This window comes from Camelus bactrianus, chromosome 22, assembly GCF_048773025.1.
Source record: "Camelus bactrianus isolate YW-2024 breed Bactrian camel chromosome 22, ASM4877302v1, whole genome shotgun sequence".
Classification (NCBI taxonomy): Eukaryota; Metazoa; Chordata; class Mammalia; order Artiodactyla; family Camelidae; genus Camelus; species Camelus bactrianus.
This window is the reverse complement of record NC_133560.1, coordinates 28,152,690-28,294,186: the sequence shown is the minus strand read 5'-3', so window position 1 is coordinate 28,294,186 and position 141,497 is coordinate 28,152,690. Positions and strand designations below refer to the sequence as shown.

Here is a 141,497-nt window from a genome sequence, read left to right as displayed (position 1 = left end):
AGGGGTGCCACAATGTGGGCTGGGGCCCCCCTAGGGCACAAATCTAGCCCTCACACACACAGTCTGCCAGCATCATCTCCCTGAGCCTCCCAAAGACCCACTGAGGAAAGGGCCAATGTTACCCCATCTCAAGATTCCCAGAGGATCCAGACTTGTTCAGGGCACCCTCTGCCCATGAGGTCAATTCTTAAAATCCAAATTCCAAACCTCCTTCCTCTCTCCCCCTCACTTACTCTGCTCCAGCCACATGGCCTCCTTGCTGTTCTTCCAACATACCAGGCATGGTTCTGCCCCAGGGCCTTTGCACATGCTATTTGCTCGAGCTGGAATGCCCCTTCTCCCTGTAGCTGGCTCTTTCTCATCACTCAGGTCTGAGTTCATATGTCCTCAGAGTCTAACTGACTTAATGTGGGGGCAGGGAAAATTGCCAAGGTCAGGGCTGGGCTGGCAGGAATTGGTGGTCCAAGTCCTCGCCACCAGGTAGGACTCTGGGCCTGCACCAGCTTTATTCTCTCAACTCAGAGCTTCCTCTCTGAGTTTCCATGTGTCCCCCATTCCTTAGCCAGAGCCATGGCCATCAGCCTCAAATTCCCCCATCACTCCCCACAACTCATTCCCCAAATCTCTCATTGTGAGTCTGTTTCCTACCCAGTGGGGCACCCCGCTCAAGTCCTGATTCCTGGCTCTGCCATTGACAAAGTGTGTGATGCCAGGTAAATTCCTTAAGTTCCCTGGGCCGTAGCTTCCAGATCTGTAAAATGGGTTTAATGATGAGCAACCGATGTTACAGGACCAGTGGTGTGAAAATTAAATGAGATAATGCACAATCAGTGCCCAGCACGGAGTGCGACCTCGGCATTCTCCCGAAACAGCCCTGCCTTCCGTCTACAGCCCTTTCAGTTCATCACGACACAGCAGTCAGGACTATTTCTAAAGTCTCAGTCCTCTGGTCTCTCCCAAGCTCTAAACTCTCCCATGGCTCCCCACTGCCCTCCAGATGAAGTCCACCCACCTCTGTGTGGCCTACAAGCTCTCCCAAGGTAGAGCCCTGCCAATCCCTTAGGTTTCAATGCTTTTCAATGCTCCAAATGCATCATGATTTGCTGACCTCTAGAACTTTGCAAATGCTATTCCCTCTGCCAGGAACAGAATTCTCTTTCCTCAACTGCACTTTGCTAGGCTGGCTACTTATTCTTTAGGTTTTCTCCGTTGGTCTAATACCTCCCAGAGCAGCCCTCAGCCAAGGATAGAGAAGAGGAACACAGCCAAACAGGCAGGAGGCCTGTGGCAACAGAGGCAGAGTTTGGAATGATATGTCTACTAGCCAAGAAATGGCAAGGGTGGCCAGCTGCCACCAGAGGCTGGGAGTGAGACATGGAACAGATTCTCCCTCTGAACATGCAAGAAGGAATCAAACTTGCTAACACCATGATTTTGGACTTCCAGCCTCCAGAACTGTGAGGGAAGAAATTTCTGTTGTTTTGAGCCCCCTGGTTTGTGGCACTTTGTTACAGCAGTTGTGAATACACAATGGAATCCTTGTCCTAGGGTCTGCATCTGGGTCAGGTCAGCCAAACACAAGGTGTCACCATGCTGAGACCTGAGGGTGATTAAGGATGAAGTTGGTATAAGGGGGCAGAGAACAGCATGCTGGGAATGCAAGTGGCATGTGCAAAGGTCCTGAGGTGAGCAAGAAATAAAGAAAGAGAATTAGAGTTGGATGATTGGACAGGGCAAGCCATTCAGAGTTGCCAAAAAGAGTGTCTTATTCAAGGATGGGAGAGAGATAGGAGAAGGGCAGGCAGGGCCAGACTCCAACATTGAATGTCGATGGCCCTGGGGTTTACACAGAGAACGATGAGAAGCCATAGAGAAGTGTAGAGTAGAAGCAGGACATGGCTGGATTTTGTTTCCCGTTTCCACTCTGTGTGTTTCTGCACTGCTTGGATCTTTTATGTTGGGAATGAATTCACTTATTCCTCCTGAAACAAAAAGAGATTTGTGTTCTGAAAGAACCCTCTGGTTGCTGGATGGAGAGAGAGAGAGAGGCCAGGAAGCCACAGAGGCAGCAGAGAATTGGGGTGGGGGGGAACGACTAGGGAATGGGACAGAGAGAGACTAAGAGGGGATGATGGCCCTGAATGAGTGAGTGGATGTGAAGGACAGGAGGCGAGGGCACCCTGCATGGAGCCAGCCATAGAGGGTCGTGGCATCTCTCCTCCTCCCCTGGGGCTGGCTTCAAGAAAGTCTCGCCTGGTATTACCATCTTTAACACCTTTCCAGCAATCGCTAATCCCTAAGAGGTAGGTCCTTGGCCCCGCTGGCATTTTAAAACATCATTTTGTCTTCAGTATCTTTGTTTTTTGTGGGTCCCATTGTTTGTGGCAAGAGATACAGGGTTTTCTTGTATGACTCTCACAACATTTTCTATTTAAAGGAAAACGTAGTGTTGATCTTTAGGTAACATGCAGTAAGTAAAGGAGCAGGTGCGCGACACTAGGGGGGAGGGTCGAGGGAGAGCCCTCCAGGGATGGGCAGCTGATGAACAGCACATGCGGGTTCCCAGGGCCGCTGTGACAAAGCGCCACAAACTAGGCGGCAGAGAACAACAGGGACGTGCTGCCTTGTGCTTCCGGAGGCCAGAAGTCCAAGACCGAGGTGTGGACAGGGTGGCAGACCCTCCCTCTGAAGGCTCTTCTGGCTGCTGGGACCCACATGCAGGGAAAGCTGAGTGTCCAGGGACTTAGCCCCCTGGGGAGTAGCCCAGAACCGGTGGCAGACGGGAGCAAGGGGACAAACGCTCCATCTCCCGCCCTCAGATGAGAGAACTCAGGGGGCCACGGCACTCCCCACCTCCTAGAGACGCGCAGTGGGACTGGGCTCCACCGTCCCCATGATAACTTGCTCTTGGTAATGCTTCCTTCATAGGCTGTCTTCCCCTTCCTATCCCTGCTCCCTACTCCCCTCCCAGTATCTTCTGAGACCATTTCCAAAAGGAATCACTGGCATCCAGATCCTCGTCTTGGGCTCGTTACTGGGTGAACCCCATCTACAGTGCTGCCTGAGAATAGGAGAAAGCACAAAAGCAGAACAGAGAGACCAGGAGAGACCCAGGTCCTAAACCCATCATTTGAGCACCTCGGTCCAGCTGAGCCTGAAGGCCACAAAACACCTGTACTCCTGTTATAGGAACCCGTTATACTCCTTTTTTTGCCTTAGAGTTGGTTTCTATCACCACACAACTAACCTCATGGCGGGGGCGGCGGGGGGAGTTGGTCGTTCCAGAACCTCATAGGAGAAGAGACACTGGGCACAGCTGTAAGTTTGATTTTCTTTGCTTCATGTTGCCTCCCTCCCCAAATGCTTCTAGCAGGGACCTCCTCCTTCTCAGCCAAAGCTGGCTGGCTCCTCTGTCGGTTAGATGTAAAGCAGGTGTCAGATGGGGTGATGAGATGTGCCTGTGTTCACGCTAATTTCCCCGAAGTCAAAGTCACATCTTCCTCCCTTCCTCAATGCATCTCTTGTACTTTGGATCCAAAATTTGCACATACATGGGCAGGCATGCAATACACCCACCCACCCAACTGGACTGTGATTCAGGAGCCCCGTGGGGCCCCACGGGGCTGGGGCTGGAGGGGCATTTAGAGGTCTGCGAGGGGTTCATGATAAAGAATCATCCACGCGGAGGTGGCCCTGGGCGTCTCTGTCTTTCTATCTCTCCTCTCTGTGAACCTCTATTTCTGGTTCTCTCTCCCTGAATCTCTCTCCGGCTCTCTCTTTCTCTCCCTCCTCTATCTTTCCATTTCTCTGTTGGGGTCGCTTTTTGTCTGTGCCTCTCGCTTCTGCCTCTGTCTCTGCTCCTCTCCCTCTAGCTTTTTCTCTGTCTCAGCCTTTCTACATCTCTGTGTCAATGTCTCTGTTTGTTACTGTCTGATTCTGCTGTAAGTCTCCTGCTGAGATTCCTGTCTCTGTCCCTGTCTCTCCACGGAGGTCTTTCCTGATCTCCGTCACCTGGTCCCTGGGTCTCCTCGTCTCTCTAACTTCACCTCGTCTTGTCTCCCGTGCTACTTTCTGTGTGCGCCTCTGTCTCTCTGTGTCTCTCTCTGCCTGCCTCTCTCTCTCCCCTCACCCACTCCCCGGCCCCATGCCTGACCCACAGGAGATATGCAGTGGGTTTTGTCAGCTCGGAACCAAAGGTACATCTTTGTGATGTGGTGAGAGAGGAGCTGGGTTTAAGGTCCAACATGGCCCTCACTTACTGGCACAGGGAGTCCTTCTCGCTCAGCAGCTCAGCTCCTGGTGTCTGTCCGGTGAACAGGGTCAATGCGGAACCAACACTCTCTGAACAGAGTTGCCCATGGACTCTCCCATCACCCTTTGTGCTTGGGGCTCTGCTTTTTCCTACTTTTCCCAGGAGGAAGCCGGCATGCAGAGCGTGAACCATCCCTCCCCAAATGCCACAGTGAAGAGGAGGCTGGACCACCTTCTCTGCCTCCAGGACCCCCAAACCTCCTGACCCCGCTGGGCCAGGCATCCAGCTGCACATTCACAGACTTGCTGTCTGAGGTCAGGTGGCTTCATCTGTCTTCCCACCTTTCCTCCTCTGAGCTCCTAGTTTTTATGCTGGGAGAATGAAACTCGTGGAGACCGAGACCATTGCTGGGGAGAAGGAGCTGTCTGCACAGAACGACGTGCCAGGCGTCGGGGATACAGGAGTGATCAAGACGAACTGAGCAGCTGGGATTTGTTGATTGGTGTCATGTCCAATCAAATATTTGTTAAGTACCTATGGTGTGTGCATGCCAGGCCCTGGAGACACAGAAGGGACCAGGACAGATCCGGTCCCCACCCTCCTGGGGGTTCTGTTCAGCAGGGGAGGAAAAGGTTTAAACAAATGAATAAGAATGTTGCAAATTGCAAGTCGCATGAGGGAAGTAAGACAATAAAAACAAAATATAACGTGTCTCAGAAGCCAGTCAATGGAAGAACGCTAGAACGCGTGGGTGAAAGTTTAAGGAGAAACAGGATGGTTACGTAGCATCAAAGTAACTCTCCCAAGGGCCTTATGAGTTTGAAAGGTAAGAAGGTAACTCTCTAGGGGGAGATCTGGTGTCATAACCACAGGATCAAGGACAGCATCACCGGTGAGGAGACACAGGACCTTCATGCATCTCCTGACATCCTGCACTAAGGAGGATACACTGTCGCCGCTGTGGGATTCTGGGCAGAGACATGCAACCCCAGTCTAACCGTGAGCCACCATCACACCCGAACTGAGGGTCCTTCTACAAAATCCCTGGCCAGTGCTCTGCATAAGTGTCAAGGTCTCGGAAGGCATGGAAAGACTGAGGAACTGTCCCAGAGTGAAGGATGCCAGGGACACGTGATGACAAAATGCAGTGGGTGATCCTGGATGGTTTCCTGGACCAGGAAGGGGACATTTCTGGAAAAACTGGTGAAACTCCAATCAGGTCTGTAAATTCATTAGGTAATACTGCAGCCATGCTAATTTCCTGGATTTGATCATCATGCTGGGTTGCGCACCACGTGAACATCAGGGGAAGCTGGGTGGTGCACAGGGACTTCGTGCTGCCTCTAAATTGTCTTTCTGCAGGTTTTCTGTAAGCCTAAAATTATTTTAAAACAAAATGTTAAAAGAAAAAAACAAACCCAAGAGGCTTAAGGCAATAAAAAGAAGGAGGATGAGGGGATGGGGGAAGGGGAGGAAGAGGAGTAAGGGAGGAGAAAGTCTGAGAGGGAGACAGTGACGGACATACAGAGTAGTCCAGGACATCCTCTCTGAATGGGTTGGTATTTAAACCAAGATTGAAGGTAGCTCAGAATGAACAGTTTGCATTTTACTGTAAGTGCGATGCAGAGCCTGGCCTATCTGAGTTCCCCGCAAGCAGCTGAGAGGCAAGGTTTCGGGTGCAAGCAGTTTTAGTGGGAGGTGACCCCAGGAATTCCGAGGATGGAGTGGGGGGAGTGTGGGTGGGTTGGGGAAGAGGTGATATGGGGTACATTCACGGACAGATGGGGCTCAGTGAGAGTCTGGGGGACTCTGCAGAGCATGAGCCTCAAAGTTGCGGGGCTCCAGGGATGAGGGAGCTGGGGTATTTATACACCTGCTCCTGCCAGCCATTGGGCAGGGGCTGCTGGAGGGAACGGCACAAACTCTGAGACACTTCTCACATGCAACGGGTGGGAGCAGGGCACGCTCAGGCAGAGTCAGACCTGGGACGCCAGCCAGCTGTGCAGGGAGATGGTGAGGGCCCAGGGGATCTGGGCAGGCCACCAACGGCATTAGTTCAAGAGCCTTTAGAGCTGCACTGACCAATATGGCAGCGACTAGCTACCTGGGTCTATCTAAATTCATCAAAATGAAATAAAAATAAACATTCAGTTCCTCACTCACACTTGCCACGTTTCAAGTGCACCATAGCCACATGTGGATGGCAGTGTTTGGTGGCACAGTTCTCAAACATTCTGTCATCACAGAAAGTGCTACTGGACAGCCCTGCATTGGAGGATTCTAAGCAAGAGACTGACATAATCCAGTTGAGGCTCGAGGGAAAATCTCTCTGGCTGCTGAGGGAAAACAGCTGGTTGGGGGTAAGGGTGGGGGCCAGGAGCCCAGGGAGGAGCAGGGGCACGCATCTAGGCTGGAGGTGATGGAGGCTCGGACCCATGCAGTAGTAGTAGGGGTGGAGCAAAACTGTTTGGAAGTGGCATGACCAGTAAGTCCTGATCACTTGGACCTAAGAGGTGAAGGGAGAGGAGGAAGGGGATGTGAGATCTGGCCTCTGATGTGAGCGGCAGGTGGAGGTGGGATGGCCGTCCCCAAGATGGGAGAAGGAGCCAGTTCAGGTGCAGATGCTAAGCTTTGTCTGACCCCCCCACCACCACCACCAGGCCCGAGGGGTCAGGGAGAAGTCCATCTGGCAGCTGGACCCTAATGGCAGAGGCCTGGGTAAATGCAGGAATCTGGGGCCACAGGCCATTTTGGCCACCAGCCCAGCTGGCAACCGCTGGGCCGTGATGTAACTTGTCAGGCAGAAGCAGAGCCTCGTCCCCAGGCTCGAAGGCACAGCTTGCCTAAATGCTAACACGTTTTGCCTCCAAATGGTGGTGGGGTATGCGTGTGTGTATGTGCGTGTTTAATTCTGGAATGAATTTAATTCTAATTCTGCCGACTTTGGGGATGGGAAACAGCTGTCTTAATGAGTTAAACAGTAGGTTTAAAATAGCGAGCATCTGTTCACCGTCTGAGCTAGCACCCGCCGAGGCTGCTCAGAGGCTCTGGGACTTACAGTTTGGGGTAGGGGTGGGGCTGCTCTGGAGATGGTGCAGAACATGGGGCTGGCAGGTCCAAGATGCGGGTTCAAAGCTCGCCCTGCCGCCAGGTGAGTTACCTCCCCCTGTGACTTCTGCTGCTTCATCTGTAAATAGAGATACTGACATTACCCAATGCAGAGAGTTGTTAAAAGTTTATACTGTGTAGCACAGGGAACCATATTCAATTATCTTGTAGTAACTTACGGTGAAAAAGAATATGAAAACGAATATATGTACGTTCCTATATGACTGAAGTATTGTGCTGTACACCAGAAATTGACACAAATTGTAGACTGATTATACTTCAATAAATATATATATATATATAAAGGTTTAGATGAGTTAAAACACGTTAAGTGTGCTTAGAACCACTCCAGGCAGAGAGTGAGTGCTATACAAAAGTGTAATACATTTTTTTTAAGTAAATAAATGTAGAACAGAATTCCAGAGAGCAAAAAGAGGTAGGGAAAGAAAATAACAGGGTGATGGAGGCCACAGAGGAAACTGGGTGGAGCTGATTTAGACAGGGAAATAAGGGAGGGCTTCCCTGAGGAGGTGACTTTTGAGCTGAGATCTGAAGGAAGTGGAGGAACTGCCCATGTGCAAGTCAGGAGTAGAGCATTCTAGGCAGAGGGAACAGCAAGTGCAAAGGCCCTGTGGCAGGACCATGTTTGAGTATTGTGCAAATAGCAAGGAGGACGGTCCAGCTGGAAAAGAAGGAGCAGAGCCAGAATTCAATCGAACCTGTAGGTTGCATTATGGAATTTAAGCTTTATCTGAAAGGCACTGGGGAAACCACTGTGTGTTTCAGGTTGGGGAGGAGTGAGCTCTGACTTGCAGCCAGATTTGTGGCTCTCATCTCAGTTTCTGCTTGCACTGATTTAAGCACCTACTGGATACCTGGCTCTCATGCAGAATCAGAGCTGCCCATGGCCAAGTTGGGAATGAGTGAAACACTGAAATGCCACAAGCTTCTGTCCCAGCTGGGCGGAGCGCAGCCCGCTGGTGATGCTCCGGGCACGACAGCCCTGGGTTCCAGTCCCAGCTCTCCCACTTCCCAGCCACACGGCCTGTCCTCAATCTCCCCTTCTTGTGACTGATTGTCTCCCGAATGGAACAAGATGACCCATGCCCAGTGCTTCACGTGTGCTGTCACCACGTTTCTACCACAAAGTAATTTCTTAAGAAGTGAAACGCGTCCTCACCATAAGAGCCAGCAACTCCACTCCTAGCGAGGGATTTGCGCGAGAGAAAGAGACCACACGTCCCTACAAAGACTTGCACCCACGTGTTCAGAGCAGCCCCAACCCGGAAACCACCAAACTGTCCACCAACAGGCAAATGAATAAACAGTGATCCCTGCGAGGCGCCAAGACACGCAAAGGCATGGAAAGCAGACGCAGTGGAATGCACATCATGTGAAAATGCAAACTAACTTATAGTGACTGAAAGCAGACTAGGGGTTGCCTGAAAGGGTGGGGGAGGGGAGGGGAAGGAGTTACAGAGGGACCCACGGGAACTTGGCGGGGGATGGATGTCACTGCCCCGACAGTTTTACGTGTGTGCGCCTGCGCAAAACCGCATCCAATTTGCACATCAAATATTTGCGGTTTATTGTATGCAAACTATAACTCAATAAAGCCATAAAAGCAAAATGAAATATCAACAACAATTTTAAAAAAAGAAAAGAGAAGAAAAGCACTTAGCCCAGTGCCCAGGGTGCAGGAAGCCGTAATGGGGGTGGGACAGGGGGAGAAGCTTCCTGAAGCCGCAGGCTAAGGCCACAAGCTGGCCCCAGATCCTCCTGCTCCTCCCTGCCCTCCACCTCCACATGCCCCCATCCTGGGAAAGGAGCCTGGCCAGCCCGCACTTCACCCAGGGCCCGGAAAGTAATTTCTTAACGTTCTGCTCTCCGCCAACAAGACACAAGATTAATTACAACCATAAACACATTGGGCGCCGCCTAAGTATTTCATAGGTCTGTGCGTGCGCTTCCGCACGCGCCTGCACACACACACTCGCGGGTCTCGGTTTGGTTTTTTTGTTTGTTTTTTTGTTTTAGTATTTTGCTTTTCTTTAAAGGAGGCTGCAGGTGGACAAATGGGGAGCTACCCCTCCCCTCCCCCCTCCTTCCCTCCCCTTCTGTCCTCTTCTCTCTTTTTTCATTCCTTCCCCTGACAGAGAGGTCTCAAGGAGATGGGGAGCCTTCTGCCCCAGGTTCGTTGGAGGAATGGGTTTCCCTGGCTGCCTCTTTGCAAGCTGGCCACAGTGCCAGGAGGATATAGTGGGTGGGAGGGGGTCTGGGCCATGACCCTACTCTCGGGGAGCGGGGACTGGAAGCCCTGTGTCACTATGGAAAGTGGCCAAGAGCCCCTTCCCCCTTTCGCAAGGATCAGTCAGCCCTCATTTATTCATTCAACAGATGTCTCCTGGGGCTGCAGAGTGTGGCAGTTTAGAGCATAGATTTGGGATCACAGAGTTCCAGTCGAATTCAGCCTCCACAATTTCTTGGCTGTATGACCTTGGGGGACTGCCTTCACCTCTCTGGGCCTCAGTTTCCCTATTTGCAAGATGCAGATAATAACAGTATCCTATATCACAGGGCTCCTTCAAAGCTTAAGTTAGATGTAACATCCTTATAATGTTCTCAAGGTGGGGCCAGGTATACAGTACATGTTCAATCAGTTTAGTGATCACGAGGAGGGGGTGTGACTATTTGTTGAGCTCTGGGCCCTGTCCTGGGAGCTGGGGTTGGAGCAGTGGAGGATATGGATGGTTACCCACCCTACCATGCTCAGACCTTATTCTTCTTTCATCATTGCATTTTACATATGGAGGCTCAAAGCCATGGAAGGGTTTGGTCAGGAACTCAATATAGGATATGGATAAGGGAACTCAGAGATGCCTCAGTGATCTCAAGGCCTCTTCTTTTTGCTGGTGGGGAAACTGAGAATCCGGCGGTGGAGGGGGTTGGGGGCAGGGAGGGCTCCCAGACCTTCAGCTCCAAGCCCAACCCTGGGTCTCAAGAGGGATCCCAGATATTCACAGCCATGTCCCTGCCTGTCTTCGGCACTACAGATGTGGGAGCTGCCTGCCTGCAATTTACCAAATGTGACAGTGTCTTGGCCCCAATGATACAGCCTGAGCCAGTGGCATCTGCAGGCCTGTCACCTCCCACACTGGGTCTGAGCGATGGAGAGAGGGAGCCGAGTCAGGCCCTCACCGCATGCCAGATCCCAGCTGGCCAAGCACTTCTGCAGACTTGGGGGATGGCTAGAGACTCTCAGCAACCCTAAGGATGGATGGATCATAACCCCATCAGGCAGATGTGGAAACTAAGTTTCCAGGATGGAAATTAATCACCCAGGGTCACATAGAAGGTACTCATCTGAGTCTCTCCTATTGCTGGTCCTGGGTTGTGGGTTGCAGACAAGCAGTGACCAAGACAGACCCAGGTCCTGCCCTCTTGGGGCTCACATCCACTGAGGAGGATGGACAATGAGCAATAAACACTGTAAATAATCGTGTGGTGTGTTGGGTAATAAATGCTATGGGGGAAAAAAGAAGGGGAAAAGGTATAGTATGCTGTAGACAGAGGAGGGTGAAATTATAAGGGGTGGGAAGATTTGGGGGTTCACTGAGGAGGTGACATCTGAGCAGACACCTGAGGGAGGTGTGGGATGGAGCCATGAGGAGATCCAGGGAACAGCATTCCAGGTCGAGGGTACAGCTTGTGCAAAGGTCCTGGGGCAGGACTGTGCCTGGCATGTTGGAAGAATAGCGAGGAGGCCCATGTGACTGGAGCAGATTGAGTGAGGGGGAGAGAGGGAGGAGGTGAGGGTAGGGAAGGGATGGGAGCAGGTCATGCAGGGTCCTGTGAGCCACAGGGAGGATTTGGGCTTTTACCCCAAGGGAGGAGGAAGCCCTGGAAAGCTGTGGGCAGAGGAGGGGTGAGACCTAACTCTTGGTGCTCACAAGCGCCCTCTGGTGGCTATGGGGAGGACAGACTGTGAGAGGCGAGGAGGGCTGTGGAATTTAGCCCAGGGGGTCTGGGGAAGAGTCTCTAAAGAGGTGAGATTTGAGTTCTAAGTGAGTAAGAAGCATAAGGTAAGAAAGGGCATTCCAGGCAGAGGGCACAGCCAGTGCAAAGGCCCTGAGGCAGGAACAAACTTGGCCTGTGTGAAGAACAGCATGGAGATGGAGTGAGATGGGAAGAGGGACATGGGAGGAGGATGCAGATTCTGGACTGGGCAGAGCCCGGAGGGCCTCAGTGTGGACTTTCAGTTTTACTCTAAGGCCACAGGGACCCTTGCCTTTGAGCAGGGACCCTTCCACAATTGGCCGGATGACGTGATAGGCAGAATAATATTCCCCCAAAGATGTCCTCATCCCAATGCAACCTCAGAATATGGTTCCTTACATAGTGTCGTGGGAAGAACGGTGTTCCCTCCCAAAATCCATGTACCCCAGAACCCCCGAACGTGACCTTATTTGGAAATAGCTCATCGCAGGTGTAATTAGTTCAGGATCTGGAAATGAAATCAACGTGCATCTCGGGTGAGCCCTAAAGCCAATAACTGGTGTCCATATAAGAAGAAGACAGAACAGAGAAGTCGGCCAGGTGAAGATGGAGGCAGTTTGGAGGGTGTTTCCAAGGAACACCTGGGGCCACCAGGAGCAGGTGGAGGTGATGTGTATTTAATCACAAAAAAAATTTTTTTAATTTAAGAATTAACATTGTTTGGGGGTACTGGGTTTTCCTTTCCGGTGATGAGAATGTTTTGGAAGAAGAGAGCTCACAACATTGGGAGTACACTCCATGCCACCAGATTGGCTAATTTCACTTTATGTGAATTTCACCTCAGTTTTTTAAAAAAATAATAAAATGAAATAAAATAAAATAAAATCCCTTGCCTTGGGTGCCCCCCCCATTAATGTTCTGGTGCAAATTATTCTAGAACTTTCTCTGTCCATGTCATCAGTCTGTGGCTCCCTCTTGCCCCATCCACGTATCCCAGACATCAGTCTACACCTGCACACACCACTGACCTCATCCTTTGTCCTGGCTGTGTAGTTTTCCCTTACCCAAGAAGCAGGGGTTACCCACCCCTGGCAGTGGGCTTCCGGCAGTTTCCAGCTGTCTATCCTCCCCACTGCCTACAAGGCCCTGCACGACATGCCCATGTCCTCTCCCTGCCCTCTCCTCCTCTCCTCCCTCTCTCCCCCACACAGACTTCCTCGCTGTTCCTCCATCTGCCAGGCCCACTGGGGCCTCAGGGCCTTTGCACATGCCAGGCTCTCTCTGCCTAGAGCACTCCTCACTCATCCCCTTCTCCTGGAGAACTCATTTTTCAAATCACAGCTCCAATGTCATTTCCTCATTCCAAACTCACTGAGGGGGTAGAGAGGTGACGGTGTCTGAGAGAGAACGGGAGACTCTCAAGGGTAGAAGCCCTGCAGAGATGGGGGGGCAGATTGCGGGGCTGTGAGTTGGAGGCCGAACAGGATGCTGGGACTCGGGTGGGGCTGCCGGCCCCTGTTGTACGGAGCCCCTGCCCCCCACCAAGGCACTGGCTTTTGCACATCAACACTCGCCAGAGATGCAGGAAATATTTTCTCTCCGGCTGACACGTTTGGCAAAATACAAATCCTCCAGCTTTTTCCGTGCGAAAAACATGTCCATCAAAACCGTCCCCACAGTGCCTGCAGGAGAGGGAGGCCGCTGGATTTGGTCCGGGGATTGCAGAAAGGGCTCCGGGGAGAGGGAGATGCAGTGGCCTCGGCTCTCTCTGCAGTCGGAGGGCGACATAAAAACAGAATAGTAGCCAAATAGCCCCTGTTTGATGAGCGCTTGGTCTGGGCTAGAAGTTCAGCTATCTATACTTGCTCGTGTGTCTACACAACTCCACGATTATTATCCCCATTTTTCAGATAGGGAAGCTGAGCCCAGAGAGGGGAATACACTTCCCCAAGGTCACACAGCAGAGTCAGGATTTGAACCCACAGGCTACTCAACCTCCCAGGGATGCCTAGCAGAGGCCCTACCCAGCAGGGAAGGGGAGGAAAGGCAACTGAGACCAAAGGATCAGAATATGCAAGGGCTTCAAAGCAGGTTCCATTCAACAGCTCCAGCTGTGGCCAGCAGCCCTTCGTTAAATCAGTCTGTGACTGTGTGGAGCCTAGAAGGAGGGGCACAAGCTGAGAGGGTCCCCAGCCATAGTGGTGATGAGGACGGGGTGTTCCTGGTGTCCCTTAGCTTGCTGGTCATGACTTCCTTAACCACCTACATGATCCTTGCCACATCCTAGTCCCCACAAACTCCTAAGCCAGAGGTGAGTGTGACAGGGGCCTCTGTGCAGCCTTAAGCAAGTTGCTTAACCTCTCTGTGCCAGTTTCCCTGTTGGTTAAAATAGACATAAAAAATAATCCCTAACTCCCAATTAAAACCACTCATGTCAAAAACACTTGGCACACGGTAGGTGATTATAAAAGTGGAATGCATTTAGGTAAGCGGTTCCTCACCAAGGAATGAGAGGAGATGGGCATCTTCCTCCCTCCCCGCCCACCCATCCCTGGGAAAGGTGCAACCTCTAGAAAGTCAGCAGGAAGATGGCTCTGGTCATGAAGCCCCAGTTCCCGCCTGCTCCCATGGTGAGGGACTGACTTTTCTAGAACGTTGCCCCTCCTCCCAGTTTCCATCCGGAGCCAGCACTGCCGCATAAATCCCGCTTTACGGCTGTTATTGACGGGGAGCGGGGAGAGCAGCCCTAGCAAGGCCCAATTAATTTTCCCGTCTGGCATCTGTGCGCCGGGCGAATTTCTGAGCTCCTGGAGGGAGGGGGCAGAGCCAGCTGGGGACAGGCCAGGCTGAGGACAAGGTCGTGGGCAGGCTGCAGCATTCTAGATCGCCCTCCTAGGAGCACTGTTCAGGGAGTTCTAGATTCTGAGCCCCAGGCTCTTGACTGGAGGGTAAAATAGGAGATATCTCTAAACTCTGAGTAAATTCTGCAATTTTTAATTAGGCTGAAAATGAGGGTTTCACCAAGGAGACCCTTGAGCAAAACTCCAAAGGAGGTGAGAGAGGGAGCCATGTTGCTTTCTGAAGGAACAGCTTGTCAGCAGAGAGCACAGCCTGTGCAAAGGCCCTGGGGCAGGACCATACCTGGCATGTTGGAGGAGCAACCAGGAGGTCTGCGCGCCTGGAGCAGAGTGAGCGAGAGGGAGAGAGGGAGGAGGAGCGGGCAGGGAAGGAACAGGGCAAGTCAGGCAGGCCCTTGTGGGCCCGGGGAGGCCTTGGGCTTTTACCCTGAGGGAGGTTGGAGCCCTGGAGGGCTGCGGGCCGAAGGACAAGACCTGACTCAGGTACTCCCGGGCGCCCTCTGGCTGCTGTGCAGAGAAGAGTTGGACACGCACATCACAAAAGCCCAGGTGTTACGATCTCCCTGTCCCATCACGAAACCTCCTTGCTCTTTAAAAGGAAAATTAGTGCATGCGAGGAGGCACTGAAGCACTTTCGATGAACTTTCTGTGATGATAGAAATGGTCTCCATCTGCCCTGTCTGCTATGGGAGTCACTAGAAACACGTGGCTTCTGAACAGCCAAAATGTGTCCAGAGCAACCGTGGAACTACAGTTCAAATTTATTTAATTATTTTAATTTATTTTTGAAATAGTGGTAAAATACATATAACATAAAATTTACCATTTTAACCATTTTTTAAGAGCACAGCTTAGTGGCATTAAGCACGTTCGCATAGTTGTGCAACCATCCCCACCCTCCATCTCCAGGACTTTCCCATCTTCCCAAACTGTAACTCTGTACTCATTAAACACCCACCCTCCACCCCCCCTCCCCCAGCCCCTGGCCCCTCATCTACTTTCTGTCTCTATGGATTTAACTCCTCTAGGGACCTCCTGTGAGTGGAATCAGACAGTATTTGTCCTTTTGTATCTGGCTTATATCTCTGAGCATCATATTCTCAAGGTTCATCTATGTTGAAGCTGGTGTTAGAATTTCCTCCCTTTTTAAAGTCAGATAATGTTCCTTTGTGTGGAGGGACCACGTTTTGTGTATCCATTCATCTGTCAACGGACACTGGGGCTGCATCCACCTGTCAGCTACTGTGAGTAATGCTGCTGTCAACATGGCTAGACAAATATCTCTCTGAACCTCTGCTTTCAATCCAATTTTACTTAATTTTGGTTAATTTAAATTTAAATGGCCATGGGGGTAACTAGTGGCTACTGGATTGGACAGTGTGGCTCTAGAAGGATTGAAAGAGACTTTAAGAGAAGGAACTTTCTCCTCCTTCAGTCTCACTGAGTGCGCTGTCTGGGCCAAGACGTGACATGTTATAAGCCACCCACACGAATTAGCCTGCCACGCTGTAACCTGCTGTCCGGAGCAGGACGCAGCCCAAGGGCTTTGGAAATAACAAGAGCCCACGCCCAGGACGAGGCCTCCTGGGGCCACCACTTCCTCCTTCCCTGAAGCCGGTGACCTGGACCCCACTGGCCTGAGGATGATGATCGCCATGTCCTTAGCCACCCCTCTCTGGCTGTTGCTGCCCACCCCCTGCCTGCAAGAGCCGGGGTGCAGCCACACCCCATCACACACCCCACCCCATGCCCCTGGACTTCACTAGAATGGTGCTCCCAGAGGCTGGGTGGGGAGTATGCCGCTCCTTGTGTGTTACATGAGCTGTAGAAGAGCCCTCAAGGAAACGTCTAAGTGGAAGTGTATCAGTCAGCTATTGTGGTGTAACAAAGTACCCACAAATTTAATCGTTTCAAAGACCACATTTACTGTGGGTCAGGAATCCAGGCATGACTTAGCCAAGTCCCTGGCTTCAGGGTCTCTCATGAGGCTGCAGTTTTGGTGTCCCTGGAACAATAGTCTCATCAGAGGCTCAACTGGGGAAGGATCTGCTTCTAAGTTCCTGCAGGTTATGGCAGAACTCATTTCCTTGTGGCCATAAGCCTGAAGTCCCCAGCTCCCCGCCAAATAGGTGCTGCTCTCAGCTTCTAGAGGACATCCACAATTCCCTGCCACATGAGCCTCTCCATGGACTGTCCCCAAAATGACCATTTCCAATTAAGGGAAAAAAAGAGTGATGAGTTTTCCAGCAAGATAGTCTTCAGTAAGGCAACAAAATCACAGAAGTGACATCCTATCACCTCTGCCATATTCTATTGGTTAGAAACAGGCCACAAGCCCTACCCATATGGAAGGGGAGGGGTTCACACAAAGTTGTGGACACCAGGAGGCAGGAATCATGAGAACCACCTTCGGGTCTGTCTGCCACAGGAAGCAGAGGGAGGAAGAGGTTGAGATGGCTCTGGGCCCTGAGAGGTTTCTGGGAAGGAAGGAAGGGAAGGAGGAGGGAGGAGCTGATGGTAAGAGAGATTGGGAATTAGGAGAAAGACATTAAATTCCACATATATTTTTGGTGCTTACTTTTTGCCCAACCTTGTACCCAGAAAAGACAGCCCCAAGAGCTCTTGGTCCAGCATTGATACCCCAGCCCACTGTGACATTGGCTGTAATGGGTGAGAGGGGTGCACAGTACACTAGGGGAGTCCAGAGAAGATCCCTGGTCCACCCTGAGGGTCATAAAATGTTTCCTGGAGGAGGAAGCCTCTGTGCTGACCCCCAAGGATGAGACAGAAACCATGAGTGAGTTGGGGGAATGTACGCTGGGAAGAAGGACCAACAAGAGGAAAGGCCTAGATGCCTGAAGGAGAGAAATGTGCACACCTGGCCAAACAGCATGGTCATGGAAGGGAATGAATGGATGAGTTGTCACTTTGCCTCTGAGGGAGGTCATCCCATACTCATTGTACAGATGGGGAGACTGAGGCTCAGGGAGATGAAACCACCTCCTCCAGGTCACAAGGCTGAGGAGAGGAACAGTCTGATCTGTCATACAGATGCTTGAGGTCCTTCTGTGCTCTCACACTATAACTCTGAGATCCCCTGTACAACCGCCAGATTTAAAACAACAACAACAAACAATAATCATACTGGTAGCATTTGTTAAGTACTTTCTATGTGCTAAGTACTTTTTTCTTTTTACTATATGGAATGAATCTCTTTTTTAAAAAAACAACTTTTTATTGAAATATAGTTGACTTACAATGTTGTCTTAAGTTTCAGGTGTACAACAAAGTGATTTAGTTCTACATAATTTTTTTCAGATTCTTTTCCATTACAGGTTTTTACAAGCTATTGAATTTATTTTTTACAAGCTATTGAATATATTTCCCCACTGTGCTATACAGTAGGTCCTTGCTATTTATCTAGTTTATATATAGTAGTGCGTATCTGCTAATCCTAAACTCCTAATTTATCCCTCCCCCAATCCTTTTCCCTTTGTAACCATAAGTTTGTTTTCTGTGTCTGTAAGTCTGTTTCTGTTTTGTAAATAAGTTCATTTGTATCACTTTTTTAGATTCCACAAATAAGTGACATCATATGATATTTATCTTTCTCTGTCTGTCTTACTTCACTTAGTACGATCATTTCTAGGTCCATCCATGTTGCTGCAAATGGCATAATTTCATACTTTTCATGGCTGAGTAATATTCCGTCATATATATACAGCACATATTCTTTCTCCATTCATCTGTTGGACATTTAGGTTGCTTCCATGTCTTGGCTATTGTGTGTGCGAAGGACTATTATAAATGCTGTATATACATCAGGGTCGGCCCCGGACCAAATATGGCCCAACACTTGTTTTGTACATTTTTAAATGGTTAGGGGGGGGAATCAGAGAATAATATTTTGAGACACATAAAAATGATATGAAATTCGAATTTCAGTGTCCATAAATAAAGTTTTATTGGCACACAGCCACATTCATTCATTTACATAACATCTGTGGTGTCTTTTACACAACCACAGCAAAGTAGCCATTATATGGCCCACAAAGCCAAAAACTTTGACTTTCTAGCCCTTGGCAGTAGAAGTTTGCTGGTTCCTGCTGCTTGTGTATTAAATCCCCTGCAAGAGATCCATGAGTTAAATGTGATTTTCTTAATTTGTAAGAATGGGGAAACTGAGCCACACAGGGGCTTGGCCAAGGTCATAGTGGAGAAGTGGCCAAGCAAAGTATTGAACCTTAGTCTGTTGGACTCCCTGTACAGTGCTCTCAGCTCCACCCCAGACCTGGTCATGCCCTCTGAGCCGGCCCTCAGCACTTGGGGTTGGGAGTGTCTGGATCCAGCTCTTGGGGTGGGAATAGCTCAGTGGTAAAGTACATGCTTAGCATGCACAAAGTCCTGGGTTCAATCCCCAGTACCTCTGTTAAAAAAAAAAAAAAAAGGTAACTCTTCCTGCCCCTAGCCTGAGGAGTCAGCCAGTGACCAGGGCGAGCTTCCTGATTCCGCCCTGTCCCCTCTGGTTGGACTGATCCAGAAAGACGGCCAATTCAGAGCAAATCAATTAAATAAACTCCATGCTGGCTGCTGCCCTGTTTTTCTGACCTCAGCCAGGAGGCTCAGGTTCCGGCTGACTTGGATTCAAGCAAATGCACCTGTGGGCAGAGCTGAGAAGGGGCTGCTGGATCAGGAATCTGTACAACCCGACCCCCTGGGAGCCTGTGATATTGGATTGTATCATCCGATCCCTCCTGGGGAAGGCGAGGTGGGGGGATGGTGTGAGCCAAAGCTGAGAGAGGGGACCCTGTGAAAGGAGAGACTGTTCTGTAGAAGATGAGCTTCTCAGTGTGACCGGGAGTCTGATGGGAGCAGTGGGTAAAGGAGGCTATAATTTGCTCATTTTACCTGTCAATCAAGTGACGAAGGCTGCCGTTTCTTTGTTGTATGCTATTTGAGAGATTTGACATCTGAAAGGGGAGCACCATAAAGCAGGCTCTCGCTGCCGCGCTCAAACCTGGGGCCACGTGAGATTAGGCATCTTGCTGCAGACCTCTTTTTATGCCCTCTATGTGGAGCCTGAGAACAGAGCAATGCAGATAAAGCAAGCAGAGAGACAGGGAGAAATGAGCTCCTGGATTCAGCCATGCCTGAAGCTCATATCCACCTGGTCTTTCCACTTACAACCTGGGCATTTTTGTATATGGTTTATGCATAGTAACTAATAATGCTCTCACCAAATATTATTTGATCTCCAACTTCTATGACATGGAAGGTTTGATCTGATTATTACTCAGCAAATTTCAACCAACCTCTCCCCACAAACTCCCCAGGAGAAACATATTTCCCTGAGCCACTGATATCAGTCCCAGCCATGAGACTCGCTTAGCCTAAGGCAATATAAGCAAAAGTGATAGTGTGTAGAATCTGATCCTAGGCTCTAAGAAGGTCTGCATGTTTCTCCATGCCCTCTTGTGCTACTGCCTTTAGCCATGAGACAAGATATCTTGAGTAGCTGCTAACCCAAGGAAGAGGAGAAACACGTGGACCAGATCTGGACACCATTCACAGATGAGTACTGAGCCCAGCTGGCCTACAGATGTGCAAATAAGAAATAAATGCTCATTGCTGTCTGCCAGAGAGATTCTGTGGATGTTTGTCATGTGGCAATAGCTGACTGTTACATGAGCCTATGGTAGGATTGCATTTTCTGGCTTCTATGATTGGTTGCATTAGATGGGGCTGTACACCTAGTTAGAACATACAGACCAGGAAGTGACCTGTGTCATTTTCAGGCCAGAGCTTTTGTTGCTAGTAAGAGACCCTCCAGAGTTTTCTTTCTCTCTGTGCCACAGAGACCAACAATATTCCTTACAGCAACTGTGCCATCAGCCAGGGTTCTGGAGTCAGGTAACATGGGGCAGGCCCCCAGCTCCCAAAAACCAAAAGTGAATATACAAGGTGAGCGAGAAATAAACCTTTGATGTCATTAGCCTCTGAGACATAAGGGTTATTTGTCACTGCAGCAAAACCAAACCTGTACTGATATCATAAGAATGCAAGTTTTCCGGATAGTTTGGGCAGTAAGAGGGGGTTCAGATTCTGGGTGAAAGGGAAGAATCCTGACTCTAATAGGTAACATTGATCAAGCCTTTCCTAATGTCCAGATGTGACGTTCAGCACTTTTCCTGATTGATTTCATTTAACCTACATATCCATATAGGATAAGAGCAGATATGGTCCCCATTTTGCTGACCAGGACACCGGGCTCAGGAGGGAACATCATTTGTTCAAGGTCACCTAGCCAGGAGGTGATGGATCGGGAACTGACCCCCAGACCTGTCTGACTCAAGAGCCTCCCTGTTTCCAGAGTCGGGCTCCCTCCAGGCCACGATGCTCTGAGCCTCTGCTACCACGTGGTTTATCATCTCCATCAAGGGGACTTGAGGCCACAGTAAAAGCCACATGTCCACAGCTTCTGACGTTGCTCCAACCTCCCTGTTGACATGTAAATCAACAGAACTCAGTTCCTTCCCCAGGGCAGCCACCTAGAGTCACTGCTCGGTGCTTCCAGATTCTTCCACGATCTCCCCATGATCACGTGGGAGGAGCCGTCATACCCCAGATACCTGGGACGCCCTCCTCGGCGAGACTCTAAATGTGGTGGGTTCTCTTTTAGGTGCGTTGTAACCGCGTGGTATGTGATCAGTTGCAGAAGCCAATGGTGTGATGTGAGCGGCAGTGCTTCTCGGCTTGGGTTGAAGACTTCTGAAATCACCATCGTTCATTTCTTCCCTCCGTAGCATTCCTCACCTTCAAACACCCCCTGCCACATACTTATTACTGTATCCCGTGGACTCTGAGATGCTATCAGAGAGAACTCCCACCCTTGTTTTAGATCCAGCTAAGGCCGAAAACAGTCCAGCTGATTAAATCATGGCACCGGCGGAGAAGACACATCCCGATTTCAGAGATATTAAAGCAGAAAAATGGAACATCTTAGAATCAGTGGAAATATGGTGAGTTTGTTGTTTGGTGAGTGTCTCTTCTGCTAGACCCGGGGACAGGTTGTCATGATCATGGCTGAGTTTCTGGTGCCTAAAATAGGAACCCAGTAGGTGCTCAATAAATATTGGTTGAGTGAATAAATGAGTGAGTGACCTGTCTGACCTGATGCTAAGACGTTTTCCAGCACGCTCTCATTTTATCCTCATCAGGCAGGCATCACCAATCTCTGAATTTCACAGAGGGGACACTGAAGCCCCCGAAGGGGTGGTGACTTGACCAAGCCACACGGTCCAGACTGCAGTTGACCTCCTAGCCCGAGGCCGGGCTCCAGCGCACAGCCCCCCGCCCGCCAATTCCCCTTCGGGTACCCAGGACAGCCCGGGTCTGACTTTGCCCCAACATCCCTCTCCGCTTCCCCAGAACCTGTTTTGTGAAAACCTAATCACGGCCGCCCGAAAGTCGACATCGAAATTACTGCCAAGCCCTTGACTCGGGGTAATTAAGAGCATTTTGGGACGCCTTGCTTGATTAAAAGCAGATCATCCGTTCAGAATGAAAATTCAGGAGGCAAATTGCTTTTGTTGCCGCCACGATGCTGTTTTAAACCCACGCGGCTCCCGAGCTAATAACGGCCCGTCACTCGTCACCCGGCTGTCGGCCTGCTCTGCACCATTTGCATGGTTCCTGACTGCTGTTTACTGCCATCACCCCCCTACCCCCCCGCCAGTCCCGGCACCCAGACCAGGAGGGACCGCTGTCAGAGCATCAGACCCAGTGAGGTCTGGGCTGGCCTGGCCGCTGCACCCAAACCTGGTCCGATCTCAGAAGCATCCTGAGGTTTGCCTGGCCCCAACCTGTCCCCATGGCCCCCCACAGGCCTTACCCTCTCCTGCCCCGATCCCAGCCTCCACTCCTCTCTGGCCTCCCCACCCCCAATTCCGAGCCTCCACACCCACCCTCTCCGAAGGACTCCTAAAATCTGAGCAGGCTTCTCCCTCCATCTTCACCCAGCTAAGCTGCCCTGACTCTTCCATACTCAGCTCAGAAGTCACCTCCCCTGGCTCCCAGGCCGGCTCAGGGGCCTCCTCTGGCTTTCTGAGCTACTGCACGACCCCCACTAGAGTTCTCATCATCCAGGTTGTAACTGCCAGGTCACATGTCCATCGCCCCGCCTGGACTATGAGCTCTGGGAGGACAGGGCAGGTCTGCCTTGGTCACCGTGTCCCCAGCACTCAGAGCAGGTCAGGGCCTGAATGAATTAATGCACTGGGGCAAGAGGTGCTAGGGACCCCGTGGATCTCGAGACTCCAGGCCCTCAAAAAGCCCCTGTCTGTGCCCCAAAGCTCACCACCCCACAGGCCTGGAGCCCTCACTCCTGCTGCTTTGGCCCCTCCTTCTCCAGCCAGTGACCAAAGTCCCCTTCAGAGCCTCAGCTACAATCAGATTGCTTATTGCTTCCCCATTATTTCCCCATCAAAGGAAGGACCAGCCCCTTGGTCCAAGTCCCTCCCCAGTGGACAAAGGGTTTGACACATTGGGGTCACACCATGTGGGAGTTCCATCCACCCCTAGGGCGAGGGAGGTGTGTGGGCTCCCCCTGGTGGCAGGGCTGGGGAGGGGGAAGGTGCAGTTCCAGCCAGGAGGGGTCAGGGTGCGAATGGAAAGTCCCTCCTGCAGTCTCACCTTGGGCCAGCGAGCGTGCAGTCTCGTAGGTTACGCCATGTCCAGCAATGGGGAGGGTCACAGGTACAACTTGACAATATCACCATAGAATGCAGGGGACCAACTGACCACATCTATCGCCGTTATAAAAGCAAGGGCATGTGCTTTGCCCCAGCAAAGCCACTTCTAAGAATGAATAATAATAGAAAGCAGTGGTTTTCACCCCCCCCCATCCCACCAGAGAACACGGCATTATCTAGAGACATCTGTGGTTGTCACAGCTGGGGTGCTCCTAGACCCCAGAGAATGATCTGGTCCCGGACGGCAGTAGTACGGGGAGTCCTGGCTGCGAGCTAATATTTAGGGACTCTCGCTCAGCGCCACGCTTCTCAGGAGATGTTCCTATTCTAACTTCCTGGGAAGTGGGCACAGACACCATCCTATTTTCCAGATGTGGGAAACTGACCGCGAAGCCACATCCCCAAGGTCACACAGTCTGCTAGAAGGTCAAGCCAGACTAGGGTGAGGAATGTCATCTCCATCACATTCACTGCGGGTCCCCAGGGCCCCACACGGGACCAGGAACATAGTAGGTATCCAAGAAGCATGGGATGGGAAGCTGAGCCAGGATTCAGATCCAAGCCAGGTAATCCACCAGTGGATCTGGACCCAGCGGTTCTGGCTGCCAGAGCCCCGACCCACAGCCCTGGGCCAAGAGACCCTCTCTGCTGCCCTCCTTGTGTCCCTGCAGCTCCCAGGGCAGCTGAGCCCCAGGGCTAGGTCCCTTTGGGATCCGGGAGGCCGTGGCTGAAGCTTAACTCCCCTATTGTGGCTGCTGAAAAGGAAGCAGGTGTTGGCAGCTTTGCCGAGCAGGCCCCGCTCCACTGCCTTTGTGCCCTGAGCTGGTAGCATCCTCGCTCGACCCGGCCTCCATTCAAACCTGCTGAATTCTACATTCCACCTCTGCCAGCTACATTCTCCACCTGAAAATCTCCCATTCTGCCGGCCTGCCGGGCTGGAATGCGGGCGTCTTTGTTCATCTTTCCTTGGCCTCCTCTGCGTTTAATCGCTTCTTCCCCCGAGCTCTGGGAGGAGGGGAACGGGAGGGTGAGAACAAATAAATACGGAGGGAAAAATAAAAGAGCTTCGGGAGCGCTCGGAGGAGGTTTCCATTGAAGAGGATGTTCGCCTGATACTTTGAGATACTGACAAAGACGGGCGAGGCCAGCGCTGCATTGAGATATACAGAAAAACAAATTCTTCGGGACTATCTTTATGATGGTCTGGCTGCCAGACGTCTATTAACCCTTGCCAGGGTCCTGCCTTCAATGCTCAGGCCCCAAGAAGGAAGGGAGGCTGAGGAGGAAAGCTATGAGCCCAAAGTTGAAGCGGGGATTGGGAAACGGAGACCACTAGAGGACAGGCTCCTCTCTCTCCTTGACCTGCTGTGTGACCTTGAGGAATCTGCCTGCGGTCTCTGTGCCTTGTCAGTAACCGGACTTTTATGTTCCCACCATAGAGGGATGTAAGATCTGAGGATTGCTCAGCGGGTGGAAGGGACTTGACAAGTCACCCAGCCGCGAGGAGACGAGCTCCTGGTACAGGGCTGCTCACAAGAACCTGGGAGAAGAGGAGAGGCCATGGAGGCTGGTCAGGTCAGCCAGGTGGAAGACCAAAGCCACCATTCCAACATCATCCCAGATGGCCCTGGGTGCCTCCCCTCCCCCCAGATGGCCCTGGGTGCCTCGCCTCCCTGCTCTGGACCTTTTCTGTAATAATAATCCATTGAATGAATGTTGTTAATTTCATTATTCAGGCCAAAATCTTGGTTGAGCTCCTACTGTGTGCCAGGCTGTGCGAGGGCTCTGGGGACACAGCAGTGACCGAGGTGGAGGAGCCCAGTGCTCCCGAGGCTCACAGATGGTCACGTGGCCAGGCAATTCCAGCCCCAGTGTGATGCAGGCTTTGCTGGGGGACACGGAGGTGCTGTCGGACACGCCCAGAACAACCTGGGTAATCAGGGACCGTTTCCTGGAGCAGGAGATGTCTGGTCTGCCAGGTCTTCTACAACTGAACAAGAAAAAGCCAAGGGAAGGGAGGAAAGAGAGTCCCAGGTGGAGGGCACAGGGGGCCTGGCAGTGGGAGTGGGTGTTCAGGGCCCAGAGAGGAGCCAGACAGAAGGCTGGAGGCGGCCGGACTCAAAAGCCCTCATTCTCTGCATCGCAGGACATGTGGCCAAGCCTGGCAGAGGTTGTTTTTGTCTTTGGGGCGCTCCATCCCTCAGCGGGATGGGCGATCACATGTCTTCCCATTTCTCAGATGAGAAAACAGAGGCTGCTCAGCAGTGAGCATGGTCTGGCCAAGGTCACCAGGCGAGTGGGGCAGCGTTGGGATCAGAGCAGGTCAGGTGACCAGCACCCACTGCCCTTCCTGCAAATGCCTTTTACACTGAGATGTGTTGAAATAAATACAGCCTTCACTGATGTTTCCAGGAGAAAGGGCTTGTGTCCGTGGAAAGGCTGTTCAGAGCTGCCTGATGAATGTTTCCTTGGCTGCTATAACCAAAGAGCACAGAATTAGTGAAACACTTAGTAAAGCAGCACAGATTTATAATCTGACAGCTCTGGAAGTTAGAAGTCCGACGTGGGTCTCACTGGGCTAAAATCCAAGTGTGAGCAGGGTTGGTTCCTTCTAGAGGCTCCAGGGGAGAATCTGTTTCCTGTCTTTTCCAGTTTCTGGAGGCGCCGCATCCCTGGCTCGCGGCCCCTCCCTCCATCCTCACCGCCAGCAGCACACAATCTCCTGTCTCTCTCTGACTCTGACCCTCCCGCCTCCCTCTGATGAGGACCCTGTGAGGACACTGGGCCCCTGGGGAATCCAGGGTCACCCCCATCTCAGGAGCCTTAATTTAATCCCACCTGCCGAATCCCTTTTGCCATGGAAGGTATCACAGTCGCAGGTTCCAGAGATTAGGATGTGGATGTGTTTGGGGGACCATGATTCTACCTACCACACCCACCTTCTGGGGATCATGAGTGGAGGATCTGGGCAAAGCCTTGGCATTGGGGGACCTTAGATTCCTCATCTGTCAAATGGGTATCAATCACAGGCCCTGAATTTGAGGGTTGTCGGAAAGTTTTGCTCAAACATTTAACACCAGATATTCAGCGGTGGCTAAGACCAAGCATGGCACCTGTACCCGTGGACAGGGTAATGGGCATCAAACATGGGGGGATGGGAGAGGGTACGGCTCAGTGGTGGAATGTGTGCTTAGCATGCATGAGGTCCTGACTTCAATCCCCAGTACCTCCATCAAAGTAAGTAAATAAATAACCCCTCCCCCCAAAAAACCATTAAAACCATGGGGAGACATCAGCTACGCTGATGGGATGGAGCATCATGGGGGGATAGGAAAGGCTTTGCCGAGGAGAGGACCTGTGAGCAAAGAGCCATAGAGAGAAGCAGGGAAAGGGGGTTTCAGGAAGTAGAAATAGCAAGTGCAAAGGCCCTGAGGCACGTGGGTGCCTGGTGTCTGTGAGAATCAACGAGGAGACCGGAGAGCTTGTACTGTGTGGAATACTCAAAGGCTTTCTGGAAGATGTGGGGCTGCAGTCTGGCCAGCCTAGAGCAAGGGAATGGAGAAGGCTAAGGGCAGCTGATGGACAGAATGAAGGCATGGAGACAGGCCCACAAAGCTCCAGCATTCAGAGCCTCTACTTTGCCCTGGGGGGCCTGAGGGAAACCTCAGGAGGGTTGTGAGAGGGAAGAGAGCCGCAAGGAACAGGCAACCAGCCTAGTTTAAGAGCCTGCCAGCCAGCCTGCCTGCCTGTGCTCAAATCCCAAGCTCTGCCAGGCTCCTGCTGTGTGACCTTGGGCAAGTCACCCTGCATCTCTGGGCCTCATTTCCCCCATCTGTCCAATGGGGATAATGATAGTGCCAGCATCACAGACCTGTGTGAGAATGAAGTGAGGAAGTCAATGGCAAGCTCTCAGCTTGGAGCACAAGGAGAAGGCAGAGGCCAAAGGCTCATTTACTTTAAGGAAAATCTCACCCCTAAAGCTCCCGCATCCACTTCTCCCTCAGCCTCCAGTTTTTATTTTCTTTGATGACACTTGTGCCGGTGTCCCTGGGCAGGGAAACTTGCCATTGTCAGGAAATGGACCGCCACCACCTGAGCTTGATTGCACCGCCGCCCTGCGCCCCCACCCCCCAGGGTGCGCTCACGGCGGGGAAGGGGGGCAGCGGGAGCCCCGAGAAGGGGGTAGAATTAATTACAGCACCATTTGTAGGAGGCGCCTTTGGTCATAGCAAGCGACTTAATCACAGGGGGAGAGTGTACTTCTTCCCTGGGAACCATACGGAGAAAATCCCCATCAGGATTTTGTTTCTTATTCTAAGAAAAACTGCACATTTGAATAATCCTGCTGTTCCTGGGTCCCGGTCCTGGGCTCGAGCCAGACAGACGCACTCCAAGGACATGGTGCCTCCTTCAGCAGGGTCTCCACCCTGCCTCCAGGTCTCAGAGATTTCCTCTCTTTGAGACATTTCCCAGGTCTTGCGTTCTGCCATCACGTGGGGGTCATCTTTCTAGCCATCCCCCGCCGGGTCTGCCTTGCACGTAGTAGGGACACAGAAATGCTGGTTCAACGGAACTGGGTTGTGGCAAGGGAAAGTGGAGACGCAGGAGGTGGGGAGTCTGATTCCACGCTGTCATTCGGGTTCTCCTTCCTTCAGTAGATATTTACAGAGCACCTACTGTGTGTCTGAGCCTGTGCTGGGCACTGTGACACGGACACCAGAATAGATTTTTTTGTAAAGTTGACCCTTATGAAAGGATTTGGGCAGGCTGAAAAACAGGGTGATGAGAGTGATCTGGGAGATGCACAGAGCAAGGGGGCCTGGACCAGCGGGTGGAGGCATCATGGAAGGCTTCCTGGGGGAGGTGATTCTAAACAAAGAGCTGAAGGATGAGATGGGAGGAGCTAAAAGAGGGGCTGTTGAGGGGAGCAGCCAAGGCCTGGAGGGGAGACCATGACTCCTTTGGCAACTGGAGGGTGCACGAGGGATGCTCGGGGACAAGGGAGGGGGGTGGAAGTGAGGCACAGTAGTGGGACAGGAAGGAGAGGACAGATGGAAGAGAGGCTTTGCGGGGAGAGCGGACAGGCTGTGGTAGGAGTGAAAGCGAGGTAGAGCTGATGTCTGAGTCTCCAACTTGGAGATGGGGACACAGTGGGGCCACATCAGAGATAAGAACCCAAGAGGAGGCACCGGTTTGCAGGAAGACACTGAGGCCAGGTTGGGCCCTGAGGATGGAGGCACCTGGGGTCATCCAGAGAGAAGCCCAAGGTGGTAGCTGGACCTGCAGGGAGGGGACTGGGCTAGACTCTGAATGCCTAGCATCACTGAAGTGCTACTGTTCCTCCTGCCCAGAACACCCTTCCCTGCAGCCTCCACCTGACCATGTGCTTTTCTCCCTCCAGGTCTCAGCCTGGAAGCCACCTCCACCTGGAAGCCCTTCTGGGTCCCCACAGTGCCTATGCATCCCCGTAATGGCAGGGAGCGTGCTCTGCTGTCACTACCTGGTCACAGCAAGTCCTGTAAGGGTGCTCCATCCATTTTAGTCCCACTGTGTCCCCAGCACCCAGTCAGCACCCTCACCCTGTCTGTTACAGACAGGTGGGTCTACACTTTCACCATTATGTCCCCAGCACCCAGCAATGCTCCTGGTCTCCAGTCAGGCCCTTTGAGTAACTCCCCCGCCAATCACCTACTCCCACAGCCCAGTACGCAGGGGAATCACTGTAAGCAGGTGTCTCAGAGGCAAACGAGACCCAGGCCACTTCCACCTGCCAAGGACACAGAAGAAAGTAAAACCGAAAAAAACAGCAAAAGCACCGGTTTATTTTAACAGAGAGCATTCACAAGTGGATGCGTCTGCTGCTCGCCCCGCACGATCCAGTGCACAGAACTGTGCTCTTCGTGCAGTCATGACTTGATTCATTCTGAATTGACAATTCAAGGTACACGAGAGGCGGGACTCGCTCATCCACTGACATGTGTGAGTCGAGCACCAACTGTATGCCAGGTACTCTTTCAGGCACTGTGATGGGTGGTGACCAAGACGGTCCCACTGCCAGCCTTCGAACAGTTTGTGAGAAAGATAAGAAACGCATTGGCAAATAAATGGACAAGACAATGTCAGACATTGATAAGATCAGAGCCAAAGTAAATAGAGTGATGGGGTAAAGAAACCCAGGGTTGCTATTAAACCCAGAGAAATCAGGGAGGGCCTCCTGGAGGAGATGATATTTAAGCCAAGAGAGTAGAAACTTGAGACGGAGCCAGTCATGTGGATATCTGGGCAGCCGGTGCAGCATATACAAAGGCCCTGAGGCAGGACCAGGCCTGGCATGCTGGAGGAATATTCCATCCCTCCTGACTGTTGCTGTCCCACCCACAACCCCATATGGGAAGAACCTCAAAAGAAGACCTTTGGGGCTCTCTGGGAAGACGAGATGAGCCTCGCCTCCTATGTGGCCCTGGCTAGACCCCCCAACAACCCCTTTCTTGACCAAGCCCTCACCCTAAACCCCAAGATGGCCCCCATCTTCCAAGGACCGCCTGGCTGCACCCCCACACTGCCCTACCCTGTCTTGGCTTCTACCCTACACGTCACAAGCTCCAATTAGAGAGACCCTGTCTTCCCTCCCAACCCCCACAGCTGTCTCCACCATCTCCCACCCACCAGGGCAGGGATGGGGGTCTGGGAGAGAAACTACATATCCTCGGTGCCCCCACGTAGTTTCTGGACACATCCACCCTGGACAGGGTTAAGTATGCAAAAAAAACAATGGTGACTGGCACCAGGTCTGGACTCCACCCCCGTGGACCTTGTGTTGGTCACTGGGGATTTCTTTACTCATTCAACAAACACTGTCCTGGTGCCCCACTGGAGATGAGTCTAAATCAGGCTGAGCCCCGACTCCAGGCTGTGGTACTCGATCCTGCCCCATTTTGAGCCTCAATTTCCACATCCAACCCCAGAGGAGACTGGACTCCTCCCAGACCTGACAATAAATCCTAAACCCAAACCTGACACCCCACTGCAGGGCCTGGCTCCTGCTCTGGTATCTGCTTTGGTCAAATACAGAGAGTAGGGCTTCTGCTCCACCCGCACCCCTCAGAGCCCCCAGGAATGGAGGTTTCCTGGGGCCCAGGGCAGCAAGTGAGCGAGTTAGGGTTAAGGCCCTGGCAGCGGATGGGCCTCAAACTGCCCTAGTCTTGGAGGCCCTGCCGGGCGCTCCATCTTCTGCCCAGCGGGGGCCGCATTAGCCGCTCAAAACCCATTCGGGGGAAATTAGAGCAGAGGCCTCTGCGACAATCATGGGTCATTCTTGTCTCTGGTTCCCAGGCTCTCCTGCAGTGATGATAGCCCAGCAGCAGGTCTGAGGGGGACGCAGGGGGATCAAGGGGGTCCCAGCCGGCCGGCTCCAGCCCAAAGCCTTCTCCAGGCCAGCCAGGGAAAGAAGAGTGTGCAACCACTGGGAGTTTTAAGGGGGTTGCTTCTCTGCTCCAGCATCTTTGATGGCTCCCAGCTGCCAAAAACTTCGGTCCAAATGCTTCAATCTGATAAATAAAAGCAAGTCTTGGAAGCACCAGGAGAGAAACCGACTCTGCCGGCTCTCTCTATTTCTTTCCAGAGTTTGTGGGTTTCCTGAATGTCCTCAGGCCTCTGTGTCTTGAGAGGCAAAGATGGGCCAGGTTTGCATTTAATTCAGCAGGAGGGTGGACTTCAGGTATAGTTTGATCCAGCATTTGAACTGTCCATCAAGAATCAAAGTTCACTTTGCCTTCTGACGTCTAGTCTCAATCTCTTCTCCAAACTTCCCAAGGTTTTCCACCCCCAGGGTTTTGTTCACACCTGGCTGTCCGTTTCCATCCCTCTAACCAACGCCTGCCCATTCCTTGGCCCAAATGTCATGCCCACAGGCAGCACAGCAGTGCAAGCCCTGGAAAGAGAGGTCAGGAAGTCGGCTGCTGCCCAAGCTAAGACTTCTCTGCCCCTCTCGAGGCCTCTGTTCCCCACCTGGAATCTGAGAGGACTTGAATCCAAGGATCCTTACAGTCTCTTTCAGCGCTGAAGTTCAGTGAGTCTGGGGCCCCCACGGGAGGGGCTCAGCAGGGATTAGCCCTCTCAGTGGCCATTTTAGTCATGAAAATAACAGCCAACACTAGTGCATGCTTCCGATGAGCAGGCTTGTAAGTAAGGACCATGCTAGTCCTTTGGTCTGTGATGAGGTGAGTTTTCAATCCGCATGAAGTAGATACTGGTGTTAGCACCATTTTACAGATAAGAAAACCGAGGCCCAGAGAGCTCCAGCCTCTTGCTGAAGGTCACACAGCTGGCAGTGCTAGAACCAAGACTTGGCACCTGTGGGCCCCATTCCAGACTCCCCATCCTTAGCTCCCATGCTACAGCAACTCTGGATCTCTTCAATTCAGAGAACTGGGTTCACATCTTCAATTCAGGCAACTGGGAGGCAAGCAGAAGGAGACTTTTTCTCCCATGAATGCATCTCCAGGTTTGTAATAGAGTCAGTCGACTGAGTTTACCTTTTGGGACTCAGTTTACCTTCTAGGAAGTCCCCCTTTTCACATTGCTGACAAATAAACCTCCCTCTTTTATAGATGCAGAAATTCAGTTTCCAAAAAGAGAAGCATTTCTCCCTGAGGTCCCCCAGTCAGGCAGTGCTGTGGTGTCTTCCATCAGTCAGGATAGGCTGGATGGAGCCTGCCTCCGGCACGGCCCCCCTAGGCCTCACCTCCTGGTACTTACGAAATTGTGGAGTCGCTCACGCCCTGCATTCATGCAGTCAGTGGAACACAGTGAGTAACTTCTGAAGCCAAGTCATAAAAAATTCTCCAGCTTCCCCTCTGCTCTCTCTGAGATCGCTCCCTAGGCAGGGAAGTCAGCCACCACGTTGTGAGGATGCTCAAGCTGCACTGTGGAGAGGAACCAAGACCTCCTACCAACAGCCACAAGAGGGAGCCGGCTAGCTTGAAAGTGGCACCTCCGGCCCCAGTCGAGCCTTCAGATGGTACAGCCCCAGCTGACAGCTTGACCTCAACCTTGTGAGAGACCCTGAACCAGAACTGCCTGGCTCAGTTGTCCCCGAATTCCTGACAAAACCACAAACTGTAATAAATTGTTATTTTTGAGCCACTAAGTTTTCAAGGGATCTACACAACCAGAGGAACTGGAGCAAATCCCCAAATTTTAGTGGCCTTAAAACAACTAAGGCTTATTTGTCACTCACACTCCATGTCCAACGCAGGTTGGCTGGGAGCCTCTGTGTCTACCGCCTGCAGGCATCAAGGCAGATGGTGGGACAAGGTGGTCTCCAAGGCAGGGGAGAGGACGGGGGGAAAGACATACTTGCTTTTAAAGGCTTCCACCTGGACATGATGCCCACCAGTTCTGCTCATGTTCTGTTGGCCCAAGCAGCTCGTGGAGCCACGCCTCACTTCAAAAGTCACGTGTGTCAGGCCGCGAGGGCTGCCGTAATGAAAGGCCACCAGCTGAGTGACTCAAACAACAGAAATGTATTGGCCCACAGTTCTGGAGGCCAGAAGTTTGAGATCAAGGTGTTGGCAGATCCATGCTCCCTCTGAAAGCCCTAAGGAAAGATCTGTTCCAGGCCTCCCTCCTGGCTTTTGGTGGTTTCTTGGCTTATGGCAACATAATTCCAGTCTTCACATGGCATTTTCCCTGCATGTGTGTGTCTCTGTGTCCAAATGTCCCCTTTTTATAAGGACATCACCTTATAAAAAGTGGATAAAGGACCCACCCTGCTCCAGGATGACCTCATCTTAATTAATTACATCTGCAATGATCTTATTTCCAAATAAAATTGCCTTCTATGGGATTAGGTCTTCAACATATGAACTTGAGGAGACATAATCCAACCCATGACAGCAAGGAAGTGCAAGTGCCCCACATCCCTGGCAGGAGGAGAACTGGAATCCTGCAAACAGCTCTAATAACCACAATACATCCATTTATTGAGTGCCTACTGTGTGCTCCCCACATATACTTCCTTATTCATCTCTCAGACAACCCTGTCAGATAGGTATTCTCATCTCATTTTATGAAACAGGAAACTGGGCTCAGAGATCACAAGACACTGGCCTAATGTTGCACAGCAAGTCAGAGGCAGTACCAGAGAGAAGTCTGTTCCACCAGCTCACCATCCTTCTTGCCACAGAGTTTGTGGGTTTCCTGAATCTCCTCCAGACTCAGTAGCCTACAATGTAAAGTGCGGCCATGCTTGCATTTAATTTAAGCAGTAGAGTGGACTTCAGGGAGGGTTTGATCCAGCATTTCAACAGATCAGCAAGAACCAGGTTTAGTCTCTCTTTCCTCTGCTCATGAGGGCAATATGCCCAACGTTAATTTATGTGTGTTGTTTGATGCCTCTTTCTCCCCCAGCTGGACAGCTCATGAAGACAGAGATATTTGACCGTTTGGCTCTGTATTATATCGTAAGTGACCAGAACAGTGTCTGGCCCAAAACAGGTCCAGGTCATCCTCTGTGGAGGCATCCTGCACACTGTGGGGTGTTGAGCAGCCTCCCTGGCCCCCACTCACACGATTCCAGGGGCACCCCTGCAATGTAACAACCACACATGTCCCCAGACACTGCCCAGTGTCCTCTGGGGGACAGGATCATCCCTGGTTGGAACCACCAGCCTTACAGAACTGGCTCCTTGCCCACCTCCCCACTTCTCCCGCCACCTACTGTATGTTCCCGCAGTGCTTACAGGCCGGGTGGGAGCCCACGCACTCCAAGGCTGGCCCAGCCCGCCCAGTCGCAGCCAGACCCAGGGAAATTGGATTAACTCAGAGAAGCTCGCCAAGACGATCCGTCATGCCATCTGAAGGACAGCGTATTGATCTCCACGTTGCAAAAAAATTAAATGATATCCCTTTTTGTTATTTAAAACGCTGCTTAAGCAATTTCGTAATGGAACGGCCCGGCTCGGGTCCAGGAACTCCCTGGCCGGCCAGCAGCCTCCCCGGATTGGGTGGAGGACGAGGGAATGTGAGCGCAGCCCTGTCTTCCCCCCCCGGTAATTGATGACACCCGGAGAACAGCTCCCTTCTGCCAGCGACGTGCGCGGCTTTGATTTATTAAAGACATAACAATTATGAAAATAGCTGATTTATAATCAACTCGCCCAGGGCCCTAATTGATTTCTAGGGCGAAATTTAGAACGGGAGGTATTGACACCTGGAGGAGAGGACCACCGGCCTTGGGGACGGGCCGCAATGAGGCGGCCGGCAGGATGGGACGGGGAGCCGGCGGCCTGCGTCTGGCCGCCTTCTCTGTCATCTCGCAAGATGTGGGGCTTCGCTCAGTTTTGTCCGAGTCGTTCGAGCCCCGCTGGACACCGCCACTTCCAAGTGACCGAGCGGGCTCCGGCTCCAGGAGTGGCAAGGGTCACATCGCCCACAAATCTCTGAGAGTTCTATGTTTGGAGACTTCCTCAGTTGTATCTGCAGCGGCCAGGAGAGCCTGGCAACTCGTATGTAAATGAATCTGTCCCCGTGATGTCCAGAACCTTCTCTTCCTCCAGAGCCCTACACTCAGACTGCCAAATTTGACCAGTCAAAAGACAGGAGGCCCAGTTAAACCCAAGTTTCAGACAAACAGCAAGTGAATTTTAGCAGAAGTATACTCCACGCAATATTGGCAACTAACTGATACTAGAGATTTATTCATGGTTCATCTGAAATTCAAATTTAACTGAGCATTTTGTATTTTATCTGACAAGCCTACTGTGACATTCAAGACCCCAGACCCCAGCTCTCAAGACCCCCACAGGGTCCAAAAGACACATGCACCCCAGTGTTCATAGCAGCACTATTTACAATAGCCAAGACATGGAAACAACATAAGTGTCCATTGATGGATGGATAAAGAAGATGTGGTATACAACTAAAAAAAATAAAAATAAATAAATTTTAAAAAAAAAGATGTAGTGGCTAAGCATACATAGTGGAATACTACTTAGCCATGAAAAGGATGAGATCATGCCATTTGCAGCAACACGGATGGACCTGGAGATTGTCATACTAAGTGAAATGAGTCAGATGGAGAAAGACAAATATATGATATCACTTATAGTGGAATCTAAAATATGATACAAATGAGCTTATTTACAAAACAGAAACAGACTCACAGACATAGAAAACAAATTTATGGTTACCATAGGGGAAAGAGGGGGAGAGGGATAAATTAGGAGTTTGGGGTTACCAGATACAAACTACTATATATAAAGTAGATAAACAAAAAAGTCCTACTATAAAGCACAGGGAACTATATTCAATATCCTATAATAAAGCATAAGGGAAAAGAATATGAAAAAGGAATATATATATGTGTAACTGAATCACTTTGCTGTCCACCAGAAACTGACACAACATTGTAAATCAACTATATCTCAATTTAAAAAAGAAAAGATCCCCTCAGGGGCCCATTCACCTGGCGAGAAGATTGAAGCAAGAGGATATTCAGTGCTTGCCCAGGGTCACATGGTGGCTGACTTAAGATTCAAACCCACCCAACCCTGAGGTCTGAGCCTTTCAAAGCCTCCAAGATCCCACGTTGCTTTCAGAGGGAAGGGACAACAGATTTTCTTTCCATGTTGTGACAGGTTTTACTGGTGGCAGGTCTGCCCTGTTATTGCTGTGTGACCTTGAAAAAAGAGTTTGGCCTCTCTGGGTCTCAGTTGCCAGCACTGGAGGGGTCACTTGTGTCTCCCTACAAACTAACAAAGACAGAGAAAGACAGCAACAGAGGGACAAACCCCATTAGGAGATGGGGAGGACCCAGAGGGTAGGAATCAGGTCTGCAGATCAGAAGGTTCCAGCAGTTTCCACAAGGGGAGGAGACAGCAAAGGAGGAGCCCAAGGCACTCAGGATCCAGAGCACAGGGGCCAGCAGCTGTCCACACCCGGGCTCTGTGATGGCCCTGCTGAGCAGTTTTAAGTATCGTTAAAGATAAAATAATTTTTCCCTCTCTGAGCTGTGTGATTGACATGGTGATGGGCCCTGCCGACAGGGAGAAGGTCAGGCTGGAATGTAATCAGCCTTTTTCCCTGGTGATGCATAAAGATGATGGTGCAGCATCTGAGCTGAGAAAGAGAGAGGGGCCGGAGATGGTCCCCAAACCCTCTGAGCTCTCAGCTGCAGGGCTTGATGGGGCGACAGGGACAGCGAGCACCAGGGGGACTTCCTGGAGGAGGTGTGGCTGCTGCTGGGATTGGAAAGAGAAGGCATTACAGGCAGAGCATACTGCAGAAGCAAAGGTATTGGAGTTGGACGTGTCTCTTCATGTATCTCTCCTACCTGATCTCACTGCATTAATCCCAGCTTCAAACCTTGCGTGACTCTCAGCTACCCACTCCACCCCAGGGTTCAATCCTGGCTCTCCCCTTCTTTGCTGTGTGATCTTGGGTATGCCATCTCCCCCTCCCAGCCTCAGTCCCCTAATCTGTAAAACACAGTCTTCACAGTACTTCCCCACCTGGGGGAAAGGTGCAAGAACTTAAGGAAAGGAACACCAGTATCAGTGCTTTTGGCTGCAAGTAACAAGAAAACCTAACTTAATTTGCTCCAACATTCAGAAATATTTTTCATCCAACAAAACATTAAGGTCTTTACTCAAAAGGCACCTCTTCCAAGAGCCTTCTCTGATCAATCCCTGTCCTCTCTCTCACCCTCGTTCACTTTTCTCCTTATTACTGATCACTCCCTGAGAGTATGTATTTGCTCATTATCTGCTCCCTCCTCCTCCAAATATCAGCTCCTGAGGGCAGGAATTTTTGTCTGTTTTGTTCACACAATCCCCACAGCAAACAGAAGGTGCTCATTAAATGCTTGGAATAAACAAATGGGTGGTTTATTCATCCAAAGATGACTGATTCACTTATTTAAGAAAACAGTTTTGTATATTCCTCATAATATCGATCATGTTGCTCCTTATGGTCCAAATTCATTGCCAAAGCACCAACCATCACATCATTGTTCTAGCAGCAGGAAGGCAGAAGGGTGGAAGGACACAGGAGGTTTTCTCCAGTGGACTGTCTCCTATATGGAGCCTTCCCAGAAGCCCCTGCCCAAATCTCATTGGCTAGAACTAAGTCACATGGCCACACCTCACTCGCTAGCTAGCTGCAAGGGAGCCTGGGAAATGTAGTCTTTAACAGAGTACCATCCCCTCCTCTCCCATCAGCTAGCAATCCAGGTAAGGAAGGACGGGAGGACAGATGTTAGGAGGCAGGGGAACAGTGGGCACGCTCCTGACCCACACGTCTGCCAATGCCGGTTAGCACTTGTATTAGTTTTCTCTGGCCGCTGTAACAAATTACTGCAAACTTCAGGAAATACAGTAAAACAACACAAACATAGTACCTTACACTTACGGAGGTCAGAAGTCCTGCTTGGGTCTCACCGGGCTAACATCGAGGTGTTGGCAGAGCTGGCTCCTGCTAGAGGCTGTAGGGGAGAATCCATTTCTTGCCTTTTCCAGCTCCAGGAGGCCCCCCGTATTCCTTGGCCCTTGGCTACTTCCTCCGTCTTCACAGCCAGCAACGACTGGTCAAGTCCTCTCATGCCACCATCTCTCTGCTTCTCCCTTTCTTTCCTCGCCCTTTCAGTTTTAAAGATTACATTGGGCCCACTGGGAACCTCCAGGCTAATCTCTCTCTCTTAAAGTCTGTTAAAGAAAAACTAGGAAACTTCACACCATCGGCAGCCTCAATTCCCCTTTGCCATCTAACAAGGATTTACCAGGCTGTGGGGGTTACAATCTTCACCCTCCTGGGCCTCCCTGACTCCTCCTCACAGCCTCCACGAAGGAGAAAAGACCAGTGTTCCATTGCCCAGATCAGAATATTGAGGCCCCCAGAGATTGAACAACTTGCCCATGGCCCCCCAAGTCTCGTAAATTCCAAACGCTGGGATATGAACCCACAGCACGTGTGATTGCAAAGCTCCTGCCTCTTCAACCGCGAGGCTGTTTGTAACGGCAGCTGTGACTTGTACTGTTGTAACTATCGTGATTATCATTTGAGGAGCATCTGCTGCGTCCGTCCCAGCCTCCAGGGCTCGCGCTTGAGCTGACCCTCTAGAGAAGCGTGTTACAAAGGAGAACACAGAGGCACAGGAAGCTCAGAGGGTGTTCCAAGGTCACTCAGTGTGTGGCAAAGCCAGAACCGAGCCCAAGTCCACCTGCCGGTAGACCACTGCCCCCTCCCTCCGGTGAGAAAGGCACTGCCTAACAGAGGCCACGGAGGACTCAGGTTTTTGGGGTTTTTTGGCAGCACCAGGGGCTCACTAAGTCCTTTCTCTTTCTGGCAGAGGCTGGGGCAGCAGCAGTCGCGGGGAAGCAGGCCAAGTGCTGAGTCTGCAACGTGACATGTCTCTGCAAAAGCCACCAGCCACGTGGCCATGGAGGCCCAGGGCTCTGGGGACGATCAATCTCCCCCATCCCTCTCCCTGGCTGCCACCCTCCCACCTCCACCCTGGCTCCCTCCATCTCTGCCTCTCCCAGTCTCTGCCCAGCTTCCTGCATCCTGGAGGAAGCATCCTTCCAGGACCACTCAGGTGAGGAAGCTCAGCCCCGCAATTATGACAACACTCAGAGTCTGGATTCACCAGCCAGAGCGAGAGTAGAGGGGAGGAGCATGAATTGTGGGGTCCAGGGACCAGGTCCCCACCTCAGCGCCCCTCTAATGCTGGGCCAGCTAATTAATCTTGCTATGCCTCAGTTTCCCTGTCTGCAAAATGGGTTTGAGAAAAAAGAATCTGTAGCATAGGACTGACTCGAGGGCTATGTGAACTATGACAAGCACTTTGGATATCGACAGTAGACTCATCCTGTGTTAGACCATAGGAGATTTCAAGGTAGTCCGGGAAGGCTTCCTGAAAGAGGCAACATTTGACCTGGGCCTTAAATTATGAGAAGAGTAGGAGGGACTGGCAGAAGGTTGGGTGGACTGGCTTGAGCGAAGGCATGGAGGCTGGGAGTCAGAAGATTTTAGAGCACCGAGAGGAGAGTGTCTGAACCAATGAAAGTCCTCGAATGCCAGGCAGAAAGAGTTGGGACTTTGCTCCAGGTAATAGGGAGCCATGGAAAATTCTCCAGCAGGAGGGTGAGAGCATCAATGCAGCTATGATTTTAGGGAGAAAAGTCCAGCAGCAGGTCTGGGCAAGTCTAAAGACCAAATCCCCAAGGCAGAGCCCGCCAGGCATCCCCCACTCCACCCTTGGGGTGCCTGGGGCTGGGCAGTGACTCAGTGAGGCATCTGGGTGCTCATAAGGGGAAACTGAGGCACAGAGCTGGTCACTAACTGGCCCAGGGTCACTAGACAGGCCAGTTCCAGGGATAGGATTTGAACCCACGCAGTCTGGCTCTGAGAGCCCGTCTTTAAATGCTCTGCAGGAAGGGCTTCTACCTGCAGTACAAAGCTCCAGCCCTAACACCGCTCCCTTGGCTCTCCTGTCCCTAACACCTCTCAGGTGTGAGAACTGATCCCCTCCCACGTCACCTTCCAGCCTCTGGGCACAACCAAAGCAGTTCTGTAGTTAGAGAGGCTCTACTGATCACACACACATGCACACACAGAGATCACTAGCTGGTGCCTGATGTGGGCTGAATTGTGTCTCCCCAAAATTCGTATGTTGAAATCCTAACCCCCAGGACCTCAGGATGTGACTGTATTTGGAGATGGGGTCTTTACAGAGGTAATTAAGTTAAAATGAGTTCACAGGGATGGCCCCAATCCAATATGACTGGTGTCCTTGTAAGAAGAGGAGATTAGGACACAGACACACACAGAGGGGGACAATGTGAGGACACAGGGAGAAGACGGCCGTCTGCAAGCCCCAGAGAAGACACCAATCCTGCTGACACCTTGTCTCTGACTTATCTCTAGCCTCCAGACGTGTAAGAAAATACATTTCTGTTGTTCACGCCATCCAGTCTGCGGTACTCTTTTATGGCAGCCCTAGCAAATTCATACAGTGCCCAGGAGACCAGCTTCACCAGCTCCATGTCTTCAATAGTCAGGTCTCTTTGGTCTGTAGTGACAAAACAAACAAACAAACAAACACTTGACTCAGACTGACTTAAGCAAAAAGGGAGCTACTGTAACAAAATATATGGCTTCAGGCACAGTTTGATCCAGGTGCTCAAATCATGACAAGATCATCTGCTTTCCCCTCTACTAGTTCCATTCACAGGCAGGTGCTTACCACATGGTGCTTAGATAGCTCCGAGGAAAAGCAGGTTCCTAATAACTCAGTAACCCCTGAGGAAATAGTGTCGCTCCCCACTAAATCCAGGAAATATTCAGGAGTTCATTCTGATTGGGCTAACTTGGGTCATGGTGGGTAACCCTGAGCCAATCATTGGAGCCAGAGCTTCAGAATCTGCTGATTGGCCAGCCCTGGGTGTTTTTTATTGGGATCCCCCAGAAAGAGACTCTGAGGCAAGGGTGAAGGAGACCAAGTAGTTTATCTGGAAGGTGACTCCAGAAGTACCAGGAGGGGAGAGGAAAGTGGGGTCTGGAAGGGAAAGAGCCAGCACAACGGGGATTGATGAGCAGGTGACTGCAGGCAGCCGGGACCCAGCGGGGGCCTCGAGGACACTGCGTAGTACATGGCTTGGAGTTATCTCAACAGAGAGACACAGAAACAGCAGTATCTATCCACCAACTTCCCATCAGCAAAGGCTGAGGGCTGCAATAACTCCCCTTTCTTCTGGCCTGGCCTGCCTATGGCTAATTGAGCTCCAGCAGTCAGAAAAACAGCTTCAAAAGAGATCGTTGCATGTGTTCACGGTAAGCAGGCTTTGCATGCAAAGGTGAGTTCAAGAAGCAATCGGTGGGGTGGCTGCACTGGGTCGCAGCCTGTCTCCCTGGAGCCCAGGTTGAAGCCAACTCTGCCTGAACCTCATGAACCAAAGTCAAGACAGGGGAGGTCCCCCCAGGAAAACCTAAGGCACAGTTCCAGAAAAAGGGAGGGTGCAGGAGAGGCTAAAAAGCCAAAAATGATCTAAATGGAATCAGGTTGCCTTCATTCTTCGCACGAATCTCATATGTTCCCGCTGGCTGCCGCCTGACATTTCCTTCAAACTGTCCAAGATCCTCAAGCCCCTCATCAGTTAAAAGGGGCAATCATGCTTTCAATCCTTAGACGGAGAGACGACCAGGTGGTGGAAAGGACGGGGCCATTCCTGCTGTTACTTCTCTAGTTTCCACAAGGTGTCGCTGTTGAACAACAGTCTTGCACAGTTTTGTCCGCTTTTCCCTTGCTTGTCCTCCGGAAGCCAGATCCTTGCGTGGGCTCCAGTGGAACACCAACTTGCGTCCCTAAAGTTAAAGTCATTTGATTTATACTGATTTACACTCAGTCATTTGATTGAGTTCAGACTTCAATCACCAAGCTAGACACCAAGACAGGGGAAGTGAATGAGGCAGGACCTCCAGCCCTCATCACACTTTGCACTAGAACCAACCAGCTTCTTCCCCCGACCCCCCCCCCACTTCCTTTATAACTAAGTCTCCACTGGGACACCACCAAGTGTCCTTTCCTGCTTTTACATCTCCTTCAGGGCCACCTCAACACACCAGAGAGAACCTCAGAAGGGAAGGGAAAGGAGCATCAATCCCTTTGCTCCCATGAGTTCCACCTCATCCCCACTGGCCCACTCTGCACATCAAGGAGTTTGTGGAGAGGTGTATTAGTCAGCTATTGCTGCATAACAAACCGCTTCAAATGCAGTGGCTTAAACCAACACTAATTTATTATCTCACAGGATCTGGGAGTCAGGAGTCCAGACATGGTTCAGCTGGTCCTTCACCCCAGGATTTCTTGCAAGGCTGCAATCACAGTGTCAGCTGAGGCCACTGGAACAGGGTCTGCTTCCAAGTCCAAGAGGCCTCGCATGCTTCTGCTCAGTCTCTTGGAGCCCAGCTGCCATGCAGATAACCCCAGGCTGGTCTGTCATGGAAGAAGTCCATGGAAGAAAGCCCAGTTATCCCAGCCAACAGCCGGCTGACCCCCAAAGGAGGGAGCTCAGCCAAGATTTGCAGAGCTGCCTGCAACCCCAAGCTGAGTGCAGAGGCAGGAATGAGCCCGATTGAGACCAGGAGAACCACTTGGCTAATCTGTAGACTAATGAGCAAAACTAAAAGTTTAGTGCTTTCAGCCATTAGACTGGGGGCTGGTTGGACAGATTCAATCTGCTACAGCATCATCACGTCATCCCCCACAAAGCTGGGCACCCTTTTAAATATGAATAAAACTAGGAGGAATCATTCAAGTGACTCTCCCTAAATAAAGAAGTTCTACTTCATGGAGTTTAGCTGTCCTGACTTGACAAAGGAAATGTGGCTGGCAGCTTCTCCTGATTAAAAAATGTGACGTTCCACTTCACCAGGATCCCAGCACCCTCCTTTTCTGCCCGCCTTCCCCAGAAGGCTCGGGAGAGAGGCTGCTCTTCCAGGCTTGCAGGCTGGACCGGAGGCTGGCCAGGGGCTCTCAGGACCTTTGCCTGCCCTAAATGGGACCCCTCCCTGCCAGCCTAGTCCAGGCTGCTTGCTCTAGAGGCTCCCTAAGGATCTGCTGGCTTTTCTTTCCATCATCCAACACTCTGTCAAGAAGGAAGAATACATGCTGGGTGGAGGATGGCAGAGCTGACTAGGGAAAGCCTCACGCCTCAGTACCGCAGGCAGACAGCAAGACAACTTGTGTTCCAAACTTGGTTGTGACCTTGAGCTTGTCACTGTCCAGGAAGGCTTGTTAAATACCCACTCCCCTGACCCGTTGCAAAGTCCCCTGGATTTCCTCCAAGTTCTGGCAACTGATGGCACTGCTGAGACCTGCCCCCAGCATGTCCATTCTCACTGGTCAATGCCACAGCCGTACCTGTAGCTAAATATGTTTAATATCACCCCAGAAAGCAAGGGCTCTCAGCCGAATAGCTCAGGGGTCAAGAGAAAAAACTCTGGAGTTAGACCTGTGTAGAAAGCTTAGAGGCAGGGAGGGATACAGCTCGGTGCATACTTAACATGCATGAGGTCCTAGATTCAGTTCCCAGCACCGCCATTAAAAAAAAAAGGAAAAGGAAAAGAAAGAAGGATTAGAAAAAGTGAAGAGGTAAATAAAGGATGGGTTGATTATCCTTCCACACCACAGAGCCCTGCACAACTGTACAAAAGAACGAGGACTTTCACGCCAAGATACTTTGTTAAGATTTTTTTTTTAAAGCAAGAGTAATAGATACAGAGTTTCTGTTTGGGATGTTAAAACCCTTTCTGTGGATGGATGGTGGTGATGGTTGCACAACGGTGTGAATTACAGTGATTCAGATGGCTGAGTTTCATGCCATGGATGTCTGGTTACAATTTAAAAGTGGGGTGAGGGGAGCGGAAGGAGAGGTTTTGCCTCTCAAGGGGTGACCCCACCTTGTGCTGCCCACACGGCGGTCCCTCACAGGAGGCTTAGAAGCAACATCAGGGGCGTTTAAAGAACGTGAGATCCAGAGAGGGTGGGGAGTTGCCCAGAACCACACAGCAAGGGGGAAGCACAGCCAGAACTTAAGACTCCAAAGGGGCCGGAATGAGTAAGACAGTCCCACACGAGCTCTCTCCAGGGAGCAGCTGATTTCGCTTAAGCTACTGGGGGGCGGTGGGAAGGCAGAATGAGGAGGAAGCGTCTTCTATCCTTGGGGGAGGCATGGGAATCCCTCCCTGGGGAGAGGTGCCGGCTGGTGAGAACGTCCCTGGTAAGTCTCTGATCACAAGACTAGATGATTTCGTTATTGTCTGCAAAGCTCTCGAGAGGGTTGGCGCTTACAGATAATCACCCGTGACACAGGGCACTGGAGTCATCAGGGATCTCAGAGGCTGCTCAGATGGAGAGGCCAAGGAGTCAGGGCCAGGAGGATGCTCAAGAACGGCCCCAGCCATCACCTTCGTGCAGAGAAGGGGGCTCGGAAATCAGAGAAGGGGGAGCCTGCCCGAGGTCACACAGCCAAGGGGCAGGATCCCCCTGCCACAGCCACCCATGGTAAGCCTGGGGCGAGTCCTGTCACCCTCTGCCCACAGCCCTCCAGGACTCCCACCTCCCCGGGGTAAAAGCCCAAGTCCTCCCGCAGCCCTTAAGGCCCAGCAAGTTCTGCCCCGCCCCTCCCCGCCCTCCCCTCCTCCCTCCCTTCCCCTCACTACTTCCCTCTCAGCCCCGGGCACTTCGCAAATGCTCAGGAAAAAAAATAAAGGATTCCATGTCAGAGAAATGGGCAACTTGAACACATCTGGGATCTGAAAGGAGCTTCTAGGCCACGGTCTCTGCTTGGACTCCTCTCTGGATGGGTAGCTTACTACCTCCCAACGCTCCCATTTCATCTCTAAGCTGTTCTGATCATTGGCAAGGTTCTCTGCAAAATCTGGACTGAGTTTGTGCCCTGAAGTGTATGTGTGTGTGTGTGTGTGTCCTCTTCTCTTTTTGTCTCTGTGTTTCTGTCTCTGGGTCTCCATGCTGTTCAAAGCCACATGGATACACAGATACTGACACAGCTTCTCAGCCCTGAAAGAAAATTGCCAACCACCCCAGCAGCAGAATAATTGAATCGGTGGGCGGCCAGGATTGAATCAAGAGTGAGGGGGTAAAGGGGGGAGGCTGGGGCGGGGGGATGCGTCTATGGGCAGGGAGAGTGTAGCTGTGGGTGAGAGGGTGGGAGGGACCGTGAAACCTCATGAGCAGCCCCAGTTCCCCCTACAACCACCCCACCACCTCTCCACCCAAGACACTCTGAGCCCAACAGAAAGAGCTAGAGGTCTGCATCTAGGACCACTCGCCCCTGACCCCCCCCGAATCCACCCCTACACACGGAGTCTGCTGAATCCTCAGAGCTGCTTGGCAGGGCCTGGGTGGGGGCCTTCAGCAAGGCCCACTGCCAGGGGCAGCCCACCTCATCAAGGCGAGATTCACTACCAGTCATTCATTCATTCACACATCCCCTCATCCCCCACCCACCCATAACCCCACCCATCCACTCACTCATCCATCCTCCCACCCCCCACCCCATATGCCCCACTCACCCACTCATCCATTCATCCATCCATTCTTTCGCTCACCCACCTGCAGGCCGACCATTCAACAAACACTCACAAAGCCCCTGCTGAGTGCCCCTTTCTGTGCTGGGTGCTAGAGACACCGGGATCATAATGACAGCCAAGGCCCCTGCTCGGCTGGAGCTTAGCATCTAGTTGGGTAGATCAGTATTAAACAAACAATTGAATAAACCACTCCATCACTGAAACTGTGACAGTTCCAAAAGACACACTTAGGCTGCTCTGGTATGTATGATGCAGGGGAGGAGGCTACTTGGATTGGGGGGCTGCGGAAGGGCTTGCTGGGGAACCGTGTGACAGGCAGAGGGAACAGCATAAACAAAGGAGAGGATGGTATCCAGTGTCCGGTTCAAGGACAGGCAAATAAAGTTGACCCTGGACATGAAGTGGGGACCCTGGATGAGAAGTGGGTTGGAGGGGAAGCTACTGACCCCAGATTGAGTGCTGTTGGGGTGTGCCCAGGGCAGAGGGACCAAACCAAACACAGGTGACAGGAAGGCAAAGTAGATGAGAGATAAGTCAGAAACCAGGGATGGAGGCATCTCGAAGCCCCTTTGCCAGATGGAGAACTTATGGTCCAGGGGTCGTGGGACCCTGCCTTCCACCCAGGCTCCACCTAGGACTGCTCTGTCCCCTTCCTCATGTTGGACAGCCCTGAGGACCATGGAGGGAGGCCTTCAGTAGCTAGTTTCTGATCCCTGCCCGGCCAGCTCTCACTGGTCAAGCCACACCCCTAATTCAGCAGCCCCCACATTCTCAGCTGTGAAGTGCGAACATTTCACCTACTCTGTGAGGCCGGGGAGGGTAGTGTTGAGGCCAGGATGACCACAACAAGAAGTTATTGTGTTCTCTACACCGTGAGTAGCACAGCCTCCTGGCCCCTGCATTATTCGTTCATTCATTCATTCATTCATTCAATCAACAAATATTTATTGAGTGCCCAGGCGCTGTTTTGGGTGCTGAGGACATAGCTGTGAACAGAACAGATATGGTTCCTCTGTCCTCCAGGAGCTGATATTAAAGTAGACTGAGATGGGGGAGGAGATATAATAGCTCAGTTGTAGAGTGTGTGCTTAACATGTACAAGGTCCTGGGTTCAATCCTCAGTACCTCCATTCAAAAAAAAAATGAGACAGAATAACACACAAATGTTTAATTTCAGAAAGCAGTAAGAATTATAAAGCAAAGAAACAGGACAGAATTGATCTGGGGAAGAGGCTTGTCCTCTGGGGCAGTCAGGGAAGGCTTCCCTGAGGAGGTGATGTGTAAGTTGAGACTGCTGGGCAGAAGAATCAGTCTGGCCAAGAGTTTTGGGAAAAGCATTCCAGGCCACAGGAACAGCAAGTGCAAAGGCCCTGGAGGCAGAACCAAGTTTGGTATTTTAAGAATCAGCTCCGTTTCTGCAGCTAGAGTGTAGGGAGGGAGGGAGGGAGGGAGGGAGAAAGGGGTCCATGCCCCCTGAACACCCATCCTCAGCATTGCTTGTTTGGCCTCTGTTGCAACTCCATACCCTTAACTTACCTGGCCTTTTTTTCTCTCTCTAGCTGTCAGCTTCCTAACTATGGTAATTTCTTTCCTTCTGGCCTCTCTGTTCCCTGCTCAGGTTCCAGAGCCTAGAACAGTGCCAGACACACAGCAGACTCTCCATGCAAAATTTTGAATGAATGAATGAATGAATGAACAGACATCGTTCCCATGGGAAAGGCTGGTGGGAAGGTGATTAGAGCCTCTGTCCACTTCGGGAGGCCCCTTTAGGAGGTCAGAACTGAGAGAGATGGGGTCAGGGCCTCCCTTGATTACTGAGATTCTAATTAACTCCGGGGGCCGAGAGGGCTGCCCTGCTCAGAGGAGTTCAAGATAAGTTTGCATCCAAGTGTTTGAGCAGAGGCTTTAGCAGGCAGTGGCTCCCCCCGACCCCCACCAGCCAGCTGGCCAGGGAGGCGGGCGCTGAAAGAGGTCATTTGCATAGGCAGGTAATTGGTTTTGCAAATAAATCTGGTTCTTGAAATTTGTAGATTAGCAATAATACGTCTCCAGATGAGAGAGAAAGGTCACGGATGAATAAAACAACAATTAAACTTTCAGGAGATTATTAAACTAAACAGAAGCCTGGCACAGGGCGGCCGAGGGAATAGGGAGCGAGGCAGGGAAGGTGGAAGGGGTCTGGAGTGGGGAGGTGGGCAGCCCCGGGGAGCTGGTTGAGGCCGTCACCTTACTGCCTTGTGGGAGCACGGTTGGTATGTCAGGCCCCAGGCACCGTGGGATATACCCAGGTCAGATCTCAGGATCCCCTGTCTCAGTAGGAAACACTGAGGTCTGAGGAGGCATAGGCAGATGCCCGAGGCTGCCCAAGGCAGGATTCGAACCCAAGACCAACTTTGCACTGTCCTGGGCGGCAGCGAGCCTCATCTCACAGGGGGCAGGAAGAGAGAGGGATGAAACCTCCCTCCGAGGCCTCTCGGCTGTGTGACCCAGACTGTCCCTTTCCCTAACTGCGCCTCAGTCTTCCCACACCTCAGAAATTGGGGCAAAGAGCATTCGATATGTGATTTTAAATTTGCAAATGTTTCTGTTCTTGTGTGGCAATTAAATGTGGCACAGCCACTAATGGAGCGGGCACCATGCCTGGCATGGTAGGGGTGCCCCTCTGGTCATTCTGGACTCCTGGCTGCGAGCGACACAAATGTGCTCCAGGAAACATAAGCAGAACTGAAATTTATAGATAACTCTTGGGGTGGAAGGGGAAGCCAGAGAAAGATGGTCAGCCGGGGAACACGACCATACTTTGCCCCTCACTAGCACATGACCTTGGGTAAATCCCTCCTCGAGACCTCAGTTTCTACTGCTCTAAAAGGGGCAATCAGTGTGCCTGCTTTATTTAGTCCATGTGTGAAATATTTCCTGAGCCCCAACAGAGTGCCAGGCACTGTCCTGGGCGCTGAGAGTGCAGCTGAGAGCAAAACAGGCAGAAATCTCTGCCCTGATTGAGCTCAAAACCTAATGAGGGAGACGGACAATGAGCAAACAAATCAGCAGTCTTTAGGGTTTTAGAGAGTGCTGAGTGCTAGCAAGAAAATTAGGGCAGAGAGAGCACCGGGAAGGAACAAGAATTGGGGAGGAAGGGCAGGTTGTAATTTTAAACAGGATGTTCAAGGAAGGCCTCTGAGAAGGTGACTTCTCAGCAGAGATTGGAAGCCATGGAGAGATCTAGGGGAGAAGCAATACAAGCAGTGGGCCCACAACATGCAAAGGCCCTGGGGCAGGACTATGCCTGGCATGTTGGCTGAACAATGAGATTTGTGTGTCTGGAACAGAGTAACTGAGAACAGAGGGAGGGAGGAGATGATGGCAGGTAGGGGATGGGGGCAGGTGGTGAAGGTCTCCTTGTCCAGAGGGCAAAGGTCCCCCTGCTAGGGTGACCAAAACAGTGACAAACATTCACTCCTCCTTCCCAGCTCATTCAGTGGGCAGAGGTTATGGGCCTGTCCCCAGTATTTATTCTCTACTTTCTCCTTTAGAAATAGAACCTTCCCAGGTAAAGACTACATTTCCCAGCCACCCTGAAGCTCAGTGTGACCATTTGACCATGTGGTGGACAATAGGATGTCCATCTGGAAGGTGGCTGTGATGGCAGGGGCTACAGCAGTCATTCTTGTCCACAAGATGGAAGTTTGGCTGAAGAGGCAGAACAACAGAAGCCTGGATCACTGGTGACTGTGGAGCCACCATTGCAACATGGGCCGATGCCCAGACTGTGAAGACAGGCATCATTTAAGCCATGGTCGTACGATGCCATGGTCCTGGTTCCACAGATCTCCAGTAAGCAAGCTGAGCGCTGTCCCTGCCCACATTGCATTCCCCAGACATCGTCTCATCTCTGCTAACACTCCTCTGCCGAAATCTGCCCTTCACTTTCCCTCCCCTCCCAATTTCCCTCTGACTCTGCTCTTGGCCTCCTAGCTCTTGCTACAACCAAGCTGTGCCATAACAAATGTGCCACTGTGTGGCCAGCCCGAAAATTTGTCCTTCTTGGCTCTGGAAATCCTGCCCATCTGAGACTGCCCACTGGTTCTCCAACGGACTTAGTTTTATTCCAAGATATTTTCATGGATGTCCATCTTTCCCTATATCCTCTTCACCTTCATATCTCCCTCTCCCTTCCAGATTTTGGCAGCTCCACCAGAGCTTTTGACCTCCAAGTCCTATGTCTGTGGCAATTCTGTAAGGCAATAAGGAGACCAGAGAGGGTGAGTGACTTGGCTGAGTCACACAGCCAGGATATCCTTCTCCAAAGGAAGCAGAGGAGTAAACCTGATTGGTGGACCAGGAGATGGTGGACCACTGACCTTCTGGCCTGGGAACAGAGGACAGTGGGAACCCACTGAGCCCAGGAAATGCCTCTGTCAGAGCTGAGTAATTTCATTCCCCCATTCATTCCACAAACACTTACTGGGCCACTGAGCTGTTTGCTAGGTCCTCTTCCAGACACCAGGACCAAAACACACTCATCTTCTCCCTCTCAGCACTCACAGGTTAGTGTCAGAGCTGTGACGAAGGGGCCCAGGAGAGGCCTCTGGCCTGGGCTGGAGCCTCAGACTTCCTGGAGGAGGTGATGCGTAAGCTGAGCTATGAAAGATGAAGAAGGGAAGGTAGAGTGATCTACTTGAAGGGAACAGCAGGAGCAAAGGCTCAGAGAGTTTGAGTCCCTGAAAGCATCTGGAGCAGGGGGAGGTGAAGTCAGGGAGGCAATGGGGGTGAAATGCAGGGGACTTGAGTGCATGGGCAATGGGGAGCCAAGGAAGGATTTAGAGCAGGGGAGGAGTGAGATCAGATTTGCCTTTGATGAAGGTGCCGGGGAGGAGGGCCAAGAGGGGACAAGCCTGGAGGTCGATACAGGCAGGAGGGGCCCCAGGACTGGGCTGCGACTCTCCCGCCTGCCACATCCCCTTGCAGCCTCGCTGCTCCCGGGCGCAAGCAGGAAGGAAAGCCTGGAGGGGGTACCTGGCAGCCAAAAGCCCAGCGGCTAATGAGCCCTGTGCGGCGCGGGCTATTTTTAGCAGCCGCTCCTCGGGACACCGAATCGCTCCAGCCGGCTCCCGCCAGGCTGCCATGGAAACGCTCGGCGCCGCCGCCGGGAGCTCGGGCCCCGGTCCCGGCCCGCGCTGCCCGCCCCCCAGCCCCGCGCCGGGCCCCGGGCACTGCCGCCCCCGGGAGGGGCTCTGCGCGCCCTCCCGCACCGCCGCTGTGCCACCCGGGGACGGCTCTGCCCGTCTCTGGGCCTTGGAGAGTGAGCGGGCTCAGCGCGGGCGCTGGAGGCTGAGCTCCAGGATCGAGTCCGCGCTGGGCCAGCGGCGTGGGGCGCGACCTCAGGCTGGTCTTGTAGCCTCGGTTTCTCATCTTTCAAACGGGTCGGACGTTACATAACAGCAGGGACCCGGATGCCTGGAGCTGGAAGCTCAGGGCCTGACCCAATGACTTCAGCCGCACATTGAGCACCTACTGTATGCCAAGCATTGCCCTAAATTTTCCATGCATTAATTTTATTTGTTTAATCCAGAGGCATTTTGCAGACTGAGTTTTAGAGATGGGATCATTGCTACAGAGAGGTTAAGTGGTCTGCCTCAGGTCACACAGCGTGCACGTGGTGGAGCCAGGATGCGAACCCAGGCCAGCTGGCTCTAGATTCCAAGCACCAAACCACTCAGTAAACTGCACGTGTGTTTAAACTGGAATTTGGAGAGGGTCGTGCTTATCTCCCAAGGGAAGTCTCGTGAACGGTGGCCTCTCAGGGATGCAGGGACCTAGTTTCCACTACTCACCTTGCTGGTTGGGAAGCCAGGTTTCACTACCCACCTCCTCCCCCAGGTACATCAAGGCACTAATGGAGCAACAGGTTGTCTCATGAGGAGCCCCAGAGCTCGGGTCTCTCCCACCCACCGAGGAGTGCCTTTATGGACGGACTGTGGGCACGTGGCCCAGGGCAACCCACTAGTGGCCCATACTTGAAGCTTTTTCAGGATATACAGCTTAGTTGAAGGGGCCAGGCTAGGAGTCAGGAAGGACAGGTCTACGCTGGGGGAACCAGAGAACAAAGCCCCGCCTTGGGCTAGGACGGGGGACAGAGTTGGGGAGGGGCAGAGTGGACCAGAGCATGCCACCTGGCCCCTCTGGGCCTCAGTTTCCCCATCTTCAAAATGGGCGTTGACCATCATGGGCCCCATCTCCAAGGGGCTGTTGGGATGATCAGAACACCCAGTGCAAGGGCCTCTCTGTCTATACTTAACATTTAGATATGCTCTACCCTGTGAACTTTTTTGCATTGGTTTGGATTCTTTAAAATATGACTTGATATGGTATGTATCTTGCGGGCTGCACTTGTGGGTGCCTCCTTACCTTTTGCATCCAAGATGAGTGAGGCGCCAATCCCTGGCCGCTGATGGTCATGTTAAGTTGCTCGGAACTGTTCTGGGCACCTGGTAAACACCTAAGGATGGTGGCGGCACAGTGGGCTATGACAGCGGGGAGTGTCACGTGATCTTAGTGTGCGTTACTATTATTCCGCCAGTCTCTGCCCTGGGGCCTCAGGCCTAGGAAAGCTCACCTGGAAGACGGTGGGATAGCCTAGATCAACTCAGATACTATCAGTAATCCTGAGCCGTGCAAGGGAGGAGGAGGGGGAGGAACCCTCCTGATGCTTGCACACGGCTGCCCGGAGCTGGAATCCCCACGCCTCCTTCCCACCGCCCTGCCAGGCCCTGTGCCCACGTCTCCACCATTAGCGCCACCTCGTCCTCCTCCGAGGGTGCGCCCTGGAAGGAGGTGCTGGAGGGCTGGCACATATGCCCCAGTGGGAAGCGGGGGTGCCACTCACCCCCCTCCCCCACCGTTCCCGGTCACCCCGGTGGCAGGAAGGGCTGGGGAAGGGAAGCCAAAGTTACCAGGCCCGCCCCCAGCCTGGCTGTAATTAGCCCCGGGATGAATAAAACCTGAGGCAGGCCCAGAACTGTTCACCGGCAGCCGGCAGAGGGTGGGGCTGCTGTGTGAGGCTCGCGGAGGAGAATTAGGACACATGCCGCCCGTGGGCGTGGCTGTGGTCCACGGGGTGTGTGCAGCGTCTGCCCGTCTGCCCCCCCCCCATGTGCGGATGTGCATGTATCTCGTGTGCCTGTCCTGGGGGCTCACCAGGCCTGAGGGTGGCAGAGGCCCTTGGGCCTGGAGAAGGCTGGAAGCTCAGGAGAGCCAGCTGAAGGGGTGATGCTGGCAGGCCTGGATCATTAAAGCTGCCATCGGCCTCCCACCTTCCTGGGGACCCATTACTCCAGTTTTCTGCTAAATGCGCCTGAGTTTCCACCATTAAGACTTCTATCAGCCACTCATACCTTGATGAGCATGAAATGCTCCCCAGGGCAGAGCTCTGGAATGGCGGAGGAGAGGCGCCCACCAGGATGTGAGCCTTATGAAGTTGGGAGATGAGAGTCAGAGAGGAAGAGCTCAGGCCTGCCCCTTCCCCTCTGGACCTCGGTCTTCCCATCTGCGTGATGGACCTATGATGGCCAGAGGAAGCCTTGGGTTAGGGGGCTGGTGGCAGGCTCTCACTCTCCCCACACTGGGATCTGCACTAGTTAAATTAACGCCCTAGACCCTGGACCCCAGGAAATGGTAAAATCTCCCCAAAAGCCAGCCAAAAAGTCATGGGCTCCTCTAAGTATTCCTGTAGCAGAAAGGGAGGTGGGAGATGGGGACTAGACAGGAGAGGGCAGGAGCCTCCGTGTCCCCAGTCTGAGGACACACCATCTCTCCAACCCACTGTGCCCCTTCTCTCTGCCCCCTCGCCCCCCAACACCACATCTACTCATTCCAGGCTCCCCGCCTTGGTCCATGCTGGTCCCCCCACCAGTCCTGCCTGACCTCGCCCTTTCCACCTTCTGTCCAGATCCACCCTCCGTTTGAGGGGACTATCCCCAGCTCCACCACCTGGAGCAGCCAAGTAACCTCAGTAAGTTTGCCCCTTGGTGACTCGGTTTCCGATCTGCACAGTGGGGAGCAGAGGACATAGGAGGCAGCTCATGACACAAGTTCAGAGTTTGGCCTCCAGGCCCCATCCCCTCCCTGCTGTGTGACAGGTCACTGGCTCGCTCTCAGCCTCAGTTTCCTCCCCTGTAAAATGGGAGGATAATACTAGGGGATGGGAGGAGGGTCCAAAGAGCCCATGATTGTCCTCCCATTACTGATATCCTACCCAAGCTGGGCTGTGTGGAGAGCCCTGGAGAGGCTCCCAGGCTAGGGGACACAGAGACCTCCCAGCCCAAGCAGTCAGGGTCAGCAGGAGACTGGGGGACCCTTGGTGGGGTAGGTGAAGCCTCAATTTAGGAGTTCATAAAGAAAACCCCCTGCAGACATGTGCCCTGAGTTTTGACATGGCTCCAAATAGGACCCCATTGATCATTTTTAACAGTTATATATTTACTTCAATGTTTATATCTCCCAAATTTATATACCTTCTACTCCGCTCAAAAATATATATGTATGGGCTTTCACAGTAGGATATAAAGGGACATTTTTTAAATAAATATATTTTGTTGGAAAAGAATGAGGAGGAGGTTTAGAAAAAAATGATGGAGCGAATGAGGGAGGCCCGGAGCTGGGAGCCACTCGGGTAATAGATTTCTCAGCCTGTTCCTGGGCCTAGTAATTAATCCTGAGGGGCTAATTAAGTTTGGGCTTCCACTCCAGCCACTCAGCAGCCTCCCTCCCAGCCTTCCCTCTTCCCCAGGGAGGCCCAGCCTGGCCCAACCCTGCCAGGGCCTCCCTCCTGCAGCGCTGTCAGGCCCCCAGATCCCTGGGCTTAATCATCCGGAATTAAGGTTTAATCAGAGGACTTTACTGCAGGGAGGGGAGGCTGTGTGGGAGGAACGGCCTCCCAGGTGCAGCAGCGCCTGGAACAGGGTGAGAAGAGTGCGGCAGGGTGGAGCCAGCACAGGGCCAGATTTCATCAACTTTAACACTTAGATACTTTGTTCATTTACTTGTTTTTGCATTCATTGTGAGTTTTTTCAAGTGTTGCATTAAAATGTTATTTATCTGGATGACTGAGTTTGGTAGTGCCTCCTAAGGTTTTTTCCCCCCAGTTTCATTGAGAAATAATTGACATACATCGACGCATAAGTGTAAGGCCAAAGGCACGATGGTTCGATTTCCAGATATCATGAAATGATGACCACAATAGGTTCAGCTAACATTCATCTTCTCATATAGATACAATAAAAATAAAAGAAAGAAGAAAAGAAGACAGGGAAAAAGTGTTCCTCCTGGTGATGAGCACCCTTAGGCTTTACTCTCTTAACGACTTTCCTGGGTACCAGGCAGCAGTGTTACTTACAGTCATCATGTGTGCCTTACAGCCCTGGTGCTTTCGTTTTCGTATAACTGGAAGTTTGCACCTTTTGACCACCTTCCTCCAAGCCCCCTAAGTTTTGCGCGAAGACCAGTGCTTCACCCTCCTCGCCCTGATCCTGGCCCTGACTGCTGCAGGGAACCAGCAGCTCCTAAGCATCACCGCTGTGAGGAGGGGTCTACTATTGGACCGATTTCATGGATGGAAACTGAGGCCCAGAAGGGCAAGTCATTGGCCGCAGGTCACTTGGCTAAGGGAAGGCAAAGGCAGGATTCAAACCCTTGACTTTGCTGAGGCGCGGTTATCGCCTCTCCCGGATCCAAAGGTAATACAGCCAGCTTCCCCCAGCTCCTCAGAGCCTTTTCTCTTGCTAAACTGGCCACATCCCATCCACCTAGGAGGAAAAACTCATGCCCCCCCCAAAAGGTCCTGCACTATCTGCCTCCGTCCCCTCCCTGCCCTCCCCTCCTCCCTCTCTCCCCTTCGCTCACTCTGCCCCAGCCACACGGGCCCCCTCGCTATTCCTCCAGCATGCCAGGCATGGTCCTGTCTCAGGGCCTTGTCACCGGAAGTTCCCTCTGCCTGGAGTGCTCTTCCCCCATCATCACTCACCTGGACCAGGGCAGTCACCTTCACCCTGGTACCCTGGCTCCCGCTCACCCCCACTCCCAGCTGAGGCCACCAGAAGGCACCTGTGAGCACCTGAGTCAGGCCCCGCCCATCCTCTGCCCACAGCCCACCTCCTTCCGGGTAAGAGCCCAAGTCCCCCACGTGACCCACAAGGCCCTGTGTGACCTGTCCCCAAGGGCAATGAGAACCGTGGAGCCACTGGTCCTGGCAAGCAATAATCATATACTCTAATTCTATACTGTCCAATATGGGAGCTACTGGTATTTCAAATGTGATTGGTTGGAACTGAGATGTTCTGTGAGTATAAAATACGTACCAGATTCTAAAGACTTGGTATGAAAAAAAGAATGTAAAATAGCTCACTAATAATTTTTTATATTGACTGCATGTTAAATTTATATCTTGGATGTACTGAGTTTAATAAAATGCAGTTTTGAAATTAATTTCACCGCTTTTTTTCCCTCTTTTTCTTCTGGCTACCAGAAAGTGTTAAATTACTGGCTTTCATGATCTGCCTAGTGACAACACTAGGCTAACTTGATGACATTTGAATTCTAAGATGCTGCAGCCTTTGCACTGCCCACCAGAGGGGCTAACTGAAGGAAAAGGAAGTTGTTCAGACAAACAGTTGATCCTTTGCGGTTGTCGTCTTAGATCAGTTCTTACAATTCATGCCTGTGTTTGCAATCTGCCATCTCGAACCACCTAAGGGAGACAGCTCTACCTCTGGGTAAAGATTCTGCCACCAACCTTGAGCCCATTTTATTCTGTCAGGGAGGTTAAAATAATTAGGTCTCCAAAGCCAGCTCGCCAGTTCTGCAGCATTTACTGGATACCCACTGGGTGCCACACACTGTCAACTTAAAGTGATTCCCCCAGTGGATAAGGATGCTTTCTCTTCCCTTTTTCCAAATGAGAAAACTGAGGCTCAGAGAGGGAAAGTCAGTTGCCCAAAGTGGCCCAGCAGAGCCAGGCTTTGCACCCAGCCCCATCTGCCTCCATGTCTTCTGGGCCTCTCCCCGCAGCCAGCTCCCTTGCAACCCCTAATAAACTCCCGAGAAGTGCTGGGCAGACACAGCAGTGAGGACACTCTTTATCTGTCCGAATCAGGCCAGCTCAGTGCAGCAGTCAATAATTAATTCTGAATTTCCCCCCATTTATCAAAGCGGCAGGAGCCAGAGTGCCTGGAATCCCAATCCCGAGCCTCTGTGCCCCTTGGCCACCTGGAGGTGGACAAAGTGGCAACAGGAACTGGGGCGGGGTGTGGGGTGCCTCATTGAGCCTGGGAAGGGAGGGTGTCCCTGGGTCCCACTCCCTTCCTCTGGGTTCTTAAATGTTGTGCGATCCAGCAGTGACCAGACCAGACCTCATCCCAGGCTTCACGGTGCCCACAGGCTAGTGGGGAAAAATAATACATTGAATGAATAATAATATAAATAATTAATGCTACAAGGGAAAAGAACAGGATACCCTGTGAATGCAAAACTGAGGGAACGTGATTGTCTAGAGTCTCCCCAAGGAAGTGACATTCAGCCTGCAAATAGGAGAATGCAAGACAAGGGGTGGGGAGAGGGTTCTCCCAATGTAGGCACAACACATGCAAAGGCCCTGTGGCAAGAAAGAGTTTCTCCCTTGTGGCAAGGGGTTAAGTGGGTCTGGAGCTCAGAGCACAAGTGAGAGGACAGTGCTGGGCCTGGAGCCATCACAGTGAGGCCAGCAGCCATCGGGGGAAGAGACAGGAAGTATCTCCGATGATGGGGGATGAGAGTGAGGCTGCTGCCACCGCAGGTGAGTCAGATGGCAGGCGACTCTGTGATTTTTTGTTTTGTTTTTTCTTACAACTGTTTTACCCTCGGAGGATTCTTTCAAACCCAGCTGGGTGCAGGGATGAGTCAGTATTTCTCTGCCAAGAAAACAGCCTCAGCCAGGCTAGCAGCTCCTGGCCCAGCCATCCTAAACACCTTCCTCCTTGGACAAGTGGGGAAACTGAGGCCCAGAGAGGGACAAGGACCACTGAAGCTCATTCAGAAGAGGACTGTGGGCCTAGCCCAGAGGAGGGGTCTCCGAGATCCCAGAGGCAACTCCCCCTCTGCCCTGCAGCTTCTGTCTCTGCTGCTAGACCTCCAACCCCATGAAGGCCCATAGCCAGGTGTCCTGGCCACCACTCTGGCCTCAGTGCCCTTCAATGATTATGGAATGCATGGACCCGGCAGCTTTTGGAAACACCCCAGGGGTCATGCTTGGGGCATCAGGGAGAAAGGGTGTCCTTTTCGAGAGGGGATATGAGAGACAGATACAGGGGTACAGAGAGAGAAACTGCCAGAGACAGAGATAGAGGCAGACAGAGAGACCCAGGTAGAGATAGAAGAGAAGCAGAGGTCCAGAGACACAGAGAGAAAGAGTGATGAACGGGAGCAGGTACCTGGAAGAGACTAAATGGGATGCAGAGACAGATGGGGGGGTGGCAGGTTCAGGACCCCCACTCACCTGTATAGGAGACATCGTGTGAATTACAAAAAGATTCCGCTTCCAGAGACCGTCTCACCCCCTCAGATGGATGCTTTTGTGCGGTGAACAACCTGGTCCACTATCTGTGGCAGCCAAAGCAGGAACTGTCTTGGTATCAAGCAGCCAGCACAGGGCCGGGCACACAGAGGGCACCTGATAAGTGTCTGTTCAACTCATGGACAGAGTTAGAGAATGCCAGAATCTGGCCTGGAGTCACAGAGAGAGAGAGGCAGAGCAGAACTGAAGCAGGAAGTCCAGACCTCTGCAGTTCCTGGCTGAGCTGCAGGTGCCTCCTCTGGGAACCACCTGGATTTACTTGACCCCCAGAAAAATTTCCCTTGAACTTCTGGGAGCACAAAGCAAGCAGGCAGCCACAGCGGGAGGTGGCCCCTCCCCAGAATGCCACGGGCCCCAGAGAGAGATGGTGGTTGCCAAGTCTCACCCGAAACTCCTCGCAGCCCAGACTTGCTCCTGGGGTGGAGCCAGGAGCCTGTGAGGCCCTGGGGGGACCAGAATTCCCCCCTTTTCATGGCCCAGAGATGGGAGGGGGCTGGCTTGAGGTCAACCAAAATAGGAGTCAAAGGGAAACCATTCCTGGCAGAGGGAACAGCTTGTGCAGAGGTCTGGAGGTGAGTGAGAGGGAAGGGAGAAGGTCAGGCTTAGGACTGAACTTCGATGGAGAGTGAAGTTCAAGGCCAAGTTATGGAGTTTGAACTTGGCTTTGTTTCCAAATACTTAATCTTTTATTCCATACACATTCAAAGATGGCCCTCTGTACCTAGTCCCAATCTGGGTGATCCTGGGGCCCCAGAGGCGACCTCTCAGACTGGGAAAACACACAGACCTCCCTGCTCTGTGGGTCAGGTGAGCCAGGAGGGATGGAGGCTGCAGGACCCAGAGGCCGGCTGGGAGAGAACTGCAGAGCCCACATGGAGGCGGAGCATTAGAGCCAGGACCTTGAAAACGTATGCCAGATGAAAAACATCAGAAAGGATATTCCGGTTAGACAATACAGAAGTCTAGAGGTGTGTGATAGTCAGGCAAGTGCTGGAACCGAGCCACGCTGGGCAGGGATGCTGCTGTCTCCAAAAGGGTCAGAGCTGGACCGGAGAGGGAGAGCGCGCTGGGGCAACAGAGGCCCAGAGGTAAGTGGAAGCATCTCTTGGAGGATCAGAAATGACTGCATGAAGAAAAGGGCTTTGGAGCTGGTGTTTTGAAGGATGAATAGGAGTTTGCAAACAGAAAAGGCAGGGCAATGTAAACTGAGCAGAGAGGCTGTGGCCTGAATTCAAGGAACATGTTGATGGAGCAGCAGGAGAAAGAAGGACATGAGGAGTAAGATCAATGTCAGATTTTGCCAGATTCAAGCCTGGCAGACTGCCGTTCAAGGCCAAGAAACCCAAGGACAGTTCCCCTTGGCTCCTCCAAGTCCTGGTGGGCCTTCTCCAGCCATTGTCATCTCTCAATCCTTGGGTCACAGGTACTGCTCACTTTGGTCCATGACAGCACTTTGTGGGGGACACTTTCCACAATGTGCCTCTGGGATCTCAGGACAGGCTTGTGCCTCTCTGTGCTCAGTTTTGCCATCTGGAAAATGGGAACGCTGAAAGCCATTTATGTTGTTTGTGTTCATCTCAAGACTGAGAGGCCTCCAACAATGTGAAGGAAGAAAAGAGGTAACAGGAAGAAAAGAAAGGAGGGAGGGAAGGAGGAAGGGAAAGGCTTTGTGCCTCTCCTCCAGACCAACACCAAAGGACAGGTCTAACATTATTATTTCAGAACATGCCAGAGCTGTCGAGGCTTAAGAAATGGGTGGTGATTTGCATGCAATTTGCATGCAATTTGCATGCGATTTGCATACTGTTTGTTAAATGTCAAAATGGTCTGAAAATGCTTTCTCCCACCCCCTACTTAAGCCAAGAAGCAAAAAAAGCCCTCCCTTTTCCTTCATCAGCGACCCCTGCCCCATGTGCTGGGACTCCTCACTTCTGGGCAGAGGCCCAAAGCAGGCAGAAGCAGGGGTCTGGGCTGCCTCCCCGCTGTGTGTCCCCAGGGCACTCAGTGCCACCTGAGGTCTCAGTTCACCAACTGCAAAAGAGAGGCCCTGCCCTAGGAGGGACCCCATGGGCCAGCACTAGGGTCTCTGGGTACCTAGCTTTGGGCGAGGCGCCAAGGGGGGATAGGAGGAACCGGAGATGGGAGGGAAGCAAAACCTGGGGGTCTCAGGGGTGAAGTGGGGGGTGACTGTCTCCTCCTCCAGTCCCCTCTCCTCTAGGCCCCGGGAGGAAAGAACAGCCCAGCAGGCCAGGCATCACCGTCCCCACCCTTTGTTAGGCAAATGCACGGTCTGAGCACGGCTCTCCCTGCGGCCACAATTTATTATCCACCTGTCCTCGCTCTGGGCCCTGCGGCCAACAAGATTCTTAATTAAAATGTTATTTCTTCCCAGGCTCCCGAGCCTCTGCCCTGTGACGCCAGCACCTGGAGCGTGAACGTGGCCGTCAAGGGCACGCAGGCCAGCCATCCCCAACCCCCAGGGTTTACGCAGAGGACCCGACGCCTTGTGGCCGCAGATCAGAGATTCAGCTGAGGTCCAACGTTCTACCTGGAGGGTCTTGTGCCCAGAATTCCTACAACACACTGACTGCAGGACCCTGCGATACCCCTACGATTCCATCAAGTCTCAGCACACTGCCGGTCACAGACCTCCCCCAGCCCCGTAATTCCCCGCCCACTCACCAGAGCCTTTCAGCTGCAACCAGGAGACCCCGTGCAGGTGGCAAAGCAGTGGGATGTAACCGGAAGTCCACTGCCACGGGGGGGGGGGGCGGGGGGGGCACGGGTGCAATGTGGGGAGGTGTTTGGGTTTGGGGGTGGGCGTGACAGTGGAGCACTGGGAGAGAGCTGGAGTCCCCCAGTCTCCATCTTTAGTCCTTCGAGGTTTTCTGTCTGGCTGCACTCCCAGCCAAGGCTGTTCACAGTAGAGGGGGCTTGTATTGGGCCAGAAGAGGACAAGGTGCCCACTGGCTGGGAAGGAGGGAATCCAAGACTTTCTGGAGGAAGCTGAATCCCAGGCGGACTGGAGCTGCAGAGAGGGGTGTGAAACGTGCTTCAGGCAGGGGGCATAGCTTGGGCAGAGGCGTGGCCCAGAGGATGTACAAGGCAGGAGGGGTGATGTCCCCAAGCTCCTCTCCTCTCCCCTCTGTGCTTCTCCTGTGACATCCTCCAGCCACTTCCCAAGGTGGCACGGTGGTTCCCACTGCAGACCAGGCACCAGAAGCCCCAAGGCAGGAGCCATGGACTCAGGACCGCACAGCGTGGCTGGAAGGCTGCCTGGGCTGGAGTAGCAACATCCTAGGTCAGTGTCAGGGACTGGGACTCCATCAGGAGTATCCCAGGCCGTGGGCGCCAGCTGGTCAGGCCATGTTTCACCGTCTACCCTGGGAGCCCAGAACCCTGGAACAGCAAGAGGGAGGGGATAAGACAATTTCAGTCCAAGCTCCTGGGAGGGTGAAACACCACCTCTCTGGCCAGTTTTCCTTCTTCGTTTTCCCCTAACAGCCCAGTGGACAGCAATACCTGCAACAAGCTCCTCCTTCCTGATGGCCCTGGTGCCCTCCAGGAGGGACCAGATGGCCCTTAGCCACAGGTAGCCCGCCATTCCTGGGGGCGGGGGGGGGGGGGTGCCTGTTTGAGCCACCTGGTGGCAGTTTCAGGAATTGCAGGCAAAGAATGCAGTTAAAACCGCCGAACTGAGGGGGAGGGTATAGCTCAAGTGGTAGAGCGCGTGCTTAGCATGCGCAAGGTCCTGGGTTCAACCCCTAGCTCCTCCTCTAAAAAATATATATAAATAAATAAACCTAAAAACCTACCAACTGAAAACCTCCGTTCATTGTAAGGAGGGGGATAACAGAGCCCAGAGAGGAGGAGCCATTTGCCCAAGGTAACACAGCAAGTCAGGGCAATACTCAGGCCAATGTGTTAGTTCAAAAGGAGGTGAGAAGGTGAAGCCAGTGACCCTGCTCCAAGGGCCAGAGGCATTGGACTGTGTGTGTGTGTTGGGGGGGGGGTGACGGTCATCAGAGATGAGTCCCTTCTCCTCTCTGGGCGTCAGCTTACCCATCTGTGGTCTCCACAATGTCTAAGGTCCCTTCCCTGTCTCAATGACGGGAGTGACTTACCCAGAGGGAGGTCAAGGCTCCCGGGAGATGCCCCCCAGCCTGCTCCTTCAGCCAGCATCTCCGGTCCCCTCGGTCATGGCTCCGTGTCCTTCAGCCTAGACTACCTGAAGGAGGGGGACAGGAAGACACAGGTTGTAGGCCAGTGCAGCCCCCACCTCGGCACTTAAGGCCTCCTAGTCTGCTCCGTGTTTGGCCAATGCATCTTCCTGCATCTGTCAGGACTCACCTCCAGCCTCAAGACCCTCTCCCTTGCTTCCAGGCATCACTAGAGCTCCAGAAAAATGTCCTGAGCAGCCCCTTCCTCACCTCGAGAGATCATACATGCAACAAACATTTACTGAGTACCTACTAATTGCCAGGCACTGAATTGGGGGACCAGCGGTGAACATGAAGGACAATACCCTCCTAGAGTTTACAGTCTAGTAGGGGAGACAGGGTGAAAAAAATTAGTAAAATAATCAGTAAAATATAGAGAAGTTGGGGGAAACATAAAGCAGGGGTGGGGGATAGTGCTGGTGGGATGCAATTTGGTCAGGAAAGACTGCACTGAGGAGGAAGCATCTGAACAAAGGCCTGAAGGAGCTGAGGGAGGGAGATGGGAAGCATTCCAAGTGGAAGGAACAGCCAGTGCAAAGGCCCTGAGGTAGGGCCATGTCTAGAGAGCTGGAAGAACAGACAGTCGACTCTATCCTAGTTCAGCCTCCACTGTCACTCCCTGGACCTCCACCCTTGTACCCACCTCCCCATCCCACAGCCTGCCCTCCCCGCAACAGCCACTAGAAGATGGCTGTGAGCACCTGTGTGTCCCCTCCCTCCGCTGCCCACAGACCTCCAGGACTCCCACCTCCCTGAGGGATAAAAGCCCAAGTCCTCAAGGCCTTGCACCACCTGCCCCTCATCCCCTCCCTGCCCTCACCTTCTCCCTCTCTCCCCCTCACTCCCTCTGCTCCAGCCACATGGGCCTCCTCGATGTTCCTCCCACATGCCAGGTCCTGCCCCAGGGCCTTTGCAAATGTTCCCTTCACCTAGAACACCCTCCTGCCCACTCTTGTTCTCTTTGTTTAACCAGCTCCTTCACATCATACCCTGAACATCACCTTCTCAGAGGGATCTCCCCCAGCCATTGTTGATGGGGTGGCAACACCCGCCTCTCTCTCCTTCCTGCACCACCTTTCTGCCTCTTTCCACAGCGCTTATCACAACCTGACATTCTAACGTATTTACTTGGTTCCTTGTCTGTCTCACCCACTGGACTGACTGTGGGCTCCATGAGAGCAGGCCTGGTCTGTCTGGGTCACTGCTAGGTTCCTGTGTCCAGCACACAGTGGGCACTCAATAAATGCTTATTGTGTATTGAACATTGATTGTGTGAATGCCTGTGTGCCGCCCAGCTGCTAGGCTTGGTCTGGCCATTCCCAGTCCCAAGCCCCAAACCCCCATCAGTCACCATCCCACCACCACACAAGAGAGCTGGGGGCCCTCCCGCCCCACCTCCAGCCTCCAGGACTGGCATCTGAGACCCCTGCTCCTCATAAGCCCCAGGGTTACATTTACAGCTCCACTCCCTCCCCTGCCCAGCACCTCCATGAAGGCATCCAGGGCTCTGGGGCCAGCTCCTACCCACCTCCACCATCTCACTGTCCCTCTCACCAAGCACCGGCCTCCACCATTTTCCCAGGGTGCCCCAGGGGAAATGGCCTAGCTGCCCTTCTCTGCAGACCCCTCCTTGGGCTGGGGGACCCACTCATCTTGGGTCACCTTGGCCAGGGGACCTCTTTGGGTACCCCGGATGGCCAGGTCAGAGTGTGGGCAGCAAGTGTCAGGATGGGATTGTGGGAAAGGGAGGGGTAGTGGGGGAGATGGATGAACAGAGAGAAGAAAGAGAGACAGACACACGGAAAAACAGCAGAGGCAGAAATGGACAGAGACACAGAGAGACAGAGATGGAGACAAAGAGAGACAGATATAGAGAGACAGAGACAGAAAGAATGAAAGAAAATAAACAGGGACAGTGTCACTGAGAGGGAGAGACGGGAGAGAGAGATCATGGGAAAGATGGGGAGATCAGGGAGAGGCGACAGAGCAGAGAGGAGAAAGCCGGCAGGGGAATCCAGCTACCCTCCCAGCCTCCCTGAGGGCCTGCCCTCCTCCATCCTTCTCTCCCAGCCGGTTCTCACAATCAGCGGCGCTTGGGGGTGAGGGGAAGGGAAGGCGGCATACACAGCCAGGAGAAGGGCCCTCAGTCCACCCTTGGGCAGCCATGCCACCCACCCCACCCTGACCCCAGCCAGGCCCTCCTGTGCCTCCCCAGGCTCCGCCCGTCCTGACCCATCTCCCACCCAACCGCGACCCCAGCTAGGCTCCCCTGTGCTCCACCGTTTCCCCCCAACCCTGATTGACCCCCCTACCCGGAGCGCCGGCCAGGCTCCCCTGTGCCACCCTCCCCAGCCCTGGCTCCCAGGTCGCCCCCCCCCGGCCCCGCCCGCGGCCACCTGGGGTCGCTGACGAGCAGCAGCACCGAGCCGTCCTGCAGGCGCACGTCGCGCACCGTCTGGTGGTCGTCCAGCCGCCGCGCGTTGTAGTAGAAGGTGCGCTTCCAGGAGGACACGCCCTGGCCCACGAGCTGGGCGCGCAGGTCGCTGAGCGTGTCCCGCGGCCGCACGGTGAGCGGCAGCAGCAGCGCCTCGTCCGCCAGGTGCACCTTGATGTGGTAGCGCTTCCAGCGCGACAGGCCCCGCCGCAGCCCCTCCATGGCGCCCGCCGGGCGCTCGGACCCGGCCCGGGCCCCGCGCGCGCCCTCCGCACCCGCCCGACCGGCCCGGCCGCCCGCCCCCGCAGCGCCCGCGCCCGGCCCGCCCGGGCGCGCCCTGCTCGCAGGAGGGAGGCCCCGCGAGGGCGGGGCGCGGGGGGCGCGGGCCCGCGGGTCCCTGGTCCCCACCCGCAGGCGCCTCTTCGTTAAGGTCCAGGTGTACGAAGTGCCTAGGGCGCGCCGGGCGGATGGAGGCTCCCCGGATGCCTGCGAACAAAACGCACAGAAAGGAGCCACATCCTAAAGATAAATATGTACGTGCACAGTGCATCTGATCCTGGGAGGTGCCAGGGAGGGGCCAGAAGAGGAGGAGGGTCGGAGACTGGCCGACTATTTTAGACAGAGATCAAGGTCAAGGGAGGCCTCTGTGAGGAGGTGGCATTTGAATGGAGATTGAAGGAGGAGTGGCCAGCCACTCTAAGGGTCTTGATCAAGAGTACCCAGGCTAACATGGGAACAGCCCGTGCAAAAGCCCTGGGGCAGGACAGGGTCTGACTGTTGGAGGAATAGTGAGGAGGTCCCTATGGCTGGAGCCTAGTAGAGCTTAGAAGGGGAGAGAGGGAGGGGGTGAGGGTAGGGAGGGGATGGGGCAGGTCATGAAGGGCCTCTTGGGCCTCGGAGAGAACTTTTACTCCGAGGGAGGTGGGAGCCCTGGAGGGAAGTAACTGATGTTTGTATTTGTCACTCGTGTATTTGATACTCATTTAGTCCCTTATTTCCTTCAAGACATATTCAACCAGCACCTATTCTGTGTCCAGGCTGGGCTAGGCAATGCTGGGCGCCAGAGAAATCTCAGCCTAGGCCCTCAAGGGTCACCCAGTTGAGGGTGGGGGACACAGAGCTGGACATAGACACTCCCAGTCCTATGTGGTCAGGGCTTGAGTAGTAGGAGAGATCCCAGGCTGGGAAAGGTCAGTAGGTGGAGATGGCTCCCCAGGTTGGTGGGCATTGGAACCCTAGGGCTTTGCAGATAAATAGGAGTTCAACACTCCCACCAAGGAGGTACCTGCCCATGGTCACCAACTAGATAGGTCACTGTGTGCCTAGTGGGGAGAAGCAGGAGTCAAGGCTTGTGGCCAGTGGCAGTCAGGGGAGGCTTGAGAACAGGGGATCACCTACCCCCAATTCCATGCCATTTCCCCCCATCCTTGCAACCCCTGCAGGCCCTGCCAGCCTCTTCAGTCTTACTTATCCAATCACCCTCTTCCTGAACCTTCCTTGATTACTGCCTGCCCCTACCACTGACATACCTGCTAGGACAGGACTGACTGGTTCTAGGTATCTAGGATGTTGACTTGACCTCAGCGATTCAAAGTGAGTACTTAGAAGCCAGTGACAATGGAGCTCACTGGGGACTCCCCTTTCAGCAGTGGCTGAGGGTTGGGGGAGGGAGGCTGAGGCCAGAACAGGGCAAGAGCTCTAATCCTGACCTGGAAACTTGGAAGTTCCTGGGGAAGGAACTTAAGCTCCCTGGGCCTCAATGTCCCCATCTATCCAACGGGGCTGTTATGAGGTACAAATTACTGCAGGTAAGTCCTTAGGAATGTTCCTGAAGCGTAGTCACTGGCTAATTGGACTCTTCAAAGAAAAGCAAATAAAAACAAAAATAACAAACAGGAAAAAAAAAAAACCCACCTGCTAAGTGACAGATGGGCTCCCAGGGACTTGATTGAAAGAAAAACAAAAGCAGAAGAAAGAAAGATTACCTGAATTTTCATATGACACTATTATCTCCCATTTTACAGATGAGTAAAGTGAGGCACAGAGAGGATGACTTCCCTGAGGACAAACAGTGAAAAATGGCAGAGCCAGGATTTGAACCCTAGTCACCCAGCTGATGCAGCTTCTTATACAAACATCAGATTCCAAATGGAAATTTTATTTATTTTCTTTTTTGGGGAGGGTAATTTGTCTATTTATTTCAATGGAGGTACTGGTGATTGAACCTAGGACCTCGTGCATGCTAAGCACATGCTCTACCACTAGAGCTATCTCCCCTCTTCCCCAGATGGACATTTTAAAGGTGGCTAAGAGCAAAACAGATTCCAGATGGATCACTGCCCCTCCACCAGCAAAAAAAGAAAGAAAATAAAAAACAAAAAAGAGAGAGTAACTGTTAAACTACTAGAAGAAAACATAGAAGTTAAAAATAATAATAATAATCCCAGTGTATTGAAGTGTGACATTATACCTTTAATGATTTAAAAGATTAATAACTGACTACAAACAAATATAAAATTCCTGTATTCCACACACTCACACAAATACTAGAAGGTCAATAGACAAAATCAGGGAAACTTTTCCAAGACATAATAGACAAAAGGCTGATTTCTTTAATATGTAAAAAGCTTCCAGAAATCAATAAGGACCAACAACCCAATAGGAAAAGAGTCAAAAGACATGAACAGTTTCCCAAAAGGAAATACCAGTGTCTTCTAGGCACATGAAAGGGAGTTCAATCTCACTCACAGTAAGCTAAACATAAAATAAGCTACCATGAAATACCTTTTTTAAAAAAAATCTATCTGGTTGCTAAGGATGAAAAAGTTTGATGTTCCACCATGTTTCTGGGGTTCTGGGGAACAAGCAATCTCATGCATTGGGGTTCAGAGTGTGAAATGGCCTTATCTCCCTGATAATAGCTGTTGGAATGAGAAGCTGTTATATTCCTTCTGGGAATGTCTCCACATGCCCGAGGACAGATTAAAGCACAGCACACATGATGAGCAATTTACATGTAATCCACAAGGCTGACCTCACTGAACAAAGGAGGGAAACTGAGGCCCAGAGGAGGGGAAGGAACAGAATGAGGACCTAGGCTGGAGTGCACTCTCTCCAGGGAAGGTGGGCAGGCTGGCTTTACCTGCAGGACCCGGTCACCACGGCCCCAGCCACCTCCCTCGTCAGGCTAAGCTCCCGGTCTCCAGAAGCACACCTGTTGGCGTGTAGAACAGGTCTGAGCAAGGCCCAGGGACACTTGGCTTTAACATATGGAGGCCATGCTGGCCACTCAGAGCCCTGTGAGTGCTGGGTGCCAGTTCCAATTAATTCTGACTTTCTCATTAAGCCAGGAAAAGCCAGGTGGCTGCGGGCAGTAGGCCCTCTGCCTGGGCCGCTGGATTAAAGGGATCAAGGTTTCTGCCTCGAGACACTGTATTATCTGTCACAGGCAATTATGGAAGACCCAGGTGGACAGTGACAAGCTTGGAGTATCCCTGAGTTCTGGAGCCTGGGAGGCTCAGAATTGTGGGATCTCTGAAACTGTGGATTCCTGGAATCTTGGAGTGCCCAGTGTTCTAGGCCCTCAGAATAGGAGCCCCTCCTCCTGAACATTCTAGAATCCTAGAGCCTGGGTCCTGAGTGGCAGTCAACACATCACTCCTGGCTGTCTTGGAGGAAAAGGATGTTGGGTCAGAACACATGGGGCATCAGAGGCAGAAGGGAGAAGTGCGGGTGGAGGCGCGCAGGCAGGTAGGAAGGGAGTGTGGGTTCTATGTCAGCTTGCCCTTGCCAGTAACATACCCACTGAACTTGGCATTGCCAAATTCTGGAATCACAAAGAAAGAGATCCCATTTCTCAGATGAGAACACTGAGGCTTGGAGAGGGAAATCACTTCCCCAAAGCCACACCTGAAGGTTTGAACAGAGCCCCCTGGAACACAGGAGTGAGTTAACAGAAGGGCTCCGGCTACCTCTCTACCTGGGGGTGTTAACAAAAAAGGAGAATGCGGTTCTTGGGGGTTGCTTTGGAAAGGGCATGGGGAGGAGTTTGGATTTGCAACTAAGGGCAATGGGAGCCATAGGAGGGTTTGAAACAAGGGAGCGGCATGATCTAATTTATATGTTAGAAGTGTCCTGACAGTGCTGACATTTCAGAAGATGGATACATTGATCCTTAGCTGAGAAAGGCTGTGTCTCAGGTCAGAATGCTCTCTTCCTCGCTACCACATCTTGGTCCCACCTATCCCCCTCCACCAACATTTCATAAGGAATTCATTTCTAGGCTGTCTGGCAAATGAGGGCTCATTGTGGTTCCTGTTGGTAAATTGTGTTATTCTAGTTTAGCTCTATTAGAAACAAAGACTATTTGGCATTAAGATTTTTAAGGTGGTATCCTTCATATATGAAGAGTGGTAAGAAATAAATGAGAATAGAGCAACATATGCAAAGAACACAGATGCCACTTTGAACACACACAAGACATAGACAGGAAATTGTGGGGGGAAAAGAAAGACTCACATGAAAAAGTGTTTAACCACTCTAGAATTTCCACTCTAATATTCAACAACAAGATCTGATTGTATGAGATTCTGTGAAGGCACAAGGCAATGGACACTGTGTCTGTTACTGTGTAAACTAGTATCATCTTTCTGGAAGGGAAAATGGCAATATATCTTTAAAGCTCACTGATAGATAATAACTAGTTGTAATGCCTCACGTTTGTTGAATAACAAATCAACTTCATTTATTGTGTTTGACCCACCAGAACAGAAACTCTGCTAGGGCAGGCATTTTTGTCTGTTTTGTTCACTTCCGAGACCCTGGTGTCTAGAACAGCTGCTGGCTCTGATTTGTATACCCAGCAAGATCTAATCTACTCATTTTTCTGTACACTGAGGTTTGAGAACCACTGGGCTAGACTAAAAGGGAAGTTTTTGTGCAGGCAGATACCTGAGCATCCACCTGTTTGGGTCTTTAAGACTACCCTCAAATCCCTAGTGGAAGTAGAGAATTCTCAGGGGCTCCCACTGACGTATGGGTTAATGTATGTTCTTGTAGTTATAAGGATCAAATGAGATGATTTCTGACACTTACTGAGTCCTTAGGCTGTGCCAGGCAGCATTCAAAGAGATTTACAAACCTCAACTAACTTAATCACTTAAGAGCAATGCTATGAGTTTGGTGTTACTATCAGGCCCATTTACAGATGAGGAAACTGAGTCCATAGCATGAAAGCAGCACCCTAGCTGGGGCCTGGCACAAAGTAGGTGCTTAGGTTTAGCAGAACCTAAATCTTGCTCAGTCAGCTCCGTGAACACCCATCCTTGTCTCTCCAGGGAGCATGTCCTCTGTTGTCCCAGGAGAGACCCTTGGTACCAGTAAGGCTCTGTAAATGTTTTAGTTCTTGAATTTCTTGGTCAATTCCTTGCAGAGCTGCGGGGAAGCTGAGCGAAGAGGACAGTGGCAGATTTCTAGGGGCATGGAGACACAAGACACACAGAGTCACCCCTCCCGCCCAGACACACACAGGGACAAATGCAGAGACATACACACACACACACCCTTGAGACACACACAGACTGGCGAGATACACACCCCAAGACAAAAACAGACATGCCAACTTCAAAACAGACTCACAGACACCCATACACACAAGCACAGCACCAACACCCCACTACGACAAGCACAGGGGACACACATAGGGCCTTGGCCAGGGGTGGCCAGGTTATGGGGGATCTGGACACTCCTGATCCCAGCGGAAGCCCTGACTCCAGCCTCCACCCTCATCTCCACCCTGGGACCAAAGGCCTCCTGCTAAGGCGACAGTGGACTGATAGGGAACCGCAGGGGCCAGACGGGTCAGCTGTGGTGCACAGCGTGGCTCTCTGGCGCCACCCGGTGGGCACGGCGGGCAGGGGGCACAGCAGCCTCCGCAGATCAACATCTCCGCGGGTCTCTGTGTGCATCTGTGTCTGCTTTTGTCTCCGTTTAATCTGCGTGTCTGTTTCTCTGTGTCTCAGTCTCTCTGTGAGTTTCTCCTTTTCCTTCTGTGTCTGTCCTTCTCTCTGCTGCTGTCTCTCCTCTGTCTCCCCATCTCTGTCTTTTTCTCCCTCCCTCTCTCCCACTCTTCCCCCACCTTCCCTTCCACAACTGAGCCGGGCCCCCCTCATTAGCCGCACCCCTGCGCCCTGTCCTCCGATGGCATCTGGGCACTTCCTGCCACCCATGGGCTGCCACTGTGACTCAGTCCAGGTGGGGCGTGATGACCAACCTCATCAGCTTTGCTAGCCGACCCGCTCCCACCTCCTACATTCTGATCTTTGGGGCAGAGACCCCATGCCTGGAGGCTGCACCTACTCTATGCTGGCTTCCCCTGCTGTGCCTCTGTCCAGATAGAGCCTGGCTCGTGAGCCCACCGTGGCTTTGCCCCTTCCCCAGGGCTGGCTGCTGCTGGCTTCCTGGAGGTGGGAAGTGCTGGTTGCATGGACAGAGGGTGAAGGGACATTGAGGTTTGGACTCCCAAGCAAGGGGGTTCCAAAGAGAGACAGTGATGGAGGTCACCCTTGAACCCTGCTAGGAGGCTGGGGACACCCTCCTATCAACCTGCCATGGTCCCCCCATCACCTGTGGGCTGGAAGCCTGACCCCTGACCCACCAGGGACCTCAGAGGAGGTCACTCTGACCCCAAGTCACCCACATTCCTGCTTGCTTAGTCCCTCCAAGGTGTCACGCCCATTCCTTCCTGGAGGCTCCAGCACATTCTGTTCCCTCTCCTGGAATGCCCTTCCAGTCACCTCCTTCAGGAAGCCAGGCTCACCTCACCTTCTGCTTGAAACCCTTTCCTGGGCTCCAGAGAGCAGGTCTGTCTTGGTCATGGTCACTGCTGTGTCCCTGGCAGAACGTCCCAACTTGCTTTGCTGCAAGTGCAGGCCTTGGTCTAATGGGCTGCTTGCCGCTCTGTGCCCCATGTTCTCAGGGACAGGAGCTGAGGGGACTTTTTCTGGGCCACCTGTGAAAGCTGCCCCGCTGGGTGTCATTTCAGCCGAGTCTGTAAATATTTGGACTGCCGTGGCCGGCAGCATCTAGGCGAGGGGAAGCTTCAGTACGTTTTATGAGCCTCCCCGTGGGGGCCCAAAGCGAGGCTTCCATGGCTGGGTATGTGGGGCGCCCAGCAGTTTCCTGGCTGGTTCGCACGAGGTGGGTTATGACTGCGAGACTGGAAGCAGCCGCCAGACACCAGCAGCAGCTGCCGGTACTTCACCCCGCAGTGGGCAGCTTTCCAGAGGCCCAGGCAGGGCTTCTTGTTTTAGAAACTGCTAATGCGACGTTATAGATCACAGCCATGGTGGGAGTGGAGGCCTAGGGGACCCCCGTTCCCGAGTCCGAAGGTCCACACTTAATCCTTAGGGGGAGGGATTTCTGGCAAGGAGGCAGGAGGCTCGGGTTTAGACCTGGCCCTTTCAGAAGAGTTAATAGCAGCCACCAGCATTGGCTACGCACCTGCTCTATGCTGGGTGCTGTGCAAAGCACTTCAAATGCACCATCTCACTGCATCCTCGGAAACCACCCTGCCCGTTTTATGATGAGAAAACCGAGGTGTTCAAAATAACCAGCTCAAGGTCATCCAGGTGGAGAAGAGCTGGGATTTTTTTATTCTCCCGCCTGGCTTGGCCTCACGTAAGTTACCCAGCCCTCATGGAGGCCTCCCCCGAAAGGGCCACGGTGACAATCTGCCCGGGAAATCACTTCTCAACAGTCAGTATCCCAGGAGTGACTGGAGGTAGGGCCTGAATCAGATCAGTAGGTCTGAGTTGGGGCCTGGGAACCTGCATTTTAAACAAGCACCTCCCTCCACCCCCAGGGAGCTCTTGTTAGGGCTGTTCCTCAGGCCTTCCTCAGAACAGCAGCCTTAGCACTGCACGCATCCAAACGTGTTTGCAGCGCTCCCTCTGAGTCTCAGCAGGGATCGTCTGCCACGTGGCGTTTCCTGAAGACACCACGACACGCAAGGATCCGGCGTCCTCATCAGACATTCTAAACTATGGGCGTTTTCTACCTGGTCCTGGAAGCCCCAAGAAGCCCCTACCAGGGCCAGGCGATTTCCAGACAGCAAACAAGTCACCTGAGAGGGCCTTTCACATGCAGACCAGCCAGTTCAGAGCCCACGCCCCAAACCCCTCCTCTGTGGGGCTCTCACACTCTAGGGCGGGGGGCACCATCCCTGGCCCTCATCACCCCAGGGCCGGGTGGCAGGCAACGAGGGCCAGTATCTCTGGACTCCATCACTCACACTAGCCCATCCCCAGCCTGCTTACCTGTTCCTTCCCGTGGAAACCGCAGTAAAGGCTCTGGCCCACGTCCCCCCACCTCCCTCTGACTGACCCTGGCGCTTCTCCGTGTTGCCCCGCATGGCACGGGTTTCCTCCCCCTGCCCTTGGGCAATGAAACAAAAACATGTTTTCAGTGGCAGTCATCTCCTGATCTGTGGGTCTCAGCACATCTGAGTAATAATAAAACCTAAGAGAGAATGAATGCCTGCCCCGGTGATGTTTACATTCCAGGGGAGGGTGTGGGCCATATGCTAGGACAACAGGTGGGTGTGACAGTGACAGGGTAGGAGGGGAGTGGTCAGGGGAGACCAGAGGAGGAGGCGGGATCTGAGCCCCAACCTGCGAGATGAGAAGGAGCCGTCCGCCTGGTCATGGGCCTGACAGCATGAGGGACATACTGAGTTACTCTCGGGGCCCATTCTAAAGGGTAGATACACACGCAAAATCATGTAGACAGTGATCTCCGAGACTGGCTTGCCCACAGCCGCTCAAAGCAACTGTCACTTTACCAACGTGTGACCTCATTCTGAGGCTCCTGGGATGGCCAACGAGGAGGAGGCACCGAGGAGGAGGTCCAGCCTCTCCTGGGCTCTGACCCTGCATCTCTGCTCAGCCTTCCCAGGAGTGGAGTCTGCTTCCCTGAGAAGCTGTGACTGGGCATGTCTGGGTTTGGGGACGCTGTGGCTGTATTTTTTTTTAAATCAAATGTCCTTTTTATAACATTGTGTTTGAAATTATTTGACTAAGAGTAACGTGTGCAATTTAAGATTGGCAATCATCGTGCAGGCTTGGGAATTCCTGCAAAGTGAGAAAATTTAACCTAGGAGCTGTTTTGAAATGTAATGATATCTTTATGAATACAAAATTTCAGCAGTTGATGAAGCTGACACATTGTTGTAGATGTAGAGACATTTGATAAGGTATTCATTCCAATTCCGCATTTTCTTTCTGGATTTTTGGAGCTGATAATTTCTTCCGTTCTCCTCTCTAGACCTCAAAATATTTCATGGGTCTCCTGTAAAGCATGAGCACCCTAGGCCCTCTGCCTGTGGGCGTCCTGATGCCTGTCAACATTTATTGAGCACTTCCTGTAAGCAAGGAGCAATTCTGAGCCTTTTATGTGTATTAACTAATTAAATCTTTGCAAAGACCCCCTCTGGTAAATACTATCATCGTTCCCTTCTTCCAGGCAAGAAACCAAAGTAGACAGGAACTATTAACTCCTCATGGGCTGACAGATAGGTTGGATTCCAAGCTGTCTCCAGAGCCTACCCCAGCGGCTCTCACTCCTGTGATACCCAACAGCCCCCACCCAGACCTTTAAAACATTTTTATACATTGCGGTAAAATACACATAGCATAAAATCTACCATCTTAACCATTTTTCAGTGCACAGCTCAGTGGCATTAAGCACAATCACACTGTTGTGTCTATCCCACTATCCATCTCCAGAACTTTCTCGTCTTCCTAAACTGAAACTCTGTCCCCATGAAACACTCCCTCCCCAGCCCCGCCCCCAGCCCCTGGCCCTGCCTACTTCCTGTCTCTGTGGATGTGACTCTGCTAGGGACCTCCTGCGAGTGGAATTATATAGTATTTGATCTTCCATGTCTGGCTTATCTCACTGAGCATCACGTCCTCGAGGTTCACCCGAGTTACACCGTGTCAGAATTTCCTTCTTTCTGGAGGTTGAATAATATTCCAGAGTATGGATGGACCACATTTGTTTATCCACACAACTATCCACCCACTAGGATGGCTATTAATAAAAAACAAAAACAAAAAACACAACACAAGAATTGGTGAAGCTGAGGAGACACTTGGAACCCTCACACAGGGCTGGCTGGAATGTAAAATGGAGCAGCCGCTGTGGGAAACTGCCGGTTCCTCAAAATTTAAATGAAGAATTACCATACAGAGCAGGAATCCCACTGCCAGGTATCCACCCCGGACAGAAAACCGGTGTGCAAACACATGCATGCACACTTGTCTTCACAGCAGCATTAGTCACAGGAGCCAAAAGGTGGAAACCCAAGTGTCCATTAGCAAACTCTTTTTATAATGTAAGTACTTAATTCCACCTCCCCTTTCTCTCCTGAAATAAAAATCAAAGCTAATATAACCTAACTACACACAATTTTTAAAAAACCAACAACCCAACCATATGATGCTCTATCAGATACAAACAAAAGAAAGAAAAAGAAAAGAGTGTGTGATGAATACTGTCTAACACAGCCTGTAAGTGCCTGGGCATGAGCCCCAGCCGCACCACACAGTGACTGGCCGTGTCGGCCTGTTCAGACGGCTCCCAGCTCGGACAGCAACGGCAGGGGAGGTGTTCAAACTGTGCAGACCTGTTCACAGAAACGATGAACCACTCTTGGTAAGGTTCCCGACTAAACAACAAGGTATTTTCCCTCCATTTACCCAGAAGTTGGAAGTTTCTGGAAAAACCTGTATGTATGAAAACTGAACTGTGTCCTGCCCCCAAATTCACATGTTGAAGTCTGGCCTCCGGGGCCTCAGGATGTGACTGTATTTGAAAACAAGGCCTGTACAGAGGTAATCAAGTTAAAATGAGGTCATCAGGGTGGGCCCTAATCCACCATGAAGTTCAGATGCAGGCACACACACTGGACGAGGCAGCGATGCAGTGATGCTTTGACAAGCCGAGGGATGCCAGAGTGCCAGCGACCGCCAGGAGCTGAAGGAGGACCTGGAACAGAGCTTTCCTTGCTGCCTCAGAAGCAGCCGCCCAGCCAGCACCGTGAGCGGACTCCTGGCCTCAGAACCGGGAGAGGATGTACTTCCATTGTTTCTCGCCACCCAGTCTGTAGTCCTGTGTTACGACAGGCCTGGCAAACCAATGTGCTCTGTATGTCCACGTGCCACGGAGCCCAGTGCCAGGCCTGGCTAGTTAGGAACGGGCTCGTCTCTCCCCATAGGCTGTCCAGTGGGGCCAGCTTGCACTGCCAATGCTCCCAGAGGCCCCTCCGGACAGCCTGGCAGCGGCATCCCAGTCTGCACATCAGGACATGACTGCCTCGAGAGCAGCCACTCTGTGATGAGAAGATCTGAGAACAGGTCTCACCCCTGGCCCGCAGGGTGGGCCGAGTCTGGCCTCTCTTGCCCAACTGCGAACGCCCAGACCCCAATTTCTAGACCAGCTTGCAGAGTGGAGATAAGGCTCTCTGCGCAGAAAAGAGGCCACACTGGTCCCGAGTGCACTGTGGAGACGGTGTCCCATCAGCTTGTCATTGGAAAATGACTCTAAAAGCCCCTGCAGTGAGGGAAGCACACAAGGTGTTTATTCAGGCAATTCAAAGACAGGACACGGAGGGCCGGCACCGGCCTGCCTTTCACGCTCCGGCTTCTGCGGCAAGCTGGGTCGGATTTTCAGATTGCTCTTTTAAAGCTAAACACCCCAGCGGGAACACAGGGGACTCCAGGAGAATTGGCAATTGTTCCAGGGCCTGTGGGGTGGCTGTCCTAGTTACAGAGGGAGGGAATCGAGGTTCCCAGCAGGCGGCACTCGGGTTAACTCTCATCATGCCGGTCGGTACAGGGCTGGAACTCAAGACTCACGGGAAGCAAGCCCTCCTACTTGTCCCCAGGCCCCGCACAGGCCCCTGGTTCAGTCTTGCAGCTGCCAGGCATCCCCTTCACGAGACGGGCTGGGCCCTTTCTGCCCCAGCATGCCTGTGGCCACCCAGTCCCTGTCAACATCAGCCCTGTGTGGGCAGCGACGATCCTCCCGAAGGGAGGTGCCTCCCCGAAGGGCCTGGACGGAGGGCTTGGGCCAGCACCTCTGGCCAGCCAGGGGCCTCGTCCAGCCATCTTTAATGACATCAGGCACCAGCAAGCCCACGCCAAGCAGGGACTGCCCCATCCTTGCCCCTCAGCCAGACCGCAAAGCCACCACCACCGCTGGACACCCCCCCAGGCACTCTAGCACAAGAGATGAAGTGACTGGTCCAAGGGCCCCACAATACACACACCTCTCCCCGCAACCAAGAACTCCTGATTCCTATCCCAGCTCTGCTGCCGCCGAGCTCTACGACCTTGGGCAAATATCTGACCCCAGCACCTGTTTCCTCACCTGTAAGATGCGGAGATGGATGCCCCACTCCACAGGGCGGCTGTGAGAATTCGTAACAGAGGCCGGCCTCCACTACCCAAACACACAGTGGTGCCGCCAAGGGCTGACACCGTGCTCTGTAATCACTGAGACACACACGCGTGCGAACCATAAACTTTTATTAATGGAAAATGGAATGCCTCGTTAACAGAAACCTTGTCTTAAAAATGGCAGAACAAGAACACATTTATTTAAAAACAACAACAAAAAAAGTGAATTCACATTGTATTGAACTACAACATGGTGGCAGGATTTGCTTTGTTTTTTTTTTTTTTTTAAAAGATTCCACAAGTTCAAGGTAACTCTGGCTAAGAGATTCAACAGAACGTCTGTCCGCCTACCAGGACACACGGAGTGGGTGGGGCCTAGTAGCGGCGGGTGAAGTGAGGGTACGGGTGGGGGTGGGGGTGTGGGACTCTGCTGCCCCGGTCCTGGCCGGCCAGTCCTCCGCCGTCCAGGCCTCCGGCGGGCACCACGTGCCCCTGGGAATGCCCGCCGTGTGCAAAGCCGCCTCGCCTAGGAACAAAGGCACGCGTTTGGCCCCGCAGCGCCCTGCGCTCTCGTCATGGCGCAGCATGCGGCTCTGCAGCCTTTGGAGCCCCTTGGCTTTTTCCAGGTGAGAAAAACCATAACCACAGATTGCATCCAGGGGAGGCGAAGAGTGTTATCTGCGTAAGTTGCCAAGAATTGCTTTGGGGGTTTGTTTTCAAAACATCCGACCCAGCAAGTTGATCAAGCATGCAACAAGGGAGAGAAGTGAGGAGCAGGAACAAACCAGTTTTATCCGCAGACAAAAACTTCTTACCCCGACATTCCGCCCCGATTTGCCATGTGCCCTGGGCCCGAGGGCCCAGATAGGGCCCTCTCACCACCTGGAAGAGAAGGAAGAGTCTGCCAACACTCCCTTCTTGGAAGTGCCTGGAAATGCTGGGGGCACGCCGGCCCTCTGGCCGCACCTCCCACAAAGTTGGCCCATACCTTGCCACCGCAAGTGCTCCCGGCCCACCGTGCCCACGTCCACCGTGCCCGGCCAGGGGCGCTCCTGATGCTCTTCCAGCCTCTGACTGTGCTCCGCCCAGTCACGTCCACCCCTTTGCCAAAACAAAAGACGGATACACGACTGTCCTAGTGTGCCTCTAAGGCGAGGCTGTGGTGTGGGCTGACTGAGTCCCACGGTCAAGTGTTTCTGAGAGAAGTGGGCAAGGAACGGGAACAGACACCCCCCAAAGATCACATGCAGCCAGCCAGCACATGAGAAGGTGTTCAGCACAGCTAACGTCAGAAGCACATGCATGAGATGTGAGATACCACCTCACTCCCGCTAGGACAGCCGTTATCAGACAGTCAACGACAAGTGTTGATGGAGATGCGGAGAAATAGCTGGTGGGAATGTAAAATGGCGCAGCCTGGTTGGAAAACAGTGCAGTGATTCCTTAAAAGGCTAAACAGAGTGACCACGTGACCCTGCAAGTCCACTCTTAAGTGTCTAACCGAGACAAGGGTAAACATGAATTTATACAAAAACTTGTACCCATTGTTCTTAGCATGATTCTGTAATAGCCCCAAAGTAGAAACCACTGAAGTGTCCGTCAACTAATAAACAGAGAAACAAAATGTGGTCCAGCCACACACTGGACTATTCATCAGCCTCGAAGAGGACCGAAGCACTGACACTCGCTACTACATGGATGAACCTTGAAAACAGATGCTCAATGACAGAGGCCAAACACAAGGCCACAGAGTGTGTGATTCCATTTACATGAAACGCCCAGAGCAGGCACATCCAGAGAAAGGGAAAGCAGGTTAGCGGTTGCCAGGAGCCGGAGAAGGGGGAGGGACTTTTCTGAGTGATGAAGCTGGCCATGGGATGCAGGATATCCCAAGTGAACTGTACACTTTAAAAGAGTGAACTGCACACATGTGAATTATATCTCAAAAAAGCTATTTACAAAAAGTTTCTGACAGAAACTCTGGGAGATTAAAATTCAAATACAGTTCCAAAGTGTGGGTGCCAGCAGTCCCCAGAGGCCACCTAGAAAAGCTTCCTGGCCCCAGGCTGCGTGTGGAAGGACAAGTGCACTGGCTGCCAGCTGATCAGCACTCAGACGCCTGGGACCAGGAACCCACCAGACAACCTCCAACACCTGTCTCCAAGTGTGAGTGCACCCCTGTGCGTGCCATGTCTGCCATCAGGTGACAGCCACCCAGCCACACTGGTGACACTGCTCAGCACAGTCTTCTACCCAAGCAGGAGCTCTCTCGTTTAAGGCAAAGCAGACTAAATGACATGAAAGGACTGAGTGCTAAGTAGGTCGATGGGGAGAGAACACTCCATACTAATCTATCAGACTGCACCCCAGTCTTCACTCAACACCTGAAAACCCACTTAGAGGTGTGGTAGAAACTTCTGGTATCCGTGACTCCAGCCTTAAAAATACCTACAGACCACTTCGAGGGGTGGGGGTAAAGCTTCTCTACAAACGGTGAGGACAAGTCTAAGAAGGCTTCAGGACAGGCTGTCTCCTTCAGCAGGCAGGGCCCATGATGGCGACATTCACACCTAGGGGTGACCCTGGCCACACTGAGCTGGGAGAGGCCATTCTAGGCGACTTGGCAGATGCACAGTCCAGGTTCACTTTTGGAGGCGCCAATCTCTGACCAGCTGAGGACAGACACCTGGCCCCACTGAGGCCTGCCCGCTAACCTGGGTGGAGGCGGCGGCCCCCGGCTCTCACTCATCCTCTTGTCGGAGCCATAGCACCCCCAGCCGTCTCGGGAGTCCCGGCCATGGCGCTCCGGTGGTCCTCCGTGGCCATGGCGGTCATCTGAGTAGTGCTAGAAGGCACAAAAGGAACAGGGCGACTCTAGCCGCATCACTCCTGGACAGGCCTGCAGCAGGCACACTTTCTGGGTTTTGCCAACCTGCAGACCCTGCCTCGGTGGGCCGAAGTGTGGCTCAGCACCCTCAGCCACCCCAGAGGGCCTGCCCATGCCCCTTCTGATGTTTTCTGATCCCCTCCTCACTTGAGAACCCCAGGTGCCTCTAAAGCTCCATCTCTGGTACCACACAAAGGACCAGCAAAGGACCCTCCTGCTCTGTGGGCATGGAGAACCCCACACTTTATGGTCCACGAAGAGTCACTGAGACCCATCTTCCCTGAAGAGTCAGAACACCTGCTCCTTGCTGGTGATGGGGGGGCCCTTCCCACACACCCAGGGCATCCAGTGCCCTCCGACCCCTCTCGATGTCGTTCCTCAGAGGCAGCACAGGCCTCTCGCACTGACACCCGGAGGCAAGGACCACAGATGGGAATGGTTCAGGACTCCTGGCCAACCAATTCTATTCTGAGAGAGCCAGCACATCTGGGTGGTGAAAAAGACCACATAGTATTCTCTCAAAAACCACATCCCATTTCAAAAAGCCACGATTCTGATGCTGTCTCCCATCTTTCTCATGGAAGCCTCCCCCTGTCCATGAGCCAACACACTATTCACTCCTCACAGGGCACCAGACACACCGGGATCCACCCCAGTACCTGACACAAAGAAATGCCCCAAAACATGAACTGAACGACCCCAACAGGCTGCTAAGCCCCGGTTTTACTACACTTAATGAAACGAAGCAAGCATTAGCCCTACGTATTTAAAACCACACAAACTCACTACCCAGAAAGCTACCGATCGTGTGCCAGTCTACTCACTGGCCAGACCTGACGTCTCCACCCCTTCTCCCCAGCCACATGCAGCAGCAGCGCCAACCCGGGCCTGGTGTCTGGGTTTTACTCACCTGCCCATCTCGCTCTCCCATCACCGACCTTGAACCTTCCCTCCTGCAAAAGGGAAATAGCTCATTCCAATGGCAGCTGATGGTTCTATACATTTCTGCAGCCCACACGAAAAAGTTCCACAATTGGGGTACTTATCCTCTTTTACCACATAAGAACTGTAATTTACTGACCTAAAAAAAAAAAGCTGGTTTGCATCTAAATGCTTTTCCCTGGGGGTGGGAGAGAAGTCTGATCCTAAGAAGGTGGTAATGAAGGTTTTACTGAACTACGATCCCTCAGAGGGGTCTCAGAAGTAGAGAGACATACCATGAAGCCAATGCCTAATTTATCTGTGGCCTGGTGACAAGCCTGGTGATAAGAAAGCCTCAGAGGGTCCCTAACCTCAGGTCTGACCCAACACACGTGACTCACACCACATCTCAAACCAATTCCAGCCATAATTGATTAAATGAGTGGCTTCTCAGCCCGTCTTTCCCCTGTTCCCCCCTCCACTCTGAAAGAGCTAATGAGCAGTGAAACGGCTCATGGATATGCAGCCCAGGGGAGCACAGCGAGAAACCTAAAGAGAGAATTCTTAAACTGGAAAATTGAGAGCGGCCTTTTTAATAAATGATATAGTCCTCATTTAAAAAAGCACTGGCAAAACACCCACCCAGACCCTCGAAACACGAAGCAGACCTAACAGGACCTTCCCCACATTCCGCAGTCAGCTCTTTCCACAACGTGCTGGCTCGGAACCTGTGCAGGTCAGGGGCCCTTGCGGATGGCCCAAGCAAGTCGCGCCCTTTCTCTAAACTGCCTCCTCATCTGTACTAGTAAGGAGACCGGGCCAGGCCTTCCTCAGAGCGCGTGCTCCATCGGGGCCCGGGCCGCTGGGAGGGAGAGGGAGCAGTGGCTGTGAAACCGACCGGGGCGCGGGGGATGCTGAGGCTCAGGTCCTGCCCAGGGCCTGCCTACCCTCGCTGTGAAGAGGGCAGCGCGTGAAACGAGCTGTGATGCCTGCCTGCTAGACAAGGCGAAGATGCCACAAGTGACCACCGATTCCAATGTCCTGACTGCAGTCTGTTACTAAATCTCACATGTGGCAGCCAGAGGCACTGACTAGGTACCTCAAGAGAGCCCCAGAAATTAAAAGAACCGACGGAGACTGATCCCTGCCGTAGGAGGGGGCGGCGCACTGACCTGTCAGCCACATGGTCCTGGTACTGGCCGCGGTCACGATGGTCAAAGTCGTGGAAGCGGTGATCAGGCCGAGGGAAGTCTGGCCGGTATCTGTCCTCCATGGCCATGCGCTTTCCTTCTGGCCAATAAGTGTCATCTCGCCTATGTTTTATTTTTAAAAGGATGGAAATTTCATTTATGAAAGAGAATGAGGGGAAAAAGAAAGGTCGGAGGTGGGGAGGGGAGCTCTCTCTCTAGAACCAGTATCTTTTAAAATGTCCTGCAGGGCTAATCTCTAAACATTCAATCATTATCGCTTTGATTTGATAAATTAAAATCCCCCAAACTGCCAAAAGGCATACTGGCATTCTCATCTGACAATCCTGAAAAAAGAACTGCTGTGAGCTAATTGTATCACAAGCCTGTTAATACCTTGATCCCCACATGAGCTCAAACACAAGTGAAATGAAATATTTGATTCTCCTGGAATGGCACTGCATGTTGCCACATTTTCACCTTCTTGTCTTCTATGGTAACCTGAACCTCCCTCTGAGTTTTTGCAGAAGCAAAGGGAATTAGATCGGGTGATAGCGAACGACATACAACTCAGGATGGTATCCAATTATCTTCGTGATTTTTACCAGAAAATTAGGCTCACAGGTGGTGGGGTAACAGGTGACCGTCAATTAAGCAGCTCAGAGAAGCTGGAGACCAATAAACCCACTTTTTGAATGGGAAGGCAATTTCCTTTTCCACAGCGCCAACTCTTTGCCTCTCCCTCTAGGAGGACACACAAGACCGACAGGGGCGGTGGTGAACTCGGCCCAAGGCACACTTGGTTGTCTCCTACACACTTAAGAGACAGAGTGGTCACACTCCACCAGGAACCACAGTGCAAATAATGGGACAGCCTAAGTGAAAGCACCGCAAATCCTTCAGCAAGGGGCAGCTCTCAAGATTCCCTGGAGAATAATTCAGCTAGGGAAGCATCTGCACGGCGAGGGAGGTGGTAGCAACTTGTCCTGCAAAGGCCCCCAGAGGCGCTAGATTCCGTCTTAAGCGTCTCCGATTCCCCACGCTGCGCGGGGCAGGAACAGAGGCTGTTACCCCAGGGAAGCGGAAGCACCACCTCCCCCTGCTCCAGGCCTAACGGCTTGTAACAGCGGGCGGGCGGCCGGGGGCCTTACCGCCCGTCGTCGTAGGGCCGCCTGAGCACCGGCCTCCGCTCCTGCTCGTAGCGCAGCTGCTCCTGCTGGCGCCGCAGCTCCTCGCGCTCGCGGTGGATGCGCTCCTGCTCCTTCCGGCGCTCCCGCTCCACGCGCATGCGCTCCCGCTCCAGCCGCTCACGCTCCATGCGCTCCCGCTCCAGGCGCTGCCGCTGGCACTCGAGCTGCAGGCGCTCCCGCTGCAGCCGTGCCTTCTCCTTCCGCTCGTGGAAGGCCTCCAAGCGCTGCTCGCGCTCACGCTGCTCGCGCTCTCTGGGGGAACACAGGAAGGCCGCCCTGACTTCCCAATGTGGTGGCGCCCGGCAATCAAGATCAAGGCATCGCCCTCCGAAGGAGCCTGGAAACTTCCAGGTGTCAGATGGTAACTGGCTTGGCTGGGCCTGGCTGTCATCCACTGGCTACTAGGCAGCAGGCATGAACCCACTCCCACCAAGCTGCTGGGATCCGCCAGAAACCACAGTCTCCAGACCTTCCCTTTCTCAAAAAAGCAAACCCAGGAGTGAGCTGGGAAGGAAGCAGGTGATGGCCAGAATACACAGAGCCTCAGGACCAGACTAGGAAGACTTGGCTCCAAGGCACCAAAATGAAGCCACAGGTTATGAAGGGGGCAGAAAAGTAAGAAACACAAAGGATGATGGCTACTCTAAAGGCTGCTGGGCATAGAGAAAACCCTGGAGAAACGGATGACAGGAGCCTTTCCTGAGAAAGGATGGTTAACACTGTACAATGAGCCATCTTTTTCACACCTTCCCTCTAAAAAGGCTGTATCTTTAACAAGCATGTCATTTTGAAGGGACCTAATAAAGTGCTGGGTCTGGAGAAGGCCAAGCATGAAAAAAGGGCCCAAGGTCTTGCGTCATCGGCCACTGCACACGAGGAGCTGAGCAGGACTGGGGACGCCCCTCTCTGCATCTGAGCAGAAAAGCCACTGCCCCTCCTCACCCCTCCCCTCCCTCCCTTAGTGCCTAGAAAGGCTCCAAACCAAGAGCAAACCAGTCAGGAGCAAAAAATGTCCAAATGGATAAAGACGCTTCCCGACAGGCTTCTCTCTCTACAGCTACACGTGCAGAGGCTGAAATCACACTATTTTAGCAAAGCAAACTGGAGCAGTTTCTATACAATCGACTTTTGCTCAAAAAAAGTTTCCAAAGCACTATGACATGACACTTTTGCTGAGCAGTATTTGAGGGAAAATGACCAGGTCACAATGGATGTCCCCATGTGACATGGCAGAATGTGAAAGTAGAAATGACAAGCTGCTTCAATAAACCATCTCCTGAACAAAGATAAGAGAGGCCCAGGAGGTCGCTGTGGGGCCGCTTCGGCCTGTAGACACCACGATACACAGACCAGCACACTCCTGGGTCACCGTGTTAATAATTTGGCAAGAAGACTGAGGCCTTGACCCTGGGGACCCTTCTATCAAACCCACACGTGGGTGCACTTGCTGCACAGGCCAGGGTTCAACTTCAGCCAGAGGTGATGCCCACGGACCAGGGTGAACCCCTGCCTTTCGGTCGCAGGGGAAACAGACTAGGCGGCCAGCGAGCCCAGGCTACACAGGCGACTTGCTTGGGAAGAAGGACGACCATCCCAAGAGGAGACCACCAACCTGCCAGCCCAACTCGGCCCCACTCACCGCCGCCTCTCCGTCTCGCGGATTTCCCGTTCCCGCTGCCTCTGGCGCTCTCGTTCCCTTTGCTCTTTGATCTTATCAAACGACAAGATGTCTCTCTTCTCTTTGCTTTCCGACTTGCGATCCTGACTCTTAGAGCTCTGTTTACCAAAATTGATGTACTAATGTCAGAAAAATGATTACAACAAACGCAAGATGAAAGTTAAGTGTGTGGATCTATCTGGATCAGACGAAGAGTCTTCCACCCCACACAGTTCAGAGACCCCAGTGCAGGCTGCTTCACTCCACACCTGAGTTTCGCTGCCAGTCTTGCTTTCAAATGTCGCAAACAGAGGGCGTGGGTGGGAGAAGGCGGGATGAAACCTCAGCACAGGCGTTCTGGAACAGCACAGCCCAGCACTCTGCACTACCTAAAGCAAACCCAGCTTCTCAGAGGCACAGGGCTGGCGTGCACGATGCACGGGGGCCCGCCTGTTCAGCGGGGAAGTTGTCAAACCAGCTGTGTGGCCAGCTGGATGATGGGCTGCATTTTTCACTTCTCAGCTGTTGGCTCAGGCCTCAGGCAGGTGGTCTCATAACAGAACAAGCCAGACACACTTCTGTGAAATGGCACTCTCAATGCGGTACAATGTACTAATTTCTGGGATAAGCCAGGAAATGCTTACGGCTGACTCCCACTTCAGAGGTTCTCAAAGGCTGGGACTCCCCAGCTGGCCGCAAACTAGAATCTCCCAGGAAGTTTTTACACAGCTCAGAGCCCAGGGCCTCCTGCAGACACTGCCCCAGAGGCTCCAAGGAAGGAGCCGGGGAACATTTTCTAAAAGCTCCTCAGCTTCTTTTCTTCATTAGCTCATAAAGGGGAGAGAACATCAACAAAAGACAAGAAACCCCAAATAAAGATGGGCAAAGGTCATAACCAAATACTAAAAAAAAAAAAAAAGGGAAGGGGACACATAGGACAGCCTCATTACAAGGAAAGATCCACAACCCAAAACATCACACGAGAGGCAGAGTTTAGAGTCTGATCACACACACTGCAGGCTGGAGCAAGGAAGGACAGACACCCTACGTTCCAAGGTAAGGATGTGACCTAGTGGGGGAGGTAGTGGAGTCCCCAAATCGGATTCCTGGATCTATAACCTGGCTTTGCCACTTACTAGTGGCCTGGTACCTGCTATGCAACGAATGTAAGTATCTTCCAAAAACTTTCTGAAAGGCATTCTGATAGCATCCATCACAACGAATAACGTGCTGGCGGCTTTGGACCAGCAACCCCACCAATGGGCATTTCCCTGTTATAAAGCCTGCCAGGAGGCATGCACACCAATGTTGCAGCAGTTTGCAGTAGATGTGGAAACAACCAAGTGTCTGTCACCAGGGGACTGGGTAAAATGATCGCAGTGTATCCATAAACTAATACGAGCTTTACGAGGAGGACACATACCACCACCTGGATGGATTTCAGGGACATCATGTTGAGGGAAAAGGCCAATCTCAAGAGGTCACAGTTGATGATTCCATTTATACGCCATGACAATGTGTGGCAACGGAAAACAGGGCTGGTGGGGTGGGCGTGACAAAGCAGTACTGAAGAGGCCAACTTTGTGCTGATGGACTAGCTCTGTACCTGGGCCATGGTGGTGGTCACACGAATCTACACTGGTGACAGAACGTCCTGGCACCATAACCCCCCTGGCTTTGAGACAGCGCTGCACAGCTACAAGAGAGGAACCGTCGGGTGAAACCAGGTGATGGGTTCCTGGGACCTCAGTACTCTCTCTCACAACTTCCCGTGAATCTGTAATTATTTCAGAATTTAAACTTCTTTTTTAAAAAAGTAAAAAAGCAGGGCTGTATGCACAATACACAAAGCTCCCCGAGACGTACCACGTACAGAGAGGTGCACGGCAGGGCGGCGCTTCAGCCGCGGCGTCTGAGGCGCAGGTGTGTGCGCCGGGGACGGGCCGTCCTCCCCGAGGGGCCGCGAGGAGCCCCGCCAGGCAGGCTGCTGCTTCACGCCGCGTCCTCCTGTACTATCTGTATGTTCTAATCACGCCTGCACTGCTATTTTTTTTTTTTAACATCAGAGTTACTTGGGTGTTAAGATTTTAGGCCTTTTTGGGTGTTCTTTTCTACATTTCTCTGTATTTCATGATTGTCCTACAGCCCACAGGAAAAACAGCATTAGATCTGCTGCTTTATAGAACTCAAATGTCCATTTCAGAATTAAGTCTCAACACCACAAAATGTTCTTGGATGAATACTGTTAGCTCTGCACTCACTGAAGGGCGCTGCTTTCCTTAACATTTTAGTTAGAACCTTCAGCTGGGATGCACAGGGTTTTGTTTCCCTGGGTGGAAAAAGTAAAATGAGAAGCAACTAGCTTGTCCAGTGGTGTGTACCACGTAAGCAATGGAGCTCCTCTGGTAACACGAGACAGTCAGTTTTAGGATGGACTCTACCTTGCTGTTTGGCTACTTTAATAGAAAACAAGAAGAACTACTAAGGAAAATGAATAAAGTGCTATTAGATTAATCAAAGAGCAGGACCTGCCTTCCAACTTGAAAAGCCCTGGGTCTTGCTCACTCTGTCCAACTTGTGAATCAGAGAAAGGGAATCATGGGACAAAATGGGCAAAGGGTCAACATGTTTATGGGAAACAAACATGGTTAAATACTGTTTTGAAACAAGGTTTAGAACCTAATTCGTGTCTATATGTATAATCTACACAGTTATCAACATGCCTCTTGAGCACTTCACAGAACCCTTAAAATTTTAAAGGTGAAACAACATTGTTTCCGTAACGCCAATCAAAGTGGTTGTTAAGCCATCATCAAAAATGGCTGGACTTGGGGGGGAGGGAGACAGCTCAGTAGTAGAGTGCATGCTTTAGCATGCACGAGGCCCTGAGGTCCTGGGTTCAAACCTCGTTAAAATCTTAAAAGAAAAGGCCTGACTTGAGCTGGCAGAAGCAGTACTTACTCTCTCTTTTGATCTGCTTGCGGTTTTCACGCTAATGACAGGCTCCCCTTTCGATTTATCCATTACAACCGTTCGTTCCATTCCTCTGCTTCCTTCAGGGAGAAACACAGCAACTATGAAAACATGCTGACACCTCGCTTCCCGACCGCGGGCAGCACTCGGGCTGACGGGCTCCCGATGCTCGCTCCATCAAGTGACTGATGCTCAGCTCTGGGGCCTCACACCTCATCTTTCTCTTCGCTGGGATACAAAGTCAGCACGGCCGATAGGGCCACATGGGGTTGGAGCGGCTGGCACTCCCTGACAGGCCTCTGTTCATCTAGAGCGAAGTGCTGTGATCTGTTTGTATCTTTCAGCATAAATGTGAACCAAAGTGCATTCTGCAACATGGGCACAAACACGCCCAGCCTGCAGGCTTCCTTCACCCCCACGCTAAATCCCAGCGCCTCCAAGGAGAACCAACTTCAATTTGTATTCCTCCCACACATCCTGGAGCGCTTGTGCTCTGAGTCAGACACTGCGGCTCTGAGGCCCCCACAAAACGGGTGGGCTCCCCTCATTCATCTACTGCAATAAAGGCTTCCAAACCGACATTCCCCTCAATGACACGATAACCAGGCTCTAACCGCCAGAACAGTGACTGATTTAGGGAGATTTACAATACTTGAGGAACATTTTAAACACACGTTCCTCTTGAGACTGCTGGTAAATTACCCCAAACACTTAAGATGTAGCTTATAATGCGCCATACCAAATTCCAAGGCTCCAGATGGCTGGGTTTTGTTTCTGTTTCATGGGGGGGGGGGGGTTATGGGGGAAAGCGGACTGGTTTTATTTTTTTCCACAAAACATTCTGTGGAATCTCATGCAAATCTGAGGGTGCAGAGCACAATAAAGTGGGTTTTTTTTTTGGTGCCAAAACCCAGGAACAAAGCAATAAACTTCTGTAAAATAACAATAGAGGTGACGTGCTCCAATGCAACTACTTTAATGGGTACAGAAGTTCTCAGGTTTTAGTTTTCTCCACATTTTTTGCTACATCTGGCTTTAATATAAACACATGAAAAACTGGATCACACACGTGCAGAACTGCATGGAATTAGTCACAAGAATCAGGACACCTCCTCTCGAGTCCCACACTCTGGTCTGTCAGACTCAGGAAAAGCAAGAACCCAGGTCCCTGAGCCACCAATAAACACAGATCCTGACCAGGAAAACTCCAGATTTCTGTTGTCACAGAGAAACTCCTCTAAGTCACTTCATCACCTGAGGCTCTGTCGCTTTACGGCTTCCTGTGAACAGCACGGCTCAGCCAAGTCACCACAGTGCTGTGCTCACATGCTCCATCCCGAACCCCGCCGCCGCCACCCCGGCCCGGCGCTCCCCTTCCTGCGAACACTTGAAAGACTCTCATCACCTGATTTGGTAACTCTGGACCGATTTGTAGGTCCTGCTTTCAGTTCATCTTCGTCTTTTTCTTCCTTTTTAATGTCTTCAGGTTTTTTTTCTTCCTTTTTCTCGATCTTCTCTTCCTTCTTAATTACAGTTCTATTTAAAAACACAGTTATCAGACATGAGTCCCCAAGACTCTAACCCAAGCAGTCTGCACTCACTCAGACTCCCCACACACAACAGACCTGTGCGACGGCAGCGGGAGGGGAAAATCATTTGAAAACCGCAGTACTCACAATACCCTCTTTAGATACAGCCCCTATTCCCACTTAAGTTACTTGCTACGCCCAGGAGCATGCCGGATGGGCCTGCAGGCTCATGGGGTGTTTTTCCAAAATGCTAGATGCACCGCAAACATTCATGAGAAACACTCCACTACATAGGAAAGCCTGCTAAAAGCTAACTTTAAATGTTTCATTTTGTTTGTGTGGAGTATTATTTTTAAGTTTTGTAGGGAAAAACGTTTTTTCCAAGTCAGTACAGTATAAAACAGAATGCAGACATAGTATGAGGATGGGCGGTGCCTGCTGTATGACGCAGGGGCCCCTCCCCTCCCCACCCACACACCGCGCAGGTAACTTCTGCACACTCCGGGGGAGGTAAAATGGCACGTGACATGCTAGAAATGTGGAGACTGTTAGTACCATTTCAACTGAAGGCAGTTTTATTCTAAGCAGTGAAATAAATCATTGCTGCCATTCAAAGGTGTCTCCTGTATTCCCTATTGCTGTTTGTCTCAGGCAATTAAACTCCACACTTATTAAATGCCCACTGTGTGCCAGGGTCCAGGACGGAGAAGCCAGGCCTCTCCAGGTCCACTAACCAGCACTTCCTGCCCTCTCTTCCCACCACCCGGGCAGAGCTCTGGAGGCCCAGGTAAACTTCCCCCAGATGTCACTCAGGTCACTCTTCCTCACTCCTCAACTTCCACAGCACAAAGCTGTCATCTTTAAAGTTGTATTTACTTTCAGTAATATTTTAAAGTAAAAAGAAATTGACAGCGTTTACCAGAACTGATCATTGTAAATGTCTTTAACATACTGGTTTCCCTTTAAAAAACAAAACACTGTACACACAGCAGATGTCAGATACACTCATCCCTATGACAACACCACCGTGCCTTCACTGTCGGTCATTTGGCTCCGCCTCTCCTGGCTTTGCGTGCCCCTTCACATGACCACGATGTCCCATGTGATGCTCTACACCTCTTCAGACTGACACAGCTGGACGGGACTGGGGTGCTGCCCTACCACGCCTTCACCTCCTGCTCTGCCCGTTAGGCCGCGTGGGCACAGGTACAGACGCTGCCCGACAGCCCACGGTGATTCACCCAGCTCCCTTTTGACAGACTAGAGCCTGTTTCTGGCCACTCCGTGACTGCAAATAGTCACTAGGGATCGTCTCTGACATGCCTCCTCCACAATTCCGGGGCGTTGCCTTCTCCCTCCCTGCAGACCTGAAAAATGTCGAAAGGACCCCTCACCCCTCCTACTTGTTCTGCACCCACACGGCACCTCACAGAAGAACTTCTTGATAACACTAAGTTAAAAAGCAATTTCTAAAAAATACATATGTAGGAAAACAGACTAGAGGGATATATACCAAGAAGCATCACCCCTGGGTAGTGGGGTTGTGCCCGATGTGCGTGAGCTTTCCCAGTGGCAACACCATAAAAACCACTACTCATCCGGGCAGCCAAGACAAGCCACCTCTTTGGAAAAGCTGTTTCACTCAGGCCGACCACTAAACCTAGAAATTCTTAAAATAAACGTCTAATGAAGAAAATAATAAGATTAAAAACAAGTCTTAGAATGCTCAGCCTCCTAGGCAAATCACTCGACGGCAGTTTGGCTCAAACATCCTAAGCTCACCCCCAGTGAAGCGCCCCTGCACCGGGGCAGCCGCCCCTGGCCGGCCTCAGGCTGGCGCCTGCCCGACCTTCTGAGCCATCTCTCCTTCCGCAGAGCACGGCCCGCACAGGACTGTTACAGAGGCTGCAGAAGCCGTCTGACACACGCCAGCTAGCCACTATACCCCCCTTCCTCTTCCTGCAAACATCGCACTTTTGTGATCAGAGAATCAATGAACAAAATGCATCCTGAGACACTAAGAACACCAAGAACTCCCAAGTTCCCCGTGTTCAACCAATACAAGGTTTTAGCACTACTGACAGGACGTGTCTCTTTGGAGAAGTTGTTGGTAAAATTACAGTCTCTCTCCTTAATACGTGAAGGCTAATCCAATACCCACTTCTCACGGGTTTATACTTTCCAGTTTGGCCACAGTGAAGATGGACAATCACACCTTTAAAAACCAAGTTCAGTGTCTGAGTATTATGATGCCTACAGGCATGTTTACTATAAATTTTTACGTTAAAAACAACAACAACAAAAATGGAATTACTGTGAGACTGACATTCTCAGCAAAGGGTTCAATTTTTAGATGTAAGTGGACCTAGAAATGAAAATAAATCGTGTTGACAATATAAACTTAATGCAGACACTCAGCATTCTAAGAACAGCATCCTATCAGGCTCATCACCAAAGTCCACCTTCTCAAAAAGATAAACCTACGATTTTCATAAAAGTATAAATAGGGAATGCCCTCTTTGAATGATCTGTCTCTATTTCCATCTCGATTAAAGACATAAATCACCTCCTTTATAAAAATAGCATCTCAGACCTGTGGTTTCAAAACCACTGTGCCAAGGTACACCAGGATAGGCAAACTCACAGTGCCCTGGGATCTGATAAATTTCTGAGGGAAACACAGCAATACTTGACATCTGTCAGACACTGCATGAACTACTAGCTTGAGGTCACTCATTTCAATATCAGATCAGGCTACATGCCTTTGGACGCCACTGTATCTTTGCAAAGCTGAGTTTTTGCAGTTGCTGTGATAAAAACCAAGAACTGCGTGAAATCAATCTGGATAAGGAAATGACTCCAAAGTTTGAGAGACCATGTAAGGACTCAGGACGTTAAGAATCAAGTAAAACTACAACTGACCCTCCAACAACGTGGGGATTAGGGCACTGACCCTCCACACAGTAGAAGACGCACGTGTAATTTTACAACCGGCCCTTCCCACCCACAGTTCCACAGTCGCAGGTCCAGCCAACTGCGGGCCCTGTAGAACTTTGTAGTTACTACTAAACATCCCCCATGTGAGTGGATCTGTGCAGTTCAAACCAGTGCTGTTTAAGGGTCAACTGTGTTAGTTTTTCATTCTGTTATTTTTTTTAACAGACCACTAAATTGCTTAGACATAAATAATTATTAAGTGGCAGCAAAATGCAAAAACCACCTGAGATTTAAATGAGGAGCTGGTGAGGCTGTCTATGGAAAGGACACATGCTTGTTTCATGAGTGACCCTGTGGGGGCCACCTGCCCTCTTCCCAGTCATCTTCTCAAGAGAAAGGTTTTTTAAAAAATCACTTTACTTTTCAACTTTGATTTCCACAGAATGATGTCTGTCAACATTCGACAATTTTTCCTTCTTCACTTCACACTCTTTTCTGTCAGACAGCTTTTTCCCAGCAGGTTCATTTTTGGCCTAAAAAGAACACAGACAGAAATAGCTCAGGGACCAGGTCTTCCAGCTTGCGAGCAACATGAGTTACCACAGGTAAGAAGGGCCTCACCTTCTCTACAGAGATCATTCTTCCGTGAAGCTCAGTTCTGTGGAGATGGCTGATACACTTTGTGGCCTCATCGGAGGTTGACATGGTGACAAACCCATAGCACCGAGCCCCGGGACTGCGGGCGTTAGTCACCACTTTGGCCCCGACAACCTTCGTGAGAAAGAGGACTCTTACTTTTTCATACAAATCACATTACATGTCAAAAACTGTTAGAGGTTAACTGATCATCGGAATCATTTCCACTTGCTTTTACTTCTCTGAAAATTATTGTTGCTCATAATTAGTTATTAAAGTGGTTCTAATTAACCCTGGCCTATCAAAATACAATTGCTTTTGATACATGATCAGCCCTCACAGTGACAAAATACAAACAAGAAAAACTAAAGACAGTTAAACTTCACTAACACAACTTGTTAATTAACCAAAAGTCCTTTCCACTTGACCTTTCCAATTCCACCACACCCACTGATAGCTTCAGGGGTATCTACTCAGAAATGCACGCCAATCCATGCAGGCCCAGGTGGAGAACAGCTCTGACACCGGTGCAGAGAGGGCTTCTGCGTCAAGCCAGAAAGGAGCACCGAGAATTTACTGTCCTACTACCTCAAATAAAAACCAAGAGGAAATGTGGGCAACAAGGGTCTGCAGACACTGGGCAAGAGGCCACACAGGATGATGAGCCCTGCCAGGGGGGAACACACAAGGCCTGTCTCCTGTGACTGCTCCAGCGCACTGCCTAGAAACTCCAACCAGGGGCAGGGAGGAAGAAGTGAGGGGCAGCACCCCTAAGCTGAGCAGACTGAGCTCAGAGTCTGGGGAGATGAAGGCAGCGAGCAATCAGAGCACCAGAGAGGAGAGGGCTGCACAAAGGCGATCCAGACGGGTGGTCCCGACCAGCCCACTTGTGTGAGGCAACCACCCAGGCTAGGGAGTCCCACGGGGAAGGGGCAGAGGGAAGTCAATTCCCAGGGCTCACTCAGGGCCACAAAGGGCTCACTGTGGGAGGGGTCCACCAGCCAGGGGGCACCAAGCACAATCCTCAGAAGGGCATCGTCTCGGGAGCGGACAAAGCCGGCCCTGAGCTGACGGCTGCCCTGGCCCAACTGACGAAGCCCAGCAATAAGCCTCACAAGGAGCAAGTGACTGAACTGCACCCCAGCAGAAGCTCAAAGACGTTTATAGGGACAGAGGACGAACTGGCACCCCACAAGGTAAAAGCCGTATCACCTGGCATCCCATCAAAAACCACTAGGCTAGCCAAGAAGCAGGAAAATAGGGCTCTTTTATTTTTAATGGAAGTACTAGGATTGAACCAGTATGCTAGGCACATGCTCTACCACTGAGCTATACCCTCCTCCCAGGAAAGTATGGCTTTAACAAAGAAAAACAGTCACCAGAAAGGACACAGTGGCAGAACCAGTGGGCAAGGAGAGCCACAGCCTGTATGTTCAAGAAGGCAGAGCATATCAGGTAAGCACATGGAAGATACTTCAAACTTCTAAGACAGAACACACTAGATGGGACTCACACAGACACGGCAGAAGAAAAAATGAGGGAACTTGAAGACAAAGTAAGAGGAACCATTCAAAATGAAACTGATAAAAGAGATGGAAAAAACCAAATGAACCAGAGCAACAGCAACCTGTGCAACAACCTGCAGAGTCCTCACTGGCAACGAGCACAGGAAAAAGCAAACGAAACCAAAGCACAGCAGCAGCATCTGCTCCAAACCAGCGGTCAAGAGAACATCCTGACAGCAGCCGAAGACGACGCATGTCCATCAAGGAGCAAAGATGAGAGGACGGCCAGCCCGCTGGAGACGACACAAGCCATGAGGAGCGGAGCGGCTGTGCAACCTAGGAGGAAACTGGCCAGCCCTGACTTCTATACGCAGCTGAACAAAGGCAAGGAACAACTCTCTCAGACACAGCAAAAGCCGCAGGAAATCATCATCGCTAACCCTGCACCACCATATATGTTTAAGGAGGGAGGAGAATGATACCCACAGGGAACCTGGATATACAAAAAGGAAAAAAGAGCAGCCCTAAATGGTAAACACACGTGGGTAATTAAAAACCGATGTTTTTTCTCTTTAAAAAAACAAAACACACACATACACAGCTAATAATACACTGTGTGCTTGGTTAAACAGAAGTAACACGTAGAATGGTAACATCACAAAGGCCGGCAGGGTGCTGCTGTCAGGCTCCTTTACCATCCGGGAACTGGTATAACGTCACAGGGAGCGGGGAGGAGGGTCTAGCTCAGGGGTAGAGCCTGTGCTTAGCATGCACGAGGTCCTGGGTTCAATCCCCAGCACCTCCACCAATCAATCAATCAATCAATCAACCAATCTAATTAACAGCCCCCCCAAATTGATTAAAAAATAAAAACTAAAAAAAAAGTGGACATTAAATATACTGAATACCTTGAAACAAAACAAAACTGGAAATACAACATACCAAAACTTATGAGATGCAGCAAAAGCAGTTCTAAGGGGGAAGTTCACAGCAATAAATGCCTAAGTCAAGAAACAAGAAAAATCTCCAATAAATAATCCAACTGTACGCCTCAAGGAACTAGAATATAAACTAGTTATATACACCAGATATAGCTAATAAACTACAAATAATCATAAGAAACACACCATGCAAAATCAAGCAGATTAACAGGTGTAAGGAATCCAAGAAGAAATAGGACAGATACAAAACACAAAGCAAGACCAGACTTAAACCTCACGATACCAGTGCGTGTTACGTGTCAATGTTCCCACAGGACAGGCAAAGAGCCTGACACACAGGAGCCCTGGCTCTGACCCCCCGACTTGGTGGGTCAATGTGAACAGACCATCTCCTCTCTCTGCACCTCAGTGTTCCCTAACTGTGAGATACGGAGTGGGATCCATGCTCTCCAAGGTCCCAGCAGGGCCTGACGTACGTGTTTCTGCCTGCAGGGATGGAGGAGCCCTGCTCTGCCTGCGGAGGAAAGCCCTGATCTGTCCAAAACACCCCATACAGGGCCAAGGGTGACAGAGCCTCTGCTGACAGGGACACAGATGTCAGTTCACATCAGAGAGGAACCTTCACATTCCTCCCTCTCCAGGCCAGGGGGCTAAGCCCCAAAGGGGCCATTTGACCTTCCCATCAGACTCATTCTCCTTGCAAATGCATCACTTCCTATGATAGACAAACCCAAGTGAGAGCAGCTACCACAGAAAGCTTACATGGCCCTTCATCCCACCCCCTGCCCTCCAGCTCCTCACAGAAGCCTGTCAGTTCATCTAATTCCAGACGTTTGTCTCACCACGGGGCCTTTCTAAGTCTGGATGTTTTGGTCCAGATCTGAGCTCTGATGCAAACTCTCATAATTCAGCCTTTGACCTAAATGTCACTTCCTCAGCAATGTCTGCTGAACCCACCTCCCAATTATAGATTAGGTCTTCCAACCATACACTGATGGCACACTGTAATTTCCTTTAATACACTTATTGCAACATGTGGTATGTATATATTTCTTAAATGACCTTCCCCCAGATGTAAGGTCTATGGTGACAGTGCCCTTGTATCCATTTGCTTCAGCTTGAGACTCAGTCCCTGATTCTAAATAAGCAAACTAATAGGTTTTGGCTTTGTAGTGTTCTAAGCACTGTGGAACGCTTCTATGGGGTCCTGTCTGCCCAAGTCCTTAACGTGTTCACCAACACCTGATCAGGTGACACAGACCTGAGCAGAGGAACGGCCTGGGTAGCCAGGATGACACAGCTGCCAAACCTCTGTCTGGGATGCCTGGAACTTCCTGATGCTGAGTGGTTCCACGCCTACTTCTCTCCCAGAGGGCCAGCCCACAGGCACCCAGAAGACCAGGTCACTATAACTTATGGTGAGACTGTTTCACTACCTAATTTCAAGACAAGAATCATTCTTAAATACTCCTTGGAAGGCTTTCAAATTGTATTACTTTCCTCCTGCCTCTGCCACCAGCATATTAGCTGATTTATTTTTAAGCCACTGTCCTGTGCCAATTCTCAAACTGTATACTTATGATGCTAGAAGACATATAGGAGTCAACTCTTCATTTACTATCAAGGAAAAAGTACAGATTGTCAGGTTTGTTTTGAATTTGCCTGAAGATAGTTTCTCCAAGAGAAGCTAGAAAGAACAGCGGGGCATCCACACCATAGCTTTCCTACACCTCTTCTGAGCAGCAGTCCAGCGCTCGATGAGCTCCACGTGTCATCCACTCCCGGCCGGAAACCAGGCTTACCACCCAAACTGGGTGGGCTCAACCCTTGGACCTTTCTGTTGTTCTTCTGCTTGTTTTCCCCAACCAGAAACAAGAACCAGTAAAACTAACAAAGCAAGAATTAAGTTTCTAAACTCTTAAGTTTATTTTTTAATGCCAAATCAAGGCGAGGTGGCAGGATGTAAGGGGGGGCATACCTTTCCATATTTGCTGAAAAGGTTCTTCAGATCTGTTGCTCGAGTTGTGGAAGACAGCCCACTGACCCACAGATTCCTACCGGAACTGCTGCTGACACGACCTGAGGCAGGAGGCAGCCGGTTATGCTTTGTCTCAGGGCATAACAGTAAGCAAGACTGTAGCTCTTTCTTAAACCCTAACTAATTCCAATCTTGACTCTTTTGATTCAAGAACTTAATTACTGCCAACACACGAATAAAAGACGAAAAAGCTGGACCACAGAAACTGAGTTTTCTCACTTGAGGAATAATCACATCCATGTCAGTTAGAAATTGAAATGTCTTTCAATGATCAGTTTTCAACCAAAATAGCAGTTTCTAAAACTGTATTTTTCAATGAGTAGAAATATTCCTGTCCTGTAACAGGACTTTCATTACTCCATAAATGACAATCACACAGTCACAATAAAGATATAAAGTACAGAAGCTCACTAACATTTAAAACTAGTCTCCTGAGATACCAATAGATAATTAACTCCAGTAATCCATAATAAAACCAACTACTGGATCCAAAATGTGGACACCCGCAGGCCCCTCCCTCCCAAAACAAGAGATCCTTAGGTGGGTCCCTGCCACCTAAGTTAAATCATACCTTTTTCATCTTTAATGATTGGCTTTATATCTTTTTCTTCCTTAAAAGAGCTAGAGACAAAAGTTAATGTTACTCATACACGAAGAAAACGAAAGAGAACTAAATCAAAAGTATGGTATGTGCTAAAACTGAATACCTACCAGAAAATTAGTCTGAAATAAAATTTTAACAGGCACCTTTGCAAACTTATACTGAAAATCTGACCCCCCAAATACAACGTCAGATTCTTAAAAGTCAATTCGATTTAGCTGAAGGGAACACTTAACAATTTAAAAGCACAACCATAGTAGGTTGAGAAAAACAAAAGGAATTGAAATCACCCATTAAAGATACACAAAGAGAAATAAAACATTCTTTAGAAGTAAACTACAATTGCATCAGTCTGGCTGGCCAATTGCAGAACAAACAGCTTATGTGTGTCATTAAACGACCAATGAAAAGGAGATAGCGTCTGGTCTAAAACTGAGAAAAAACAAACCTCATTTTCTGATCAGCGCCCTCACTGGCTGAGGACTCTTTAGGAGCCGGAGGGACTTCATTACAAGCTTCAAAAGCAAACTTCTTCACGTCTTCTTTGCTATCCCTGGGCTCTGGGCTTGAGGCTTCCGGGGGCGCTTCCGCGGCCTCCTCGCCACAGGCTTCCGTGCGCTCTGGGGCTTTACTACTCTGCTCAACTGGCTTCTCTAGCCCTACAGGCTCACAGTCCGTCCTCGCGCCATCGCCTGTCTGCTCCACGGGCTCCCTTTTCACTACCGCTAACAGGGTGTCTGCCTTGCTCGACTGAGCTTGTGCTGTTGACTCGCTGGCCAAATCTAAATCACCCTCCTCCGGATGGGCGCTGCCAAAAAGGTCCTCTTCCTCCGCAAGCTTTCTGTCTGGCCCCACGCTACTTGTATCCTGTGCAAATGGCTGCTCCAGCTCGGAACCTTCTTCTTTTACTGGCTCAGATTTACAAGTTTCCCCCAAAATGTCGAGTATTTTCTCATTTTCTACGGATTTAACAGGAATAGAATGGCACAAGGTTTAATTACCAGGGAAATAAAGCAATCACAAATGCGGAACTGGCACGGCTGCCACACTAACACGAAGAGAACTGCTAGCTACACAGAGATTGGAAAACCCGCGGGTACACAAAGTTACACTGGTTACACTACCTGCTCTCCAACCGACTGCTAGAGTAAGCCTCTACGCTACATGGAAGAGAAAAGGCCCCCACAGATTCAAACACCTACAACCGTGTGGCTGCTTCTCGACAGTCTTCTTTATGTTTTTGTTCAAGTCTGGGTCTTCGACTCATTTTCCCAATGTCCAAGGTGCTGAATCGAATGCAATCACCATTCACTGAACAGCTCAATTTCCAAATTTCTTTGAATTTCTTTTAACAGAACAGTCCAACATGAAAACCAGAATCTCTTCCGCCGGCAGGAGATAAACGCAGTCCAGAAGGGGGACAACATGTTGGAAATTTTCATGAAGAAACTCCGATTCCTCTTCTGGAATCCAGTCACTTCTCAGGTTACAAATGCCCTGACCACCGCTTTGTCCTGCCTTAACTGCATTAATCAAAACAACTGCGGCAAATATCACAAGATCTGTTTCATGTGTAGAAACACATGGAAGAATCACAGGGGGGAAATTACTTAAATGCCACTCTATGTGGTTAGAGATGAAAATAATCACTACATCTCACCAAATATATTTGACCTCCACAAACCAGAACGGTACTTCCACAGATCTGGTGATACGAATGGGTTTCCAATCTCTGATCCTTGTACGATCTGGATTGTCCACCATTAAAATAATTTACAAGACCATACACAGCTTAAAATATATAGACAGCCTGGAAAAAATAGCAGGAAAACTTTCAAACCATAACTGTCGTGTTTCTCTTATCAGTACCTGGCTCCAACAGAGGTTCTTCAATATCCTATTTAAAACAAAGAAAAGAAAAAGTAAATGCACAAAGCATTTTAATAACTGGACAGAGTCCGCTAGCAGACACAACTTTCAATTAAATATGAATAAATGCTTGTTCCAAACAAGTGTTTCTCCACTCAAAACAGTGCATTTCATTCCATAATTCAACAAAGACAAGCTCATTTTGTCAGTTTCTCCCCAGCAAAAGCAGTTAGGCAGCAGGAATACTCAGCCCATCCATTTCCCCCCTTGGAGCTGGGCCAAGTTAGGTCCAAGGGTAGTTGACCTAATGGCCCCTGTAACTGGCAAAGACTCCCACAGTCAAGGTAGAGGTCACACATCACACCAAACTAGAGAAAAATGTATTTTTCCCAATACAGAACTGTCATTTATAACTGGAACCTGTCAACAAAACCATTTCTCCACTCTGCTTAACACCTCTCCCTGACCCCAACTCTGCACAGTACTGAGGACCATCAGCTTTCGGACCTCCAGGGTCAGCCCCACCTTCTCCTCAGCCCCACCCCCGATTCTCCAACCCTACAGTGAGCCACTCTCCCCAAGTCTTCTTTTCCCCTTCACCTGACCAAGCTAACTGACCTGTCAGACGTTAATTTGAACAGAACTTTCTCTGGGAAGACTTTTAGTGCTTTTGTAGCCCAATCACCTGAACTTCTAACTTCTCCCTTGTGGAACTTCCCTTCTAGGTATGTTGTTGTTGGTCATTAACACCCTGCCCACTGGGCTGCAAACCCTGATGCTGACTCGTCTGGCTCAGCCTCTTATCCCCAGCACCTAGCTCAGGACCGATGCTCAATGCATTGTCTTACACACTTACGTGCGTGCGCGCACACACACGCTCTTTTCCACTATGGAAAATTAACCACTCACGTCAAGTTTCCAGCCATGCAGAACCAGTTGGTAACTTACCGGAGGTACTTTGAAGTCCAATGACGAAGTATCCAAAGTGTTCTCGAAGCCTTCCCCATCCACCTGAAAAAAACTGGAAGATTACTTTGCGGAGACAGAATTATGAATGCCAAGGCCTACGCTTCACCACTTTCCAGGCCACCTACATGTCTATTTCCTTCACAGCATCAACTGCTATCTCCAAGTCCACTGGTGGATGACAGCAGTCCCCCTTAGCCACAGGGAGTATGTTTGTTCCAAAACCCCCAGTGGATGACTAAAGCCTTGGACAGCACCAGACCCTATATGCACTGTGTTTTCCCTACGCTACAAAGCAGCAATGTGCATGCGTAGATAAACTGGACCAAGGGACACCCTGCATCCCAGGCAGGACGGTGCAAGGTGTCATCACACTACTGCACACTTTAAAACTAACTGTTTAGTATTTTTGGACTCCAACTGCCTGCTGGTAACTGAAACCTCAGAAGACAAAACTGGGGGTAAGGCGTATTCAGTTTAACTCCTGCCTCCCTGTCCACTCTAGGACTGGGTGACACCAGCACCTCTGACAGTAGCTCACAGAGGGCTGGCGCTGTCAGTGCTAGCCAGATGAACAAAGGGGCAAATTCATTTCCCAGGCAGTTTCCACCCACTGGTGGTCAGCATATACTGCCCAGCCTCAGAACTTTCAAAGCTGAACTTGAAAGGAAAATGCACTTCACGTTGCTCCCAGTTCACTTGGTAGTAACACAACACTTAAATTAACAATCACTGGGGACTTTCTTCTACAGTATTATTTAAAACAAACACTTAACTTGTTTCCTCTTTTTATTATCTACTATACAGAAGGAAAACTGCTGTCTTAAAAATTATTAAATTTGAAGGCTTTTTACCTTTTTAAAGTGAGATACAAAAATATCCCTTCTCAAATATTTTTCTTTTTTCCTTTTCTAGGTTTGAAACTTATGACCTGGATGTTTCCATTAACTAAGACTCAGAAGCCAAGTCCATGCTGTAGAAATAACTAACACACAACAGGATCACGCTGAGAGATGACAAATCAAAGCTTGATGCTAGCGTAGGCTGAGTTGCAATGATTATCTGGAAATCGTGACTTTTGACCTTTAAAATTTAAAGTTCAGTCCTACAAGGGCACTTTTCTCCCAGTTTAAAGGTATGATGCCTTGAGTAAATAAAATCAAACTAAGATGCCAAGGTGGTGAGATCACACCAGGAACTAGTCCTGGGAGGACTACCACAGAGAGCTCTATGCCGAAAGACTGTAAGTGAAAGGCGGGAAAGCACCACTGTAACAGAGCTAACCCAACCCTTACATGAAGCAAAGAGTGGACCCCTTTAATTGGAGTTCCTCTGGGGGTACAAACACTTTTCTTCAATGTATTTTGCATCTTTTAATATGCCTGTCTGAACTGATTTATGTATGGAAAACTTTTTTTTTTAAATATCAACAGGATTCTCTGGACGGTGAGATCATAAACTATTTTTATTTTCTCATCTTCTACAGTTTTTTTTAAAGAAAACACTTCCATCAACTGTGTCAATCTTTCATTTTATAACTTGTGCTTAGAAAGCATTTCCCACTCAATTATAAAAATATTCTCCATTACTACAGAGAAGTAATCCAGCAGTTAACATATGACCTATGTGGAGTGTAAATGGATATAATTTACCCCAAGGTTTAGACACTGGATTAGGTGTTATTTACGGTGACTGTGACTTAGCTGCCTATTATTTAACCCATCACCAGTGTGTTCTGGCTGAGAAGGCACACAGCATGAGGCACCCCGGGGCTGCAGACGCTGCCCCACGTCTGAGTTACCTACAGCATGTTCTGTGAACGGGGCGGGGAGCTCTCTCAGCTGTGCAGCCACGTATTCTTTGCTCTCGCAGAGGGACTCAAGAATGCTGTCAGCGCCATCTTCCCCAAAGTCTGGAGCACTGCTGTTCTCGACTTCAGCCTCTTCTAACACACTCACATCCATCATGTCGATGTTCTGCAAGCTCTCCAAACTTGCTTCAATGTCCTCCTGTGAAGGCGAATGAAAGGTGTTAATGACCAGGTGGACGACGACGTGGAGCTCCTGCCACCACCCCCGCTGTGATGTCACATACCTGTCCGTCTCTGGAATCTTCTTCCAAGCCATTGTCTTCTGTGCCTTCCTCCTCCATCTTTTGTCCTAATTACAGAATAATTATTCAATCAGACAACACTCAGGTTTTGGCCTCATAATTAGCTGATGCAAGGTGACACAGTTCAATCTTGGTGAGAACATATAAGGAAACTAAATGTGCCTGTTCTTCTACAACACATAGTTTGGTCTCAATTGGAACGTGAAAATCTGAATTTCTGTAATACTATGAAAGTATTTTGATTTTGGACAAAATATCCAGACCATCAAAAGATTTCAAAAGTACTCCAAACTAACTAACATCCCAGAAGAAAAATGAGCAAAAAGTAAAAACAGGCACTTCTAAACTAAACTAAAAAAACTAAAAAACATATGTTCAAACAGTACCCAAAGAACCACAACCAAAGCCAGCGTGCTGGATGACAGATCTACTGCGTCCCCTGTGCTGCACCCATTGCAAACAGGCCCTCTGCCTTTCGTCACTCTTTAGCCCAAGAACTTTTTGTGAGGCAAAAAGGTAAAGGCTACCATAAAGTCAGTGTTCATCCTGGGTTTTGTGACTGCAAAGCAACTATTGAGATTTAATGCTAGGTATTCCCAAAAAGGATGGTAGAGAAGGAGGGTGGAAACTTCTTGACTCAGAATGGAAGTAAAATCTTTGGGTTCCCTATGTTTCAAAAGCCTTAAAAATGCACATAAATTTTATTCTGGAATTTCCGTTAGGATGTGCACCAAAATGACAAGAAATTAAAAGCAAAGATTATTTATTCTATCGATATAGTGTACACAGCTAAAACATAAAAAAGGGAAACAAACTGTGCTGCATTTTGTTCACATGCAGGATATGGGTATGGGGAGTCAGTGGGGTGTAATTTGGTGACGTCTGGAGACGTTTTTGATGTCACAGCTGGCAGTGATGTTCGCATCTAGTAGACAGTGACCAGCGATGCTGCCCAACACACCATGACTCACAAGACCGTGTCCTACCACAAAGCACTCAGTCCAAACTGTCAACAGTGTCAAGTCTGCAAAACCCTGTAAAATAACACACCTTTCTCAACTTAAAAAAATAATGCTTTTAAAGAATATTTAGTGATATGGGAAAACGTCCACAACATTACCCACATAGATCTATTTATACGTGCAAGTGTGAGGGTGCACTTGTATAACATACAGATGGATGTGACCAAGGCAATCCATCAGCCGTGGCTAAAGAACTGAGCTATAAGAGACACTCTCATTTTCACATACATACTTTTAGATACTTTGGAAAATGTAAAATATATAAAAAATGTAAAAATTTTTTAAATGAGAAAATTAAATGTTAAGAAACTTCAATCTTTGATTAAAGATGCCAACTGCAAAATCTACACCTTAAGCATCTCATTCCCTACTATCATCAACAATTTCTCACAAGAGCACGTGTTGGACACTGTGCTCTTCACATTATTTAATACTCCCCACAATACTAGCAGGTTTATCATCAGCACTTGATATGAGAATTTGGTTCCACTCCAAAGCTGGGACTCAAAAACTACATCTGTACCATCTCCAATCATATCTAAACCCAGCATGTCCTTTGAAATGCACTGTTTAAAAATGATGTTAATAGGAGAGATGAAGCAAAAAGCCTTCACCAAAAAACATCCTGAGTGGGAGTGGGAGTGGGAATGGCAGACAGGTTGCACCCCAATCCCAAGGGCCTGTCTTGGCTGACTAAAAGCTGGGGGGGGGGGGCTGCAGGGGACATAAACACCAGAAAATCAAATTTAATTCCTAACACAACCTAATTCAATTTTAATCTTTCAAAACATACCAACAGTTTCCAACAATTTTGCCTGTTTAGATGAGCTGGGGAGAGAACTCTTGTTCTGATTTACAACAAAATTTTCTCTCAGAAAGTTTAGCTACCCTCTACTTTTGAAAGGTAGCAGTTACTCATGAACTCCCAGAATTACCCCAACTTTGTGGCAGACGCTGGGAATCTACTGGTTGATTACTGCTGGTCTCGAGGACTTAATTTCATCAGGACACCATGAGGAGTACTTCTATTAACTAACCATGTGCCCAGACACCTCCAAAGAACACAATGGATCTGCAACCTGCAGGAGCTGTCCTCTGCCCCAGGACCCTGGCCACCTGTTTCTTCCCTGGGCTTTGGTGACTTCTCTGAAAAAAGAAGGGGAAGGGACCCGTGCCCTTCTAGTCCCAGATCCCAGTTAGAGCTGTACTGGTACAAACGCTCCCTCCATACCAATGGAACCAACTAGTATCAAGGCTTTTCTGACAAAATGCTAACTCCAAATAGCTTTGATTTGACCTATGCTTTAACCCAGACACTCAGACAAGTATTTGAAGCATTCAGCTAAGGTTTAGTTTTTCTAATGATTCAAAGATCTGTTAGGAGCCAAGAATATTTTGATTAATAAGCTTTGAACCTCACAACTCTAAATGAGCATCTACATAAAGTTTTAAACTTTAAATTTTAAATTGCTCCAGCTATTCAAAATCAGACTTTCCGATCGGATTTTTTGCTGGATAACTTAACAGCAAAGCATAAAGAGGAATCTGTATGTCTCCTGCTATAGACCCATCTCTCGCAATCTGTATTTGTTTGGATAGTCAGTGTTTACAGCTGAAATAAGGACATTTTCATGAGCAGCAAACACACACCAATGTTTTAAAATTTAAACTTAAATCCCTTATGTAACCTAACTCGAAAATTTAACCTTTCAAAACACGTGCACAAAATTTAGTTAGATGAGTTCTGGAAAAGTTGTCTTGCTAGAAAATCATTTCTTTTTACTTTCTAAGCAGTTGTATTCTATCGCCTGAAGTTGGCAGTTCTTTAGATGAATGGGACATGTACAGCTGTGAGAATTTTTGTGCCGCACTTTGCAAGAAAAACAAGCCCATCATACAGGAGCTTCAAATTATATTGTCCTTATCACAGTAAAATCGGACAATGGGGATGATAGCTAATGAAGTTTCAAAGTTTTATGGAATTAAATGCTTTCCAAAACAACTTCTATCAGCCATTGAAAGGAATGAAGCACTGGTAAGTTATACTACAGATGAATCTTGAAAACATGATGCTCAGTGAAAGAATCCACACACAAAAGGCGGTATTATATGATTCTATTTATATGAAATGTCCAAAATTAGCAAATCCTTAGAGACAGAACCTCAATTAGATATTGCTAAGGGTGGGGGAGGGGGACATGGAAATTGCTGATGGGCATGGGTGGTTCTTCTTGGGGTGATGAAAATGTTCTAGAATTATAAAGTGGTGATGGTTGCATAGCTTTGTGAATACATTGAAAAGCACATTATATACTTTGAACAGGTGAATTTTAGAGTAGGTGAATTATATCTGAATAAAAAAAAAATCACAGTGGTAAAACACAGGCTGAGTGCAAATACTCCAACAATCTATTCTGGACCCTAGAGAAGCTGGTCTCAGGTTGGTGCCGTTTTCCTTGGTTTAAGACCTATTTTTTGAACCAGGAAGGAAGCCAAGCAGACACATTTGGTTGCTCAGACCAGCTGGGGCAGCTTTAAGGTGTGCCTTACTCTAGTTCTTTTTTAATTCCAATGACAAGAGCTAAGATGTTTTTAGTATGTATTTTAATTTTACTTGGCACCCACAAATCTCTTTATTTCTCCCTAGGACCCTGACAAAGCTACACGTTAGGTGGTGAAAAAGCAAGCCTGTTACATGGAGGACAGTGAGGATCAAAGGAGGTCTCCTGACTTGGAGGACAGGGAGAATGCTAAAATACCAGTTCTCTAGCTAAGCTCTCTAAAGGCAGAGCCCCCAAGCCGCAGTAAGTACAAGCGGATACCTTTAACACATCTCTTTGCAGTCTTCTTGCTTGTGGCTTCCAACGCAATGCCAATTTCATCAGGATCCTGCCCTTCTTCCTTAACCGCCTATTAGGAAGAGATACATTTTATATTATTAAGAGCTGCAGGGCACACACTGTCCTCAGTAACAACTTCCCAGCAAAACAAAGGCAAACCCTTCCGTGCAAAGAGCAACTCTGGTTCTGCGATCTGGGCTGCAAGCCCAAAAGGCACAGGATGAATCCCGCACAATCCGCTTCTCTCTGCAGCCCTCACCCAAAAGACAAAGAGGTGTGAGAGTAGGGCTCCAGAATCCAGGGTCAGAGAACTCCAAGATGGCCCCTAACCTCCAAACTGCCTCTACTTGAAGTTAACAAGGTAACAAACAGAGAGGCTGCACTGGTCTGGCATGCGCAAAGTGCTGACTGCTGTTCAACGGGACACCTTTGACCTCTACGGAGGAAGAACACCAAACAGCTTGGGTAGGGAGGAGGCTGGTGGTTCCTCAACAGGTATCCGGTGCCTTCCGCAGGACTGGGACTCAGCGCTGAACTCACAAAGTCCCCACCCTCAAGGAGCTTGTTCTGATTGGGAAGACGACAATCCAGCCCTCTCCTTCCCTCCCCAACTATGTATTAAATACTACGAGGTAGCGCATAAACACAGGATGGGGCGATACAGAAAATCAAGGGGGTGGAGCAACACTTAGGAAGGGTGGTCGGGGAGGAGACATCCCAGACGGACCTAAATGACAACAAGGCGCCAGCCAGAAGACGACCTGGGAGAACAGCCAGGCGAGGGGCACGGCAAGTGCAAAGGTCCCGGGACAAGAACAAGCACAGCCTTCTTTCCTGTGAAACCTCGAAAAAGCTTCAGTCAACCGCTCCTCAGGGAGAGGAAACTGAGGCGCAGGGAAGGAAAGGCACTTATCCAAGGTCACACAGCCGAACCTGCAACCCGAGCCCCAGGAAGAGTCCGGGGCCACCCAGGGGCTAAGATGGGCTTTTGGCGCACCTGAGGCGACTGACTGGAGGGAGGGTAGGAGGCAAGACAGAGGCGGTGACGGGCCAAGGTCACACAGCTGGGCCCCCCGGTCCGTGACAGCTCGGGCTGGGGTCGGCCACAAGAGGAGCGGGCCGGGACGCCCCGGACCCAGGAGTCGCTGTGACAGGCCCACGCAGGGGCGTGCCCCGGCCTCCTGCACCACCTCGAGGCTCTGGGCCGCCTCACCTTCTTGAGCCGCTCCATCAGGACGCTCTTGTTGCCGCCCGTGTCCAGGTTCCGCTTCTTTAGCTCCGCCCGCAGATCGATGACCCGCAAGTCGCTGAGCCGCCGCGTCCCGACCTCCGAGGCGCCCGAGACGACAGCGGCCGTGCCAGAACCCGAGTCGCCGGACCCTGCCAGAGTCTCCGCCATCCCGGGATTCCCGTCTCAGCCACCTACTCCCCACACCGCCGGCGGCTGTAGCGGCTCTAAGCACAAAATGGCGCCGCCAGAGAGGAAAACGCACTCGCTTTCTCCCGCCCCGTTTTCCGGCCGCGCATGCGTGCCGCACTTACCAGGGGTCTTAGCAGCAAGCTCGCTCGCGTGTCGACCAACCGCACGTGCCCCACCACAAAGCGCAGGCGCCGTAACTGCAGCACGCATGTGCCCCGGCCGTTCGCGGCGGGAGGCCAGTGAGACTCAACGCGTCTGCGCACAGCCTCCAGGCCTCTCACCACGCATGGGCAGACGCGACAGGGAGCGTCGAACCCGCGCCGGGTGCGCCTGCGCAGAAGAGAGGTGCGCTGGGGCGGCTGGAGCGGTTCCCTCGCAGGCGGCGCCATTTTGTGCTAGGAGCCGAGGTAAATCCGGCTGGTTCTGTGTGAAGTGGGCGGCGGAGCCAGGGTCCCTGGAATGGCGGAGACTCTGTCAGGCCTAGGCGATTCGGGTGCGGCGGGCGCAGCGGCTCTGAGCTCCGCCTCGTCGGAGACCGGGACGCGGCGCCTCAGCGACCTGCGGGTGATCGATCTGCGGGCGGAGCTGAGGAAACGGAATCTGGACTCGAGCGGCAACAAGAGCGTTTTGATGGAGCGTCTCAAAAAGGTGGAGCCAGGGCCCTGGGGGTGGGCAGGAGGTGGGTCGAGGGACCCTCCCCCCGGCCGCAGCGGGGGTCTCCTGGCCTCAGGGTCCGCCCCCGGCCCCGTTTGCGGCCTGCGAGGGGCCTGGCGCTCGGGGTTTCTCCCGGCTCCTCCCAGGCCCCGGCGGGAGCTCGGAGCCCAGCGCGGCCCAGGTTCAAAGCCCAGCGCCGCTTCGGGGAGAGAGAAAGAGAAATAAAATCTTGACGCGAACAGGGGAAGTTTCGGGTGACGGGAGACATCGGCCACTGCGCCGAGGGCTTTATTCGGCTTGTTTCACCCCAGCCTCTCAAAGTGGACACCAAACCTTGAAATCCTCACTTACTACGCGGCGTTGGGAGACTTGGCCAAGGTCACTCGGCCGGGGAGGGAAGATCGGGATTTGAACCCAGGCCGGCTGATTTCCTGAGCCAGTGCTGGCGGCGGGGATCTCCTCCAGGGAGGTAGATGCTCCTTGATCTGTTAGGGCCTAGAAGCCTTGAATAGGGGGTTAATTTACAAGGTAAACATGTCGAGAAAACATTTAAAGGAGGGAAAAACGGCTTATGGATTTGCCGGCACGGGCTCGCGGAAATAGCATGGGAGGGAAAGTACTGTTTGTGAGAGCGACCAGAAATGTAGAATACAGTTAGACTTGAGGAGAACCTAAAGGCAGGCAGAGGGTGGGCTCTGCCGGTCTCAATGGCCCGATCTTGAGCATAGAAGACACTTAATCGTCTCTGAGCCTGTTTCTTCTCGTATCAGAAGAAAGTAATAGCTCTTTCGTGTTAGGATTAAGTAAGATGGCAACAAACGGTCTTGGCGTGTTACCTGGCGCGTGTAAACACTCGAGATACGATCGCTGTCGCAATTCCCTTTTCTCTCGCTGCCATCATTTGTGATTTGCAAGGAGAGTTCTAGCCCCTACCTTGAAGGGTTCTGGGGGATGCGTGTGCAAAGCACAGAGTTAAGTAAATGTGTCCTTTTTCTTCACCTGTGCCTGCCGTATCCCTGTGGCTTCTTTCTTTGCCTTTTTGCTGTCTAGCTCCTCTTGTCTTGGGGTTTCTCCTGCGTAATCTCTCAGCCTTGCCACCTATCCCCGCACCGCCCCCCCCAACCCCTGCAGACAGTGCGGTTTGTGACTCATTCCGCCCTCATGTCTCCCAAACAACTGAGAATGGGGTTTTATTTATTAATTGCAATTTAGAGGAAGTAAGGATTATTTCCTGTTATCCGGAGGAAGAAGCTCAGGCTTGAGAGTGCTGAATTATTTGACCTGAGTCAGTTAGGCTTTTACTCGAGCCTGTGTTTCTTTCACTATGGATACTAACTTCCTTTAGCCAGACTGGACAGGCAATTCATTGACCAAGATGTTTACCTGGAGATGCAAGCAGGGTGAGGGTTGGTACCAGGGGAGATGTGGTCCGTGTTCTTAGCCACCAGGGCCTCCTATCAACAAAGCCAAATTGGAGGGCTTTATGTTTTCTCCCCAGACAATCTGCAAGCCTGCAATGCTGATGTGATAGCATTGAACCTTCTTATCAGGCTGGGGGCTGAGACTGGTATGTGGCTTCAGACATCTTCCATCACTGTCATCTCTGAGAGGACAAATCCATCCCTTTTTCCTTCTTTTCAGTTTCTTAGGGATGTGCTGACAAAACATAAATGCCATCAGCATATACCCCCATCAGGATCCTACCCTGTCAAGCAAGTCTGGAAATACCGATCTTTTCTCTTCTATGGCTGTCAATCAGATTTTAATTTTTTTCTAGGAAGGGCAAGAGAGGAAAAGGTGGAGGGAACATACAAGGTTAATTTGCCGAGGCGTATAAGGATGACTCATAGTCCACAGATCCCCCCAGGGACGACCCTGTAAACACTACACCAGAGGAGACTCGCTGAGGGGCGAACTGGTACCCTCTTGTCTGGGGTAGTTCTTGTATTCTCCTAGTGGTATTTCAGAATCTTCTGTCCTCAGGAAGAGAGTGAGGGGCTTTCTGTTCATGCTTTCCTTGATCCCAGGGCAGAACTCCAGTTCTTCATTGTTCTGGCTTTATAGAGAAGGGAGAGGTTTTCTTGGTCCTGATACAGGTTAGGTGTGGAGCCATCAGGTCCTATTCTAAATTTAGACTTCACTAAGCTGGAAACTCCTGAGAATCTGAAACTTCTGAAACTGCCTACAAATAAAACAGTATTTGAAATGGATTTAAACAGAACTTACGTTCACCGGACAGTCCAGTAGAGAGAAAGGGTTATCAATAAAATCTAAACATGAAGCCCAATATGTAAGGATGTCAGCATTGACATGTTGGGTACTCCTGCCGCCCCCACAGTGTCTCCTTGGTACCTGGCACAGTGCTGAGCATGGGTGGGGGCTTTTCAAGTGACAGACTCTTTGGGTGGAACTTGCCAAGAGACCTTATAATTCTGTATCCTATGAAGCAGGTCACTTAGTGGTTGAGAGTAAGACCGTTGGAGTCATAGATACGTGTGATGGGATAAGGTAATACATGTCACGTCCCCTCCCACATTACACACAGCAGGAACTCAGCCAGCAAGTGCTAGTATTCAGTCCAGGCAGTGCTGAGTACAGGTGTGGCATGGAGAGGGGGTCAGAGCGGGTCAAACAGCACATTGTTGGGTGAAGTTATAGGTAATTGGAGAGAGTGCCTTTCCTTTTTTGAGTTCCTTTGGGCCCAGAAATAAAATGAGTCAGATTGTGGTGATAATACTAAAAAATAAGCCTAATGTTTGGTGAGTGCTTGCTTTACATCAATAAGAATTTTCACAACAGCCTTCCAGGGTAAGAACTTTTATTAGTACCATGTCCCAGAGTGAAAAACAAACTCAGCAATTAAGTAAGCCCGCCTAAGACCACGCAGCTAAGATCTGGTAGAGTCAGTCTGACTCCAGAGCCCTTGCTTCAGTGTAGAGAAAGAACTAGCAAACAGATGAACAGGTGGAGAGAGGCCCTTTCCAGATCAGCAACTTACAGCTTCTGTGAAAGTCAAGTCTGTATGCTGCTTTGTTGGGTGAACTTTCTTTTTACCTTCCCTTTAGGCAATTGAAGATGAAGGAGGTAATCCCGATGAAATTGAAATTACCTCTGAAGGAAACAAGAAGACATCAAAAAGATCCAGCAAAGGTATTTTATAAGCATTGCTAATGTGAAGAGCTGCTTTCAAAACTAACTTCATCTGTTAAATGGCTGTGAACTGCCCTGTGAATCAAAAGGGCCTTGGATGGAGGTTTGCATTTTCTTTCAAGATCATTCCACTGTATTCTTTTTCCATGGTACTTGGGAATTCAGAAGATGGATGGGGTATTTGTACCTCTGCTCATTTTCTTCTGTAGTTTTCTTAGCAGCTTTTCCTTATCCAGACCCTTAACTTTCCTTAAGTAGAGAGTGTTTAGGACTACTTGAGTCTCCTGTTGGTCTGATGTGTGGAAAATAACTTCCCTTTTAAATATCACCTGCCAAAACAGAGTTGTCACTTTTACAGACATAACTTTTAAAAACTGCCTACTGGTTAAGAGCCAAATTCTACATGATGTTAATGATCCTCACCATCTGCCCTAAACCTTCCCTTCCCACTTCCTCCCCCACCACCTTCCTCTGTTTCATTCACCTTTAATCAGGTCCCACACTTGTAGTTTACTTTCTTGGCCCTCTGAGCCTTAGCCTATGTGCTCCACCCACTCCTCTTTCTCATCTGTCTGCGTTCAAGTCCTTGTTCATCAGGAGACAATCTCTTGATCCCACCAGTAGCAGCCCTTCTCTCCTGAGGTCCCCAGCACTGCCGTGGCCTAGTTCCTGATACGAGTTTTAACATTTATGTCATCCTGCCTTATGTCATAATCAGATTGTTGAGGACATGGGCTGTGTCTTCCTTGTCTTTCTGCTGGCTTAGTATTTACTCGTTGAATTACTAATTTAATTCAGTGACACATTTCAACTACTGTTTTAAGAAAGAATCAACTAAAACTAGGCATTTGGACTATTCTGAAAGTTCTCTTGGCAACTGGAGGCTTTGTTGTTCTGCCCCAGACCAAATGAAATATTCATGTTGCCTGGCCAGTGGTGGAGAATTGGGTGTGAAGTATCTAGAGGCAAGCACCGATGTCAGCTGCATTGGGGTACAAGCTCTGAGAGAGCAGCAGTCAGTGATGTCCCTTTGGAATGAAGTCACTTCTGTGGTCCACACACAGTACATCATGCATTTTTGGCTTTGCCCAAGTAAATATTCTTGCCAAAGCAAAGATTACTAAAAAATCAACAGAGACAATCATGGCAGGGGTGCAGGGGGAACAGTTCGTGGATCTCTTTTTCTGCTTTTTTCCCCCTTTTAATAGGAAAAGAAATACTTGTACTAAGGTTTTTAGAAATATAAACTATGCATTAAGTAAAATGTTGAAATTCCTTACCATTGAAGAGGTAACACATTATTAAAAGTGTGGGCATATTTTCCAGACTTTTCTGTGTGTGTGCAGTCACCTAAAAATAAATACAGAAAAATGTGGGCACACCTGTGTATATTTTTCTCTACTATACAAAATATTTGCTAATTTGCTTTTTTCTCTTAGCATTTTTAAGGACATTTTTCCATAGTGCTGAAAATAAAAAGACCTCATTCTTTAACAGCTGAGTGGTAATCCTTCATATGATTGTACCACAGTTGAGCTCATCAGTCTCCTTATTACTGGACGGTTGAGGTTCATTCCAGTTTTCACTTGACATTTTCCAGTTTTCAGTGTTCCCATGATCCAGGAATATCTTCACTAAAGGAATATATTTTAGTTAACTTGGTAGAATTCTGGGTCAAAGGATATGTGCATTTTATTTTAAAAACAGCTACTCACAGGGAGGGTATAGCTCAAGTGGTAGAGCACATGCTTAGTATGCAGGAGGTCCTGGTTCAGTCCCCAGTACCTCCTCTGAAAAATAAATAAATAAACCTAATTACCTCCCCCCACCAAAAAAAATTTTTAAAAAGTAAAGTTACTAACAAGTTGCTCTCCAGCAGGCTATACTGGTTAATATCTGCCAACATTAGGGGCAGGGGAGGGTGCCTGTTCCTTTAAACTCTCACTTAACACTGAATATTATTTATCTTTTAAAATGTTGCCTCATAGAAGTATTTCATAGGATTCATCTGAATTTTCCCACAGGTAAAGTTTCCATTGACATTTCTTCACATATTGCATAGTTTCTAATGTTTGGCCATCTGTATTTTCTGAATTGCCTTTTCATGCCCTTTGCCCATTTTTCTGCTGGGTTGTTGATCTTATTGGCTTTGAGGACTTTCTCTGTATAAAATGTCACAATTGTTTTTTTCCCAGTCTGTCATTTGACTTAACTTGTTTATAATGTTTTGGTCATTAAAGCTTTAATATTTAATACTAACACAGGCAGCACAGTCAACTTGTTCTATACGGCTGCTAGATTTTATGTTGTATTTTTAAAGGCCCTCCTTTGCTTTGAAGTTATCTTTAAAAATCATTCTGCATTATAGAGTAGTATTTATGGTTTTGTTTTGAATTCACTTGGAATTTTTGCATATGAGATGTGGTAAGTAGGTATCAAAATATGGAGCATTTTTGTCAGGTTCCTCGTTCCCGTGCCCAGTCACACTCCGTATCAGTTCCCTCGCCCCCCCCCCCCCAGCAAAAATTGTATTTACTTTGACCGTAGATTAGTTTTGCCTATTCTAGAACTTCATGTGAAATATTCTAGAACTTCATGTGAAATAGAACCAGTTCAAGACAAACTCTTTTTGTGTCTGGTTTCTTATGCATGGTATAATTCTGTTCTGGAGTTTTTACAGAACATTTTGAGACTTGATAGGGCAATGTAAGTTGTATGGAATTATTTACAACTACCTTACTAGATTTTATTATGATTTTAACTGAAAATAGGGTGGGATTTTTTTTGTTTTGGTGGGTTTTTTTGTTTTGGTTTGGTTTTTTTTTTTGCCTGTTTGAACAAGTTCAAATGGTTTGAAATCTAATTATTTTAATCGGAATCCTAGAAGCATACCTCAGGTAATCTCAGCGTTCCTCCAGAGTAGTTTTACACCAATACTTTGTTAAGCAGAGTCTTTTTTTTTTTTTTAACTTTTTTAATTGGAGGGAGGTAATTAGGTTCACCTATTTACTTATTTTAGAGGAACTGCTGGGGATTAAACCCAAGTTGCTCTATATGTCAAACATGAACTCTACCACTTGAGCCATATCCTCCGCCCCCAGCAAAATCTTTTGAAATAATTATCAGCAATGTAATTTAGCTAGAAAAGCAAAGTCAGCATGTTTGCTTTTTAAGCTATTGCCTGATCCTGTGTTGCTGGGTTGTTTTGTTTCTTTTGACATGATTTCATACTTAGAAAAGATGCAAGAATAACGTAAGAAATTCTCATATATCCTTCATCCAGATTCCTCAAATGTTTATAACATTTGTTTTGTTGTCCTTTTCCTTTCTCCCCCTCCCTCCCTCCCTCCATCACCCCATATATACTTTTTTTTTCCTTGAACTGAGGATAAGTTGCAGGCATGTACCCTTTTGCCTCTACGTACTACAGTATTTCCTAAAAGCAAGAACATTACATAACCAGAGTTAACCAAAATCAAGCAGTTAGTATTAATATAATACTATTATCTAAGCTTAGGCTTTATTTAGATTTAGTTGTTTGTTCCAATAATGGTCTTCATAACTCAAAGTAAGAAAAAATCCAGGGTCATGCATGGCATTCAGTTGTCATATCTTTTTGGTTTCCTTTAATACTCAACAGTTCCTGAGACTTTCTTTGTATTCATGACATTATCATGTTCATGTCATTTTTTGAACATTTAGTTTCTGGCACAAGAGAGTATTCCAGTGTCTTGTTCTTTCCCTTCCTCACACTGGGAATCAGCCATTTCTTTCTTCCAGGTGCCCTCCTTGTTTCTGCAGAGAGTGGTACTGTACTCTTTGCTACTGGGATATCAACTCCTCAGCCAGTGCTGGGTCTGTAAGGTCTTTTGGGCTCAGTGTGTTTCAAGAAATTAACTACTGGTAAAGCAATCTGAAGTAAGCCAATGACAGCTTAAGAAATGCAAATAAATATGTAAATAAATAAAATCGTAGCTAATATGAACAGTGCACCTGTGAAACTCTCTAGCTAGCTAAAAATGTTCATCACTTGAGTCTCTTGTATTTTTGAGATGGCAGTGATATATCATCTGCAAGTCAAAGACTTAAGGTCTTGAGAGAGAACATTAAAGACACAGTATTCTTATATAATAAGTAAAGCTGAAAGGAAATATTCAAGACCTGTGACATGACTAATTTTGAGAAAGTTCCTAGATGCGATGACTTGATATCAGAAAGTTGTCAGTTCCCCTCAAATTAACCTAAAAAGAAACTTTGAAATTTGTCTGATCTAAAGTTAATCAAAAAGAAAATACACAAGAAGAACTAAAATGAAAAAAAAAAGTGATGCACGCTTGCCCTCATTTTAATGGTAGGATATTGGAAACTTGGAGAGTTGTAGGATTTGTTCATTCTAAAGGAAGCACTAAAGATTTTTTCAGTAAGTGATGTTGGAACAATTACTATCTGATGGTGGGGAAAAGCTCTATTACCTTCTTCCATGCAAAACAGAAATTCCAGCTAGAATAGTGCTTTTGTAATGTAGTGGTAAGGAAGGACTGAAATGAGACTTAAAAAAAAAGAAATTATAAAGAAAAATAAATTTGGCTACATAAAAGTTTTAAACCTCTCTTAATAAAAGACACCATAAATAAGATACAACAGCTGGGAGAAAATATTACAGCATGTAAATATCTAGAAAGCATTAAATAGTCTCACAAATTAATAAGGAAAATAGACATGAGCCAGTTGACAAAGAGCAGACCATGAATAGGCAATTCACAAATAAAAGGAAAAACAAGCATGGCCATATACAAAAAAAAGATTTCCTTGCTATAAATTGAAGGAAAGTAAATAAAAGTAATAAGGTATCATTTTTGCCTATTACAATAGTAAAAACTTACACAGTTCTCAATGCTCCAGATTGGCAAGATTGTGAGGAAATAGGTAGCTATTGGAGATGGTAAATTAATAAAGCTTCTTTGCGTGGTGGGTAACTGAACTAAGGAAAGGAACTCTATAGTACGGAATAAAAGGTAGAAGTGGAGCAATACATAGTGCAAGAGAATATTCCAAGGCCTTTATTGAGTAACAAAAGCAAATTACAGAATGTATATACGATATGATCCCATTACATAGTTAATTCTCCTTTGTAGGATATTCGTATGTAAATGCCCAAAAAAATGTTTTGAGGGACCACCAAGCTGATAACAGTGGTTACTTCTCAGAAGTGCAATGGGGAGAAGAGAGAGTAGCTTTTTTCATGATTTATGAAGGTGAATCTTTTATTAGTAAAGTAAAATTTACAGTGAAATGGTGTGAATCTTTTAATGAGTGTATTTGTATAACTGTGTGAATGTGTTTATGGAATCAGATTTTTAAACAATATTAACCCACCCACATGTGGCAGGCTACAAGGGGTACAGGGGCAGGGTGAGGAGAGGAATCCCGGAAGTCCACAGAGAGGTGGTCTGCCAGGTGAGTTTGGACATAATCACTGAGACAGAAGCTTAACAGGAAGAAGAAACAGAGTCCCAGGCAAGGGTGCTGGGAGCAGGTTATGGAGGCAAGAACTGAGCAAGGCCTGTAGTTTGGAGGTTGCGAACAATGATGGCGTTTTATGCTGTGCGGAAAGGACTTGAGGGGCACCTTTTCCCTTAGTACCAAAGACGGTCACTTTAGTTTTTGCCAGTGATATTTCTCATTCACATTAATTTTGAATTAAATACATTGTTTTTTGTCTTTGGGAAATAGGGTATCTTTCCCCAGATAGTGATTGTTGATAAGCATCCCAGTGAGGGGTATGTTTTCTATATGGAAGACTAAACATTCTTAGAACTGCATATTCTCTTGGCATTTCTGGTCAGGTCATTTCTTACCTGGAGAGTTCTCCCCTGGTAGGAATTTGGGCTGCAGTGTACCTGTGCTTACTGCTTAAGAGTTGGATTAAAAGTGGAGAACCCTGAATCTGCCTGATGAAAACCTGCTATCTTTCTTGTGAAAGAGAGAAAGACAGCATAAAGAGTGGCAAGTGTATGGTAGTCTAGTTTGATTTTTCCTAGTAACTAGGATGGAATTGGACAAAAATCAGTGTGCATGCTCTAGAATGGTACCAGCTTTATCAAATACAATAAATCTGTGGAAATGCTGTTAGTGTATCTTTGTGGCATATTGGCAGACCACTGAATTGAGTTCCAGATTTTTTTTTTTGAAGCTCAAGGCATGTTTTGCCATAGGAATATTATAAAATGGTAAAAGAATTCCCAGCCAGCCACCAAGGCTATTTGCACGTGATGTATTGCATTCTAGTATTAGTGTCACGATCCCCTATGTTCCTAAATAAAGATATTCCTAAAAATGTGAGTGAAATTAGAGTATAGAAAAATCAGGTAACACACGTTATAAGGAAATTCTTATCCCTGAGAGAGGTTTTTTAAAAAGCCTGTGTTATGATATAAATGATTAAGCTTTAGCTTTTTATCTCCCTGCCAACCCCGCCATGTTACACATTCTGTATACACTTACTAGAGTAATCATTAAATATAGGCAAATTAATGTCTGTTTCTCTTATATTAATTGAAAAGCATTCGGTAGCCTTAAATTGATCTTTGTTTTGAGGGAAAAGGCCTTGCAGGAAGTGAGTCTTCCTAAGGTTGTGCAGCTGAGGAAGGTGGCTGGTTAGCATCCCTTTCCACATCCTCCTGATACAGAGGAGCCATAGGAAGCACGTCTCTGACAGTAGGTCCAAGACACGTAAACTTAACTGCACTACATTCTGATTTTGAGACATCTCCACAGTGTATTTCATATAATTCACAAGTGATTTTTATCCTTCACACTGAAAATAGTCAATCAGGTTGATTCTGGCAAGCCTGCTCTTGAGATCAACAGTTTCATTTTGCTGTAATTTTTTCATTTTTGCCATACCTAATGATTTCTAATTTTACTTCAGCTCTATTGTTTCTATTATCATTTATAGTTTTCTATTTTTTACTCATTTGATTTATATAAAAAATAAAGGCAGATGCCCACATAAATACTACTATTCAGATAAAAATGCCAGCATACCTGCCTACTGTGAACTCTTGGTTCCAGAACAGATTGTGAATGTTATAAAATAACCTGTTAGCAAGAAAAATTAAGCGATCAGGCTGGATGTGGGGAGTTAGAGGAAATGATCTCATTTTTCAAAACAGAGTCAAACTTGTCTATAAAGTGAAACTTGAGTCTACAAATGTATCCAGCTTCTTAATGTTATTCATTGTTTTTTTTGCTCTTAAATCACTAACCTCTTCAAGAAGAACGTGAAGTTAAGCCGTTCTTTCCAGTTCCCTTTCCTTCTAGTTAATCCCAGTATTTTATGTCAAAAAAATAAATAGTGCTGTGTAATTAAAACTGGAAAAAGCATAAAAGATCAGTGGAAGGGAATAGAAACTTTCAATAGTCCCAAGGAGATGAAAAAATACAGTAACAAGACCAACATTTCAAATCAGCGAGGGGGAAAGATTAGTAAATGGTGTTGGGTAATCAATTTCCAGGTGGGACAACCATTTGGAAAATAGTCTTACTCAGCAGGAAACCGAAAGAGTCAAATGTTAGAATGAAAAATGGAAAAGAACTAAATATAGGTGATTATTTATGTAGTCTTGATGTGGAGATGGGCTTCTAAACATGAAGGTAGAAACCATCTACCCACATAATCTGATTAATGGCTTTGGCTGCATGATAACAAAACTTAACCCAAAACCCAGAAACAAAACTAAAAGATTGATGAAGAGCTGGGAGAAAATATCTGTTGTGTATATGACATACAAACGTAAGATAAGAAATGGAACAGAGGTTTTTAAATCGGGGAAGGATACAAATGAGACATTTTTACAAATGGGCAAGTGGTCCACCAAAAAAAATGGAATCAAAGCAGTGATCTGATAACTTCAGGTAAAAACAAGTACTCCTTTTTTTGCCTAGCCCATTGGCAAAGGTAAAGAAATAGCTGGTTTTAAGAAAGATTCCGAAAAATTGGCACTTTTATTCACCATTGATGTAACTATGGATTGGAACAACCTTCCCCTGGGTTATCTTAATAATAATGTGGGGTGTCTTTCTTTTTAATAAAAGACTTTAAAATGTACATACTCTTTTTCCTGATTGTGCCATTTATAGAAATATGTCCTAAGATGACAATTACCTATGTGCAAAAAATAATTACCGGATGTTCATTCTTAAATTTCCATCCGTAGGTACTAATTAGATCAATGATAATATCTCCGTTTAATGCTCAAAAAAATATAGAACGATGTTCACAAAATGTTAAATGAAAAGGTTATAAAATAGCAGTACAGTGTCATTTTTAAAAGCAAAGTACATGTACGTATGCAAAGCAAAATGTGGGAGGGTATCTGTATGCCACGTGTGGTGGCTCAAGAGCTAACTCTAGATGGTAAAATTATGAAAGGCTTTTTTTTTCTTTTTTGTTTTCCTTTTATGTCATTATCTCTGAGGGGAACATGTTCCACGTTCCTTAACTAAAAAGCAGCACATTTGTGTGAGATACTCTTCTTCCCACAACCAAATGCCCTTAAGAAGGGCAGGCCTGAAAAAAGTCTCGTCTTCTCTCCACCATTTCCCGGGGGCTGGGTATAGCTCAGCAGCAGAGCGCGTGCTTAGCACACACCAGGTCCTGGGGTCAATCTCCAGTACCTCCATTGGGAAAAAAAAAAGAATCCATTTCCAGCCCCTCATACTTCCACAGCCGGTTGATAAGGACAGAACTGCTTCTACCTGAAGGTAGTAGGAGGGCCTGTCTTGTCCAGAATGGCCCCACCGTTCCTGGGTTCCGGTGTTCCTAAATTGGGAAGTGCTGTAGGTGTTTAGGTTTCTTATTTCTGTAGTGCTTAGGGCCTAAGAAAGTGAAAGTTGTCACTTCTGGAAAATGCATATCATTGATCTCATGCTATAAATTATTCTTCCAGGGCGCAAACCAGAAGAAGAGGGTGTGGAAGATAATGGGCTAGAGGAAAATTCTGGGGATGGACAGGTATGTGCAGCCTTGTCAGTGAGTCAGCTGGGTACATGGATCCATGACAGTCATCTGATGGTTGTATTTTGATGTGTAACAGGAGGACGTTGAGACCAGTTTGGAGAACTTGCAGGACATCGACATGATGGATATCAGTGTGTTGGATGAAGCAGAAATCGATAATGGAAGCGTTGCAGACTGTGTAGAAGACGACGATGCTGATAATCTCCCGGAGTCCCTGTCTGACAGTAGAGAGCTAGTCGAGGGAGAAATGAAGGAGCTTCCTGAGCCGCTGCAAGAACATGCTGTAGGTAACTTGGCAGTGTATATAGAATGTACCCTGAAAGCAATAATTCCTCTAATATCTTAGTAGTTGATAAGTTTTATATTTGGAATTAAGTTCTCCCTTTGATGCCAGTTCAGTTAGAATGGTGGCTAATCCAGTCACATATAAATATCAGGTGATTCTGACTGAAAACATACTTTGCTTCAGTGAAAAGTGGTGTCTCATGAGGTACATGAGTATATACTATCCAGTTGTATAACATGGCATTAAACACTTTGAGGACATTACTCTAGACCTTCCTATTATAGGAGATTGGTCTGGGGTGTAACAGCTGGGATGCCTTGAACATACCAAAATAGGGATTGAAAGTTTGTCTTTACCTGTCAACTGATTGGTACCCTCCTAGTCAATCTTTAACATTAAGCTTTGATACTGTTTTTAAAGCCTTAGCTTTTTTTCATGTTAGAAACAAATCCAGTGTATGATACCATTAGGTGGGTATTTATTGAATTGTGTCTGCCAGGCATAGGCATTCTTTTCTTTAATCCTTTTAACAACTGTGATATGTAGATGTTCTTATGCCCACTTTACAGCTGTGGAGATTGGAGAGTAATGTAGTGAAGACATACCTTTAGGCAACATACAGTTCATACAAGAATAAGAATTAATACCAGGCTAATTCCAGAGTCCTTACACTTAACTTATACACCACATTGTCTTGGTGCCATTAATTTACTAGATTATTGGTGGGGAGGGGGGTTTACTAGATTATATTATTTCTGCAAGGATGATTTTTTTGTCAGGTGGACAGAAAAGGCAATGAAAAAATAGAAGCCGTGAGGCATCTTTGTAGGAATTCTTAGGGGTTGGTCCCAGGGAAGCACCTCATTTTCATAGTACTCCTCCAGTCTTTTGCAGAGTGTCTCCCAAGTAATGATTAAATAACTGATTTTAGTAATGGTTAAATAACTGAGTTAGCAGTAATTTAGGAGTGAATGGCATTGACTAGAGATCTGTCACTTAACTTGCTGTGTGGCCTTGGGCAAGTTACTTAACCTCTCTGAGCCTCATTTGTAAAAATGGTAGGTTTGGGGAGGACTAAATGGATGAATGTTTATTGCTAGTTTAGAGCAGAAAGTCAAACTGGCTTTCTGATTTGTTGGATCACAGACATGCCTATTTGTGACAATTATCTGTGGCTGATTTCTGGATACAGCAGCAGAGTAAAGTAGTCATGACAGACCAGTTGGCCTACAAAACTTAAAATATGCACTATCTGGCCTTTAACAGAAAAAGTTTGCTGGCCACAGCTTAGAGCAGTGCCTAGCATACAGCAAGCACCATAGGGTTCTTGCTACTGTTGGTATATTTCTTACGACTTTCAGTAATATATTTACTATTCCTATATAGCCATCTCAGTGAACTAAGCATGTCTACATGGACTAAAATAACCTCCAAGGCAGAAGCAAAAATAAGGCAGGGTACAGAATAATGTGCTACTAATTATGTAGATGGAAGGGAGATGATTTTTGACACGAGCATGTGCCCATGCTCTTGTGAACATGCGTAGACTGTCTCAAGATGGTTGCATCAGGGAAGGCATGGTGCCAGGTGGTGTCCCAGTCAAGTAAAAGTAGTAGCAATATATTCTCGTTATAAAATATTTTAAGAATATCTCCCCCCAAAAAAATCATCATTCAGGGCTTTATAGCAGTCTGTCATGTTGGATCACAGAACAATGATTTTATGATCCCCCTTTCTGTGAGAAATCCCTCACCTTACTGGGCAGAGCCCACCTCTTAGAATAGAAGCTCAACATACCAGTTATTCTTCCCCTGCAGGTGGGGCAATCAATGATGGGTCACCTGGGCTTTGCCAGTCCTGTGCTCCTGTCCCCACACTCATTTTGGAAGTTGACGATACAAGGAGGCAGGGTTCTCAGAGACGCCATTCCACTCTGGGCAGTAGCCGCACAGAGTCAGTAGCATCCAGGCTTGGGGAAGCTGTGGTGGCCACGGAAATCTGAGAATCCATTCTGCAACGGGATTGTGAATGTTCCTGATGGAGCAGCCCCCACACCTGGTGTTCCAGTCCCCTTGGGGAGTCTGTGTGCTACCCAATTGTAATCTCTTTGCTTAAATTAGACTTTTGTTTCTCTTTGTTTGGCTTGCATCTTGGAATCCACACTGATAGCATTTTAGTGGGTTTCCTGGTCTGTCTGCAGGTATATGTTTACGTACAACATTTCTTTCAGTTAAGATAGAATCACGCTATAATACTGTTTTGATTCCCACGCTGTATTTAGAATTTCATCATAAATGACTTTTCATGGCTATAATTTTTCATTTTATAGATGTACTGTTTTGTGACATTGATGTAATAAATTCTGTTCTTCATTGATTTTACAGGTGGAGGACAAAGAAACTATAAACAATTTAGATACTTCATCATCTGACTTCACTATATTACAGGTAAATTGTCATACGTCTCAATAATTTTTGAATCAGAGGCTAGACTACAGTTTCTGGAAGCCATTTCAGGCGTTGTGTGGCAGTTCCCAGCTAAAAGTGGTGGCAAGGTTTGTTTCCTTTATCAGCATCTTTAGAGGGAGTTTTGCTTTTTACTTCCCCAAATACAATGTGAAAGGGACTCACTGTCTTGGCTTCCCTTCCAAGCACTGTGGCTTCCTTGCAGCTGAGAGGAGGGCGTATTTGGGGAGTTCTTGTTAATTTGATGGCTGGGAGAAAGGTGTGGCTTGTCGGATCTGCTCTGGATAGCATCCTCTGCAGAATGACTGTTAGGTGAGACATGAGGTGGCAAGCGGAGAGATGAAAGGGGCCCAGATGAGGATTCAGGGGTGGGGGTGGCTGGCACACAGACATCACAGTTGGGGAAGGTGGAGTCTCAGGGGTTCTGGTTCTGCCTTTGGGAAATTTTTCTCAGAAAGTGCACAGATTTCTTTTGGTGACTATATTGTCTTGGCTGTTTGACTACCATCTGTTTTAAAAAAAAATTAAGTCTTGGATGAGAACGAATGAGATGTGGACTAACCTCAGGTATGGTCTGCGTGACTGTAATGCTGGGCTTCCTCTCCCTCTTTCTCCCAGCCTATGTAGATGTGAACTGTTGGAATAAACCTGAGTAGCTAATTTTCAATAGAAACTTTTGTGAGGAAATGGAATAGAGTCAGCTTATGCCAGTCCTTATGTTTTTGTTTGTTTGTTTAATAATGCCATCTATGCTGCTTAATTAGAAATCACCTTTCAGACAAGAACTTCATTTGCTTCTGCCAGGCAGGGGCAAGGTTTGTTATTGGAGAGCCAGAACCCCACCCTCAAGGAGGGTGCTAATCTCAAGAAAATTTGGTAAAACCTGGTTCACCTTTAGGGCTGATGTCTCTCTCTAGCTGCAAAGTGACACAGCCCGTTCCTGACTCATAAAGGAAAGGAGGAGTGGGTCTTGTCATTTACTTGAGTGTCTTTCTAGGTCAAAGACTCTTAGGTTAAAATGGACACTATATATAACCAACCAACCAGCAACCACCCCTGGCCAGACAAGTAGGAACATATGCATTTCTCTCTAGGGAAAGTTAAGGAGCGAAGTGTTCCACCTAAAGTGATCATTTTCTTCAGAGTAGAATCTTTAATTCCTAGCATGAAATGAAAAAAAAATTACAAATAAATGAAACTGAGGAAAGTGCACATTTTCCAAGGGCTTCCCAGAATGGCTGGTCAGTTCCCAGTGGAAGATGCAAACCATTCACATCCATTTAACGGGTATATGCTGAGCACCTGTGATGTGTCAGGTGTGGATACATCGCTGAGATGAGTGAGAAGAAAGGACTGTCTTCATCCTCACAGGACCCATCCTTCCTACATAAACGGAGTGTTGAGAAGATGCCTAGACTTATGCAGACTCCCACAGCCTTTGCTCAACTCTTGGCTCTGCTGTGTGTCCTTCAGCAAGCTTATCAACCACTCTGTGCTTGTTTTCCTAATCTGTGAGAAGGGGAATACTAATAGCAATTTGCTAGGGCTGTGTGATGATTGCTTAATATATGTATTTGTAAGGTGCTTAAATTTGTGCCTGGAACCTAGTCAGTGCTTATCCATGTTGGCTGGAATTCCAGAATAATGCACCTTGTACAGAGGGAACATAGGGGCCAGGGACCACATATTAAGAGAAAGTCCCTTCCTTTAGTGGGGCAGCCTGTGAAGCCATTAGGAGAAGCCTTTCTATGAGGAGCTGGCCCCTGAGTTAAATGCTGAGGGAGGTGTAGGACTTGGCCAGCGGCAGGGATGAGATGCAGGTGGGTCTTTTGGGGAGGGATGTGGGAATGGAATGGGATAGTGAAACCGAACACTACTATAGGTGAGGAATAGCAATGCTGTAAATTGACAGAGCTTCCTGGGGAAGGTTTGAGGGATATTTAGGAATGAGAGCTAGCCTGGTGGGTTGCTGGTTGGAAGAGATAAGGGAGGAGGCATGTGTAATCTGGGAGAGGGCCCAGTTGACCAGGTGGGCAGGGGTGGTTCCACCCTGCAAAATAAGAACAGGGGTCAAGCTGCCTGTGCTTTCTTTCCCTTGGTCTTTTGAATTTTCAGAAACTGATGCAACATTAATTAATTAAGTGGGAAAATGATTATCTGATATGTGTCAGGCATTCTAACAGACACTAAAAGTAGAAAGATGAAAACATTACTCTCCTTGCATTTAAGAGTTCAGTTTAGAGGACAGACAAGCATTAAAAGTGGTAATGTTGCCAGGCCCTAGGAAAAAAAAAGCAAAGCAAACAATAGCAAACACGCACACCAGGCCCCTTGAGAGCAGCCTGGGATGTGGGATTGGGCTGCGGTGAATGAGGTGGAATGACAGCCGTGTGGGCTCTTCCCCTGAACAAGCAGGTCCTCCATCTGTTTCATTTGTGAGGTTCTTGGTCTGTGTTTTTAATAGAGGGACTGGGGATTGAACCCAGGACCTTGTGCATGCTAAGTATGTGCTCTACCCCTGAGCTATTTCCACCCCCCTAGTCTGTGTTTTTAAAAGTCCCTTCTTCGTTATTAGTTTTGGGTATAAATAAATTCTGAGTTTCATCCATCTGGCACAATCTTATTTATGTTTTTCGTTGCAGGAAATTGAAGAGCCATCCCTGGAGCCAGGTACTGTTAAATGAAAGACTTACCAGCGGGGGTTTGGAACCATTCTAGTTTTCCACCTTTTCTAATTTGAATTCTTTAATTTTAAAAAGTTACCTTACTGTAGTATACATTGTTCTAAAGGTTTACGATCCAGAACATACCAGGATCATAGAGATTGGAAACCCAGCCATATCACCAGATCTGTGAAAGTGGCTAACTTCTCATTATGCAGAATGTACTGGTGAGATGAAACTATCTCATGCCTTGTTAAATGTCTGTGGCACTTAAACTTACGTAGAGAGAGTTTTGCACGTCTCTCAAGAGCTAATCCCTCTGTACCCCACAAAACAGATCTTGTGATATTGGGCAGTATCTTAACTTTGTGGTTTTTAATTCAGGCAGTGCAGGCAGTGGTAGGGAGATACGTTTTAAAACATTGAGACATAACTGGATTCCAGAAGAGGAAAGAGTTTCTTCATGAGAATTCCAAACAAATACTATTCACTTTCTGGACTGCAAATATCTCAGAGCACCGATGGAAGAGATTCTGGTTTTCATGTTGGACTGTTCTGTTAAAAGAAATTCAAAGAAATTTGGAAATTGAGCTGTTCAGTGAATGGTGATACATTGAGTTAAGCAACTTGGACTTTGGAAGCTAAATTTGGAAGAGTCATATATAACCGACGACAGAATGAAGACTGTCAAGAATCAGCCAGAAGGTTTTGGGGGTTAAATCTCTGGGATGCTTTTCTCTTCCATGTAGCATAGAGGCTTACTCTAGCAGTCGGTTGGAGAGCAGGTAGTGTAACCAGTGTAACTTTGTGTACCCGCGGGTTTTCCAATCTCTGTGTAGCTAGCAGTTCTCTTCGTGTTAGTGTGGCAGCCGTGCCAGTTCCGCATTTGTGATTGCTTTATTTCCCTGGTAATTAAACCTTGTGCCATTCTATTCCTGTTAAATCCGTAGAAAATGAGAAAATACTCGACATTTTGGGGGAAACTTGTAAATCTGAGCCAGTAAAAGAAGAAGGTTCCGAGCTGGAGCAGCCATTTGCACAGGATACAAGTAGCGTGGGGCCAGACAGAAAGCTTGCGGAGGAAGAGGACCTTTTTGGCAGCGCCCATCCGGAGGAGGGTGATTTAGATTTGGCCAGCGAGTCAACAGCACAAGCTCAGTCGAGCAAGGCAGACACCCTGTTAGCGGTAGTGAAAAGGGAGCCCGTGGAGCAGACAGGCGATGGCGCGAGGACGGACTGTGAGCCTGTAGGGCTAGAGAAGCCAGTTGAGCAGAGTAGTAAAGCCCCAGAGCGCACGGAAGCCTGTGGCGAGGAGGCCGCGGAAGCGCCCCCGGAAGCCTCAAGCCCAGAGCCCAGGGATAGCAAAGAAGACGTGAAGAAGTTTGCTTTTGAAGCTTGTAATGAAGTCCCTCCGGCTCCTAAAGAGTCCTCAGCCAGTGAGGGCGCTGATCAGAAAATGAGGTTTGTTTTTTCTCAGTTTTAGACCAGACGCTATCTCCTTTTCATTGGTCGTTTAATGACACACATAAGCTGTTTGTTCTGCAATTGGCCAGCCAGACTGATGCAATTGTAGTTTACTTCTAAAGAATGTTTTATTTCTCTTTGTTTATTTTAAACTGATTACATAATCTTTGTTCTTTTCTCAACCTATTATGGTTGTTTTCTTTAATTCTTCCTAATTATCTTTAGCCCAGCAGAATTAATTAACTCCTGTGGGTCTGAAATCTTATGGTTAGGTCAGATTTCCAATACACGTTTGTCGGGGTGTCATTTTTTCAGAACTAAATTTCGGGTAGGTATGCAACCTCAGCACGTATTTTATGATTTTGAGTTTGTTTCCTCTCTGCTTCTTCCTTCTGGAGTGACACTATCTTTTGTCTCTAGTTCTGTCGAAGATGACTCGGATACAAAGAGGCTTTCCAAAGAGGAAAAGGGTAGGTCAGCGTGGCGGCACCATCCCCGGGAGCGTGTTTGGTCTCAGCAGCAGCAGGGTGTTTGGTTCTAGTTCATCACCACCGCGTTTCTGGCCTGTGAGCTTGTCTTGAAGCCGTTCTCCACTCCTGCCCCTCACTGCAGGTTCTGGATTGCAGGGCAGAGTTGACGCGTTGATTTGATGCGGGCAGTTGATTTTGCCGAAGCACTTTGAGCTCATTCTTCCTGACTGACCCTCTTACCAAATTCCTTAGCCAGTGATACTTGCAGACGGAAAAAAAATGCTTTGAATTTCAGATATCTTGGGTTTGGTATTTCAGATTTATCAACACCACAGCCCTTTATTAAATCACTGATTGAGAAGTAGTTTTGCTGGTCCAGATTCCCCCTTAATCAGTGTTCTACAAAGAACAAAAACTGGGGGTAGATTGTACACTGTTGTATTTTGCAAGAAACAGAAGCACCTGAAGTGGTTCTAGAGTGACAGCAGTTGTCTTGTGTTCCAGCGTCACCTCCCTGGGTTGGGTGATGCCATTTTAGTAACTCGCAGACTCTCCCCTGGGCCTAACAGCCCTGGACTCACCGTTGTTAAGTGGCGTTGTTGGCAGTCTTGTCAGCCTAGCATGCCGCTCCAGAAGTCGTGTGAAGACAGCTGGCCGGACCCCCACACCCCAGCTAGGTCTCGGTCCTGCTGGCCTCTGGGACAAGTAGGGAAGGTCTGGTTTCAAATGACTTTAAGCCTTAAGACTCAGCATCTTGTAAGTGTCATGGTTTTGACCAGAGCTTTCTTTTGAAATAGGTCGTAGCAGTTGTGGTAGAAACTTCTGGGTTAGTGGACTTTCTTCTACCACCAGAGCTACCGATTTGAAGAATCTTTTCAGCAAGTACGGGAAGGTAAGACCAGGGGTCTTCTGGATGCTTCTAAGCCCATGCAGTACTGTAGCCTTTACGTGCACTCTGTGAAGACTTTGAGTGACACCATGCCTTCTTTGAACATGCATTTGCTCATGGCCTGTGGGGGCTCTGCCCGCTACAGGGAGAGGTGAGAGGCCTCTGGGAGCTCCCAGAGCCCATATCCACTTTGCAGTTCTTACCCGGCCCCTATGCTACCACTCTGATTTGATTGCTTCCTGAATCCATTTCTGTAGCTTCAGGCCTTGAGCCCAGGAAGGACTTAGGGGACTGAAGCAAAGGGCAGGGTGGGAGGTGCTATCAGTGTTTTCATGAGACAGTGGTGACTACAGAACACGAGTGAAGCTGTGGCTAAGGGTTACAGAAAAGGCCTGGAGCCAGACCCGTGTGGGCAACTACAGGCACCGGCTCTGCCACTCACGGTTGTTGGCCAGGAATGTTGCCTTACCCATGGGAGCCTCGTCGCTACACCTGGCGGCCCTCAAAGTTGCTGCTTCCTTGCAGTGGTGTGTATAGCTGTGGCCGCGCTGCTGGTGCCCTGCCGCATGGTGGTCTCCTCACCTGCCTTCACCTCCAGCTGGGGCTACCTCTTCTCTCTCATACCTGCCTGTCTTCCTCCCTCCTCAGCCCGGGAAGGGTGGTCATGGTGGACAGACGCCTGCTGCAGTTCCCTGTGTCCTAGGGCGCCTGTGGTGGCTTTCCTCCCTCCTCTTTTCTCACCTTCCTCCTTGCTCCCCGTGCTTCCTGGGCTCACCTCCCAGATAAACTGCTGCACCCGTGGCTCCTTGTCTCAAGAGTCCGCTTTTGCCAAGTGAGGGTTTAGCACAGGCTCTCGTTCATAGTGAGGGCTCAGCAATGAACCCAACCAACATTATTGACCTTGGTTGTTGATGTTCAGGAACTAACAAGGAAAACTAAATGTGACATGTTTCTTGAAATAACGCATGACTCCCTGGGCCGCGGTAACACAAGTAATGCAAGATGGGACCCTTTTCTTGATTCTGCTGTGGCCCTTAGAGTAGATGGGTGCTCTCAGCAGGGAGTTGTCAGCCCGGAGCCTACAGTGTCTGGGATGCATTGCAGGCTTCATGTGGCTTGCATAGGGGACCAGACCACTGTGAAAGCTTCTCCTGGGTATAAGACTCGCTTATGGCATAATGAGGATGAACGCAAGCTTCAGCCAGTGGCTCCTATGGGACTTGTGAGCTGTGGTGCCTTCTGGCATAAGAGGGCATCCCTAACTTCAGCTTGCTGCGCTTGTTGGGAGAATTAAGTAGCATCTGAAGGTGTATCTGTGGTGCCTGAAACATCTCCTTGAATTTTAATATAGTTAATAGTAGGATGGGCTCTCTGTTCCAGAGCGCACTTCATAAACCTGTCCTTACGTCGATCCCTGCCCATATATGTGTCTTCCTGCTTTACTGCCCACATGGGTGATCACATGTTCAGAATCATGTCTTCATAAGTTTCAGACAGTTAAAGGAATGCTGGCAGGACTCTGCCTTCCGCTTCACTTTCCTCCCTAGTCCTCTACACTGTCCTCCTGGTCCCCTAGAGGAACCGCCAGGACGGAGTAGGAGCAGCCAGGCACATTCCTTATCCACCCCAGTCTTCACCTGCCGCTTGTCAGGCACCCACTCTCAGCATCTCCCCCATGGGCCCTCGTCCCCGGGGGGTCGGGCCGGGAGGGCATAGGACATGGGGTGGGTCAGAGGGAAGCAGCGTGACTGCACTGTCGGGTCTGGGGGGGAGCTTTGTGTCCAAGCTTTGTTTGTGTGCTTTCCTTCAAGGTGGTGGGCGCCAAGGTTGTGACAAATGCCCGGAGTCCGGGAGCTCGCTGCTATGGCTTTGTTACCATGTCTACAGCAGAAGAGGCCACAAAATGCATTAACCACCTGCACAAAACAGAGCTCCATGGGAAGATGATCTCAGTGGAAAAAGTAAGGGGCCATTTTCTTCTCAGGGTGTGACTGTCTTAGGAAATAAGGTGATGCTTCCACCTGATTTTCTTTTTCAGGCAAAAAATGAACCTGCTGGGAAGAAAACTTCTGACAAAAGAGAAGGGGAGGGGAAAAAAGAGAAGTCTAGCAACGCTGACAGGTATTGTTCTTCCTGGTGGGATTGTGGCCAAGATAGCCCTCCTTTTCATCTCATCTCCCTTATGTCTTCCACGGATGGGCAAAGTTGTGAGGCCCTTGCCCCCTTCACTTTTTCACATTTGCTGGAGGAATGTTTCACCACCACTCATGGGAGACGATCTCCTTACTCCAGTCCCTCTTCCAGGGCGCCTGTTCTCCCTCCTGTCGAGGCCTCCGAGGCCTCCGCCTCACCACTCGATGCTTGTTGCAGGAGTCAAGCGGTGGCTGGTTGGCTTCCCTGAATTGCCCGTCTAACACACTTCCATGTCCGGGGGTGTTATTTTCTAGGTCTGCAAACCTGAAGAGGGAAGACAAAGCCGACAGAAAAGATGATGCTAAAAAGGGTGAAGACGGGAGTGGAGAAAAGAGTAAAGATCAGGATGATCAGAAGCCTGGCCCCTCTGAGCGATCTCGAACCACAAAATCAGGTAGCTGCCCGAAGAGTGTGGGAGGTTTCACCTTGTGGTCTGTCCTGACTGCTGTGGTTAGTTGGCAATGCAAACTGTGTTTCTTTTCCATGGAGTTGAGTATTTTTGCTCATTTGGAGGTGTCTGTTCTTACCTTGTTCCTTTTTTCCCACAGGAAGTCGAGGAACTGAGCGGACCGTGGTGATGGATAAATCTAAAGGTGTACCTGTTATCAGTGTCAAAACATCAGGATCCAAAGAGAGAGTGAGTGTTCCTTTTCCATGTAGGGTATTTAGCATTTATTTCCTTTGACATTTTCTTTATATTTCTGTGTGTATCTTAGGGAGTTCCTGAGCTTAATTTGAGAAAAATTGTCAACTTTTTCAAAATGTAGGCTCTGAACTTTTAAAAAAAGCAAAAACAAAATTGAGGAAGTTTAAAAACTTTCCTTCATGCTTTGTTCTGCTGAGAATTGTTGCTTTTTAATTTTTTTTAACTAATTTTAAAATTTAGTTACGGAAGTGATTGGCCAGGAGAATCAGGGCGTAGCAGTCCGTTACCATTGCCTGCCCTGAAGGTTTCAGCAGCTCTTCCCCCCGTGCATTTCTAAACCCACACGTGGCCCAGCCTGCCTCTAAGTCCAGTGTCCACCTTGCACAGTCCATGCACAGTCCATTCACTGTCTCCTTGCAGATGCTCCACAGAACCCAGAATCCACAAAGTACCAGGCTTAGGTTCTTACCCTTTCACTCTACCTGCCATTGGGGTCATGTGCAGCTGTTGATGTTGTTATGTTTAACTTTTGACAGCCTTACAACTTTGGTAAATAAAAGTCCAAGTCCCCAAGACTGCCCACATTCTGAAATCAACTCGGGGGACCACTGGACCCAGCATATGGGCTAAGATTGGCCTCAGTAATGCAGTGAGCATACACAGCCAAGTCACTCAGGGAAAGACACAGGCAGAGTCCGGAGGGAGTTCTGCAGGCTCCCTTGCATTCTCGCCTTCCCATGATGGCTCCCACCACAATGAAAATGCAGCAGCACGCGGGTGCTGCTTCTCCCCTGGCAGGCCCACTAGAGCCTTAGCTCCCCAAGGTTTTTGTACTCGGGGCTGATCACATGAGCACCCACCCGCTCCAGGCAAGTACCAAATTTCCTGACTCCCGGAAGGAAAGCAGGTGTTCAGCATCGTTTGCATGGTCTGGGCACAGTGAACCGCCCTTACCAGTTAATTGTCAGCTAGGGCACCCTGAATGCTAGATTGTCAGATGACAGACCATTTAAGCTCTTGAATGTTGTGGACCAGTTGCAAGCTGATGTTTCCTCTCTGGGGTTTTCATTTCAGTCTGCATGTGTTTGTACAAATATTTTACTGTGTTACAGTATTTTTTTCCTTATTTTATTTAAAAAATTGCTTATAAAATGGTAAAATGAAAGTGGGTTCAAGGTCCAAGATGGGTAGATCTCAAAAAATAATAATAATAATAACACAGTTTGCACAAATGTGGAATTCTCAAACATACCAGGAGTGGCCTCAGTTGGGCATCACTGCATGTTTAATTCAAAGGTAAAGGACAATATTAAAAAATGTGTTTTGGATGCAAAAGACAAAGTTTAAAATATTTTCTTGATCTCCTGAAAACTTTTTGGGGAAAATACTCATTTCCATTTTGACTCTGTTGAAAGTACTCAATGGGTCATATTTTAGTAATAAACGGTAATGACGGTTGGTGACTTTGAATTACGATAAGCAAACGTGAAGTTTCTTATGGGAGAACATTTTGTTACCTGATGATTTCATTAAACGTTCACCTTCATTTTTGATCTCACTGGATGCTTAGACTTGGACACACCTGATTCTTCCTGCTGTCCTTTCTATCTTACCTTCTCCATGTTCCTTGGTGGACCAGGTTTCCAAGAGCCAGGATCGCAAATCGGCCAGCAGAGAAAAGCGGTCTGTTGTGTCCTTTGATAAAGTCAAAGAGCCTAGGAAGTCCAGAGACTCGGAGTCCCGCAGGTGAGTCAGATCCAGGAATGTTGGCTGGTTTGGTTGTTGCCCTAGACTGGTGATGACTGTGTCCTGGGAAGATGTTTTCTAAGTCCCCTGTGGGTGGAATATTGATTTAAACCTCTGCTCCTTTGGCTTTTAGTTCGTAGACTTCCTGTGCACTGGCTCTCTTCCTGTGGCTTTTTTCAAAGGATTTTCTCATGCAGATAGGCCCACCTCTTCCTGAAGATTCTGGGAGGTACCAACGGCAGGGAGATGGGATGCCTTCCTGGAGCAGTAGTGCTAGTTAACAGAACATACCAGATTTGCTCCAGAAGCTGTGAAAAGGGAAAAACAGTGGGACAGACCCAGTGAGATAGCTGAGAGGTCCTCATCCTTAAATCAGCCCAAGACAAGGTCCTCATAATTTTTAAAAACTAAGTAAAAAGCGGTATCGATCACACTGATTGACAGTTGATCTGTCTTGTCAAAAATAAAAGTTTACAATTTAAAAAATAAGAACCATTAGTAAAAAGTTTAGCAGAATAAGAATGAGAACAGGAGGCAGGGCATTGTTTTCTGCAGTGCACCGTACAGAACTTCCTGCCAGAGAGGGACAGGCAGTGGGCAAAGGAAAGTGCAGTTTGGGTGAAGTAATTGGCAAAACAGATCAGCGAAGCTGACCCATATGCATGCAGTAATTTGACACAATAAAAGTGACATTTCCAACTGGTGAGAAAAGGACGAGCTGCCCCCCAAAACGGCTTCAGGTCACTTGGCTGTTTCTCTGGACAGTCCTTTGGGGTTCTGGCTCACATAACTGACAAAGCAGTCAGTATAGCTGGTGGCTGAATGTGAAAGTGAAAACTTAAGTTACCTGTATAATGTGAAGTAAAATTTTTGTTTATGAATTTGAGCTTTGAGAGGCCTGAACATTTTAAAGGAGAAGTAGGCTAGATCACAATTTAACTTCTATACAATGAAAAGACCAAAGAGGAAGTCCAAAGACTTGTAACAGATGAGCATAAAGGTGCTTTAAAATAAATAAGCAGTGGGAATGGTATAGCTCAGTGGCATTGTGTGCTTAGCATGCCCAATCCCCAGTACCTCCGTTAATATAAATAAATAAATGAGACAAACCTAATTACCTTCCCCCTGGGGGAAAAAAATTAAAATAAATAAGCAAAAAATAACCCAATAGGAAAGTGGACAGAAGGCAGTTCACAGAAGGGGCTGTATACATGGTCACAAAACATGAAATGTCATTCAGCCTCACCGGAGATCAGGGACACGCAGATGAAAACAGCAGTGAGACTAGTTTCCATCCGTCAGTGTGATCTGGCTTACAGCGTGCGGAGCTGGGTGCTCGTGGTGGCGGGAGAGGAGTGTTCGTGGGCACAGCCACCTGGAGAGCAGTCCCGCAGCAGCACACCCTTCTGAACCCTGGTGCCCCAGCAACAGCACTTACCCAGCCTGCCTGGAAGGAACCTGCGCTCCAGAAAGTGGGGGCGAGGGGCCGTTTCCATAAGGCTGGGAACAGCCAGAAGGCCCACGTCTGCCTGTAGTTCTGTAAATCGTGGCCTCCACTCCAGGGGCTTTTCCCTGGAAGCTTGCCATACATTTGTAGAGATGGGGACACGCAGGGCCCAGGACGTGTTTCTTGAACTGAGGAAGCTGCAGTCGTTTTTGTCCAAGATGCAGAAACAAAGCAGGGCAAGATTATACGTTTCTGCTGGTACCGTTGTGTCTGTTAAGTGCAGAGCAGAGCAGAGGGTGGACCTGGCAGCCGTCTTATCTGGCATGCGCATGAACACTGGAGGGATGCGCCCTGGGTGCCATCAGTATTGCTGGCGTAAGAAGGGCTGTCTGTGCCCTTGGTCTGGGCGGGGCCTTGCTGCGCGCCACCGCTCAGCTGCCCTGGCCCTTGGTAGTTGCAAGGTCTAAAAGGATCTGCAGGTCTCGGCTCCCTAGGCGGAGCCGGGGCTCTGCAGTTATAAAGCTCACCCACCTGGGAGAGGCCATCCGCACTGCTGCTGCCCGCGGGCCCCTGCAGCTGCTACTCTCCCGCCGGCAGGGTGCGCGAGCGCAGCGAGCGGGAGCAGCGCATGCAGGCGCAGTTGGAGCGGGAGGAGCGCGAGCGGCTGGCCATTGCCCGGGAGAGGCTGGCCTTCCACAGACACCGCCTGGAGCGGGAGCGCATGGAGCGCGAGCGGCTGGAGCGCGAGCGCATGCACGTGGAGCACGAGCGCCGGCGCGAGCAGGAGCGCATCCACCGCGAGCGCGAGGAGCTGCGGCGCCAGCAGGAGCTGCGCTATGAGCAGGAGCGGAGGCCGGCCGTGCGCAGGCCCTACGACGTGGACGGCCGGTAAGCCAGGCTGCTGCCAGCAGCCGCCACGTGGGTGGCCCGTGGTGTTTAGAACTGTGCTGTGGTCCCTAGAATCCTGTTAACATGCAATTTATATTTAAAAGGAAGCGCTGGTGTATGCTACAGCTGTTCAATCTCCTGTGCTTCATCCAGGAATCTGAGATGGTTTGAGATCAGTGGAGAAATGGTTGGATAAAGTAGTGCTTATTAATCATTAGGTTCAAGTCCCAGCACAGACCCCACCTTGAGGAAGGAGTTCAGGCACCCAGAGCAGCACATAACACTGAGTGCTGGGCAGGTGGCCGGTGACCAGAAAGCACCAACTTCTGGGCGCCTTCCAGCTTTGTAATCATTGCAGTAATTTGTGTTTGTTCATTCTGTTAGATTAATTTTAATTCCCCCAACATGCTGGTGTGACACACGAATACTAAAATGCTAACCCACCAGTGAAAAATAGACCTATTTCAGACCTTACTGTCAGGAGTTTGGGGTAATAATCCTATCACTGATCCTATCAAAGCTCTGCTGCATGCATGTTTGTTTGTTTTAACCTTCTGTCTACTGCGTGGGTTAAAGAGGTCCCCATGTAATAGAACAGTGAGACTTCTGTAAAAGGGCTTTTAGTCTTAGAACTTTTTATGCTTTTGTACAAAGTACTGATATGGGAGTCTGTTATGGGCATAAATGTTTTGAAACTATGTTTCAAGTGATTCTAAAAGTCCTCCCCACTGGGTGTCTTTGCTGGATCAAGTCTGCATTGGGACAAAAGAGACAGCTGTGCATTCACTGTTCTCGTGGCCTTGAGAGGTTCCCAGAGGCGATCTGCTGATGCACACGTGTGCTTGCCCACTCGACTGATCACCTCCTATTAGGGAGACCTGAGCTCTTCTGTGAGGGGAGGCAGGGCGTGTTGGGTAAGACAGAATGGAGTCCTTGAGTCAGATCCCACCTCACCCCTCCAGGCTCTGTCAGCTTGTGTAGCAGAGAATATGCTCCACTGATAGTCCCCCTTCTGTGAAGTGATGGGGGCCAGGGACAGTTTGAGGGTTTAGTTACGCACATACTCCGTTCTTGCTTCCCTTCCCAGGCGAGACGATGCCTACTGGCCGGAAGCGAAGCGGGCCGCCCTGGATGAGCGCTACCATTCTGACTTCAACCGCCAGGACCGCTTCCATGACTTTGACCACAGGGACCGGGGCCGCTACCCTGACCACTCAGTTGACAGGTCAGCCACCGACCTTGCCCGCTTGATGCATGTTTTCTTTGTCCTTATTCATTATTATGATGAGAATTTGGGTGACCTTTCTAGGCTCTAGGCCTCTAGGTTGCAAGCCCACTCGATCCAGCGGAGTGTGTGAATTATCTGGGTTCAAATTGGGGTATGTTTTCCTTTTGAACATCTAACCAACCTATCTTCCTCTCCTTATGGTTTCATTTAAATTGCCTTTTTCAGGAGAGAAGGTTCAAGGTCAATGATGGGAGAAAGAGAAGGACAGGTAAGTCAGAAGCTACAGTTACAGCCACGGTTTTCCCCACAGAGTTGGCTCTCTTCCCTCCTGCATGCTTCTGCCTCCTCCATCTGAGTTAGGACGAACGAGTGAGGAAGTGCGGCAGCTGCGACATTTGTGGAGTGACACAGTGAATGGTTTGTGCTCGGTCTTGGCCCAAAATCCAAACAGACATTCGGAAGTTTTGTTGGGCCTTGACCCTGAGATTCTGTACACTTAGTGGCTACACCAGTGCTGAAGTGCTGGGGAGCCTGGCGGGAGTCTGGCGGGCTCTGTTGGAAAGTGCTTTGCGACCCACAGCGCTGCCTAGATGCCACGCCTCATGTTGTAGAGTTCAAGTGCGTCTGGAGCCTCAGTGGGCGCCAGTCAGCCCAAGCCCGCTGAGCCCTGGGAAAGACCTGAGCTGGGCTCGTGTGCCTGCTCCTTGCAGGATTAACACATTAGGAAATAAGCTCAGTTTTCTCCTTTTCTCCTATCTTACATTTAGATCGAGAACTTCCTCAAAGAGCCTTGACTCTTTAGTGGCTTTTCTTGGAAAATCAGAGGAATAGGAAAGGCTGTGGTCAGGGCATTGTTCTGACAGAACCGCTAGCCTGTAAGTCATTCCTTTCCCTGACTCGGGCATCGATGTTTCGATCTGTCCTCCACCCTCAGCTCCTGAGAACGTGGCTAGAGATAACTAGGCTCCTTGGCTGCCGCCTGGGGAGTAATTGTTTACCCCTCAGGTGATTCCTTTTTTTCTGCTCCTGGACGTAAATCTTAACATGCAACTAAATCTAGACTTAGTCTCCTGGGTTTCCTTTGGTGGAGACGTTGAGCACCGTGGTTAAATGTCCAGGCTCCAGAACCTGGACCGGGGTCATATCCTGGTACCAGCAGTTCTGCTGAGCCAGTTTCTCCAGCTGTGAAATGAGGGTGACTGTTCCTACCGCCTAGGGTGGCAGGAGTTAGGGGTGATGCACGTGCCTGCCCAGGCCTTCCTGTTGCTCTTAATCGTTGTTAGCTCCGTTTCACATGATCAGGTAGTGCTCTCTCCCCTGAAGCTCACAGGGCAGTTTTCTCACATCCATGATCATAAATTAGGCACAAACAACAAAGGGTGACACGTGATACACGGGGCAAAGCAGCAGTGACAGAACTAGGTCTTGCTGAGGTGAACTTCTCTACTTTAAATGCCTCTCTGTCCAGTTTGGGGTCTTCAGAAGGCTCTTGATAAAAGGTCGTTCTTCAGTCATGAGCTGTAATTTTTTAAAACCCTGTGTGCCTTGAAGGTTGTTGGTAGAACTATTTTGGGAGTCCTGTTTGAGCAGCCCTTGTTACATTTGGCAGCACTGACTTTCATGGACACGTTGGCTTGGGATTTCACTCCTTAAGGAGCACTGCTCTATTTTGTCCGTCTTGTAAAATTGACCCCCGTTTCTTGTGTGGAGGGAGGTGTCGGCACACATTTGGGGGAGCAGGCGGCAGTGCTGCCCAGCGCGCTGAGGTCCAACACTTAGGGCTCCCGTCCGAGCCTCTGTGTCAGAGCGTGCTGGCTGAGCAGACGGTGACAGGGCGGCTGCAGGGGTCCTCAGGGCTTCATTACCAGGACTCCTTTCTCCTTCCTCCTCCCTCCTCACTTAGAACAGAGTCTAGGGGGAAAGCCCCAAGGCCACAGGTTGGGGACCATAGCCACCTCACCTGGACCTTCCAGTCATCTGGCAGGAGCAGGCTTTGGGTGAAAGGAAAGGAGTGGACATTTATTTAAACAGACTATGAGGCTTCCTCTTCCATCCTCCCGGGGTCGGGCCCCCCGAGGCCTGTGGCGGCCTCGCAGTTCCCAGGGCAGTGCCGCAGAGTAGGCCGGTGGGCTGCCACGGGGTGCATCCTGGGTAGTGCAGGGACAAGATGTCAGGCCCTGAAGTGAGTTGTGTCAAGGGATCCTTGGTGGCCCTTCTGCTTTGGTGGCTCCGTGCAGCTTGTAATTACATTCTAAACACGAGCACCTGGCAGTGTGGGCCCTGCCTGGTGTGGAGCGGTCACTCAGCCCCAGCACCCCTCAATCTGTCAGTGCCTGAATCTTCTGACTGGGGAGACCCTAGTCCTGTCTTCTCCCCATGCCATGAGCAGACTTCGGGGGTGCAGCCGTGTTGTGCCAGCTGAAATGGCCTGTGTGGCTTCAGACGGGGTGCAGGATGCCTGCCGGCACTGCCTTGGGCCTGCACGTGCTTCTCTCTGAGTTACCGTCCATCGTCATTAGCTTGTTGACCCGAAGGCCCTGGGATCCAGGGTTGTACTGACGCCTTTTCATTCTGGCCCTTTATCATCTAGCACTACCCCGAACGCCACGGAGGACCAGAGCGCCATGGGCGGGACTCCCGCGATGGGTGGGGCGGATACGGCTCTGACAAGAGGATGAGCGAGGGCCGGGGGCTGCCTCCTCCACCCAGGTTTGTGTCTCACACCCCACAGTGTCCACGCAGGCCTCCACACGCAGCTGGCAGGATCGATCTGTCCAGCCCAGGACCCCTGGTCTCAGGGATGAGCTGAGTGCAGGCCCTGCAGCCCAGCACGCTCACCAGGGCCCAGGCTGCCTCTGAGCTCTCTGAGCGGCATCAGACCCAGAGCCAGTTCCGCTCCCCTACACCCACCACTGCTCGAAGGGCTAGGGGGCTGGGGTCACAGAATGCTAAACCCACCCTCCAGAACGCAGCATGTTGCTGTTCTGAAAGGCAAATGGGGGCAATCCAAGTCAGAGATGTCTTTTTCCAAGGGGCAGACGTGACTGGGGGGACCATGGCCGAAGAATAGAGGATGATCGTGCATGGCAGGGCGCTGCCGACGGAGGCATGATAGACAGGGACCACAAGAGGTGGCAAGGTGAGGACTGGCACTCGGCACGGGCACCTCTGGAGAAACACCTGGAAAGCTGGCGTTGCACCTGCTCGTGAGGGCACGCGGCCTTGCTCCTTGTGGCCTGGGGGTGGGGCTGACTCTGCCACAGGAGAGGTGTCGTGGGTGTCGTAGCTTCTCTCCACCGTGACAGCAGTGTCTGTTCTTGCAGGTGGCGAGAGAAGTATGTCTGGTCACTCTGGGCCGGGTCACATGATGAACCGGGGAGGCATGTCGGGGTAAGTCTGGTCTTCGCATGTGGGCTGCCTTGGTGAAGCTATAGGCAGTCAGGCCTTCCCACCTGGATGTCCCTGCTGCTGAAACAGTGCAGGTCTGTTTCCTGGTGCTGCTGCTGCTGGTCCAGAGGGAAGCAAGCCCTGAAGGGCAGGGCGCAGGCCAGAGCCCACAGACTGGGGCCGTGTGGGCCGATCAGAATCCACCTTTGTTCCAGGCGCGGCAGCTTTGCCCCCGGAGGGGCCTCTCGGGGCCACGTGATCCCGCGCGGCGGCATGCAGGGCGGCTTCGGGGGCCAGAACCGGGGCAGCCGGCCCAACGATGCCCGCTTCACTCGCCGCTACTAAGTGCTTGGAATCCTGTGTTACGTCACTTGGCAACCAGAACATGTCCTGTTAGGAGTTACCTTAAACTGTGTACAATAATTTTTTTTATCTGCTGCCATATTGTAGCTCAATACAATGTGAATTTGTTTTTTGTTTTTTTGGTTTTTTGTAATAAATGTGTTTCTGTTCACATACCCTTTATTTATTTAAAGTGTCATCTCTTTATTTCCACCTCTTTAAGTAAAATGGAATTATACTCATCAGGGCTAAGCCACAGCTCTTCCTTCAGTGAAGGAGGATGGAAAGAGGCAGCTTTCAGGGACTGTTGGGGTTTCCAGAAGCACTTTGCCAACAGCACACACTTCCCAGCCTGCGTGAGCCCAGGCCCAGCGTTCATAGGACCTTCTGGGTCATGTGTGTCAGCCACCTGTCCCTCCTCTGTGGCCTTGAGATGTTTGCATTGCTCCACCTCCACATCTAAGACTCGCAGCCTTCAGTGGCATTATGTACATTCTTGATGTCTTACAACCACCCCCACCATCATGTCCAGAACT

The 141,497-nt window shown here is 49.8% G+C and overlaps 4 protein-coding genes across 6 annotated transcripts in view; 1 reads left to right on the top strand and 3 right to left on the bottom strand.

Moving 5' to 3' along the window:
- The window catches only part of ZNRF4 (zinc and ring finger 4), a 2,389-nt gene extending 1,530 nt beyond the window's left edge, over positions 1–859 (bottom strand). The window contains 1 exon segment of the mRNA XM_074350012.1: positions 852–859. Within this exon segment, the coding sequence (XP_074206113.1) occupies positions 852–859 (8 nt within the window).
- A 60,184-nt stretch (positions 860–61,043) lies between these two features.
- On the bottom strand, positions 61,044–73,047 carry LOC105078385 (ubiquitin domain-containing protein TINCR). 2 transcript variants are annotated; one of them, XM_074351023.1, is made up of 4 exons: positions 72,648–73,047; positions 64,295–64,818; positions 62,029–62,108; positions 61,848–61,906 (listed from the first exon to the last, which is right to left on the bottom strand). In XM_074351023.1, exons 1-3 carry the CDS (start codon positions 72,804–72,806, stop codon positions 62,105–62,107), a joined length of 687 nt encoding a protein of 228 aa, XP_074207124.1. In that variant the 5' UTR covers positions 72,807–73,047; the 3' UTR covers positions 61,848–61,906; positions 62,029–62,104. The 2 variants fall into 2 exon arrangements, with proteins under 2 accessions (XP_074207123.1, XP_074207124.1); XM_074351022.1 differs by lacking the exons at positions 62,029–62,108; positions 72,648–73,047 and adding an exon at positions 61,044–61,077 and having other exon boundaries at positions 61,803–61,906; positions 64,295–64,653.
- A 3,855-nt stretch (positions 73,048–76,902) lies between these two features.
- SAFB2 (scaffold attachment factor B2) lies at positions 76,903–108,367 on the bottom strand. The gene is made up of 21 exons (XM_010966937.3): positions 107,815–108,367; positions 106,584–106,671; positions 102,722–102,786; positions 102,433–102,636; positions 100,610–100,672; positions 99,662–99,689; positions 98,241–98,751; positions 97,763–97,812; positions 97,132–97,232; positions 92,693–92,842; positions 92,492–92,604; positions 89,011–89,141; positions 87,594–87,685; positions 84,615–84,751; positions 82,937–83,227; positions 81,771–81,911; positions 80,588–80,630; positions 79,505–79,635; positions 77,779–77,891; positions 77,606–77,672; positions 76,903–77,316 (listed from the first exon to the last, which is right to left on the bottom strand). Exons 1-21 carry the CDS (start codon positions 107,998–108,000, stop codon positions 77,166–77,168), a joined length of 2,856 nt encoding a protein of 951 aa, XP_010965239.3. The 5' UTR covers positions 108,001–108,367; the 3' UTR covers positions 76,903–77,165.
- On the top strand, positions 108,360–141,144 carry SAFB (scaffold attachment factor B). 2 transcript variants are annotated; one of them, XM_074351015.1, is made up of 21 exons: positions 108,360–108,669; positions 111,741–111,825; positions 120,777–120,841; positions 120,924–121,130; positions 123,518–123,580; positions 126,241–126,268; positions 127,212–127,722; positions 128,146–128,195; positions 128,993–129,087; positions 130,896–131,045; positions 131,123–131,205; positions 131,532–131,671; positions 131,826–131,914; positions 133,563–133,669; positions 135,714–136,004; positions 137,092–137,229; positions 137,458–137,500; positions 139,823–139,941; positions 140,271–140,371; positions 140,556–140,622; positions 140,835–141,144. In XM_074351015.1, exons 1-21 carry the CDS (start codon positions 108,481–108,483, stop codon positions 140,962–140,964), a joined length of 2,751 nt encoding a protein of 916 aa, XP_074207116.1. In that variant the 5' UTR covers positions 108,360–108,480; the 3' UTR covers positions 140,965–141,144. The 2 variants fall into 2 exon arrangements, with proteins under 2 accessions (XP_074207116.1, XP_074207115.1); XM_074351014.1 differs by having other exon boundaries at positions 140,265–140,371.
- The last annotated feature ends 353 nt before the right edge of the window (positions 141,145–141,497 follow it).

Excerpts from the sequence above, each read along its gene's own strand:
- LOC105078385 (XM_074351023.1), bottom strand. The coding sequence starts at position 72,806 with ATGACTGCCACTGAAAACATGTTTTTGTTTCATTGCCCAAGGGCAGGG. Across the intron at positions 64,819-72,647 it reads GTTTCCACGGGAAGGAACAG|GCATCCGGGGAGCCTCCATC; the intron begins GTAAGCAGGCTG and ends TTTTGTTCGCAG.
- SAFB (XM_074351014.1), top strand. The coding sequence starts at position 108,481 with ATGGCGGAGACTCTGTCAGGCCTAGGCGATTCGGGTGCGGCGGGCGCA. Across the intron at positions 120,842-120,923 it reads AAAATTCTGGGGATGGACAG|GAGGACGTTGAGACCAGTTT; the intron begins GTATGTGCAGCC and ends GATGTGTAACAG. Across the intron at positions 126,269-127,211 it reads AGAGCCATCCCTGGAGCCAG|AAAATGAGAAAATACTCGAC; the intron begins GTACTGTTAAAT and ends TTAAATCCGTAG.
- SAFB2 (XM_010966937.3), bottom strand. The coding sequence starts at position 108,000 with ATGGCGGAGACTCTGGCAGGGTCCGGCGACTCGGGTTCTGGCACGGCC. Across the intron at positions 89,142-92,491 it reads GTGGAAATCAAAGTTGAAAA|AACTGTAATTAAGAAGGAAG; the intron begins GTAAAGTGATTT and ends GTTTTTAAATAG. Across the intron at positions 83,228-84,614 it reads CGCGAGACGGAGAGGCGGCG|AGAGCGCGAGCAGCGTGAGC; the intron begins GTGAGTGGGGCC and ends GTGTTCCCCCAG.